Below are 144,179 nucleotides of genomic sequence, written 5' to 3' on the forward strand. Positions count from 1 at the left end.
ATTTACGTCAACGAATGTGATCAACAAGATGCGGACCGAAAAATCCGCTCATTTTTTAGATTAGTTTGATTTTCAAATATATTTTTTGTAGTCTTTAGCAGTGTTTCTTTTTTACAAAACTATCTTTCAGATTTTTGACCAGAACACACGCGCCGTTGTGCCTTTACGTGTGATTCTATTTTGTTCGTTATATTCTATTTTTTCTTGTTTTCCAATTTAAAATACTCGATGCGAATTATTCCTGAATAGCGTGATGATATGAATACAGTATTTTCCTAATAAATCTACGTGATCTAAGCTTGTTTCAATAATATGTATTTGTGGTGTGACGTACAGGTTATTCGGAGTCATATTGTTGAATGTTCAGAATCGGAAAAAGATTTTAGTAAATAGTTTGTTGCGAGATAGTATTTAAACGTATACTTGAATATTGGTATTGGGGAAATAGATTAACTTTGCAATGTACTAAAGATAGTTTGGGACGATAAAGACGTACTTCACTTGAAATTAATAATCTTTGAAATATGATTCCATAACATACTCGGGAGATATGATAGTGATACGTGTCGCAAACAAAACATGTTAATTAAATAGGGTGCTTTTATTGATCAAGCACGATTTGGTAGCAACTGGTTTATGTTCGAGCAAGGCAGTCGGGCAATATGCCAAACTAAAAGGAACTGCCCGACCCATTTTACGATGAAGATATCGTGTTTCGAACGGTAAATCAAACGACTCGTGTTGTTATGTGCGGATTTAGTCGTGTGAAAGACGTTCGGACGCGTGTCGCACAACTATGAGAGATATCACATGACAAAAATTTCAAATCCTGTCTGAGGCCTTTGTTTAATTTCTGTTTCTTTTAAAATATCGCAATCACAATTGTTTTTTTATAATTACTTATTTTGTTAAATTTGATACGTAAGCTTTATGCGAATGAATCACCGATAAGCGTTTTCAGTAGTGTAACGAACAACAATGTCCTCGGATGGCATGATACTATCGTTAACGAAGTGAGAGACTTTTGATATACAAAAACGATTAATATGATATTTTCAACAACACAAAAAAACAAGCAAAAGCGGATCGAAGAATGAAATATTTAAATTATAGACACGAAAAATTATTCGATTATATGTAAAACTTTTTAACAATAACAATATAGCCGACACTAGTAGTTTTTGACATCTATGAATGATGACGTTCACCAATAAAGTATGTCGATACATGAAACCATGTAAAACTTGTCTTATAGGATCCTAAGCTTTGACGGCGGTTAAAGGAACAATGCTTTAACCAACTGCGCCGCTGTGAAACATTTATATCTATGGAAAACTTGCCTTATAAGAGGTTTAAAGGCGTTTGACAGCGTCGACGTTTACTGCCACGTCCTAACAAATTATACATAGGTGTTATATAAACAACAACAAATTTATTTAACGCTAATACTGAAAAGTTTGTTGATATTTATGCGTATGATTAGTTGGTAGACAAGCATTGTAAACATATATTATGTGATATTTTATGTGGTGGGTGTGTATTGTATATACTGCCAGTGCGAACCGTTTTTCCGACTAATATCAATTTATCTACTGTTCATCTCGACCGAGTTATCAACAAACCTACCGTTTCTGTCAACAAAATATGAAACTGCAAATCTGGCAAAATAGCTATTCAATTTGAAAAGAACTGACTAAGACGTCAGGAGAATTTATTTTATTGGAATCCTACGTTGGAATTAATTTCCTTTCTGTGTATAATCATATATGAGCTCATGATAGATCATCGAGATTTTAGATAAAATACGGTTGGAGTTTGGAATCGATTATCACCGTTTATCGAAACCTTAATCAATTATGAACAAAAAAACATGCTTTTGTCCCCGTTATTGACCAACCCAGTCAGAAAGGCTGGATTATGCCGCGTGTCAAGGCACCGGGCTCATCTTTGGCGCCATCATACATGGTCATCTATGCCCACTTCACACCGAAGAGTATTCCAAACAACGGACTGATATGAATTGATCAAACGTATTTATTCATAACTGTTTATTATATAAAAGAAAAGACCACGGTCCATGTAAGAACGAGTTCAAAATTTGATTGGAACATTAGAGATTAGATTAAAAATAATTTTCGAAAGTAAAAAAAATCAAAATCAAATTAAGCTATTTAGCTGTTGATCGAGTTCTTGTGACCTTACTTTGATCAGATTTATATAAATATAACTTCCAAGCGTATGTTTATATTTTCGCATACGGAGAAGTTTTCTTATCCCTTCTGAAGAACAATTCTGATTGCTGACAGTGGATAAGATTAAGATTTAAAGATTAGTTCATCTCCAATTATCCTCAAAAGATTTTGAATCATGTTTTGATCTTTCGCGCGACCAAGTAGGATTTCATAAAATGTTACAAGGAGCATGGAACAAGAATGATGTTTAATTGTTATAGCGAAAAGACACAAGTGGAAAAACAATGGATCAAAGGCATGCGACGTGGACACAAAATGGAGTCAATTGTTTATTGGGGGAACGATCGTCGACGTTCGGATGTTTGTCTTGTGTCAAGTGAGATCATGTTCATCGGCGGATAGGAAATATTGAAAAGATAAGTAGAATTGAATTGTGCTCATTCATATTATGATAGTCGTTGCTTCTTCACTTCTGTGGCGGTTTGTTCAATGACGTGATATAATGTTTGCCTATCCGACCAATTAAGTTTGTCAAGTCTATGATTGGATTTATGTTTACTTTGATAAAAATGCTTTTACCACGATTGACATAAAATTTATTGTATATTATATGACATACGTGATAATCACAATATAGTCTAGATTTTATGCGCTTGAAAGGAAACATTCAAATTAAAAAAAAAACGTTTCACGCGGAGAACTTATTGTTTCATTGTTTTTCTTTTTCAAAATAAATTAATTAAACTTGTTCAATAAACCTTACACTTTAAAAGCTTCACTGAATTTAACTCTGCAATTTGGATTTTATGAGTTAGGATGATTGTGATGTTGTCATTAGTCACCAATTAGAATAAAATATATTATGTTCGATTCATTTCCGGTAGGTCGAACAGAGTTGAGCCATTCAAAATTGCGTCATTCTATTGAGCAACACAGTACTTATCCTTCTACTTGAAACAAGATTATTTTGCCAATAGTCGATGAAGTAATACGGTCAATGGCGCAAATTATTCAAATAAGGTGTGTGTCTGACTAATTGTGGTTACATCACCGCGATTTAGTTTAATTCGTCGCAACATGGAGATAATTTCTCTCCTTATGAGTCGCTTAGTAGACTTTTCGTGAACTTACCAAAAAAGAAATTCCGAGAAATTCGTCCGTAACGATGAGAACATCTCATTATGAAAATCACGGGAACATGTAGTTTTGTTACGTAATCATTTGAACAGAATAGTAGAACCAATTTCCACGATTAACAAATGATTGGCCATGAAATATATCGTGATAAGTGAGCTTTAAATCCTTATTTATATATGTTTTGTGATTGGCCGAGTGAAACGTCTTCAAAGACAAGCAGGAAACCATTACGTAAACATTATGATACTAAATAAAATCAAGTGTGACACCGGAATTAATCTGAATTAATTAGCGATGACTTTGATTTGCGATTTCGAATATCAATAAATTGAAAACCAATTCGTTTTATTATGTCATCATGGGATATTACTAATTACCGAATGGGGGAATATTAAAATTCACCGCTATTATTAATTCATTGGATGAAGAAAGCTGACCTTCGGGTTTGACTTTGATGACAACTAAACGTTTGCGAGCAAATATTTTCCAGTAAAAAGTTGATGAAACGTTCAATTCGGGATATCTCTTCAAATTGTCCGGGCGTTATGTTAAACATGGTCCACACGTAAAAAGAAATAAGAACGGACAGCGTGCCACCAAGGTAAATTTTATCCATTATATTTGTTATGGCTAGAATAGAATATCCGTTGTAGACAGTTGAAAATACCGCGCGAAATTTTTTTCCCACCGCTCACAAGCTGTTTCGATCAAGTAAACACCGGGAATATTTCACCCGAAACCAGGCCTCAGGTCGTCGCAATTGACGGATGTTACTATTAATGTTTTTCTTACAAGTTTCAAAGATGAACCCCGAACTCTCAATTAAAAACGATCACTCGTTCAAATACCTATTCATACGTTTATCATTGCGACAGAGATGCCAATAGATGGCGGTATATATGTGACTTGAAAAAACCCTTTCTTGCTATCAAGGAAATAATCGGATCGTAATATAACATATTATATATGGCCTCGTATTATTAAATAAAGCCCCAAAATATCGTATAATCAAGTTTTTCGAAGAAAATTTTCGTTAAAATACCTTAATGACAACGACTCCCACAACAAGAATTATTGAAAACGAGAGAGGGAGAGTTGAGCTTCACGGGCCGCGCGTTTGCTGACAGATGCTTTGATAATAACGTTCAACAGGCATGCGACCGACTGTTGTGAACCCTCCGGTGCGCGCTTTCCCACGATCCCGCGTACCAATCGACTTATTAAAGAGCCGCTCGAACCCCTCCCGACAAGCTGTGCGTAGCGAAGCTGTGGAATGTAGACTTAACCCGTTAGGAACAGCTTACTTTAATGGATTGTGATTACAAATTTCTTTCGACTCGCAAAAGTTGATTTGTTATATATAAAAGGTGTTTGAAGTCCGTTTCCGTGAATTTCTATTAAAATTTGTGTGGTTGAATGTCATATTATACTGGATCTTTCCATCCAAATTAGTTGCTACTTTTTTGTTCTCAGCTTTCCTCTTGCGGTATAAATTTAAAACTGCAATTCTATGATCCAATGGGATTTTAGAATACAAAAACACTATATTGAATTTTCCCGAAAAAAAAATGCCATGCGTACCTTGCGTATCCACGGGTTAATCACTGACGAAACCGTCTACTCATCACACTTTCTCGCACCGGGTGGATTTGTCCTGGTTTATAATGTATTTTTGTTTTCACAAAAGGACGGCGCGTGCGCCTTCGTGTCGCTCGTATCAGCACGTGGATTTCCTTCCGATCTTAGATTAAGAGGAATTTTCACATGGATATGACATCTTTATAATAATACAATGTGTGACCATCCAAGTTTACCCAAAAAAATTCATTTTCACCATAGCTTGTTGTAAATTAATATACTATACATGCTAATATTTGCATTTGGATTTCTCCAATAGGAATATTAATCCGTGGTAATCAACACCAGTGTAATATTTATTTATACATTCTATTTATCTCCGTCAAGGTTGTTTGTTTTCAGAATATACATTTGATCCACCATTGATTCTAACTACGGCTGACATTCATTTGACAAAATTTAATGAAATCAAATTACGTAATGAAGTTACTTTGAAATACAGATAGTTTTTGCAATATTTTATCACAGTGATATATGGATGTGGGAAAATGTTTACTAATCTGTTTATTAGTAGATTTATGATTAATCGTCTCCCCCGGGATCCACCGCGTGAAATCTCTTTCAATGCTTAATGTGAATCAGATTTGATGTGCTGTGTTAAAGGATTTAGGATTTAAAAAAGTTGTTGTGTTTTTCTCCCGCGTTAAGTATAATGAACAGCAATAAAAAAAAAAATACAATTCGGTTAGGTTTGTTCTTCAGATGTGTATCAAATTTATTGTAAAAAATTCATTTTCGGGTCCAAAAATGGGTACTTCCCAAGTATACATACCAGGTTAGGGTTAGGCCACAATTTTATTCCGATTCTCCTTGTTTTAGTTCTATTACGAGCTCGGGGACTGTCAGTGTTAGCCAAGTGAATATTCCCATGTCCGTGGGTTTCAGTCCCTTTACACAACTTGATGCAAAGTAGGCGAACAAAATTAGTTACCTCCATATTGGTACACTTCATACTTCAATATTACCCCATTCCGACAGTATTAATCTAAAGTAAAAACGATTAAAAAAAATTTCATGTTTCTGTCGTTTTCATGAGTTACTTGATGATGAAATAAACTTACTTAAGAAATGTAAGCAATTAATTTTTGCTATTTGATCATAATCACAACGTTACTCATCTCGTCCGGTTAATAATAAAGAAGAAACTTTAATCAATTGAGAAATAATTCGAAGTAATTTGTCCTAACCATAATTTAAATTTGTCAGACAAATATTATGAAGAGACTAAAGCGACACCGCGTGGTCGCCATACTAAGTGTTCAGAAAAAAACTTCACTTGGGTGTTTAATCCTTACTGAAATTGGTTTCGGTTGCAACCTTTGTATTTTTGTTTTGAAATGAAAGAAAATAAGGTATTGTTTTCATTTCTAGTTATTTTACAGAGTAGCCAAAATCAGTTAATTTAGGCCATCATCCATAATTTGAAGCGATTTAAATCAAGCCAATATGTTAGCATAAATAGTAATTTAAAAAAAATAGGTAATAACATATATTCTCTTATTTATTTTGATGTTCAGTGTACGGATAAGGGCTATTCCGCTTAAGATCCGGACATTTTTTTATTATTTAGCCCCTTGTGTAACAATTAAATCCGATATTAGAAACAAATCGATAAATTATTCCAGGACAGAAATGATGCAGAGGTGCATGATATACCGGTATTTTAACGTAACGATTGCTACAAGTCCTGATATTTAAATAAATAAAAACTAACTTTATTAAAGTCGAAAACCTACCGCCCGTGAATAATAATAAAAGCAAACTTATGTAGACATGGATATTTTTTTAATATCCAATGATCATTTATTGTATTTAATTATCAGGCAATTTCAGCCTGCACGACCATTCATAAAAATAGACACCACATCCGTTATTATTACCAATGCAACATGTCCGAAAACGTTTTTTATCGGCGAATACAATCTCTGTCACGGGAAATCCACGAATAGCTACCGCGTAAAATCCCAGTGAAAAATTATTTCTCCCACGGTGGATTTAATCATTCACAGAATGATCGAAATAATTTTATCCGACGCGCAGTATTCGGTAATAATTTAGCATAATAGTTATGGGACGAAGAAGAATAGGTATTCTCAATTGTCAATTGAATGGACTGCTGCTTGACTGCCATTTAGTTAGCGGATTTGGTTTTTGACATGGTATTATCAGAAAACATGGTATTTTAAGCTCAACCGAAGAGGTTATATTGGTTGCCGGGAACTAGAAAAGTCACAAAATAAATAAATTACGATTTATTTGATTGTTATCTACGACGCAAGAAAACGTAACGTCTCGCCTACGCAAGGTGGAGCAAAAACTTGAATGACATTTGTGGCTGTGTATATGAATGCGTGGGAACGTAAACAAGCTATTTTAATTCACATGATCGTTATTAATCTACTCTAACTCAGAATCTGACTATATATGGAAAGATAGCCGTTCGGATGAAAATAGCTTACCTAACGTGACATTTTTAAATGTACTATTTCGGAACAAATAACAATAATCTGGGAAACAGTCCTGGTATATTAAAATGATATATCGAAGATGGTTGAACGTTTATTTCTTGCACAATTAGTGATTCGTGTCTTTATGCATGATAAAACGAAAACATTGAGGTCTTTCAAAAAAGTATAGTTATTCTGCAAATATGACTGCATAATCGAACACGTGTCTAACAGATAATAGCATTGTTTTCGGCAATCATAGACACCGAAAATTCACTAAGGTTACATTAAACAAAATATTACAAGAATACAACGAAGATGCCTTCTAAACATCAGCATTGAGATACACGGTAATGAGTATGAAGCTGTTGTGTGTGTTGTCTCCCCACCTGCGTGTAAATTATTTGTTGATTTGATTGATAAACTTTTATGTCCAAATGAATTCCTCGTTTGTTGTGATAAAAAATCTACACAATTTTAAAATAATCAACTTTGTTTATAATAATTTTTCTCCTAACAAATTCAACTGTTCATCATTGTGATAAAATTAGAAAAAAAGTAATGTTTTCTTGTAAATATATGTTATTGCAACCGGTCTCGTCTCTTCATGAGTGAGAAAATATGGATTATGCGAGAGGTCTATTCGAACAGAACTAGCTTGAACGTATGTGCTAAACTTTCAAAATTTTATCAAATGGTTTAATCAAATTTCGCTTTGGTCGCACGTCGATCAAAATTCCCATTTCATGTATTGTCATTTTTCGCGACAAGCTTGACAAATTTCTTATCTGAAAATTAAGAAGTGCTGGAGATGAAATACTTTGTCTTGATGTCGGACATTGTCTACCTGACTAAGTAATGCACGAAAACATTTCATGTCGCACAAATGACTGAATTAATATTATGATTTTCATATATATATATATGTTTATTATTTATATTTTGTGATTGCTTCTTCGCGGCGGATCTGTTATTGTAGTGTAAAATTGTTTATGACAGTAAGGGAACAGATCGCAATCATAGGTGCAAGTATGCCTAATTAACGTATGTTTATCTGACCTCTGACCCAGGAAAACTCCTTCATACTTTGCCGTTGAAAAATTTTGACTTCTTGTTTGCAATTTTGTTTGTGAGTGGGACAGTGAAAATGGTTTAGCTTCTCAAAACCATCATTTTGTTCTTAATTAAGTACCAGTCAAATTTTAAAAAAGTGTTTTATAAATAAAATAAAAAGAAGCGTATGTGCAGTGTTACGAGTACCATAAAAACTACCAACAGCCAAATGCAAAGAATATCCGATAAATATTCTCTAGATTAATTGCAAGCTAAATTAAACACGACCGCGTCAAAAACTACGATTACAAAGATTCTGATTCCGATCTTAAGATCATTCCGATCCCTAACAAGTAGGCTTTGTGTGACAACAGAGTACAGTGAGAACGTACCGTCGTTTCCGTTTCTCATTTGCACATGTTATCAATGCAGGAATTGGAAACTCATAAACTGATATGGATCTATTCTATTTTCATAAAAAGTCATCCCCATAAACGCGCCACCCAGTCTGTCTGTTTGTTTCGTAAAATTAAGATCATATAAGATAAGTCGTAACTTGTATTCAGTCCTCTAAAACGATTGCACTAATGTCGAAATGCATCTCACGTTACAGTCCAAGAAGTATTCTCTACAGTGATAAAATTCAACAGTTTAACACAGATTAGTATTCGACAATTTAGCGGTTACCCAAACACAACTTATACTAATTGACAGGTGATATACAGAATCATATCAGTCAATACTGGGATCGAAATAATGGAAATACAGTGATATCAGTTTTCCAAAACTAAGTTTGCTTTTGCAGGCTCATGTACAGAGTGAATTTCAAACAAAAATAAACTAATAGGAAAAGTTTTTTTCTTTGATTACCGTTACTGGACAAGTAAGATTTCTCTGAAATACGCATCCAGGACAACATTTGGGTAACATTTCACATGGGATTGATATTTTAGTTGGAAAGCATTAGCTTTTTGTCTTCTAAAATTGATGTTCAATTGAAATTGGCAAAAGAAAACACTATACATATAAAAAAAAAAAGCTATCAATAAAAAATACTATATTCTTCATTCATATATATTCCTTGAACAAAATATTTCAAACGATTTAATTTTGATTAAAGATTGTAATGAGATAATTAGTGGCAGACTGACAGGCACTAATTTTTATGACAATTTTGTCATATTTAATTTTGTCATTTTCACAAAATCACCATGTTAAGACGTACAAGTGCCATATTATAGATAGCATTGAATGGCGAAGCAAATAATGGGTAGTCAAAAAATTCATTTCAGTCATTTAATGTCATAAATTGAAATTTGTATGAAATAAGTGATTGATGAAAAGCATGCAGGTCTTTCAGGCAATTGGGACTAAATATTCCTTCTCTTCCTATATGTGACAGAGGATGTCTAGATGAGAGTTGAAAGGTTTTGTCGTAACTTAAATTCTAAAATATTCTAGCACCCAACTAAAACAAAAATTGTAGCAGTTTACTTATTTGTGATGCACATTTTTCCAGAGCGAAAAAGATAGATTTTCCGCAAAAGGTATGGAAGTTGAGTCATACTTTTATTATTCTTATATCATGAAACATTTTTTCAATCTTTCCTCATTTTCATGTTATATGGGATTCGATGAAAAGCACTTTTACTAAAAAGGTATTTGGTCAAATGGGACAGATTGCATATAAGTTGAAGTATAAAATGTACTTTATTCATGGACCACGCTCATCAGGTATTGGCGAATAAGTGATGCTAATATCATAAACTACGAAGAAGGCCTCTAATATTGTATTGCATAAGTTATCTCTGTAATGAAATTTATGAAATATTCTAAATTTTTATGTCTTACGATGTAACATTGTTGTAAATAACATGAATGATAAAAGCAGTTAGCGACAAAACTTGATGTTCAAATTGCACAGATAAGATAAAATACGGAGAAATGGTCCTCTATCATGTTTTGACATGATTATCGTAAATTTTATTGACACTGATGCAAATATTTACGTTGTCTGAAAAAATCAAATAGAATAAAAAGTTAATTGATGGAAATTATTTTCATATAAGATAAACGTATTATCCAACTAATATCTATCCACGTGATGTTTGCTGTGAGGAAAAAAAATCAATTTTAATTTATAATAAAAGATCGCACCAGAAAACTTAAAATTAAAATGATGGCATTTTGTCAGATGCTAATAAACGATGGTATTACGATAGTATCAATTTTGATTCGATTTAACTTATTGTTCAAAATCAATTCAAAGAATGCTCGAATGATTATTATGGCCCCCGAGAAAATTTATTGATTTTTTTTTGAGAATAAAGACTAAGAGTGATTATGCTACAACTTAAAATTTCAGAAATTTTGGAAACTTTGATTATTGAATATTCTAGCGTTGCCGAGTTTTAATATTTTAGTTGGGAGTTTTGGGTGATTGATATTTTTGGAGATTAACCCTACAAAACCAGCACAATACAACGCCCCCAAAATAACTCGAATCGCGGGCAAAAGTTAAAATAATCTAATCATTGTTTGATACCAATTGCTACAATTATGTTTACTGATGTCTAATTCGATTCTTACCACGCCAGGCCACTTGAAAAATCCGATAGGGGATGGGATGGGAGATGGGGGTAAAACACTTTACAAATTGCATGAGTTGGTACTCTCGTAGTGTGTGTACCAGGTTAGGGTTAGGCCATAATTTTATTCCGATTTTCCTTATCTTAGTTCTATTACGAGTTCGGGTACTGTCTGTGTTAGCCAAGTAAATATACCCCCTGCCCATAGGTTTCAGTCCCTTCACACAACTTGATGTAAAGTGGGCGAACAAAATTAGTTACTTCCATCACACATCTGGAGCGCCCACGATTTTTATATATGCATATTATTCTATTTCGAATTCATATTTTATTAATAATTTTTGGCACTGTTTGAGTTCTAAAATCTACGTATTTGGTCCAGACGTTTGTCACAAGCTTATTGTCGATAGCAAGCAAAATCATGAATCAGATAAGCACTAAGTTAACTTGAACAAGTTTATTTTAGAATAACCAAGATACACTAAACATTTATAAGAATAGCGCTAGAGTGTATGGATGTTTGTCACGTAGCAGACCTTCAAGTATTGCCACCGATTGCCGGATTCGGAGAATCCTGAAATGACGGGAGAGTATTGTTGACTAGTTACCTACTAAGAGACAATATTAGTCATTGTCTATTCTATGACGTTTTTAATTGACCTTGTGATGGCCTATTGTGATAAATGAAATATTTATCGATATTAAAAATGCAACAAAATATTGTTTACCAGTATATATTTAGCAGCGCGATAGAACCGCAAGCGGGCATAAGTCGTATAGAAGTGTTTACCGGCCAAACATGGTCAGGAATTACAATCTACAAGGAATGCCATGCGCGGCAGACTGATTATCCATAGCGTGGTTGGTTTCAGCTCTTCCGATAGAACGGACCTAGCACGATTCCTGCAGAAATCAAAATACAGTACGTTTCAAGAATTATATTCTCAGTGAATCCGCATTCTCCGAATTTTATTGATGAGTGAACGTTACTTCTTAGAATAAGATGCTATCACTGCCTGAAGATGAACAAATAATATAGTTCGCACGCACAGTAGCCCTGCTTTCTAAAATGTCACATGAAAAATAGTGTCGCAGATAATTTTTATGCTTCCTGTGGCATTCCAGTCGTGTACATTGGCATTTCAACATGGCTTTACAGTAACTGAATCGGGGTAGAAGTGTTTAAAAATTGTTAACAAATTATTACACAAACCCCTTTAAAAGGGTGCGTATAGCCAATGACGATGGGTGGGACTACTTTCAACGTATGTTTTTATTTTTATTTTTTTGCAGTGAGACACAAACTCGTATGTCTTTTTCAACACTATTTTGCTCTATTCGTGGACTGATGCACTCACTGATTCCGACGTTTTTGGATTACTATCAATCTTTCTGCTAAACGAATATATATAGCTATCCAAGCTTTATAGCTTGGATAACTTCGACCGCCAAGTCTGTGGAAAGCTAATTCAATGTATCTTTCAAATCAGTAGATGATCTCTAGAACGGTGGACTTGACGGGAGCGGAATGCGCGAGTACACGTCATATAACGTCGCATTGAAAAAAAAAATAGGATGGCTACGCCCTTGGCTCGATGCACAATAACTAATTTGTTAAGAAGTATTATGCTATTCATGGTATGCAACCTGTCGAATTGAGGTGGTCGACACAATTTAACATGTATTGGGCGATGATGTGAACAAAGAGTGGGATTCCGCCACCCTTGTATGCCTCAAATATACACGAATATGGATGGTATGTGCTTCTGGTGATGACCAATAGGCGATTCGCGAAGACCCACGTGAAAAAAGGAAAAGCGGTAGTCATGCATGCGTGCTGATGAGAAAGCTTGACGTCAGCTTAGAACAGTTATTTTATTAACCCATGCCGACGAGTTACGGCAATATCGAAACCGAAATACCACAACATTGAGTCAAACGTAATCTGATAAACCAATGCTCGTGATTTTGCAGTAATAAATAGAACATACAATGACAATCCCAAATCCATGTACTTCATATTTGAAAGATGTGCGATTTTCAAAAATTACAATTGTTTGTTGCATTGTTTTATTTTTGCTTTGAAAAATGACAACAGAGCTAAAAACATAACGGAATTTAGGAATATGAAAGTGAACAGGAATTTGAATGCAAAGAATTGTAGATATAATATTTGGAATGATATTATTCAACCCACACAAATATAGAGAATTGTTTTTGAAAGAAAAATATTAAAATAATAGAATTCATTTTAAGAATAATACTAAGACATGGTGTTGAGTCATTACCGAAACAATGGCTATATCTCATGCTGTACGTAAATCCGTGGGTTTCCGTTTCTAAGTGAGGATGAAGCAAATAAAGCATTTAAAAACATTTTAAAACGTGTTTATCAATTTTATTTTACTTATTCCAATTATTTTTGAACTAATGACCCGATTTAAGTTGAGAGCAAACTTGAAATTTTGAAACAATTGAAAGTTGCTTGCCAAACTTGTCAAAGGCCTTATTTGGCAAACACAGTTATAGGCTCAAATCGGACATTTTCATGAAGTCTTGAAGGGGAAGTTTATAATGTAAACCAGATATTCAAAGAGTTACAGAGAAACAATATGGTTATGAATTATATTTGCCACAGGTACTTTCTTAATTGCTTTGAAATAATGGATTCTTACTTTATCTGTAAATAGTTTCTTCGTAATTCTTCTAAACTCTATTTATGAACAAATTTGTCCATACGATTCTGGTGTCATTGTGACCCTTGCTATGAATAATTTGAAACAAAAGGATCGGAAAAATCAACAATTTTCCAATCAAAATTAACATGGTTTTTGACATTATCTATATTTACAGTCTTTAAGTGAACTCGTCGTTTCACCTATACTCGCATTCTTACAATTGCAAATTTATTGTTTGTTCGGCAGTTTCGACCACAACAAAAAGGAAATAATAAAATTCGAAACAAATTTTCCACGAATAATTAACATCGCTGACTAATCAATGGCATAAATACGAAAATCTGATCACGACTTTTGTTCTGTTGATTACAAAGTAGACCGCTTACAGGCGACAGTTCTATTGTTCCACAGGTTTTATTTATTTGCATGTAAACACATTAATCCTATTTGTTCCAATGTAACTTAATTTAAACATTCGGATCGTCGCGACCCGATGACGACTGTCTAGTTCCGACCACATATCGCTCAAGGTGGTTGAAAAAAAAACATGAATTCTCGAATGTTCTAATTAATATATTTTTGTTGTTTTCCCAAACTACTTGGAATGATATATGTGAGTTATGTATGCCAGTTTTTGTATCTTATTTTATCCGTTTCTATAATTTATACTTCGGCGCAATATACTTTAATAAAACCACAAGTTCACAATGTCCACTTCCGAAACACCTATTACCATCACATGGGACTGGAAAAATTTACAAGTTTATACTAAAACACTTGTCAGGCAAAGTCGTGTAACTTGGAAAATTCTGCACGTGTCACATACACCACAGTTTGAGAGAGATATTTTTTATTCGGTTGATCATATTACTTTCAAATTTCAACTCGTTTGCCGAATGTTCGCAAGTAATTCAACAACATACTTGCACTGAATTAAAGAAGATAAAACCATTGGAAACAAAATCTTAGACTGAACTACAAGCTGTAGTATTGTACTTATCCTCACAAAGGCTTATTTTTAAACAGATAATCCGAAAGAGCTTTTATATTGATGCTTGTTGTGTTTGTTTTCAGTGACACCAACAAAATGTGCAGTGATTTTAACATTGGCGGGATAGTTCTAAAGCACGACTGTGTGGAGCCCAAACAACAGAAATATCGTATTGATACTTAAAAATGAACCAAATTTGCCTTTTTCATCAGTGGGATACACGCTTAATTGTTGACAAATCCGCCAGTAAACTTAGTAAATGTCGTCGTTGTCCTTATTAGGAAATCGTGCGTTAGACCTGAGCGAAACTACATTTTATTGCTGAATTATTCTTGTAAACAAGTGAAAGTAGCTTTTGCACAAAAATAATCGTATCAACTTTTGCTGCCACGGAAAATAAAAAAAAGGAATTAATTTATATCGCAGTTTGGCGTTAAAATAAAATCCCTGTTCAGTCATGCGACTGGAAATCGATTTTCATATAATTCGTGATAATAAATCTTGTCTATGGTGTTTAAACTAATTCAACAACAACCTGCAAACGACGCACATAGTGATAAGAAATACTCACATAAATATTTTTCTACGGTTTATGCAATGTGCAAACGTTAAATTAAAGTTGGTAAATTAAGTTATTGCGATACGATTTCAGTCCATGTAAGGCCATGACACTGAATAACTCGACCTGTGTATAAACTTGGTGATTGAATCACCACAACAGGTTATTTTTATGAACATAAAGCCTATAATCACAAGACAATGTTTGCCAATCTGAGCTGTTTTACTTGTACTTAGAACGCAATCGCAAGTTTTTTTTAATATACGTTAACAAGATTCACCTTTCCCGAAACTAACCCGAATTGCGTCGGAAAACGCTAACTATTGGATTAGATAGGCCTTCTTACATGAACAACAAACTGAAGCAAAAGAGCAATACTAACCGCCAAGTCACGCATTTCTGAACATTGAAGCCAGCTAGACTAATTTATTTCTAAATCAATCTAATCAAATAATGAATCAGGCACTAATTGGTGAAGAAAAGTTGTTCTTTCAGTCGATTTATATTTTCCTCACCCTAAATTCCCATGTCGGTTGTTGAACAATATGTAGATGACGCGTTAAGCTTATATTGGGACGTTTTAAAAATTTAAATATATATACAAATATTCACTCACATGCCAGGTATCGTGCTTGAGAAACGATGTTGTTTTGCATCAATTCTTTGCAGTAATCTGTTTTGATAGGTTGAGGGAAGAACGATTTGTGCGGCTTGTCGTGAGTTTGTGTTGAGGTTCGGAAGTAGCACGTATTTACTGTGAATTAGTTTGAAATTTGTGCATTTCACATTCAAAATTTCTAATAAAGTCACTGTTGATTCTTTGGAATGTTCTGCTAAGATCATAATTCTTAAGTCATAATGACCAGGAAAGCGGCGCTGATCCAGATCGCTATAATCACATCGATGAATTTGAGTCCGCAGATTAATGCAATCACATGCTGATCATAAGCTTGGGAACCATACTGATTATAAACATAAAAAATGGTGATGTTTGTCACGATCACCGCACGCATAAGCGTAGATATATTTGTGTTCACGCATGGTGGATATGGATGAGAGATCATAAAAATGATTCTGGAGAAATTCGTAAAATGTTTCCGTGCAAGAAAGCAAAGTGGTCAGGGCAAACCGAAATATTTTTGCCTCCGATTAATCATGAATCGTTATTTTTTAGCGATAGAATTCAATACTATTATGAATAAAATAAAATCATGAGCTATTTATTCTATATTAAAGAGAAATTGCGTTAATGGCTTGATGCCATGTTAACCAAAATTCGCATCCAGTGATTGCATCTTGTTATTTGCATTTGCCAACTACACAAAACCAACGCCCATAAATATGCCTATATATGTCTTCGGCAGTACTTGAAATACCACATTACGTATTAATATTGTATTACATTTCTATTTATCCAAACATTAGGTTATGTCTGGTGGAACAATTAGACATAATTAGAGGCATTCGTTTTTGATATAGAATGGGGTCAGAATTAAATAGTCGTGTTATAATGTGATGCGTACAAGCAAGATAATACATGAAATTCCGATGAAATGACAGCGTTATCAGGGTCGAAATACAAATAGATTACATTTCCCACGATGAAGGTATCTATAACTTGTCATAGACAAACAAAAGTTGTAATTCGGATAACATTAGACCGGTAAATATGTTGTAACCAGTGTACAAGATTGCACAGCGCGTGCCGACTGATTATAATATTTACCGGAAAGTCATAATACAAATATGAAAGCGTGGGAAGTACTTTTTCTTCTCATGTAAAAAATGCATTCGAAAATCCAATCATATTATACATGGGCGATATATGAATCGTTAATTAGGAAAGACTGTTTAACTATTGCCAGTGTATGATTCAGATATGCCTAATGACGCATTTCGGAAAGGGTGGGGAAATCATGTAATTCCGAAGTTCTCATAAACACGCAACAATTATAAAAGACGTCTTGTTAAGGAACTGGACCAACGCGGAGAAGTCGACACATTCTGCACCGTTAACGCATCAAGTTCTCAGGCTCCATGTTTGCAAACTTTTCATTAATAAACTTCTGTAAATTGATGGATTCTTTTTCAACGCGGCGTGAGTAACTCAAAAAAATGAGAGAAACCAAGCAGAATTTACTTTGATATTTAGGTCAGACCATATCTCATGCTTATCGTCTGTATATTCAGTTTCAGAACACATCAAGAAAGCATATCGTATTCGATCGGCCACATTATAGCTTTCCAACTAAGCAAAATGTTAGGTTTTTCACGACATCACACCAAAGAAAGCCCTGGAAAACTAAATTTCCCCCGAAAAAAAAACACCCAATGTTACACAGTTGCAGTGAAAAGCAACATTATAGGATATTTATAGGCACTGTTTATCGATATACTGAAACTGCTTCATTAGACCATGATGCACACCCATACAGTGATGGTTTATTATCGGATAATGATATACGAGGTTACAGAGTTTTGTATCTAATCTATTCAGTCACTATCAGTTTGCATCGTTACTTTCATATATTATGTAATTCACGAGTAGCATGTAATAATTGAAAACAATAAAATATTGCCACAATTCATCATTATATTTATGAAAACCAATGCATGGAAAAACCCGAGAGGAAACAACGCGTGTCGAGTTTGTTTTTCCAATCCTATTGCTTTATATAACATTGTTGATGGGAATCACAGTATTTGTTTTGACTCAACTATTTAGAGGTCTTTATCACATTCCAGTTATGTAAAAATTCTATCGTTTTAACTACTGCCTTATGGTGGGGAGTGGGCCGTATCTAACGTAGTGTCATTTTCATATTAGACATGCGTCCAAGAATACATTAAATTCAACGTCCCCCAAATCACGAATAAGCTCTGTTTGGAGTGCGTTGAGTCAGCGACTTCGCCATTTTGTATTGGTGTTGACCCAGTGGTGTTGACTGCTAGAAGACGATATTTTCCTGTACTCTGCCACGTAGAACAAGCCGACACAAACTATAAAACAAAATTGAGGAAACGAAATGTTTATTATGCTTTCTTATTTATTTGACGGTAAATAAAACGGTGAGTGTGGACGAGCTGACAACTCGAGGAATGGGGATATACATCTATGCGTTGCTTTATCTAGATTTACGTTTGATTGAATCAGAGCTATATGTCAAACTAAGACGTTCAAACTCATAGTATTACATACATTGAACTCTGCTTTGTAACATAGTGAAAGCGAGTCGAGTTTGTACAATTTCGAATGAGGATGAAGATATGGAGAACTTGGAAATACACGATTCCTAAGTGAATAATAATAGTGGTTTTGAGGATAATATATATTTTTTAAGGATCGGTTTAACATGTAATTTCGAAAAACGGAAGAAACGAAATTGTAAATGAAACTAATCATATATACTAAAATGTTCACATATAACACCGTCGCACTCCGTTGACATTCGCATGCCAATTTTCCCTATCGCCCTCTTACGGTGTTGTTGTAGTTATCCAGACTAAACGAGAAAATTCAAGAAGCAATTGTAAGCAAATACCTCGAAGGCTATTACTTTTATTTGTTCTCAAATTTTGAGATCTAATATTTCATCTAAAATGTGCCGTTTAATTAATTATGGGAACACGTTTTTATGATATCGTGTCTGTCCAAGTTTTTATGGAATCGTGACGGCTGGTACCGGTACCGATACTGCAGGGGTCCGCAATTACTTTTTGGCGCGACCCTAAAAAAATTATTTCAATTTCTCGCGACCCAAGCATTTGTGAGCATATAATTTTGTGGAAAATACTTTGTAATTAAATATCGATTTTAAGACTAGTACCGGTATATATTGACAGTAGCAATTTTTCATCCAAAATTCTAGGAAACATATACAACAACAGTAAATAATTGCATTTATTCCGCCTAATGAGAATCATAGGCTCTGTGTTTAGATTTTAGAACACACATCAATTCGAGGTTTAATTTGGAAGACGGCAACTGGAAGATCTTCTTCGACCTCTAGTCTTGATCTGTATCTGTTTTTAATGTATGATAACGCAGGCAGAAAACGTCCTATTCTAAATCAAGTTTTTGTTTCTGTTTTGTTTAAAATGTCTGCATTATTTGAATTTTTGTATTGTATAGGTTAAAACTAAAACAAGAAAAATGGATGCAAAAACTTGCCAATTGCTTCTTATTCGCAATCAATCCGTCGAAACGCCACAAATATGTACGACTTGATTATACACGCCTTCTCAAGCTGTATTAGGGTTAGATTATCCGGATAGCGGTTAACCGGATAACCATTAGGTATTTTGCTATCTGATATCCGGATATTATTGTAACGGTTAACCGGATAATAGAGCAGTATAAATATTGCATGTGTGCATTAGTGATTTTTATATTTTTTGTTGAGTGGCCATTGACATCTCTCAGAGTAATAATCACTTATATCCACACCACTCTGCCTATATTTTAGTCATCCGTGTAATGCTGGAGTGAACTTGACTATTACATCACAAAACACGCAGAAAAATGTGATTATTGCGTATTTGCGTTATAGAAGAACCCGACTTACGTTAAAATAAAAGCATTTCTACTCTAGATATGAAAATCAGTGGTAAGCTGCACGAATAAACCCAATTTCTTATTTTTGCGATTTTGCAAATTCATCAAATTTAAATTATTATTGAAATTCCAATGAGAATAATTTATTTAGTATAATAAATGCAGATATTAATTAGCTTATATCAACATTTTCGGGAGAAAAGTCGGGTTCAGTCTCGTCGGTATAAAACGCCGATAATTGTTTTATTTCACCTGGAACTGAAAGGGCGCAGTATGTTATCTATCGTCGTATCTATCTATCTATCGTTAAGAGGGTAGATCTGAAGCACACATTTTTGACTGAAAAGAAGGAAGTAAATGCTAACGAAATACCACGACTCTTGATTTATGAGCCAGTGATAGATAAAACAAGACTCTATTTTAGGCGCTGTTGAATCGCCAAAATTTCGTAATAATCGTATTTAGTGAATTTACAACAAGGGTAACTTGTCACGGAATGTAACTTCTTTTCAAGTTAAAACTGGCTTAATGCCGATGTTAATTCCCCAAATAATTACGCGACGCGGAAGAAACGATCGACGATGATGACAAAATTAGCCTGTAAAATTCGACCGCCTTTATTAGTGACGTTTTCGAAAGTTTTTAAAAGAGGAAGAAGGGCTGTTATTACATTTATGGTTTTCATGGAACTTTCACAAACAAATTTGTTTGTAAAATGGTCTATACTCTGCTTTATATATCAGCAAAGTTTGATTTGACAGACTTTGTATCGTGTCATGTTTTTCATTTACTCATTTAGGGTTGTTCAAAAACTGGCGTAGCATTGTTTTGGCTCTGTTAATTTAGTTTAAAAGGTATTCGAATGAAAATAGATTTAAAGTTGTGGCCTAATTAGTACAAACCAGAGAATATTTACAGTGACATGTTAAATAAGTGAAGTTTTCAAATTAGAAGAAATTCCGGTCCACTTCGTTATTTTCAAAATCATCAATTTGCTTTGTTATTAAAATTTTTGTTCAAATTACTTATATTTTTCTATACACTTCACGGAATTTGTCCCCCCTATATTCTATTTTTTTTGGATACTTCTCTCACCGAAATCAAATGTTCGAAATGCACGATTTTTTGTGTTCATGATTCCATTTATATGTATGCTATTGTGGTATATATTAACAACGTTTATTTCGTCGTGCAAGAAATCAAAAAATATTATAGAACACAAAATACTATACGTGACAATAATAAATTTCATTGCAATTGATAGGATGATCATTGTGAGTCTGCAACACTAAAATTTAGTACGAATCAAAATTTAAAGAAAAGAGGCTCTAGACACAAAAAGAAGCTTTTAAAAAAATTAACAATAAAGTAGAAATAATATAAATCTTTACATATTATTTAAATAGGAGAAAATAACTTCAGCAGTCGGGGGAAAAACAATTAGGACACAATATTTTCAAAAAATGTTTCGTTTTATTATTCCGCTGTACATCGGTACGATTACAGAGCTTAAATTATTATTTATTGACACATTCAACATTAAAATGCACAACCATTCTTATTCAAGAAAAATAATACATATGTGAGTATTTACAATAGAACTGTGTGGTGGTTTTTGGTCAATTCACCGCAAAAATCCTGCGAAATCGGTTCTCTGAAATCAGCAGTAACTATCCGGTTAACCGGATATTTAAAATACGGAATACCCGGATATATCCGTTATCCGGATAGTAAAAATTATAGGTATCCGAACTAACCCTAATCTCAATGCTTTCGCAAACGTGGTTGACGGAGGAAGACGCAACCAACAAGCCATTACGTGAAGCATCCTGCGACGGCGAGGAGTCCAGCGACCCTATTGTCTCATCTCTCATGGGATTCGAACCAGCGCCGAATATAACATTAGGCAAGGAAGGCTGAAGCCCAGGGGCGCCAAACCTCGAAAACCTTGACAATCAATTTTGAACTATTATTCATTTCAAATTGTCGTCTAATTCCGGCCCTGATTCGAACCCACGTATGTTGCCACCGATGTCAGTATATTCTCCATTATTGTATTACTGCACTTAGGCGGTGAGCGGGCCCAACTGCTATCGGATTGTGGTAAGCCTGTGAGCTATACTTCATAATTTTTTTTTTGCTCAAAGCGTCTCCCTGATATCTCTGATGAACATCCTATGACTTTGGTACAAGTACTAACTTGGCGTTAAAGTTACGCGATGAAAGTGAAGGCAAGAATTTTTCTTACATGTTTGAAATTATTATTCCGACACCGTGGGCAGATGCCAGAACGTAACATTTTGCGTAGTTTCACGGCGAGGCAAGGGATATTTCAATATAAAATGATCCTATACAGTTTGTCGTTTTGTTTTGGATTTCAAACGTGGTCATCACCTCGACTTCCTCCAAATCTGTTCGGGTCCATAATAGAATCCAAACATCGGTCATTTACAATAAGTCATGCTATAGTGGCCGTAAGAAACTTTATATGAACCGTATGAAGAATGCGATATTATATATATATATATATTATACAGTGGTGGGATTCAAATTTTTTGTTAGCCGGTTCCATCACAAAAGTCACATGTTTCAGCCGGTTCTGTTGCCAAAAAGTCATTGACAGTAACCAGTAATGCTGACCGGTTCGCTGATCTCATTAAATTCCGTGAGACGGTTCTATAGAACCGGTGCGAACCGGCTGAATCCCACCACTGATATTATATATAAATACTTTTAGCTACTATCAAGCCTTCTCAATGCTTTCGATTTTTATGCTATTAGATGAGTGCAGTTTAATATATATATATATATACCAGGTATGACAAACCCTTTTTTAAAGAATGAATCAAAAATATTTTTAATACGGTAAAGAAGAATGTGGGTCCCAGATATTAATGCCGTATCGATGAGAAACTTGCCGTTGAATCTTCTCGGCAAAACTCAAAATTTTGGGTCGGTTTTGTGTAGTTTCGAACTTAAAAGATGCATCACTTCTATCAGGACTAAAGAGATTCCTTGTTCTAGATTTCATAAATCACCGGAACCGTTTATAATGCTGTGGTAAATCTTTTTATGTTTTTAAGGAGTTTGGAAGGGACCTACAATTAAGGTAGGTACTACCTTTCAACATTTGCTTAAGATCGACATTTCGTCTGGACTACAACAACCATGGTAGAGAAGCCTGCTTCACATAAATACGACGTCGCAAAGGGGGTGAGAGTGAGCAACGATTTTTTAACCAAAAAATGATAATCTTTATCCAAATAAATCCTAAAATGACTTGCGAATCTTCGTTTTAGAATTCATTGTACAGCATAGTTTTTCATGTAGCGCAAAACAGGTACAAGGAGAAGAGTTTTGCGCCGCCCTAGCAATATCGAAACGACGCGTGAATCGCGACGCCTACTTTGTGAACCAGGCTGTAGCTGATTCAAAGACACAGCGCAAGGCAAAAAGATATTCCGATTGTCAGTGAAAAGCTCACTTTCATTTATCTGGTTGTCAAGAAGCAAAATTTCGCTTCTGGACAGAAAGTACACTTAGAAAGCTACATGAAATGCTTCCTCATAGCGAGCGAGTACGATGTGCAGTTGCAAGTTTTGGAATTTGGGGCCCATTCTCTTTTGAATGGGGGGGAAAATATGCCAAACTCAAGAATCTTACAGAAAATGCAACAGTATGGTTTCAACATAATGGAGCAACTGGCCATGCAGTAAAAATATCAATCAATGTTTTGGAGGACCTCTTTCCAGCGTATTTAATTATTTTTTTGCATGGCGATATGTGGGATGGTCAGCACTCAGCACAACAAGAAATCACTCAGTTGTCGATGGAAAACTTAAGGATTCGTTATAGCAATGTATTGCAGCTAGAAAGGCCATCTTGAAGATGTTATTTTTAAAAAATAGTTTACACAAAATGGCAACCAAATGCGTTGTTGAAGAAAGCAATGAAAATTTAACAAAAGCTTTCCATGTTATTTTTTAGCTAATGAAAATTTTTTTTTTTGCCTGCATTAAATGTTGAGAATATTAAAGAATAGAGAGATTGTAAACTGTCTTTCAGAAAAACAATCCCCATTTTATAAAATTTCGACTTGGTAATTACAAAATGTTTGTGGAAAAATTATCTAGAATGCTGTTGCAGGCGAGACTTCTTCTAAACAAGGATGGATTTTGTCAAATTAGCTTTATTAACAAGTTCGTAATATACTAATACTGGCAAGTTATAATTTTATTGCAATATTGTCGTCATGGTTACAAAAGTAGAATATATATTTAATAATGAACTTGAAACTTCAATGGGCTGAAAATAATCCAACAGGAAAAGTTTTAACGTGAGATGACCAATGAGATGATAGCTGGAAAAATTTAACCTCTTTCCATTCAATTCCGTCAATTTTAACTGAAAAATAAATGACAAGTATGAGGCAAGAAGCAAGATCTTATAAAGCAATTCAGATTGTTTCAAGCTTGTATCTCAACTGAAAGAATTCCACAACAGTTTATATAAGCTGTGAAGAAATACCCGGGTTCTCTAGTACAAATCACATCATGGTAGCAATATGTCATAAAGTCATAAGAAAGTATTAGATAATCATGAGCTCTGATCATTGATTACATATTTCGGGGCTCCTGAAGTATGCGAACCAAGATGGCGGACATCGGAACGTAATATGTGTACTAGGTTAGGGTTAAGTCATAATTTCACGTACAAATACTACGAGAGGCACTTGGCTAGTCTTCGAACTCATAGTAGAACTAAAATAAGGGAAATTGGAATAAAATTATGGCCTAACCCTAACCTGTTACCCATGCTACGTTTCGATGTCCGCCATCTTGGTTCGCATACTTCAGGAGCACCCATATTTCCATAGTACATGTTTAGTCGTATATAAATCAAACATTTAAAGAAGAGAATATTTTCGATTTATCAGACTAAAAACCGGTCACATCTTTAGATTAGGAAATATACCAAAAATATTTTCACCTTTCAATAAATTGTGCTGATGCTTTGAAGTACATATGATGCGATTAATATTGGAAATAATCAATGATTTCGATTCAGCTTCTTTTTCTTTCCCTTTCTTTCCAGGTAATCTCACTGTAAATATGATTTAATATAATAATGTTGAAGAAGATGAGATACTGCATGGGTTTTTTAATCTTGTACAGAATCACTATTGTTGCTCATCTGTTTGGAAAGAATGGATTTGCTTTAATGTTTTATTATATGTTGTGACTAATTACGTTTGGCACCATGTAAAACATTCTTGATGTAATATATTTTTACAATTTTGAAAGCTGTTCAGTCATAAGGAGGAACTATGATTGTGTCCATTAAATCTGCAATGTTAGGCCATAATTTTATTTCTATTTTAGTTCTATTACAAGTTCGGGGACTAGCCAAATGACTCCCAAAGTATTTGTACCTGAAATTACGGCCTAACACTAAATTTGTACACATACTACATTCCGGTGTCCACCATCTTGGTTCACATACTTTGGGAGTACCAAATTTTGAATCCCACAACTGCCTACAACAAATCATAAAGTGGACCACAACACCTCAATGATCCAACAAATTCATCTCGCATTTCAATAAACCTTTAAACATACTTATATTCTTTTTGCCGATAGTGACAACATCCAATTCTAAACCAGGTGAAGCAATATGTTCTCCCATTGTTGGAAGCTTTGAAACATGGAATGACTTGAAGGTTGTTTTCAGAGTATATTTGGTGGAATCACGATCTTTCCAATAATCAACTTGAAGTCCCATCTTCGAATCAGTAGATCCCGCAATACTGGCATGTCTGAATTCAAACCACCATTTTATCACTTAAAAAGCTATTTTTCAAATTGTGATAGAAATATAGAGAATAATTCCAATGATTTGACATTTTTCCTATAAATAGAGTCCATGTTTACAAAACAAAGTCATAAAATGAGACAGAGTTTTAGCCCTTTGCAACCCAGTCAATGCTTGTTTAGCATAGTTTTTGGTAATAATTCGACAATCAAAATCATCTGAATTTAGGAATCTCTTGCTCAGCACATCAATGATTTGGTCTAAACCACTCTACTATCTGTGGTGTCCCCACTTTTAGGACTTTACTTAGAAACTTTGTTCAAGAAAACACAAACAAAAGTGTCAAGAGTGCCATAATTAGCTGTGCAACAGATAGCAAACAGAAATCTTACTGTGAGTTTGAAGTGTTGTTAATGGCAGGAGATGTTGGCATGGCCGTTGCTCCACCTGTTGATGCAGTAGCCTGCGCTGCAGGTGATGCAGTGGTATTAGCAGAAGTTGAAGCTAATGTTGGACCAGATACAATATCCTCCTTATCCGAGTCATGTTGCATTAAGAACTCATTTTCTCCAACCTTTGCACCCTGTTTTTATTACGGTAAGTAAAATTTAAACTTCACATGAATAAGGTTATAATCAACACTTGAAACGGCAGACAGTTGAAATAAAACTCAAAAAGTTATCATTTGCAAAAAGGTAGGGAGACAACCACAACTCCGGAATTGATTAAGTGAAGACATAAACAAAAGACAAATAGGATCAAGTTATGGATGAAAAGAATTTAGTCTCCCACATCAAAAATAATTCAATGCAACATGCAACCATACTATGCTATTGTACAATGCTTTATATAACTATATATAGTGATATCTCGGTATTCGAACATAATTCGTTCAGGATTGGTGTTTGACTACCAATTTGTTCGAGTACCGTTTTGCAATAAGAATTATTCAAGTATTGTGTCGTTCAACTACCAAGGTATCACTGTAAATAATTATATATAATAATCATACAATTCTTAAACAAATATAAACTAAGGTAGTACGTGAAAATAGTCATTGTCACCTTAAATATAGTAATTGATTGATGATAAAAAGTTTCAACTCTTAGGCCTTAATACTTGTCTCGTAATATAATATCCTTCCTATATGTTTCAGTACAATTGCTTCAAAGTATCACATTCTTGTTTGGGGTCCTAATTTAATCTAATAAAAGATTACACTCATAATATCATTTCTAATGCAGAATCTTTCCATTGTCAAAATTAAATTTTGAATGATGAAATTAATACTCACAGAAACGAATGGCACAAACTTCTGTGACGTGTCTTCATTTTCACTGCATGCAACACACAAGTGCATCAATTATTAATAAGAATTACAACATGTGTCATCTCGTTGAATTTGTGAATAAAAAATTTATTGAATTCCGTAGACCAGAAAAGGTATTGAGACCATCTACAGGCAATAGACAGAGTGCATTGAAGCACAAAAGCGATGCCCGAATGCACCAGAAACATCAATCATCCTCCTTATTACCAAACAATTTTTAAAAGTTTTTTGAAGTAAAGGAATTACAAATAATTTATAATAAGGAAAATAATGTACACACCTTTTCTGTCCGAAAGTCAACATTGCCTCGGCGACAGAAAGCGATAAAGTAGCAGAAGCTTCATCAATATATTCAAGAGCTCGTCTGACGCAAGTTTTTTCTGTATTTTGTTGGTTTTCGAATGATGCAGTATGATGTTCCATTGATATAGAATTAGGTGTATGTGCTTTTGTAGAGGCTGGACCCTTGTCAAAAGTTTCACGCCATAATTGATCATTGAAAAGCTTAGCGTAGTGACTGTCTAACGAACAAAGGTATTGTCCAATCTGATTTTTACCTGAATCAAAGAATATAGAGTTCAATTCAAGTATAACCGATGTATAACCGTATTTAGTTGCATGAAGAATTTTGACAAATGCAAATGACTTTCAAACAAAACAAACAGCACATGGTTACTTAATAAGACCACATATATAAGGTTGAAGAATGTTTCGAAATAGATGGTCCATGCATATGAAAAATGATAAACATCAAAGCTTACTTCGATATTTACGGCCATATCTTACCTATCATAGTTACACAGTGTAACTTACCTAAAGGTATGACAAAAAATAGAAAATAAGTAATCCAATCAGGTGATCTTGAACTTAAGAATTCCACAAACTGTCGAAGAACAAGATTGACATAAGATTCCGTTCCAGCAATTCCAACTTTCACTCTCATTGGCTGTTGTGAATTGCTGTTTATACTGAAAAGATATTTGAAAAATTATAACGCCTTGAAATAATGGAAAATGCAATAGGCCATTTTTTGTAATTCAATCTAAATACGATTCGAAAATAGAGAATATGTCTCACTGAAATAATTTTTGCAGAATAAGGTATTTCTGAGTGTTCATATTTCACAGAGAGGTTCAAGTAACCACACATTCGTCACCTGAAATGTACGACTGTCTAACTATTGCCACATTTAAATTGATGATTTAGAGAAAATATGGCAGTGGTTGATCGCATAATGCAAAATTTTCTTCTTCTTTCAATAACTTGAAATCTTGTCTTTTCTGAACTGGAAGAAGTTTGAAAATGTGTACTTTTATATTTACTCACAATTTTTGCAATTTTGATATGAGAACATTGAACACAGAACTCAATTGATCTTGAGAACTTGTTGCCAATATCACAGTCTCCGCTGTGTTTCCTGCTGCAATATAACTTTGTAATGCTTCTGCAAAATTTTTTCCATTTCGATCTGATCTGTTTACTAGAAGCAGTGGACTCGGCAATGTACATGAATGAGTGATGTCATCATCTTCTGCAGTGAAGCTTCCGTTTATAACATGCAACGATGTTTGTTGTTGTGGCAAGGACTAGAAATTTAAATTTAATATGAGGGAGAGAAGTGTATTCAGAATATGATTATAAGAATTTCTCAAAAGGTACTAATCCGAATTTATATGTGTAACAACACGATTTTACTAGGTAATTGACAAATTTCGGTAATAATAAACAGGAACGAATTTTAGAACATCGAGCAAGTCAAACAATCATATTTGCATAGCTTTTATTGAAATATAAATATACATAATTTGGCAAAACTAACAATAATTTTATGTCAAATTAATTGATATGACAAAAACCGCTTCGGCACTTTGTGTTGATATGTTCATGACAGATATTCTCTTTGTCCATTTTAACTGTAAAAGAACTTTTAAGCGACTAAAATCAAGTGAATTTTCAATACATACTTAACAATTTCATCATAATTTGCACTTCCTTCCATTATTCTAATTACTGTAAACCAGGAAATGAGCCAAAATGTATACTATACACTGAAGACTGTTCAATGGAATGTTACACTTTTAAACTGGATGATTTCGGTTAACAACATTCTAGATGGCTGATTTCAAATTTGGCCAGTAAATAAATCTTTATCATATCTACGGTAAATATTAAGTGCTAGCTTTTATTTCCTCTTCTTATTTCATTTCACTTCCCACGCTCATCCATTGTAGGCTACTAACAGTAAATCGAGACTGAATTTTCACTAACGCCAAATTTACATTTTTGAAGAATATAGATCAAAACATCCATCAATTAATATTCACCTAAAACGATATTTAAAATTTGGCGCTAATTTGAAATAGCCCTATAAATATCTCTATTTGCCAAAAGGGAACTTCCAACATTTGATTCACATGAAAAGTTGGAGTAAATTAATTTCAAAACTACAATGTTATTAGATTGACCAATCCATACAAACTTTCTTTTCCAAGCTTTAATCACAAAACAGCCAGCTATCTCAAAACTCATAAATTGTCCCTTATTAATTACCATACACTGCAGATTTCTATAGGTTATGTATTCAGTGTCAGTCCTAAACAAAAAACATTTTACCAAATCAAGTTCTTCTGCACTACTTGCAGTTTCTGTATACTTTCCTTCAGTCATTTGAAAAGAAGGCGAACGAGATCTTGGCCAAGATCGTTTTCTTCTTTTAGTTTGATTATTAATAGACGTTGGGGGATTTTGAGAATGGCAAGGTGATCCAGGTTCAGATCCAAATCGAGCAACTTCATCATCGAGTAGATTGAATTGTCGAAAAGAATCTGAGATTGAAATAGTATTTATATATTCCATAATACTAGTGAAGACATTGTTTTTTAATGAAGATTTAGTCCAACATAAACTGAGCAATAATTTATAATACCATGAAGTTACCATATATGGTATATAAAGTCTAATAACCACCAGACTAATCAATCATCTGTTTGTTGTATTGATTGCGATGCCTTTTGATGACAAATTAAATGAACACCAATTGTTTTTTTGCATATATAAATTTGCTGCAGGCAAGGTCTCTAGACATCAACTAAAAATGGAAATAAGGCTAAAAAAACCAAGAGCTATATATATACGGTGTCATTGAGAGCCGATCAAAAGAAACCCAATTTGAGAATGAAAGTTGCGTAATTTAGAATTAGTAACCAACTTGCCTGGGTGTGAGAAATTAGCAGCTTGCTGAATGATAACATTCTGATCATCTTCTTCACTAGAATCACTCTGATCTATTGCAGGTGTTTTATCAGAATTTCTCAAAGATTCGAATGTTTCCTATTGAAAAATTTCATACATTAATAAAAAAAAAAGTAATTCAGTAAAAGCAAGCAAACTACTTCGAAAACATAAAGATTTGTGCAACAAACCTTGACTTCACGATTTCTTCTCCCAAGACTATTTTCTCTTGAATCTTGACCATAATGGATCTAACAGTAAATAAACACTACTTTTATTAGCAACAAAATACGTTCGACAGTTTTAAGTCATATTTCAAATAAGTATAACATTATCTACTAAATCCTTATCGACTGATGTATAGAATTGTAATCCTTTTTGGGGAAATAGTAATAAAGTTCCAAACCAATATGTGAATATAAAAGAAAAATTTATGATATTTTATAACACTGCGTCTCATAGTTCGATTCCGTATATTATCCTAAATCTAAAGTTGAGCCAATGTTAACTGCAGAGTAGAAGTTTCAGATCTTACATTAAAAATGTATCAATTATGAGAGTGTGATTGCCAGGCCAGCTTGCCAAAATGGAGTTAAGGTACTCATAAACAAAACGAGATAGCGATCGGAGACCGCTGACTTATCAATCTTCCGCAAAAAAAAAAAATTAATTAATAACTCGCTAATTATGCGACATAATTCATCCAAAATCAATAGGCTTCTGGTCCGAGATATGATGAATGCACATGCAAAATTTGGAGCAGATTAAACCTCGCTTTCGTGAGATATCGCGTAACATACGAAATTGTCTAACAGACAGACAGACAAATACCTATCAACATACTCACCGATCAAGATCGATAAGTAACAAGAAATTCACTTACTGAGCTTACTTAAGGTCATGAACCAAGGACAAACATGCTTTTCGAAAATTTGATAAATGAACCCCAAAGGAAGTAAAAATTGCAGCAAAATCCCAAAATCAGCAAATATCAAAATATGTGTTAGAAAATCACACCATCAAAGTAACATACATGTTCTCCACTTGGTTGATCTCTCAGACTACATACTTCTGTTTGAGAACTTGAATGTGATGTACGATCGAAAAATGGCCTGTTAGTGTAAAATGATTGTTATGATTTCTTGAGCGGTAAATGATTTACATAGAAAATTGGGGTAACTTCAGTCACCCATTACAGAACCTTTATGAATAGGAATAAGCAAATATTGTGAAGCACATATTTGAAACTCATCCATACCTCAATTTTGGTTTGGGGGTAGACACAATACTGATATTATCCTCAACTTCAGGACAACTATCACTGAAATTAAGATCTTCAATTTCATCATAAAGAAAATCCAAATCATCTGGACCAGGTACAACTACATCTGGATCTTGTCCCATTTCTTGTTCCAAACCCTTGAAAAAAAAGGAAATACAAAGTAAATTAATATAAAATATAACATTTTTGGTTTATGATTCTCAGTTAAATCTATCATTTTTCACATTGAGTATATTAATGCAACATAAAAGTAATTAACCTCATCTTCAACTTGCTTAAATCTTCTTAGCAATGCAACTAATTTTGCTTTGATAAAATTTTGTTGCCTCGATGAAGATGACATTCGAACTTTTCTTCTTTCTTTTCTTTTATGATTTTCTTCATCGTCAATATACTCCTAAATTACATGAAAATAAATGAGATGCAACTCTATCGAATCATATAATCAAACAGACAATTTCTGATTTCATTTTTGTTACCCTTTACAAAGTAAACAGCAAATATGATTTATCAACTCAAAAGTCTGGGAGTCAGACAATCGTGTGAACGATCAAACTATTCAGATAAAAAAACGACAACACAGACATAAGCTATGATACCCGAGGATTAACATCACTCCCCATCTCAGGATCCGATGAAAATGTTTCTTCATCATCAGTGTAATTATCAACATCGGGAGAACGATCTGTAACAATTGTAGCATATACGTGACTCATGAAAAAATTACACTCTCTATTTATGCATCTGATTGAATAATTGGAATCAAATATATAAACAAATTGATCACCTGCTTCTGTTTGTTTGCCTGATCTCCCAATTCCAACTTCAACTTCATCAGTAGGTGTACTATACACAGATGACATCACAACCTGTGCAGAGACTACAACACTGTTTCGACGATCTTTGTTTGTGCTCATTAAATCAAGCACGGACTCTTCCACAATAGGACTTTGTATTATCTGAAATAGGTAGAACATCGTGATTTTGTCCTTATAAATTTATATAGTGTGAAAAACACACGCTACATATATGCCTAGCGTAAAGCATGACGATTCTTTCTAGATGGCACTGGATATTGGTAGAAATGGGTATATGGATAAAAGGGGAGTTCCACAAAACACAGGTTCTCATAATAAACAATATAATTGACATCGTACTTCAACAACAATTAAGTGCCGATATCATTGCTCTTTTAAATGTCATAAGCGCATTAGAGAAGACCATGTGATGACATTTGACCATACGTAATATTTAAAATCAAGGATTCAGTGATGATAATCTTGAAATTTTTTATTCCAAACACAAGCCAGTTGGAATCTAGGCCAGAACAGTCTACTCTGGACAGCAGTTTTTGTCTTCATAAATACTGTTAAAAATATGTGCCTCAAGTCAATGCTTGAACAATTTGAACGCAAAATTAAGATGACATTCCCATTAAATAAGACCCACAATAAATTCCTATACATGAGTAAGCGGTAACAATTAAAGGCTATAAAACTTGAAGAGAAACTTCTCAGTTGTATCAAAAATACATTATTCACCTGAGCCATATCAACTGTTCCAATAGCCAATGTTTTATATCCCAGCATTGCACGGTTTTTATATCTCTTTCTACGCTGCAACATTACTTGCAATATATTGCCATCTCTTTTAATAAAATGTGGATACTGTAAATAGAAAGTTTACCATATAATAGGCAACATGATAATGACTTGAATTCAGTTTCATCTACAGAAAACACAGTTTGTAGGAATAGTAATAATGATTTGGAATTTTGAATCAGAAAATGGTGAAGCAAGCAATGGGGCTTATTAAAATTACTGTCATGTGTTAACATGTACAAACATAGTTTAATTTATTTAATTATATGATAAAAAGTCAGAAAAAAATGACAAATTGCTCATTTTAACAGAAAATAGTTTGAATACATACTTTCTTGAGTTATTATTACTTTGTTGGATGTGAATGAGCAAAAAATAATGTAGGACACGAGAGACATTTTTGAAATTGGGACTACTTGATGAATCTGAAATATCGTTAACTGACAAGCTTTTTCAACAATATTGATAATTTCATTACTTGTAAAGAAAATGTAAGTTCGAGATCCATCGTTAGAAGGCCGTTAGCTGGAAGTCCAATTTCATTAGATCGCAGCACTCTCTTTGATCCCTGAACCAAACATTTATTTAATAGGTCATTGAAACTTATATTCCAATTAACAGATAATCTGCATGAAATACAATATTCCACAAAAGCCAGATGTAAATGTTCAACTCAAACTAATAGACTTAATCTAAAATGGGACTTTCAGAACATATTTTCAATAATTTAACGGCTGATTTAAAAAGATTACTTTAGACATGTGAGGGCCATACTATGGCAGTATGACACAATCATAATCCCTTCATTTAATATAAAAATGACAATATTTCAATCTAGTATTTTGCCAATCGATTCAATTCCAAAATGGAGCGCTCAGAAATAAATAGCATCATCGTATCAAGTTATATCATTCCACTTTCACTAAATTCCACAAAAATCAGAAAATGGAGCAAACTTTACCTGCATTTTCACTGCCAGAAATATTGATTGTAAGTCTTTGTCTAGTTCTTTGATAACGATCAGTTTTCTTAGTGCAAGACTACAGACTCTAAATTCAAATTATTCAACTTAAGACACAAAAAGAAAAACAGAATTTCTGGTTTTTCAATAATATTTGTTAATAATATTTTCAGTAAATGCTGAAATGAGATTCGTGTCCCAGACTTGGGGCATTTTTTGATAAGTTTCATTAATTCGACTATCTGTACTTAAAACAGCAGATCAAAATGTTGGTAGTGAATATCATGTTATAAAACAGGTACGGTAAGTTATGGGTAAACGTTTGATATCACAATGTCTTAAACTCCACCGCAGTATATTGAAACAACGAAGTTCTGAGTAAAGTCAAAAACCGAACATCTGAACATTGGCTAGGCCATCATAATCAAAAGTCTGAAACGAACATGACGGGATCAAGCTCCAACAAAAGAAAACACCTCACCTTGGAATGCAATGTGGTGAAGATCTATCAACCTCCCATGTTGCAAATAAATTCATAGGAACAGTATTCTGTCCATGACTAATAGTGAATTTGCTCATGTTTGAGATGTGGAATGCTTCCAGGCTTCAGCGTCAGTAACTACTGAAATATTAAACAACAACACTTGAACCGATTACTGGCCTGAAGCCTAAGACTACCGTACCGTACCGAGCCCTGCAAAGTGTCATTAAACGGTCTTACTACTTACTGAATACAGCGCAAACAGCGCAGAGCCGCAGAACATAAGGAAACAGCGCGAAACAGAGAAAATGTTATTGTGGCGAAACCTTCTTAAAGAAAAATTTTGAACAAAAGAAAAGTTGTAATGGACCTTTACCCGAACATCTTTTTTTTTTTTTTTTTTTTCTAAAAGACAAAAAAAATAAATAGAATAAATAGAACTCAATATTACACATTGGCTTAATTGGACACAATCATTCGAAAAATGAAAAACAACAACAAAACAAAAAACCTGAGTAACTACGGGATGCCACAATCCCTGTGGAATGATTAACAAACATGAAATAGGCTATAATCATACAAGACCAATCATCATTAACCGCCTTTAATAAACACAGTATACAGGTATAGCAAATAAAACTGACCAACGCAAGGTCGCGCTTTAGACAGGCTAAGTCAGCTGGGAGCTGCACTCTTTATTTTTTTTTTGTTTATCAATACTAGTCAATCTTAAAAATGTACTATCAAAAGCTATGACATTACCGACTTTTCTAACAAGTTTTCAATTCTTCCATCCTCCAAAAAGCTATTTTTCATATTTGATGCCATATTTTTCAGCATCCCTCTAATTTTACATTTAAAAATTATTCTCATAACTGATTGGAAATTATCCAAATCTTCAAATATTATTTGATTCCTGAATTCCCAAATAGCTGCCTTTCCACATGCAACTATCATAATAACTGACAGGTCACATGTATTTTGTGCAATAATGGTATCAATATTATTTTCACTAAAATGCAACTCGCACCAATCCCAAAATATTTTAACATAATAGCATTCAAAAAATAGATGTTTACAGTCTTCAATGATATTAATATTGCACAACACACAGTGACCATCATCATATTCTGTCCAATGCCTTGTTCTATTTCCAGTAGGTAATGCCATATGAATTATTTTCCAACATAAAACTTGTACAATTTTAGATATTCCATGAACCCAAATGTTATTCCAATCAATATCAAATTCCAGTCCATAATATTCCTTAATTGATAAACCTTTTTGTTTTGTCACTTCCATTATCTTTTTACTTAGAATTTGATTATACATATATTTCGTGGTTGGAAGTTTTTCAAATGAATATATTGAACTGGAATCTGTTTGAACATTACTTTGACTATTCAACACATTAGCCCATCCTGATGGTATGGCTTTTAAAATTTGTACAGAATCTTTTACTACTTTCCTATAACAATCAAGTTTTTTTTTTTCACGCATACTACTCCATTTGTTTATGCCCCAAATTTTGATTGCTATTTCAAGACAGTCATATTGGAACAGATGGCCAAATGTTAAAATGTTTCCTCTTATCCAATTATTTATAAATTCTGGTTGATTCAACCATGTTAAGGCTGGATTCCACCATATGTATTGATCATATATTTGTTGTTTAGTGGTAATTTGATTCGTTTTTACATCAAGTTCCTTGAATATGTTGACCGAATTTATATAAAACTTAGGAATGTTATTATTCCTTAAAATTTTCAAAGAGAGATGTAGTATTTCTAAATTTGTCACTGTTATTTTAGGATGGTATCTATTTATAAATTGTTTCGCTCTCTTTGCCCAAGGAGCCTCATCACTTTTTAATAATTTCCAAATCCATCTAACTTGTAGACTTTTAATCTGACTACACAGATCCATGGCCTTCAGACCTCCTTCTACTTTCCTTGCACAGCAGACCCTCCTCTCTACCGTGGGTTGTTTGTTGTTCCATACAAAATTCCATACTAGGGTCTCAATTGTTTTAATGATATCATTTGGAATTGTTATTACAGCCGCAAGATACCACAATTTAGATAATAATAGACTTTTAGTAATCAGTATTCTCCCTTGCATGCTCATAGTTCGAGCTTTCCATATATTCACTACTCTTTTAATTTTTTCTATAATTGGATTCCAGTTTTGTTGCGTCGTGTCATTGTTGCCGATCCAGACACCAAGGACACATAAACTATCCCTTTTTAATGCTATACCTTGAAACTGTGTTTCATTTATCTTAAGACAATCTCCACATAACAATATTTGAGATTTTTCCTTATTTATCCTGGTACCTACAGCTATTTCAAATTTTTCGACTATTTTCAATGCCTCTCCAACTGATTTTAAATCTCTAACAGTTAATGTTGCATCATCCGCAAACCCTTTGTATTTTTCTTCATTCCCTGAAATGTTCTTAAAACCTATTATGTTGCTATTTACTCTAATATTAGTTGCAAAAACCTCCGCAACCATAGTGTATAAAAATGGGGACAGAGGACAGCCTTGTTTTAATCCACGTGTCATTTCAAAACTCTCTCCTACATATCCATTTGTTAATATTTTTGCTTTTGTATTAGTATATAAAATTTTTATATAATTGATCAAATTTGGACCTAAATTAAACTTCTTCATAACTTTAAAAAGGAATTCTCTATCAACAGTATCATAGGCTTTGGCCCAGTCTATTGAAAACACTACTAATTCTTTTCCAAATCTGTTAGCATAAAATATGTCGTCTCTAATACATGAGATGTTTTCATGTATAGAACGACCCTGAATAAAACCAGTCTGGTCACAGTGAATTATTTTTGGAAGTAAGTTTCTAATTCTGTTAGCTAAAATTTTTGCCAAAAGCTTATAATCAAAGTTTAACAGCGATATAGGTCGAACATCGACTTCCTTGTTTACTTCGTGACAACGGCCAATCAGCAAGATGCAAAAAGTGATGTAACAATTAGGCCGCGAGCCGAGGCCATTTATCTTTCAGTTTCGTAGCGCACATCAGGTAACTACCTGGAAATGATTTTAAAATGTTCCTTAGAAATTTAGTAACAAATATTGCCTTGTTCCCACTTCCAAAAGTTGCACGTTTTACAGAAAAGACGCTTTTACTACAATAAATATGTGTTACCATCTGTCCTATTTTCTCTGCTTTTCCGGTATCATGGGCCAATGAACGCAGACTTCTGCACGACGTAACAGTCAAGTTAGTCAGCTGTAGGTGGATCCCCAGTGGTCGGATGAATATCAGATGTACTACAATTGCTCGCTTTTGCGTTGAGTAGCCTTTCCATAGTTTTTTTCAGTTACCGGTAATATTAGTTCAGTTATTCTAAGGAGGTGTTGAAAAGTATAGGTAAGATATTAAACACTTGTATATTCTTACCATAAATAGCAATTTTAGTTGAGTACTAGCTCATAAGACGTTGTTAAATAGGTACGGTGCGGTAACTCCAAGGAAGGCTTCTTGAGAAAATAATGTATAGTAGAATGTCAAACTTCTTTGAAACTAACAATGTTTTCCACTCTCATCAATTTGGTTTCCGCAAGCATCACTCCACTGCTATGGCTGCTAATGTTTTGGTACACAAACTGACCAAGGCCTTTGAAAGCAAACAACATGCAATTGGAATATTTCTTGATATTTCAAAAGCTTTCGACACCATTGACCATTCCATCCTTTTAAGTAAGCTCTATCACTATGGAATTAGAGGCGTCCCATTCAATTGGATCAGGAGCTACCTGCAAGACAGGAAACAAATTGTGCAATATGACAACTCATTCTCTACAAATATTTGTGTCATGAAGCACGGAGTTCCACAAGGATCTTTACTTGGCCCATTATTTTTTCTAGCTTACATTAATGACATGTCCAGGTGTCTGAAATCCTCTGAGTCGATCATGTTTGCTGATGACACTGACTTGATTCTTCATGGGAAAAACCTTGAAGATCTACTCACAGTTGCAAACCAAGAACTAACCAACATTCATAGCTGGATGTTGGTTAACAAATTATCTCTTAATGCTAACAAAACTAAATTTGTATTATTCCACCCAAGCAAGCATAAAAGTGTGAGTTGTTCAAAACCACTACTGCTCAATGACAATGAAATTGAAAGAGTGAAAGAAATAAAATTTCTAGGAGTTATCTTTGATGAAAATCTATCATGGAAATCACAAATGTTGCATGTTATTGGTAAAACAAAAAGGAACTTGGCAGTTGCTGCTAAAGTATCCCAGTGCGTTAATCAATCAGCTTTACTAGCAATGTTTCAATCTCTACTACTAAGTCATATCCGATATTGTAGCTCAGTCTGGCTCCATGGTAATAAAACACTTGTCTCGAAATTGCAAAGCATTTGTAATAATTTTTTAAGAATTGTCTTTAGGAAAAGTAAACGTGAAAGCGTAAATCATTTCTATAAATCGCTAAATATACTCAAGGTTGAAGACATAATGAAATTTGAAGTATTATCATTAGTTTATGATTTTCATGACAACTCATTGTCAAACTGCTTTGACGACATTCTAACCAAAACCACCTCCAATCGAAGAAGTAATTCCAATTTATTTATACCGTTTATGAGTAAATCTGTGAGCCAGCATGCCCTATGCTATAATGGACCTAAGCTATGGAACTCTCTCCCCTTGAATTTGAAGTCATTAAAATCCAAAAAATCATTTCAGAAACAAGTTAAGTCGTACTTAGTATCCAAATATTAAAAGTTATTTTCCTATAACCACACTGATATATATACTCTTTCGTATGAAATTAGCTACAACGTTTTGATAGCTCGGACACAAAAAATATTGAACCTTCATGAATGACCATGATAGAAAGTTGGGACACTCTTCACTTGCACATACTTATTTTCATGAAAATATTAAACAGCTACAATATTGCTATTGCTCCTGCAGCTGCTGATTGTTGTTGAGCCGGCAGTTAATCTCTCTCCACCTGTTCTACATCTATTGTTGGTGTGTCGGGTTCTGTAGCATGCACAGCAAATTGTTTTATTTATTTATTTTTCAAATGGCTGTTTACACTCTGACATCTGCATGCGCATGTTCCCTTTTTGCTTAACGTTGGATTTTTGACATTACACATGCATGGTCTTTGTTTCTATATGGGTGGTGTGATACCTTATGAGGGTTGTAGACCGTATAGTTTAGCTCCTGTACCTATTATTGTAATTAGGCGACCAGTGGAGATATATTGGATTCTCCCCTTCATTTTAATTTGTTGTGGTATTCTATGATTTGTTTTGTGTGTATACAAAATTTTATCCTAGGTTGAGGTTCTGCTGTGAAGTTGATGTGAAGGCCAACATACGAATGGTCAGTGTGGTTTGAGAGTTTCTGCATGGTTTGCGAGGAATTCACCCTGTGTCCCAACCATATTTCAACTCTGGTCTTTGAACTAGCGTTTTATAGATAGATAACTAATAATCAATATCTACTCGAAATAATAATTAATTCTAAACAAAAGTGTAGGGTAGTGCTGTTTCCAAATATGTAACCCTTGAATATCCTACTCGCAGATTTGTTTTCTGTTTTTCAGGTCGTTCTGTGATGATCAATACAATGGCTAGTTTATTGAATATAAATGGTGTCTACAACAACAAAATTCGCAGGCTGATGTCTCATCCACGATAAACTTGAATCTATTACGCCACAATAATTAAATGAAGAAATGATCCTGTGAAATAACAATACTAATTCCTTTATTCCTAATTCCTTTATCCTTGCAGAAGTCAATATCTAAGAATGAAAAAAAAAACCTTATAACCTTAGCAACCAACATATTCCTATACCCTGTCTTTCTACCTTAATTAATTATAATTACTCATACTTATAAAGTTACTGATAGATTTAAATACTTATTGCAATCTGGACTACAATTTGGCAATAATAGGCTCTAGTTTGGGCAATGAAGTGGTCTAGCCCACCTCTTCATGCACCCAATTCTGGCAACTTTGGTTGGGCATTTTGGCATTTGACTCCATCTATAATCAGCTTGACAATATATTTTTTTATAAAAGTTTATCTTTACTGTTCACTCCCATTTATAAAATTGATCAATTTGGCAGTGGCAATCATGATAAATTTATAAATATGGTGTGGCAAGTAATTTTTATTTATTTATTTTTTATTAACTACCAGTATGTAATTTTTCATGTTCCCTTTACTTAATAACTTCTATATGGTTGTGTGTGTGGGTGCGTGTGAGCGTGTGTGAAATATTTCAATTATTTTAGGTGAGTGAACACGTACCACATGTTCTTGGCAAAACCTTCCATCTTATATACATTCTGTACGTTTTAAACCTTATCTAAGGTTTTGTTCGCTCTCCTGATTTCATAATCAGTTTTTATTTATTTATTTTTAGCATTCATTTTATTGTTTTGCTGATTATGGAGTCGAAATAAACTTATACTTATACTTATAAGGCTAGACCTAGAATAATATGTCACAAACAACGATATTTTCTGGCTTGCATGAAATGTTTATGATTAATTTAATGACTCTTCTTGACTATTCAGCAGACTTATACTACTATATAGGCCACAGCATATTTGGAAATAGAAATGAATGGCTGTTTCTGTAATGCACGGTTGTGTGAAAGAGAAGAAATTAATCAATTTTACTAATGCAAATGTCGGTTGGTCTAAATCTAAATTCATAGAGTCGACAAGAACCTGGGAAGCAATGATAAGTTATGCCGGAGTGGAAAGAAAGGTAGCATTGGAAACGATTGAGAGGTGAGAAATGAAGTGGTAGACAAACAGTTGATGTTTCAAAATATAGTCTATAGTCCATACTCATACTGTCATAGGACATTTCAGACTGTGATATATCAAAATTTAGTGTAGATATAGTCTAGTAATGGTATGCAAACACTGCTGGACTGTAGAACATGCAATGAGCATATATACGCTTTATTAGTACATCAGATAAAATGCATTATGTATTCAAGGTATTAGTTAGTATTTAGGGGTATTTTTAAAATCATGCTGCTCCAAATATTATTTTCTTCCTTATTTTAGATACTGTACTACAAAAGAAAACGGCAATGTTCCACCAATCCGACCTAACGCAGGCTCTGATCCCTGCTGCTATCAGTGCTATAAAATGGAAAAAACAAGAAGTCTTGAAGCTTAAAGGTATATGAGAATCATAATAGTTGCAAACAGCTTAGATGGGCTATTCATATTGAAATACTTTAGCACTTTTCTGCAATTGGAACTGCCCATCAAATTCATGTTGGAGACTTCATTGAGATTTTCAATTCATTTTTTTCCCTCGACTATGAAGATCTTTTGAGGTTAACGAGGTATTAATAAATAAAGCTGAGGAATTTGAAGAGGATATGAAGAATGTAAATGATACCAGGGCACGTCTATTTAACACTGTCAAACATAAGGATTATACTCTCCACCCAACAATGATTCACTGAAGAAGCATGTGGCCCTCAAATCAGTTCTTGAGTTGGCAAACTGCAAAGAAAAATAGTCAAAAATAATTTATGAAAGTGTGCCAAAATCAACTTAAATTGCACAGATTTTTGTATTGACTGCAGAAATCACAGTACACCTATAGAGGAAAAGTCGATTTTTGAGATAGTGGATTTCGAAAACAATTCAGAAGAAAGTGAATTAGATATTACAGTTGATTTAATAAGTATCATACATTTTTTTTTTTTTCGGACATTTGTTAGTGTCGTAGTCCTGTTTCTAGAAATATTACTGCCTTTGTTCAAATACATAACCACATAAACTAAAAAAAGATTAATTGTAAATTGTAATATTTCTGTTCACTATGTTATGTACATATTGTACATTCATTTAATTTTCTTGACTTTTGCGGTAAATTTCTAAGTGAGAAATAACTGATTTATTTGTGTTTTCGTGCTCACGATGTTAATTTGTGACTTCATTGCTTAAAAATAAATACGTTTGATAGCTTCTATAAAATGGATGTAGCTTTTTATGCTGTTCTTGTTGTAAACTGCTTGTGGTTATTACATAAAATTTATTCTCAAATGTGAATCAGCGTTGTTGGTGTCGCTGCTTTTGAGGTCACTCCCGACTCCTGTCACACAATTAAAGTATTTTTTGTTGTTGGTTACATGTATGCCATATTTTTCGTAATCTACCTAATAAATTATGATTGACTGAAGAAGTCCGATTTTGGTCAGGCAAAACATTACAGGAATACATTTGTGTTAGTGTGCTGTAGGGCTCTCGAATTGTATAGTTCTTATGTATGTGTTGTAAACTTATGGTTATTGAATTTCCGGGAAACTCTTATATTCAATTTCGCACCAGGATTGTGGAACAAGCTGTAATGCGTTCATTATGTTCGTTTTCACACAAAACTGAAGAATTTATTTAGTTACCAGATGTGCGCTACGAAACTCATTTTCTGGGCGTTTTCATGGTTTCGTCTCACGGCCCATATCCGTGGTAAGGATCTACAAGTGTTTAATAATTTACTTATACATTTTTCAACAACGTCTTAGCATAACTTAACTAATAATAACTAAACAGGGCTATGGAAAGCCTGCCCAACTCAGCGCAAGGTCGAGCAGTAATAACTAATATTCATCCGCTCGCTAACAGCTGGTTTAATTCAATTGTTACGTCATGCAGAAGTCATTGTTCCTTGCCGAAAATGTAGAGAATATAGGACAGATCGTAGCACATATTTCTTGTAGTAAAAGCGTCTTTTCCGTAAAACGTGCAACTTTTGGAAGTGGGAACAAGGCAATATTTGTTACTAAATTTTTAAGGAACATTTTAAAATCATTTTCAGGTAGTTACCTGATGTGCGCTACGAAACTCACTTTCTAGGCGTTTTTCAGGGCCTCGGCTCGCGGCCTAAATGCTCCTTTTTCGCATTCGCTCAGACACTTTTCTCACTCAGACCGTGTAACTCTCGATATTTGGTCCCGATGTTGCATTCGCCGTCACGCCCGACTAGGCTCAGGCAGATTATTGCTTCCAAAATCATCGTGCGTTGGCCTGTGTTCTGAGGGCGTTGTCTCGCGACTAGATTAAGTGAGTGACTTTATAATTATTCGAATTAGTTGTGCGTAATTGACTTTATAAATATTCAAATTACTTGTACATCAACATAAATAAAGATTTTATTATAAAATGCAGATTACAAAACAAAATAGAAGGGCAATCATTTGAGAGGGAAGGCTTTAGAACAGGGGTGGGCAACCTTTTCCGGCTCGCGTGCCAAAATCAGCTGAATTTAACGACAAAATTCTTTCGCGTGCCGACCAAAATTAAAAAAATGTTTTGCTACTTTTAAAGCAAAAATACACAATAATAAACCTATTAAACATGTACAGACAGATTCATAATTAGGGAAAATATCAGTGAGACTTCTGCTGCTGCATTACCGCTAATCAACAGTTAACATTGAGTTTATATTTTGTAACTTTCAAAAAAATGCACCAACTACAGTACTGGTTTCATCTTTCAAGCTACTACTGTTACGAGACTCGAGTCCATAACTGATATTCACAAGCATATTTAGATGAAAACATGGAGAGTAATGCGATTGCGAAGTTTTAAGGGCACGACAAATTTTCGGGAATGGCTTCCCAATCACGCAATACAGCAATAGTTCGTTTTCTGCAATTTTCTCTTGTACCATATTCCCCTTCTCTAATCGCTTATATTTCTTCCGAAATCAATTTATAACAGTAAGTTAGCAATTAACACTAACCCACATGAGCTGTACAACTTCATAAATCAACCAGAAATGAAGAAAAGGGTGGCACAGACGAACTATGTTACGTAAGAATGCAGCCAAATTAATACTGCGCTATTCTCGACAAAATTTCTCGAGAGCTCACTCATTTGTTACGGCTTAATATATTTCTACGTAGCCATATGTCATGAAAGGAAAGGAAGAGTCAGAATAAATAACGAATTGGTAACATACGATAATGAATAAATGAACACCTAGTTTCATCAGATAATTCAGAGCCTCAGAACCAGATAATTCAGAAACTTTATATCTGAAGAAGAATGATCTTGTGTCTGATGATTCGCTCGCGTGCCAAATAAATGGTTAGTACGCGTGCCAGGGGTTGCCCATCCATGCCCTAGAACCGGTCCTAGCACTCGAAAGCATGTTGACAAATGACAGAAAAATCTGAAGATTTCAAATTCACTTTAAAGCTCCAATGAGTAGATGTAGTAGAGAATAACTTTGTGCTACGATTGTTCAGCATAAAAAGAGTAAGTTGTGAATGTCCTAGGTAGCCAATAGAGGACTTGCACGGGTCACGTGACTTAGTTTACTGGACGGCAAAAAAACAAAAACGTCCAGCTGGCTCCTGTCAGTTGCAAGTCGGATTATATGTTTCCGTTTTGTTTGGCTGTTGAAAATGATTATTTCATATTGTACCGTTGGTTGTACGTATAGTATAGACAACGAAATAGATATTCAGTTATATTGCACTGTTTTCAAAAGATCCGGAACGTCGCGCAATGTAGATATCATCTATTGGCAGGGGGGTATTGCATGTGCAACATCGTACGATTACCATTTGTCGTAACCGACCAGCGGCCGTGTGAACCACCCTCAGTGGGATGAGTGCTGCAATCCTCTCGCACATAACTATCCCCGCATGGGATAGGAACCTGGGAAACTACCAGGCTATCCTAAAAACTACCGTTATTGGTAGACCTATTTGCGTTTTAAATTGAAAGAAATCTTCATCGATGGTCAGAAAGTGTTGTCTGATTGTTTCGTTAGTTAGCAGGTAATCTATTACTGATCTGATACACAAACTTAGCACTGTTAAATGATGATTAGTGTGTAAATTCTTTTCAGGAAAAATAACCCATTATCAGCTGTCCCATCAATATTTGAATTTTCGCCATCCCCAGAGAGGAAAAGAATACTTAGAAAAAGGTGGATTTTGAAGAAAGGCAAAAGGCGGCAGGATCATTTAAACAAATTCTGATAACATGTATGCGTTAGTTGTTAGCATATACATTTAATGTTTCTTTCAACTACTAGACCTACCACACTTAAAAAGAAGCCGCCTATCCCTAAACCCATTTTCACTAGAAGAACCATAACACTGTATATTGATAAATATTTGATATAAATTACCCCTCAAGGCAACATATCACCCATTTGAAAGGGTTGTGAAGGCAGATACATTTTTTACTCTAAATTATGGAATGTTACTTCCAGGTTATCTTATCCTTGCTTATAGATATCTTGATGTTAGTGACTCCAACTGACCCATGCATCCCACACTGAAAATTCCCACGTGTACCAATAAAATTAAGCAGTTAGAGCCTTCAGACCTTGAAAACAGTCGAATCTGAGCACGATGGATTCATGTGAAACACGTAATATGCATTTATAAGCAAAAATATCCGATCCTGAGCAACACCAATCCACAACCTCCTGCCTATGGAATCAAAACACTAGACAAATTGGTGTACTGTACGCATTCACAAATCTTTGCGAATCAAGTTTGCCTTTTTGCTATAATTTAGCATTGAAATGGTCAACCTCAATATAAACCTGGTATCTGCAGATAAATTCAATTCAATTCAATTCGTTTATTACTCCAGACCGCTGTGGTCCATATAAAAACAACACAACAAATAAACATAAGCAAAACAAAAATAACGCAATAAATACATAAAATAACTGATATGACAATCAGATTCACAGTAAGGCTCAAAAAAGAGTTATAAAAAAGCAATTTAAGAGACCAAAAGTGAGGTATAGAATCTAAGATAGCCCGTAACAAACAGTATCTGGGAATCAAATATTGATTGTAATAAAATGTTATTGGAGTTCCTGCATCTTGTCATGAACAACCACAGATTTTTTCTATGGAGTGCTTCGAAAGAGGGAATGTTCCCAGATACCATTTTGTGACGGACACTCTCAGATCTAGAGACACAGTGAATTACGCGAAAAGCATTATTATATGAAATTTTAACTTTTTTATAATTATAATTATTGAAAAACAACCAGAGCTGGCAGTTATAAATGCTACAACAATACGTCCTAAATAAAAGATTTTTCACAGTAGTGGAACAATTGACAAATTTTTTCAAAATTGTATGGGCTATAAAATAAATTGATTTATACTGACGTTTCAAGTCAAGGTCATCTCTAAGATCACTGGATAGGAAAACACCAAGATATTTAGTGGACGAAACATAAGTCAATACAGAATTACAAAGTTTGATATCAGGCAAATTATTCAGCCTAAACTTTTTATTCTGGATACACATACAAACAGATTTTTTCGAGTTGTACAAGATGTCATGTTCAATAGAGTATTTATCGCATATGTTAAGTAAACGTTGAAGACCTTTGGCTGAAGGTGAAATGCAACACATGTCATCAGCATAAAAAATATGATTGATAATATTGTTATTTGCTATACATCCAATGGTCTCTTGATTCAACTTAACAGAAAGGTCATCCATGAAAACAGCATATAAATATGGACTTAATATACTACCTTGCTTGGTACCATTATGGACAGAGAAAGGATCTGACACACTGCTACCCCATCTAACAAACATGGATTGATTACGATACATGTGTACAATCAGCGCCAAAAAAACTTTGGGGATTCTTCTGTTAATTAATTTACGAAATAGAGTCCAGTGATTAACTTTATCAAAAGCTTTAGTGGCATCCAAAAAAGCTATGAAAACTGGTGATGATTTTTCGGAATAATAAGTAGCTAGCTTCTTTATTGTAAAAATGCACATGTCAGACCCGTGACCAGGCTTGAAACCAAACTGGTTGTGAGATGTAGTTAAGTAAGACCCAATGTTATTTAAAATGTGTTTTTCAAAAATCTTAGATAAGACAGAGGCCACTGCAATAGGCCTGTAGTTACTTGCACTACAAATATCACCATTTTTGTTCTTAATTATAGGCTGAATAGAACTTGAAAGCCAGAGCAACCAGAACAGAACAACCAGATTTAAGAGAAGAAACAATATTTGCAAGTGCATCGACAGTGAGCAAGTAATTACTGAAACAGTTATCAACATCAGAATTCAAAAATCCTAACACAAAATTTTTATCATTTTCATTGGGAACACTATTAAAAATTTCTTACATATTAGTAATTTCATTCTGCCCAGTGGCACCCCCAACACTAGCTGGAAGATGGCCGTTATTGTCCTCTGAAATGATCCGCTTAGCGCGAGACCAGAATTGTTTGGGATGGTTACACAATAATGATTTGGCAATAGCATCACATTGATTCCTTGTTCGCTCTCTTTTACAAGCTCGAAACAATCGTTTGAAATGCAATTTTGTTCTAACATATGCATCAAAGATACAGCCATGGCGAGGATTGTTATGATAAACCCACTCAAGATATGCTTGTCGAGCAGCAACATAAGAGTCTCGGACCTCACTGTTCCAGTTCCATCCAGGAATAGGCTTAATGTGCTTATGTAACGATCTAACATGCACCATGTGAGACTGTGAACTAATAAGGGCAGAACAAATATCATGGTTAAATTGATCAATGCTTTCACGGTGAGACTGGCAATTGATATTATGACATCGAATAGCCCCAAAAGGAATTCTTATAGAACTTAAGTTTTTAAAAGTTGAGTCAGAATATTGGTTCAGCTGCGATGATGAAGCTGAGATCAAGGAAACAAATTGCTTGACTGCATGGTCACTTTTTGTATCATACATGATAGGAATATGTGAAACATTGATGGACACAGATAAAGGTCTGTGATCTGAAATTATAATGTCTTGAATAACATCTATAGATTCAATAGAATTATGCATATTCACACTTGTAATACAATGGTCTAACCAACTAGTTGTTGCATGTGCATCACTAATGTATGTAAAGGAACCAGGCTGAAGAAGTTCCATATCAGATAAAATGAGACCATTTTCTGAACAAAAATCTTTCAATAAATGACCAAAAGTATTTGAGTTGCTGGCATTAAAATCACCAATGATAACAATATTAGATATAGAAGAGTTTTCAATGATAGATTGCATTTTACAAAGCAAGGAGACAAACAAGTCTTCGTTTTCACTGCTGCAACATGGCATATAGACATTTAGAAATAAAATAGAGATTTCCTTATTTTGAAAAGAAATTCCCATCAGTCGATCATCTTTTATAGAATCAATTACAGAAATGAATGGATGCAGTGATTCATGCCATAAACAAGCCAGACCTCCAAATGGACGACCTGAGATTGGACTGTCATTGGCATAATCTATGGGGGAAATAGCAGCACTACAGAAATTTTTGTGTACCAAATTGAGTTTATGAAGATTTTGTTTTGAAAGCCAGTGTTCTTGCAGAAATATCATCTGGAAGTTCTGCTTACATATATCCTTCACTTCTTTGAGAGAATTTGTGATACCTCTGCAATTGAGAGACAGAATATTTAACTTGCTATTATTAATTTCAGGTGTCGCCATTTTTAGGTTTCTTTGGGTTGAAATATCTCTTCACAATAATTCCGGAAGGCCAGCTATCTTTGTTAAGAGCATCCTTGAACTCGGTGCTAAAAAGGGTTACTTTGAATGATGAGTATGATTCATATTTCAACTTCAATGATTCGCATTTTGCTGTTTCAGCTTCATTAGGAAACTGTTCTTTAACAAATTTGAGCAAATCTTCCTGGTTTGTGTCTGCTTTGAAGCGAGAGAGGAAGATGTTGACTGGTCTCAAAACAGGAGTGAATCTTGTATTTATTAATTTTCCCACTGGTGCCGGTTTCTTCTTTTTGCGGGAAGAAGCTGTTTTCCATTGATTATTCATCATTTCCTTCTGGGTTGAAGGCTGAAATGCTCCATGCTGTGGGGGTTGGTGGTCCCTAAATTTGTCAGGCTCTTCAGCTAATTTCCTGGTTGAGGTTTTTGAGGGTGTGGGATCCTCAGAATTTGGTGCATCGCTGTGAAAATCAGCCATCACTATTTCGGCATAAGATGGTGCATTTTTCTTGGACAACATTCCCTCATTCTGCACAGTGGTTGAAAAGCTTGGAGATTGAATCTTGTTTGCATCGTGCAAAGAACGCAACTGAAGAACTTCTTCTGATAAGTTTTTAACTTGTTGTTGAAGGGAGCTTAAAATATCATTTAAACTTTCTTTATTTTTTATAAAATCATCCACATCATTTCGGACATTTTTAATTTCCTGGGCTATGACCAAAGAATCAGCATGGTACAGGTCAACAGGAGGGAATTTTGCTGATGCAGTTAAGAAGGTGGGGCACTTGTCAGTTGGTGTTTCATGCAGCACTTTCAAGATATCTCGAAGGTTCGATACGGTTTTGTTCGGGCCAGTTCTATTAATTTTGCGACCAGATGGCTGGCATAATTTAAATATTTGAGCTTTGGCCTCCTCGACCTCTGAATCCGAATAAAATTTGCTGCAGATGAGAACCAGGTCATCTGTCGTCATCAGATCCATTTTGTTGTAGACGTACCATAGAACAGTATTGATGCAATGACGGATCACCGTATCTTCCTTAAAGGAGCTACAGTCTGTTCTCTGGAAGCAACTCGACTCATCTTCTCCGGACATACCGGTACCGGCAAAGTCTGCCCGGTAACAGTGGGCTCAATGCAATAACTGTCTAGTATTTAATCTATTGTTGCTAGTAATTAATCTTAATACAACCAAATACTCCAATTGTAAAGTCAATTGTTTTTTTAAAAATACATTTTTGATGTGCTTTATTTTTTAAATATAATTTATAATTACTGTATTGTGTCTGATACATTTGGTACCATGAATACCAATTGCAAATTAGCTTGAAATAAAATTTAGGACTCGTTGCGGCCAGCCAGCTACCCATCAGAATTTTCTTTCAGATCACAAAATCGCTTCATTTGCAACTGTATTTGGTTGTAGTATCGGTGTCCAACTTTAGACTGAAACCTTCACTACCAGACCCACCGAAACAAAAACCCACCGCTTTCGATCAAACACAATGGACACTTTATTTCCACCAATCCACAGTAATCACAAGTTATCATTACGATACGTATCAATAGATGGATACTGAGGATGTAATATCAAGTCACGCAAGCTGAGGTCTTGTGCCACTGTGGTCTTGTTGCAACTTATACTTTGCCATCCATCTATTCCATGGTCGCATCCATATCTGTAAGATAATAGATACAGATTCATTCGATATCATGATCCTTCACTAGCTTTGTAATAATTGTAGAGTTTTCATAAAATCTATCGATCAAGTGGTGAAATTTATGTCAATGTCCCACCACAAACACTAGTCGTAAATGAATTTGATTCCAGGTAGCATATCTTTTTTACCAATGACAATAAAAAGACATTTTGGGTCAGTTGTACAAGCACCTTTAAGATAGGATGTATCTGAAGGGAGGATTGCAGGTGCAACAACTAAATCATATGGCGAACCACAGTCTCTCGTACGATTGCCATTCTATGTCGGAATTAGTTAGCCATTTATTTGTTTTCAGAAGCATGGACTTGATGGTGGGGGATGTCATAACCGACTAGCGGTCGTGTGAACCATCCTCAGTGGGAGGAGAGCTGCAATCATCTCGCACATAACTGTCCCTCCATGGGATTGGAACCTGTGAAACTACCAGGGTGATCAGAGATGCGGACTACTGGCGTTAAACTTTAGTTATCTAGACAACTTTTCACACTTAAGTAATAGATTACCTGCTAACTAGGGAAACAATACCTTATGGCAATTGATGTCTGCAAGTGGCCTACGCCTAGGCCTACCAATAGAGGTAGTTTGTCATCTGCTTTCCATGAAATGAGGGAGCTTTTGAATATTTAAAGAAATTGATACCGGCACATTATCACTCACCATCAACGAAGTGCTGTCCGCAAACAGTGAAACACAAGCGAGATGACTTCTGGACTTGACACCAAGCAGTTCTGCCAATACAGCAATAGATGATATCCACATTGCGCGACGTTCCGGATCTTTTGGAAACAGTGAAAGATAACTGAAGATCCATTTCGTTGTCTATACTCGATGTCTATACTATACGTACAGCCAACGGAACAATACGGAATAATCATTTTCAACAGCCAAACAAAACGGAAACGTATAATTCGACTTGCAACTGACAGGAGCCAGCTGGACGTTTTTGTTTTTTTGCCGTCCAGTAAACAAAGTCACGTGACCCGTGCAATTCCTCTATACATTAATGATTTGTCAAAGAATGTAAATTTTGATAAGAGATCAAATTATTATGTAACCTAATATGTATATTTTCAAGACTGCATGAAGAAAAAAGGTGCAGTGTGAGAATTTATGCTGTGTAGCAGTAAGCAAGGATATAAATTGACTAATGGGTGATGATTTATCTCAAAAATCACAATAAACTTACACCATACAGCCATATCAAGGAAAATTTTTGATTGAGAAACTATAACTGTCAGCAAAAAAAGAAATGTAGTGAACGATACCACCCTGAAATTGAAAGGTCGGTATGAAAACATAAATTGAACACACGTATTTTAACTTCAAATAATTCGTGTTTTATGATGGATTTTTTTACATTCATTCTGTCATTGTATACGGAGTCACCAGCTGCATATGACAACAGAGGTGTTTTACGTTTGCCATGTGAATTCATTTTGCTTAATTTCAGGCTGGTACTAAGATCTTTTTTCACATAAATTGGATACCTATCATTGCTATTATCTAAACCAGTGTTTCCCAACCCGAGTCCGTGGTCTCAAATGAGTCCGCGGAGTGTTTGAATGAGTCCGCAACGAGCCAGAAATTCGTGCGAGCCGCAAACGTTTTGCGGAACTTAACTATCAGCCAATTTACGTTGGAATTTACATAAAACATAAAAAGCAAGTTTATTCGCATAACATTAATCGAGTCAATAATTACTGGTTACTGAGTAGGGCTGGGCATATATTCGAATATTCAACTATTAGAATAGCAATTTAATATTCGAAAATTTGGTAACAGGTGACGCGACAGGTCACTTGCACTTGTGCGCGTCGCTTAATCAAACGATTGGATTTCACAACTCACTCACGAATTTTCGACGAAAACACACAAGTCGGCACACGCGTCGATAGATGGTGGCAACCCGAATTTTCCAAATTGAAAGCGGCAATACAAAACACTAAAAATAAAACGGAGAACACCATAAATTTCGTTTTATGATGGTCCGCGACCGATGAAAAACGCTTTTTTAGACATTGCAAAACGCAAAATTTCGGGTGCTACGTAGTATACGTATACCAGGGCATCCTCCCTTAGGATTGTTTGCTTAACTGCCTCAACATTGATACGCCGTACAGTACTGGTAAGTGTTGTACGAACAGCTCAGATATGTGGAATTCACAAAAATAAAAATCGTAAGAAAATATAATCGGGCTCTTTACCACGCATTTTTGTGTCCACGGATTGTCATGATATTTTCTGAGTAGTATTGCTTTTATTTCGCCAACACAATCGCAGATTAAAATGATCACAATTAAATTAATAAAAAGTAAGGCGATGAATATTCATTTTTCATTTACTAATATATTTTGAATATATTTTTATTAAGTACTGAATCAAGTTGTACTTTCTGGAAATTTATAACAGATAGTGAGATTTTTCTAACAATGATAACAAATATGCAAGATCGCAAAAATATGTAACAAAACTAAATATAATCGGGCAATATAGTCTCACATTATTATGTTCACAGATTGCCGATTGGCATTTTGAAAAAGAAATGCTTTCACCTTGTCGTAAGTCGACGCAACCGCGAGTTACCATGATCACAACTAAATTAATATAGAAAGACATTGGATTGAATATTGCGCGAAAGAAAGCCAATTATACACCAAAAAAGTCGGCTCTTTTTAACGAACGCGTAATTGCGGCGAATTTCCGATTTTGAAATTCGTTACAATTCTGTTGTATTTGATTTTATTGCTTCTTTGCACAGGCGCAATAAACGCTCTTTGAGTCCGCAAAGATTTTCGCGGGTGGGAAAATAGTCCGCGACCAAAAAAGGTTGGGAAACGCTGATCTAAACAATGCTTCAACATGTATATATTTATACTTTTAGATATGCCAAAAAAATTTTGCATTATTTTGTCGAGTGTTTTTAAATTATTGATTTGTAATAAATAGCAATAACTTTTTTGCTACTGCAAAATCCACCACATTCATTGAGTGTTTGAATATTTCTCCTGGAACCGTTACATTTTATTAATTCTAATTTGTTTTATAAGGTATTCAAATTTTTGTTTCAAATAATACTTTGTCGAAGTGGCTGTTATACTTATATATATAAAACATACATGCTTAGATGATAGACAAGGCCCAAGCTCCAATTGTCGTAGGCAATTTATTTCAAAATACCGTAACTAAAATATAAATTTTTGCAGACTGCTCGAAACTCACTTTTGAAGAATGATTTGCTGTCACCAGATGGGGTTTTGGCATGAAAACACATCTAGAGGGAGTTTATGAAGATATGACTAAAAAACATTTGAAACAGCTATGTAAACTAACAGACCAACATGTTTAACTCAATAGCTTGATAAAAATGTCTGTTAATTAAATATTCAACACAGGTATAGCAAGGTATTGTGTTAGATATTTATTTATTGGATCTATCTCCTATTGAGCATTTAAATACTCGGAGCATAATTATTATTTCTAAAATTACCAACATTATTCAGGTCATTAATAACAGATAAACCATGGAAATTTTTCTTTCTAGGTTCTTCCTGCATCTGTTGCTGAGATTTTGGAAATGTCTGAATTTGAAGCAACTGCCAAGTATTGCAAACTGCAGAATATCTTTCTTGGCATATGCAGCGGCACTACTGACGTGGCATCCCTTAAAAACGGAAATCTACTCCCTCTGAAACATCTGGAAACAAAAGACTGCAGTGAATCAGCCAAAATTTCATAAATTATTTTACACACTAGAAGTCTACAACAGGTGATTAGCTCAAGGATTTTTTAACAAAATAAATGCTATACAGCTACATGCAATACATTTTGTACTCATATTTAAAAAAACAACAACATTTCATTGCTTCTCCAGCGTACGAAGGGCTCCAACTACTGGTACTTCCAACATGTGATATACCATATTACACCAAACATTTGTCAGACCCCTCTTTAAGTGTAAAATAAAAGTCTTCTCTATTGTTTTACTATATCATACATATAAATTTTTCGTGGCTTGAAACAATTTTTAGAGTTCGACCATCGGGACTATTATAAACTAACATTTGCCGGCTTCCGATCAGACCTGCTAGTGTTTTGGTCTAACTTGTAAATTAAAAATTTCAGACCCTCCCTCCCCCTTCAAAATCTTCAGCTATGCCCGTAGGCCCTCACCCTAAATATTGAATGAATTGCCAAAAGATTTTCAGTTTAAAAAATGCATATTTTGCAGGTCGCGGGGCTGAGAATCCATCGGTGCTCCAGTTGATTGAAAAGTAGCAAGGAAAAAGAAATAAATATGTAGCAATTTCCACGTAATAGAATCTAAATTGCCTTTTTATCCCAGCTAAGAACCACTCCCAAAGCCTTAAAAAACATCAATAGCACTATTAACATAACTCGATATCCAGAGTTTAATCACATTAGTAATTAAAATAATAATTTTTATTTCTATGGATTATTGAGAAAAAAACTTGGGTACTCCAGAAATACGTGTACCAAGATGACGGACAACGGAACATTGTATGTGTACCAGGTTAGGCCATACTTTTAGGTACAAATACTACGAAACTCACTTGGTTAGTCCCTGAACTCGTAATAGAACTAAAATAAAGAAAAGTTGGAATAAAAATTATGTCCTAACCCTAACGTGGTACACATACTACGTTCCGGTGTCTTCATTTTTTGGTACACATACTTCAGGAGTACGAAAACTTTACTGTAATCACATATATATATCTTAATCTTTGTTTTAGCTGATTTGTTTCTTCAATTGTTTTCGTATTCCACGAGTCCTATTGTTCATCTTGTTGTTATTATTTTGGCTACAGTACTCTGCGTATACATTTGCTCTAATTTTTGTAAATATACTTTTTCAAGTAGTGTTCTTACATCTTGACATTCAGTTACATTGTTTAATAGGTATTCGCTCATGAATGATTTGAAAATATTTTTCTTTTATATCAAGTGTCGGATGTTCAATGATGTGATGATGGAAATAAATTCCAGCCGCTTGCGTGTATTGAGGTAGCCCTTGTATAATCATTGACTCTTAAAAAGCTATTTATAGATTGATTTGATTAATTTCTTAAGCAGAGCCTTGTGTTTCTGGGTTGCAATGTGAAAGAAAATTGCTGCTTTACCTATGGATTCCAGATTATTGTCACATTCACAAAAGCTGTAGTGCGCAAATCACTGGCCCTTCGTTTCGTTTGACGCCGTTGTATTCTTTCTCATAATCATCACGGCAAATGTTTTTACGTTTACTCATTTTATCTCTCACGAAGTTCCAGATCTAAACTAAATTCAAATTTTAATTTACCGGTATATTCATTCATAAGGTTAAAAATAAGGACACACGTCAAAATAAAATTGTTTCTTAGAAATATGGACAAAAATATTTCCTAAAACAAAGACCTTTGAAATAAGGACAAATTCTAAAAATAAGGACGTTATGGCAGTCCTGATTATAGGTCAAGTGGAGAAAAAACTTCTGTAAAACCCACAATACTTGAGATGGAGTGAGACCAAAAGGCTTTGCTACTAAGCGTTTTTTTTACATAAAGTGCAAACTATTCATTTTTGTCACCACCAGTAGGCCTACATCTGACTGACATTTTTGCAATGCATCGCATTTTTGATGCCTTGCTCTCTTTCGACAAAGAAGTTATCACATCATCCTGGTCATTTGCATGACAGACTGTGTCTTCATTTTCACAATTATTTGTTCATTTTTATCAAAATCTCCATGTCCTTCAGCAAATATTTCGATCAGTCATCAATGAACAGGGCGAGTTTGCGAGCTGTGATACAGGAGCGTCGTCGTCGTTAAGCACCTTGTCAGAACCTAACTGATCGTGACGCCCGCCACTTGGAAGTGCAACATCGCCTTTGTTTGTTTATTATACGGCGAGCGGAGTTGGACATCTAGTAGTAGTATATATCAATGAGCATATACACAACCCAAAAAAGTTTGAAAACTCGTCGGATATCACTATAATATTTTTGTTGGAATATATTCCCATATAAGTCTTCTATCCAATGGTATATACAAATCTTTGCCGCCGAGAATGGAAAGATTTGAAATAATTCGATTTTTCGTGAAATAATTTAATTTTTCCATAGTCAATCATTTTCGAACCCCAAAGAGTCGAAAACTCGTCGAATGTCACAATATTTTTTTTATTGGAGTATGTTTCTATGTTAGTCTTCTATCAAATGGTATATCCAAATCTTTGCCCCCGATACCGGAAAGATTCGAAATAATTCGATTTTTTGTGGAAACATTAAATTTTTGCATAATTGCAGATTTTCGAACCCACATTTTGTTTGACCAGAAAACACCGCAATATGAAATTCGGGAATATAAGTTTGATATTTGGCTGACATGACAGTAGGCTATTTACTGAAACATACCGGTTACTTACCTATTATTTTTTCATCAATATTTTAGGCAGAAAGATTTTGAAAATATATAAAAGATATAAAAGAGGGTACCGGTAAGCATAAAACTATTTATAAAAAAATTGTTATTTCTATGACTGGGGATAGATTAATTTTTCTACACAATTGTAATTTAAATATTGCATGTGAGAATATTCATAATGATATTCTGGCAAACTATATGAAAACCTTTAATTTCAAGTTAATGTGGGATATTTTAACAGTAAAAACAAAATCTGGAATAAGAAATATTGCAGGAAATGATATGTGTGTGTTATGTCAGTATGTGGGAAAGAACCAGAATTTGTTAGCCATCTAGATGATCTAGGCTATTTATGAGTTTCGATGAATTTATGAATATTTTGATTATGTTTTTGATTTTATTGAAAATACTGTTAGGAAATTAAATAATGCCAGACTTTTGAAAAATTATGAAACTTGTGTTTTATTGGATTTGAGGTATTTCTGTATTTGTTACATTCCAACATTACAAGACGAGATTTAGATATTATTGTTTATTTAATTTCAATCACTAGATATAAAATATGGATACAAAGAAATTCTGGTATATTCGACGGTAGTCCCCCTAATCAGCACCTAGGTATCAAACAAATAAAAGCTGCAATCACTTACAGACTCAACATTGAAAAAAATAGAAAAACCCCCTACCGTAATTTTGTCAGAGAATTTGAAATACTAAGGAATCGTATTTGAACCATAAATCAAGTATGTATAAATTTAGTATGTATAAAAATGATTTTAATTCCTAATTGCTGCATATAGTTGGGTAGCATATTGCTCAAAGTTCAGAATCCACCCTTCTGCCCTTCCGCTCCAATCTAGGATAGGATAGGATTTACATTTTTATCCCGTGGGAGAGGAAAGCCGATAAGACGGCTTAACCATATGACGAATCACGGCCTCTCGTCCGGTTACCATTCCATGTCGGGTATGGGATTAGTTAGTTATTATTTTGAATATACAGATATATCTTTGTGTGTTGAATGTGGGTCAGTGGGTAAACTGGCGCATGTATTTTTACATGTAGGCCTATTAAACCTTTAAAAAGGTTTTCCCAATCTTTTGTGTGTTCATTGTTTGTGTATGATTTTTTTGCGGGGAAAATCTAAATATACCTATATTTATACCGGTACTTAGTTATATTTATACTTAGCTCGGCGATGTGGCGCATCGTGCTAAGTGTTAGGAATACGCTCGCCATCGCATCTCTGATTACCCTTCGTGGGTTTGAATCCCATGCGGGGATGATCATGTGCAGAGGATTGCTGGACTCCTCGCCGCCGCAGGGTGGTTCACGTACTGACGTAACCGCTGGTCTGTTACCGTACGGCTTCCTCCACCATCAAGTCCATGCTTCCGAAAACAAATAACTGGCTAACTAATCCCATACCCGACCTGGATTGGTAACCAGACGAGAGGCCGTGGTTTGCCATATGATTAAGCCGTCTTATCGGCTTTTCTCTCCCCTGGGATAAATATGTAAATCCTATCCTCCTAGTTATTTGTTTCCAGAAGCATGGACTTGATGGTGGAGGAAGCCGTAACCGAATGGCGGTTATGTGAACCACCCAACCGCGTGGAGGAGTCCAGCAATCCTCTCGCACAAATCTATACTCGCATGAGATTCGAACCTGCGAACCCACGCAGAATAATCAGAGATGTGGTGGCGAGCGTATTTCTAATGCTTAGCTCGATAAGCCACAATCTAGCCCTTATAACAACTGACTTATTCAATTCGGTACAGCAAGTCAGCAACACGACCAATATTTCCCATAAAACTCCATTGTTTCGCGTTTCCCAAATATGGCACGAGATGGCGTCCATCTGTCCATGAACTTGTTTAGCATTAGGCGAGTTGGTTGCCGTTCGTTGACCAAACCTAATCTACGAATCTCATTATTATAATTTCATTGTTCATAAACTAGCATACTACGGTATCATAACAGCAAAAAATCACCATGGTTTGGTACTCTGGAAGTATACCCGAAGCCATTGCAGAATCAAGGAAAAGCTCAAAGCTGTTTGTTGTATACATTACTGGTTAGTTCTGTAATCAATTTTACAATAATCTGCAGTAGTGTGTCTGTGTGTGCTGCCTCATTTCAATATTCTGTCACAACCTGCAGACCTGGCAAATTACAACTTGATCAATATACTGATAGGATACTGGGATAGGATTTACATATATTCCCCATAAAACTACATTGTTTCGCGTTTCCCAAATATGGCACGAAATGGTGTCCATCTGTCCATGAACTAGTTTAGCATTAGGCAAGTTGGGAAGACTAGTCTGCTAGTATTTGACTCTAGCAGTGTTTCAAATATCTATCAAGATTTTCAGAATAATAGATGTGCACAGCCCAACTTGTTTCGAAACGATTCTACATGAGAAACTTGAAAAAATTATTTTTAATGTATTTGTAAAATGTGTATATTTATAACTTCAAGGTGATGATGAAGAATCTAGTAGAATGGATGAAATGTGGAATAATGAAAGTGTCGAAAATATTTGCAAATCAATGTGTGTTACTCTTAAATTGAGTGCAGAGAGGTAATGAATGCTTTCATTTATTCAATATATATTTGAAACAAGCACATACTACATTTAATTTCATGTTAGTTTTAATACAGTTATTAATATTTAGGATATTGGGTCTAGTGTAGTTTCATACCTGAAGTATTTCTGCATATGTTAATCCTAACCCCCACCTGACTGTGTCGTCCAAAAATGACTTCACAGTGACGTAATATAGCCTTTCAAAATTACGAACTATCATCCAAGACGCGCAGACGATCACCCAAAATCAAGCAAGTTATTTCTCTCGTTTTCTCATCGCAACTATCCTCATATGTAAAGGTTTGCTGCCGTTAGTGATTTTTTTGTTGTCGGCGCAGATTCTATTTCGGGCGATCGTAGGTATACTTTGGCAACCTCTGTGATTTAATTTTTGAATGACGTAGTTAGGCGGGGGATAGGATTGACATGTGAAATTGGTATGTTACGCCCACTAGAAGTACTTAGGTTCGAAACTACACGAGACCCAGGATGTTTGCATTGCATTATATTGAACGAATATCACACATGACAGTGGCCTGTTTGAAGAAGTAAAATACAAAATTTATTTTGTTAGCATAATAACATACTATTATAAAAATTGTTTATAATAAACATACCATCATGATCTAACCCATTCAGTAGTTCGCAGTGTTCTATAGTCTACTGACTTTGTGAATAGATTGAATTTTCGAATTCATAAACAACTTTATTTTTTTTCTTTAGTGAGGGCTGCAAACAGTTTTCGGCAATTTGTATCCTTTTAATAAGCAAGTAATACAATTCAATGATACTATATATACGATTGATATGACTGACTGAAATTAGATGATCAACTGTTAAATTTCGACTGTTAACTGCCCAGATTGCCAGATTTTGTAATATGGGTTCAACTGAACTATTACTGTTCTGTAAAAAATTCCTGTAGTCTTTAATTTAAATATATATACAATCAATTCAATTCGAACTAAATCATTGTTGTCCATGAAAATGCTGCATTGAAATATGGATCAAAATGTATTGCTCATGATTGGAGCATAATCCCATGCCAACCTTTATGCTAATGTTGAACATTTTCATTTTTTCGGTATAAAATTCATCTGGTATATTTGCGAATGACAAATCAAATACAATTTTTATATCAATCACATTATGCTATTGTTCACTTATTACTAATTCCTGAACTGTATTTTAATTTAAATACTGAAAGATCCGGTATTAAAAGTACCAAGTGCACATTTTATTGATAATAGTGGTAAAGTATTAGAAGTGATTTATGCGCAGTCTTCACTTGATGATTTTGTACAGAACCTTCGGAATATTACCAAGGTATGAAATAAAACAATTTTCAAGTATTATGCTTTTATATTTTATATTGATTTAAGCTCAGATTATCAGATACATAAGGCAATAATGTTAATCTTTTCTCATAGCCTATTTAACAAATTTAGTGATAGTACACTCAATGTGATTTCCTTTGTTAAATTGGTAATATTGTGAATAATATTAACGATGATTGGAATAATTCAAAATAATATATTAATTATGTTGCATTTTTTGTTGTATTTGATTTCTCAGTTTATTTTTATAACTGAATAAGCCAATATGAGATTGAGATATTTACTATCTTACATTAATTCTTTTAGTTTGAGTCAAATGCAGCAAAAAGTTCATCAGAGGTTCAAGAGGAAGCTAATAGCGGTAACATTGTAATTTATATACTAGTGTTGCGAGAATGATTCAATGCAATTTTGTTTGAATATTCTGTATACATTTGATAGTGCAGCTGAAAATTTATGTTGTAGAATACATATTACATAAAGGTCATATATGCCTAGCAATTTTGCATTTGATGATCAATGTTAATCTTTGTGTTTTTCCAGGTCAGACATCAGGGGCAGCGAGCGACGAAAATATACCAAAGTAAGTTTTTAACAGTGATAAAAATAAGTAGAATATAGATTGATTCCTTTTTTTAATTGAAATGCATAATGATTAGTGACATCATAATTATTTTAAACAAAATTGTTAAGTTTAAATTTGGGGAACAGAAGAGATAAATTAGATAACCCATGGTCCTATATACACATTCATTAATATCGAGAGAGCCTTTAAAATTTTTTCATCCACAATTCGGTCTAGATGGGTTTTATTTGTCTGTTGCCAATTTTGCCAACAAGATTCAATGTAATTTTCTATAATATATTCCATTAATCTATTTTGATATATTCAATACTCATTAGCCATTTTTCGAACACAGTTGGTTGCTGTAATCAAAGAGTTATTTCAAAATTTTGAAAACAATTATTCCAAGAATAGTAAGAATTTTACAATTTTAGTCTTAGCCTGACTCCTTTTTCAATAAACATATTTTTCTGTCAGTATCTATCATTCTATGTCTTTGTTTTTATCAGGGTTTTGCCACAAAAGAGTGCTGAAGAAATGGATGCGGAAACTAAACGGCTTCAACAGAAAATTATAGAAAAACGAGAAAAAGACCAAATCAAAAAACAAGAAGTAAGAAATCATATATGTTATCATTTAATATTTAGTATCAGAAGTTCAGAACAAATCAGTTTTATTAGTGTTGTTGACTCTAGCAGGGGTTTATTATAAGTGAAAGATTGTTGGGCTCTTCGCTGCTGCAGGGTGGCTCACTTATCCGCTGGTCAATTACAGCGTCTTTCACAACCAAATTTATACATACCGTATATAATATTTAACTGGTTAACTTTTATACTTTTCATGTGATTATGCAATCTCATGGACTTCATTTTTCTCCACGATAATTAAGAATCCGATCATATACCTATTGATGGGAAATTTTAAAATCATGCTATCTTTGAATATGAATATTTATTCTATCTTGGTCAATCAGAAATGTATTTACAGCTCCACATTGTCCAGATTCCACAACATTACAACACTCTCATTGAGTCCAAAATTTAAATAATAAATCCCACATTCTGCACCGTATAGTTTTTCTGATTGTCTTTTTGTATCACTATAATATAAAGGTGTCTTTTTGTATTACAAGGATTTAAAGGTGAAAGAAGTAGAACGGCGAGAACTAGGAAAAAATTTGCTGAAAATGAAGGAAGCTCAACAAGAGGCTAAAATGAAACAAGATATGGAAGAGAGGAGAAGAGATAAACAGGAGGAAAAGTATGTTCATTATGTACATGGCAATTTGTGATAATTTTAATTGAAATGGCATTTGAAATTATTTGGATTCTTCCGATGATATGTAAAATTTTGTGTTTTGTCTGGGTATTTGGCAAATATTGTATGCTACAAAAGGTTACGTCACAGAAAATGCTTATCATGTTTAAATTTGTGACTGTTTACCAGTTTTGTGCTTCTGTCTTAAAATTTTAATATCATATTTTTCCAGTTGAGATTGGAATGCAAAACTATATCTCAGTTTTCTCATACTTTATCTCTGATATCTTTGCAATTGTTTTTAGAGCTGCAAAAGAGAGAGTAAAACGTCAAATAGAACAGGATAGATTGGATAGGGCTGCAAGGTTTCAACAAGAAAAACTTGAGCGAGAACAAACCAATATCAATAAAAAAGCTGAGGCGGAAAAGGTAAATGAAGAAAAACTGAAAGAAGAGAGAAAGGAACGAGATTCAAAAGCAAGGTTACAGGTAGTTTTATGGAATAATTTTTTCTAAAACTTATAAATATGATAAGCAAAATACTGCTGTAGCACAGAATAATGTACTTTGCTCAAATTTTACAGAATTAAGGTCACATTTTTCGTAATTTTCTGCAACCCAACCATTCACTGTGATCATTCGAAATATCTTTATGATGATAAATTTTAGAGTAGTCAAATATCCAGAATATGTACATAATAACGAAAACTCATTCAAATATTTAAGTCATACTTACTTTAATATTGACAGCATAGCCTTTTGTGTTGTACATAGCCTTGCCTAAAGGTGTGAAATATTTAATCTTTTATAAATATTTCAATAAATAGTCTTGCTGCACACTAACACAAATACTGTATACAAATTTTTCTGAAATATGTATGTCTGAGGAAGTTTGACCTTGGTCAGACGAAACGTTACAGAAATAATTTGTGTTAATGTGCAGCAAGACTATTTATTGAATTACTCAGGATAGTTATCTTCACTCTTGCTATAGCATCCTTGCATTATATGTATACGGATCCACCGACGCAAAAGCATATAAAAAGGGAAAAATAGTGGGTCTTGTAGAAACCCAATCGATAGCACAAGTTTTTATAAATGTGTTTCATTTTAATTATAAATTTTGATTAAGTGAAGCTCTGAAGACAATTTGAATGTTGATATTTGTAAACTTATTGTATAGCTAAAACTAAAATATGTTAGTTTTTATTAGCATGTGAGCTCAATCGTTCAGTTACCCTCTCCCTCCCCCTAATACACGTTTAAGTTAAAGACTGATAACCATGTTCTATCGTAATTGATTGACTTTTTCACTGATACGAACAAGTTGCCTTTAGCCTTACTAATATCATAATATCACTGTTGTTATTATTCAAAAAAATGTTGATTATTTTAAAATTTATCAGTAGAATTCTGATTGATACTATGTTAAACTCTGATTTATTCTAGTTTCGAATGCCAGATGGATCTACAACAGTTCAACAGTTTGATTCTATGGATGTTTTACTTTCTGCATTCTCTTTTGTCGTCAGCTTGAATCATCCACTATTTCCAACCATTAATTCATTTGATCTTGCGACAGCTTTTCCAAAAAAAGTTTTTTTGGTATCTGAGCAAAATCAAACCTTTGCTGAGCTGGGGTTGTCTCCGAGTGCGTCTCTTGCTGTACTGCCACGGCAAAATAGAAGGGGAATTGTAAGTATTTGAATTAATGTTATTTATCAATAATACCAGCTCCGGCAACATATATTGCATTTGGAGCTTAGGTTGCTGGATTTTTGGTTTTGTCGTGATTGAAAGATGTTATGAATACCGAACATGAAGTTTTAACGAGATACCCTTAGCCTTCATTTACTTCTTGGTTTCAAATAGCAGACACCTATAAATCAACTCATAAATTATGTAAGATTACTTCCCATTATGAAAGCTTATTGTATGCACAACCTATAGTGTAGATTTTACTTCAAAAACGCCTTTTGCTGTTGTATCCAAGACATGAATTTGTCAAACGAAAGCGGTGACTATGGGCCCTGCTGATGCTATATTGCATCCACAACCACAACATCATTCACGATTCATAAGATGTTCACTCTTTTTCAGTCTTCTTCTGACAATTCTGTGACGTCCTCCATACTATCGATGATAATGTTTGTATTATTAATTCCATCGAAAATTCTGATGTTTCTTCGGTCATTTATTTCTGGCGGTACAAGAACAGAACAACAACAACCTGTAACTTCCAGTCAGGGTGATGCATCAACCAGTCATAGCAGATGGAGGTTTGTAGTTTGATTCATATTTCATAACTGTTATAGTTTCAACCCTATCATTATTCATTCACAAAATTTACAAGATTCTATTCTTTTCCAGTCCAGAAATATGAGCTGAATACGGGAATTTGTTCCTTAATTTTCCAATTTTTTTGACCGTTGTTCGCACCCTTTTTCTGCACTCAAGATTTTATAGACTTGTTGGTTGATTAATTTTAATGAATTTTTTCTAAATTATTAATTTCAGTATCCGAGTTGGCAATCCTTACAAAACTACTAATATTGTGTGGCAAAAACTTTGTTTGTCTTTTTTACTAAGTAATAAATAGTCGGCCGGGATTTCATGATTTGATAATACATTCTTTGGGCGAGTCAACATGTACCACTTATTTTGGCAACACCCTTTATTTGAATTATGTGTGACTTTTGAACCCTAAAGTTCTGTTTGCTTCTGACTCTGTAATCAGTCTTTATGTATTTTAATATTATATCCATTGTTAATATTGATTATGGAGTCGAAATGAACTTATACTATTCCCATACCTGGCCTAGTCTGGTAATTAGGCTTGGGTTCTATTCTGTAGTTAGGCTATCATCTTATAAGCTCTCCTTTCGCATGAAACAAATAGGAAAATCCAATTCATTATGGATATATTTGTTTAAATATTACAATATATTTGGACATTGGTATGAATCCTAATGAATTTTAGTGATGACGGAGGTTTAAGGCGAAGAACAGTAGGTCAACAAGAATCAATGGAACCAAAACGACAAGGCAACATGACCAGATTAAGTGATGTTACACGAGACGACGATGATGAGGCGACATGGAATGGTAATTCTACACAACAGATGTAAGAATGCAAAAACAGAATGAGCTCCATTGATCGCAATATAATTCTTTGCAATAATGACTATAGCTTGTCAAATATTTCAATTTGATGTCAGAATGATATTTAAATATATAGCAAAGTGTACACGTGCATTTCAAACGTTTTTTTGTGTATTTGGGAATGGAAACCATTCAATATACTTTATGATTTGCAGGCTTTTTGCGAGCCTTTTTTCATGCAGTGGGCTATTTTGCTGCTATTTCTTTGTCCATTGTATGAGTTATTCAAAGCGACTGTAGGAACGCAGCATAAAAAACACGGAAAAAAGGAGTTTGTGTTTTGTTAATCTATTTTTATTTATTGTTCAAAATTATTAATTAAAATCATGTATGTCTTATTGTTCGGCATCTTTCCCCTTGTCATGGAAATGAAATGCAAAGGAATTGGATTGAATATTTTGAGATCCCTTTAGAATTATGCATATATATATATTTGGCTCCCACCATCGATCAATAAAAACATACCAGGCACTCAACAAATCCCTGTGTTCATTATTTTATATCCAATGCCATGTATATATTTGAGTTCTGTTGTGTCCTAGTCCGTGACATGTGGTATATTGACAATTTTTTCTGCGGAATGAGATAAATATGAAGGTAGGACATTGTGTGCGCGTTTTATGTGTTTCATTTAGTCTGAATTCATACCATGGATTTTGATGGCGAAAACTGGTCAGTCTAAACTAGACTAGGGATCATTTGCAAATTGGGGTCACTGTTTGGCGGTTTATGTACTTGGGAAAAAAAATTGTCTCAATATGCCATTTCGATTCTTTCTAGATTCGACAAGTGATTTCCCCCATAAAGAGTTTGATTCTTTGAGCCTGCTAATAAGTCTCCAAACATACAAATTAAATTTGCCCCCATTTTTCTTCATTTTGAAACCAAATCAAACTATAAATGCTGCAATTTCCCGATGAGCTTGCACGTGAAGAAATTGTTGAGTGGAATCCACGTTGTGCTTCACATAATTCGATATTTCTTTTCAAAGAAAAATGTTTTTTTGAGTATGGGAATGGATCTATGCCTAACAATGCTTGCTAAAAAGTGATACAAGTAAATTAAGGCGCACCCTAGTCAAGAGAAACGCGTTTGAAATTTTTATTTAGAGTTGGACGCTTATTCGGGCGGCCACTGTTGAATCGGATCAATGATGACAACTTTGTTCAAAATGTGGAAAGACCAAATGATTAGAGGCCTTTGAAACTTCAATATTCATTTTCCCTGTAAGCAAACTATCCTGCCATATCTACTACCCAAAACCGCCGAGTTGCGACTTTAGTCACTTTTATCAAAGATCAGCTGATTTGTGTTCTCTATATTCTAAATAATTTTTTCACTCTACAGATCGTTAGAGGTACTTCAAAAATGATATTGCGTTTATTTAAGATCGATAATTTACTGGAAATTGGCAGCGTTGTCCGTGCATGTGAAACAACCGGCTAACTTAATCCCATACCCAACATGGACCGGTAACCGGACGAGAGGCCGTCATATGATCGAGCCGTCTCTTCGACTTTCCACGTCACTTCCCTTCCACGGAATATATATGTAATCCCTGTCATATTTCTTTCCTGATTACGGAACGCAGCAGCGACAAGACTTGTGAGTGAAATCTCACTGAATCGGATTATCAGTCGAACTTTGTTGGATCTCTATGTCGGTCTTCGACTCGCTGTTTTGGCTCTCGGGAATTTTGTCAGATACAAGTATTCGTGTATGTCATGCCAGTTTCTGATCCAGCATAACAGTACTTTTACGTGTCAAGTAACCTTCGTGACCCTGGTTATTTTCGATTTTCAAGAACGCGTTTAATGTCTTAGAAATGTTCTCAAGCATTCCTCATTTGGCTGTGGTATATTCTGTATAAGCTCCAGAATATGAAAGGCGCACAAAGTATATTTCGGTTTGTCATTTGGATATCAAGATAAATTCATTTTCATCAGCGATTACTGCAAAAGAACAACTGGGTCTTTAGATCAGGGGATCCCAAACAAGGGTCGCGACCCCAAATTGGGTCGGAGTGATAATTAGGTAGGGTCGCAAACAGGTCATGGGGTCGCTGAGGTATGTCAGAGGATGGATGTACAAAACATCTAAGATTTGACAAACCATGTTAAATTTAGCAGTTTGTACCATGGCTTACTGTAAAACAGACCCATATGCATCGCTATATGCTTATGCTATAGAAAATGTAGGTGAATATTGTGTCATCACTGTTTGGTTTCAGCGTATTTTACTTAATACCACCACATGACCAAACTTAAACGTCCAGTGAAAGAAGCTCTAAAGTTTCATGAAAAATATATATATTGACCCGGGGTCGCACTGGACACTTGAAAGTTGTCTTTGGGGTCGTCCTGTAAAAAGCTTGGGAACCCTTGCGTTAGATCATAACCAGGGAGAGACTAGTAAGCGTGGCCGCATCTTCCTCGAATAATGCCCCCTCGAGAATGTTGGCACTTAACAATGACGTCATAACTCTTTCGCAATATCTAAAGATAATTCACAAATACAGCATTACCCAGCTCTATTTACAGATTCGGTACTTTTTATTACTTTAGTTTTGATCGATTATTACATATATATATACCAATGTCCGTGAAGTTTGCTGTGCCCAGAATTTTGGGAAGTCGCCAATCATTCAAGTTTGTATTACTTAGACTTAGAGAGCCGCCCAAACGTCCAACTGAAAAACACTTGTAATGGTTTCTTCAGCGACACGATATATATACATTTTTTGTTTTGTTATTTATGCTAAATTCCTCCGTACTGTTATCGACACCAGCTTAAAATGTTCGCGTTATTCTGCAACTTTGTTAATGATTTCGTTTAGTAGTGGTCGCGGATGAATATTAATTCATTCTAAGCAACGCGTGAAAGATTAAGAATGGCATCGATACTCGATAGAAAGCATACACCATAAAAAAGTGAAATTTTTCGTCTATAGCGATTTATTATGCATGAAGACGTGGTATTATGGCGACAAAACAACTGTGTTTTATTTTCATCGATAAGTGAAAAATTCACATTAAGGTCATTACTTTTTTCAGCACAACCGTCCAGAAAAAAGTTTCAAGAAATCCCCGGTACTGTAGTGTGAAAGATATTTAGAAAATTAAGGTTAAACTGTTCGCATTTTCAACAATTTATATCATATCATGTATACCACGACGATGGAGTTTGTTTAACGACCACATAAGAACGCACGCGTCATAGATATTTTCGACATATTTTAATGGTGATTGTGTCACCGGGTGAATAAGCACTGCTTTTATCGGGGTTTCACCAGAGAGAGTACGTAGTGTCGAAACAGGGCCGCTGTTAACTCCTTGTTCCACTGTTTCTTTACACACTGCGTATGAGGCCGTACCCGTCAAGCGCGACCACCAAACCAACAAGTATGAAAAGCGCTTTAATTCATCGATTCGTTTGAAAGGCGAAACTTTATACGGGTATTCACCCTTTACGTTGTCGGCAGGATTTCCCTGGTTTACTGTCTCTCGCCGCCCAACCAAGTTTTCGTGAATCATTTTGGGTTTGTGAGTATTCCGTGAGCAGCGAAATATTTTTCTCTAATGATGGGCAATTGGGCACTAATAATACTTCTTTATATCTCGGTAATTGTTGTTACTGTATCTTGCTTGGACGAAAGCAAACAGGCGGTAACATTAGAAAAGGGGTCACGAACCAACACAACAACTATAAATTCACCATCGTCAGAGGATCGAGCCCTTAAGCAGCAAAAGAAGGAAAGACGACGAAGATATCCGTTAAGAGTTGCTTACCGAATGACAAGAGATGATCTACTCTCTTTTTGGCAAAGCATTAACACTGACATTCTGAAATGTGACGTGGACGAATATTACTCTTTTCCACTACATACTTGTGAGCCGTGCCAAAAAATATGTGACTCATCAGAAGGAGACATGAAAAAATGTCAGTTATTTTGCCCAGGTGAGTTTTTAAAGAACCATTCCGCATTAAACCTTATTAAATGTTGTGGAGTTTCGCGTGTCTTGAACTCTCACGCTTGCGTGTAAAGAGAAGGCTAATCTTTTAGAAAAAATGGCCATCGCGCCGTGACTTTCTCGCATAAAATACGCAATCGTCGGAAGGTATTTTGTTACATAACCGACATTCTCCCTAAACCACTCTTATGCAACAAGGACGTTCAACTGGCAAGCTAATCATATCTGCAATAGACTTGAAATAGTTGTAGTCTTGTTTGTCCTTTGCCAAGAAAATGAATGTTATTTGCAAACTCGCAACTTCTTTTCATATGTCGACTTGATACCAACTATTACATTGAGTTCACCTATCAATAAGCATATAATTCTGTTGCAGATGATTTCGTGAAAACTTCGTTGTGGAATTGGTTCATCTTATCTATATGCGTGGTAAGCGTCGGGGTTATCAGCAACGTGTTACTGATTTTCGTCGTTCTTGTGTATTTTTATAAAAAGGGTTGTCGCAATGGCAATGTCTCAAGTCAAGAGTTCGAATCTGGATCTAAGATGTCTTGCTCCGAAGAAATTGGGAAGTCGTTACAAACGTACAAAACCCCGGATTTGCTCCCAGGCGGGAGTGTTTCGAGTAGCGCAAGCAATACAATGGAAAAAAATTATTTGCAGACTGCACAGTATTCACCAACGCAGGATAAAGGAAATGGAGAGATGGCCATTGAAAACGAGCATCCCGTCCCAGAAGAGTTACGTCAAAAACAAACAAACAACCCAAGCCACCGTCGCAAATAACACGTTGTATACTTCAACTTTTCATTTAAGAGATCAATATGGCAGCATCTGGGGTCGTGAAATTTTACGTAACTCAGCTTAAAAGTTATCCACAAAAATAGTCATACTTTTGACTGTAGTATAAATTCCAGAGGGAATGTGCCATTTACCGGTTTGATACAAAAATTAGAAATTTCCAATATGTATCAATTTTCTCCATTTTTTTCTGAAATATCATCGGAAAAGTTGCTATGTGAAAAATCACTGACAACAAAATTTGTTGAACATAAAACAAAAAGATCTCATCAATGGCCTTCCCATTCAGCAGCTGTCAATTAATCAAGAAGTACCATATTTTTACACTGATTGTTTGAATATGCATGCAACTGCTTTTCTTGTTATAGTTGAACTATATATGTCTGAGGAAATCTGAGCTTGGTCAGACGAAACGTTACAGGATTATATTTGTGTTAGTGTGCAGCAAGACGCTTATATCACTTAGTCTTAGGACCTTTTCATTATTTTGTAATAAAACTTTTTGATTTGGAAGCTTGGGAAATGCTTTTTTATAAGCCACGTAAAAAAATATTTATCTCATCGTGTACGGAAAGCTGTGTAGAGTAGTGCACGACACAATTTGTATCATATATATAAAAAGTAGTCATCGAATACGGACGTATAGAAAACAAAGGGTCAATTCTCAATGAAAAACCGTTGTAAGCTACATCAGCAGCCTATGCGGACATATGGTTAACTCGTTATCTGATCACTAAAATGCTTTAAATTAAAAATACAAATTAAGTAGGCAGATCTAACTCGTTATCTGATCACTAAAATGCTTTAAATTAAAAATGCAAATTAAGTAGGCAGATCCTATTTCGAAATAATATATTTTTGTCCTATAGATGAAAAAACTCTGATTCTCGACTATAACAAATAGAACTTCACAAAAGAATTTATTTCTGATGCGTCTCGTATATTTTTTAGAGGAAGTTGAGCTTGGTATTGTCCATTATTGGTGAAAAATCGAATGAATGGGGAGAGTGATGATGACAATTTTATATTTTCACAGTTTTTACCCATCTTTTCATTTTAGTACTAGCTTTCAAATTAAGGGGATGTCAGATATTTTGCCACCATTAGGTCGAACAGGTTTTGCACAGAGGTTTCAGTTAGGTAACTAGAATGTCAGAAATTAGACTGTTTAAACCTGATTACATGCTACAGATATTTTCCTCAACTCCTGAACTGAAAATGCACTCGGACCCTAACCTCGCATAAATGTATACAGTATAAAAAAACTAGTTGTCACGAAACATAAATACAACGGACCACTATACGACATTGTATGTCATCGTACTTGCCTCCTGAAGTCAAACGGCAGCATCATCCTTCTGTGGATCGACGGACAGCGACTTGTACTGAGTTATGAGAGCACGTATATCACCACACTGTTAATTAGCTAAGCGGATTCGCAGGTGCGATGATTAGTGGATATAATTATATGACACAGCCCGTATCGGTAACATACGACCTGTGAAGCACGACCGCATGGCTAGTGGGGTGTGAGTTATAGAGAGAGAAATAACGCTCGCTTCACCACACTTCAAAAAGCACAGAAAGAGCAAGGCTTTCGTTCCGGTTTTACAGCGGTTGTAAACTGAAATGACATTCCCATTTGTTAAAATTCGATGTTAGGGTTAAATGCATTCACGCTTTCAATAAGTACTTCATTTGTTATCAACGTTTAAGATACGGCAGAAATTTTTTAAATGGAGCGTTTTTAGATGCAATGCAATAGATGTAATAATAAAACGACGCATATACTAAAATCTTGGGATGATTTTGGATAAACAGAAACTTGTTCCCTTAGTTAATCTAAAATAATGGTACTCACACTTTTGCAGTGAAACTACAGAGGCGTATATAGCAAAATACACGAATTCAAACATTATATAAATACTTCTTTTCAAAGCCAAATGTCATTTTGTCTCCAAGAGACCTTTTCATACGTGGCTATACGTTAATTAGACAAGATCGGAACACTTTTGGTGAAGGGTTATGCATGTTCGTGGATAATCCTTCATCATACGCTACGTTACCGTTTAGCACATATTTAGAAATAGAGATACAAGGCATTGTTGTCGAAGGTAACAAGATAATTAGGTGACCGTGCATTTGAACCCACGTACATTTGAACCCATGCGTAAATCCCCGGGTTCAATCTATATGCGGGTGATAAAACCCATGGGTTAAGGTGAGTATGGGTTCAAATATCCGTAAAACAAAAAATTCCATAGGTGCAGTAGTATGCAGGTGCAATTGTCATGGGTTCAAATGTACGTGGGTTCAAATGTAATGGAACCAGATAATAAATATATACATATTGCCGGATGCACATTTTGATGAACATGATATCATGTCCGTATTCGTACAACTACAAACACATCAGTACTGGGAGATTTCAATTCGCACCACACACTCTGTGGCAGTTCATACCACAACACATCTGGGCGTATGGTTGCTAATAAAAACAGTAAAAAAAAACACCGAAAAACGAGCAAAATCAGTGAAAAAGTTTATTGCCCTACATTCTCGTGTCGTTCTGAATACTTGTCCGACTAGATTGATTATCCATCTTAACGCTAGTAATCATAGTTGGCTACTGGACTTTTCACTCGGCAATGCCAATATTGCACATAGGTGCGTCACGTTTGTGCCAGACGAAGTAATCGAAAGCGATCACTACATAATTAGTACATCAGTTGATATTAGGATGTCAATGACAGACAAATCCAAACAAAATTGGGCATTCAAACGAGCGAACTGGCATAAATTTAGTCAATTTCGAATACTTATATATTAGTCCGGCAGATAAGGGGACCTTTTCGGCCCAAGTTTGATTTCAAACATAAAGTTTTTTTTATTTGTGATTATTCATCTTGGGGTCATTGCCCATCATTTCTACATGGGTGTGGAGTTTGCAGCCTTGAGCAATTTTTTTTACGGCTCGATATTTGTATTAGTTTTTTCGTCAAGACTGTGCATCATAACGACGCACAACCTGAACTATAACCTGTTACAATACTATGTTCAGGTTGTGCGCAATCTTGGTGCACAAAATACGCAAGCACCAAATTTACTAGAAAATAAAATCAATAACTTTTAGGTATTTATTGAGATATTTGTATTAGTGTTTTCCGTCAAACATGTGCATCATAATGACGCACAACCTGAACCATAACCTGTTACAATACTATGTTCAGGTTGTGCGCAATCTTGGTGCACAAACTACGCAAGCACCAAATTTCCTATAGAAAATAAAATCAATAACTTTTAGGTATTTGTTGAGCCCAGCTTTGGGTCGCGACCCATATACAGTATATGGAAATACTGTCGAAACATACGCGTAAAATAAAGAGTAGCCTACTATTTCAAAATACCCGTTTTTGTTGCAATTAACAATACAAGCCTGCTAATGCAGTCGCCAGTGGTCCAAGTGGATATACACCCGGTGGAGAACAGTTAATTATTTGTTAGCGAGAATTGTTATGCAGCGGGATGATCACGACGAAGCAGTGAAAGATAATGATATCACGAGAACAAGAATGAGAAAATTGCTACGTTTTATAGTATATCCCTGGGAAAGAATGTAGTTCATTCTTATGTTCCATGCCAATGCTTTTCAAACTACCAAAGACTCTCAACACTTTTGCTTCTTTTCTTCTATAAAAATACATTGTTATTATATATTCGTATTTCCATTTAATTGTTCGTGCTCCCAGATAACCGATCAGCGGCCTCCAAGGAGGACGAGAAACTCTGTCATAAACTGAAAGAGGCGACCGTGCTACTCTTGTCTGTTGTCATGCTGTCCCTGGAATTCAGCTACAACAAAAATTTCACGAAAACCGATTTTTAAATTTTATGATTTTATTAATATTCTCAATGAATGATATACGGATGGTAAAATTCCAAGTTCTTCCAACAACATGATCATGTTCTGCAATTTACAACCAATATTTTGTATGTAACTTTGTTTGACAGAGCCCCAAGAGCTCTAACTACAAATATCAAAATTTGAGGCCAAAATAGTCACACTACAACATTGTCAAATGTGCTGTATTTACGATAGATAACAGGTTTACCAAAAAGAATTACATGAAAAATGGTAAAATAAAGATCAATTCAGCAATATCTACTTGGTGATATGCATCTGTTGATGATTTTATGTGTTTGTTTTGGAAGTTTAATAACAGAATTAATTGTGGTTGTTGAGGATGTTTTAAAAAAAGGTTGCATGGAAAAAAGTTTTCACAAAATGTCAAGGTTTAATAGTAGTAGAGAAGTAGGAAAAATACTCCCATGTTTTATTTTTCATTTGATAACCACGCCACAGAACTTCCCCGAGAAGTTTACGCAGCAATTGCGAGAGACAGAAATGCCAAGATGGGATTTCATCGCATTGCAAACCAATATTAGCAATTCTTATATATATTCGCGCATTCCCATCTGAACAGCGTGGAAAAGATTATACCCATCTACACACTTTAAGAACTATGTCAGATGAGCGTCATATTATCAAACATCAGTGAAGGAATAGTGCAATGGGGAAAGACATATAAGGCAGAACTTTCAGTAGTATTCAATCAAATAATCTTATTGTAGAATATATATTTAAAAACTTTTCGTCACGCCAACTGCAGTCCGAAACTTTTTGTCTCTGGCTGAGCTTAGATATCAATTGGCACTCATGTAAACTGGTAAGACTGTAAGAGGCACGCGATGGAGCAGATACTAAGAGTATCCATCCCCCAGCTGTCATTTGAGTGGGTACTGCTGTTTTTATTGCAGATGTCACTGATCTTTTTGTATTAAAGATTTACTGGCATCACTGATTTAAGGATGTTGGAAACCAACACGCAATATTACAAAACTTACTTTCAACACGCGGTTTGAATGAATGAAAAAGCTGAAACTAGTATTCTTTAGAACAGCATACAAATTCTATGGAATGAAATTATACACAAAAGATGTATTAGTATTCAAAACGTTTGACTCAACTATGTTGGCATAACAGGTGCACATTTCGGTTTCGCATACGCATACCTTCTATCTCCACAAGGATATATTAATTTTGCCAAAGTCAATGCAGCACTGAAAGGTTGCGGTTCTTCCAAAAGAAAACACGTTACACATCTTTAGATACCAGTAGATGGTTTTACATGCCCTGGTTCGGAGTGAAAGACGAGGTCAAATATTCCAATCCAATTCAACTAATAAAATATTTCCCAAGTCCCTAAGCTTAAACTAGGAAAACGAAATGCGCGCGGCAACGCCAATGTATTTTGAAGAGCGCAATAGAAAGTGGCTAGATGCTGTCGATGGATCTTGACTTGTATTAGTAAAATAAACTACCATTTATTCTACTGAAATTGAATTTCTGACATTGTAAGGAGATTCAATGTTACTATGTATGCGAAACTAAACCATGTAGTTATGAAATAATTGTTTTTAACAAAAAGGCGCTCCTGAAGTATTCGTACCAAGATGGCGCACGACCTGAACATTGTATGTTTACCAGGTTAGGGTTCAGGATGTGCGTCATCTTGGACCGAATACTTTGAATCCACTTAAAAAAAATTGCTCAACATTATATACTCCACACCCACCTGGGTATCATTATATATGTCATATACATTATATCTAAACAATAAAAAAAACTTTATGTCCCAAAACAATGTTAAGGCCCGATTCTGCCGGACTATATCAGATGGGATAATATCTGAAGACGTTGAAAAGTTTTGTGACAAATTTGCTTGTTACGGTAGCTAGAATGTCTATCCCAAAAGCCAAACCATATAAAAGTCAGCAACACCCTAGGTGGAATGATGATTGCATCAAACTTATAAGACTGAAACGAATCGCTTACAACAGGATGAAGCGATTCATGACACCTTTCGATATATATGATTCACAAAAGGTCAATGTGTTTGGATGCTATCCTATCCTAAATAATATTTCTGCAACTTTTTAATCTTATTTGGGTAAAAGGACAATTACCGGCTCATTGGCGCAGTTCCCATATTAAAGTCTAACAAACCGAAGATTCATATTTCATCATTCATACCAATTTCGTTGACGTCTAATATAAAACTTTAGATTAACGACGTAACAATCTGGACTTAGACATCATCGCTCAACAATCGACAATATCCTTCGAATACATGATGATATCTATAAAGCTTCGGCAAATAAAAGATCTGTTTCTGATCTGCCATGCTGCCATCTGATCCGCCATGTTTCCAGATAGAAAAGACTTACGACATGGTCTGGCTTTGCGGCCTCTTATACAAACTGTATAATATTGGGATACGTGGCCGATCTTTTATGAGAATTGAATTCTTTTTGTCCATTCGTACAAGTTCACATAGGTAACACAATGTCCGATATATTCAAAATCGACAACTGAATCCCTCAAGGTAGCGTGTTATCTCCACTCTTTTTAATTTTATGTTAAACCATTTGCCTTATTGTGTTTCTTCAAACATAGTGCTCTTTGCGGACGCCTGCAGCATTTGGGAAGATGAGTTATGTGTTGATCATCTTTTTACATAGATCCAAGCTAATCAAGATAATATTAATTGCTGGTGCAATGATTGGGGTTCGCCCCTCGAAAGCAAAATCCAAAGCCATTCTTTGAAAATAGAAGAACCGATCCTTACGGTTGAGAAAGACTGCAAATACTTGGGACGTTGGGAGATTGATTGATGCAGAAAACATATTAGATACATGGGGGAAAAGTCTCGGTAAAAGAATGAATTTATTACGTGCATTATCTGGTACGAAGTGGTGTGCGAATAAGATTACATTGCTTAAAGTATATAGGACGATGATAAAACCAGTTATTGAGTACGGCCTTTTATTTTGCATCTTCCTCTATTCAATGATTCCCAAAGTAGGCGATATCGCCCCCCGGTGGGCGAAAACGATACAGAGACGGGCGAAAAATGCGATTTCGCGAAACCTGTTTTCATCCGGCGTCTAGCGCATCGTGTACTTGATTAGGTTCGAATCCTGTGAGCGATAATCCCACGCGAGAGGATTGCTTGACTCCTCCCCGCCGTAAGGTAGTTTGCGTAGCCCAGGGGTCGGCAACCTACGGGCCAGATTCGACCCGCGGAGTAAAATAATTCGGCCCGCAACTTTTCACTGAATTATAGCGACAAAACGGCGGTTTTGACGATGAATTAATTTTATAATCTACGCTCGAGGGAGACACGTTTAGACTAAATTATTTATGTAACTCAACAATGTAGTGAACAGATACTCGTTTAACGAGCCTTCAATTTAATTATAATCAGACAAATTGCAACACGCAGAAAAGTTGATGCTGTGTGCAGGAGTTCAATAGCGCAGAAAATATTCAAACGGATATCCTTGAGATGCAATGAGGAAATAAAATTCATATTGTATTCGAAAGATGCATCACTGCTTGATTTTTATAAAAATGTATCATTTTTTTAAAGAAAACTCTATCAAAATTTGACAAACCATGCGAAAAAAATTCACTTCGATGTTTGAAAGTAGTCTACATAATATGTGTGTGAACAATTATTTTCAAAAATGAACATTACAAAGAACAAGCAGAGAACTAGGATTAGTGATGCCCATTTAGGAAATGTTCCAATCTTGGCTTCATTCAGTTTGCCGCCGATGTCGAAAAGCTACCAAGCGTGATGCAGCAACAAGACAGTGTCACATTAAATGTCATTTGTATTTTTTTCCTTTTAATAAGACGATTGCGTTGAGTTCACGAATTGTCGCAGTCCTCGCGCGCTGTTCCGTTTTTAAACCCCAAAAAATATGTGCGGCCCCCCAAGAATTGCAACCCTTAAATTTGGCCCGCGGGCGATCGTTGCCGATCCCTGGCGTAGCCGATGTTTGGTTACGACTTCCCCCATTATCAAGTTCATGAACCTGAAACAAATAAATGAATGATTGAATTCTATGGACTGGAGGTCGTCGTAGATTGATGAGGAATCAAGAATGAATTTTACCGATCGTTATGATGTATTTTGGTGCAGGTCATCAGGCAAGTACGTGATGATTTTTGAGGAGGTAGAATTCTGGATTCTTTCATTTCCGACCGACCGTTTATATGGTGGAAAATGGGTTTTCAGTCGTGAAACTATTGGTATCACAACAACGAAATCGCCTTTCCGTCAGTAAACGGGGTGATTTGAGATTGTGCCTGACGAAAATGTCACCAAATATTAAAAAACTCGCTGAAGACCACCAAGCTCATCCATCTCATTAAAAAACACGATGATCTGTGATTTTTCAACGTTAAGTCGTAACGTTCTTTCTGTTTTTCCATTTTGACGTCACAAACTCGGAATATTAGTCTCGAGTCCCCAAATAGAAAACTCTCAATACATACAAATTAAAAATGAAGAATCATGGACTGCTAGTAAAACCTTTAATAAGTATAAAACATGATAAATGTCATGTGCGAGCACACCAGCACACATATAAAGAAGAAGAAAGCAAAAACACAAACCTAGGTGAACGAGGCTTGGCTTGGATACGAAACAAACAAAAAAATACACGAATGTATTTAACTTTCGTGCTGCTGAACTTTAAAAACACTTGAGCTGAAAATGACCAATTCAATCTGATACAAAGACAAAGATAACTTGTGGAATACAATGTGGTGAGGTGACAAAGATAGCCAAATGCCATGAAAAACTACCCTGTTTGGACATTGCTGAAAGTGTTGAAATGGTGTAAGATACAAACTCAAATCAAAACTGTGTTGATAAATTCTGAACACTCCCAAAAACAATTATGGGGGGAAACACTAATCACAGGTGCACAGGTCTGTAATAGACCTTATTCATTAAAAACCCATCCTACGCGCAGAAAGAAAAGTGATGTAAAATTTTTTTTTAACATTAGCTCTTATGGGGAATGTGATCACCAGAGCAGAAATTTGCATTTTTTGTAATTTTCTCGATATCTTTCTTTGTATACGTGAGCAGTTTTGAGGATAGAATATTTTACATCTTTTTTGATATTTTTATCATGATAAACATGGTCAAGATTTTTGATAATCGTTCAATAAAATTTTAATGAGCGCGGTGTTTCCGATGACGTCATTCTCACTAGACCATGAGATTCTGCCAACGCGCCGTGCTCAGTGGGATATGCGCTGCAATTGCGGCGCTAATGTCGCTTTGGGTCCGGTACTGGAAGCGTTTAACATTGACAATCTATAACTCATACCATTTCTATCACGTTTGTTTACTGGTTTTACGCATTTATACCTGTACAGCTAGCAATCATTTACTGAAGGCATTTACTTTAAATTTTAAACTACCGGTACCGTACCAAGCCTGCAGGAGGTGAAAACTTAATTATTTATTTAGTAAATACTGAAATAGGCCTACGAACAAAAATGCTGGCCATCCTGCCAATAGGCAGGATAAGTTGTTCGGTACCGGTATACAAAAAAGATGAATATCTCCAATCTATAATGGTACAATACCGGTCTCCTAACTAGGTTAAAAAAACATGACTGAATACGAGAGGGAGATTTATTTTGTCAACCAGAATACAAGCATTGAATCATTAAAAATTATATACAAAACACACAGTTATTCGATATAGACTGGGGTGCGATACGACCATCACAGTCAGCTCCCCCCTGCCCCCCATGTTTGCTATCAAGATTAACAGTTAATTTAGATGTTCGAACAATTTAACAAAAACTCGTTGGAGGAAGGGTTGACTAAGTTACGGTATATTTTTGGATTCGGTTAAAAATGTAGTCCATTATAAAATCACTGCTTTTTTTTGTAGATTTTCACATAGTGGAGCACTTAGCAAGTACGACAGTTAATTTATAAAAAAAATTGTAAATTAATAACAAACCAGTAGAAGTCAGCTCGGGTATTCAAACATGTGATGATTAAGTGTGTTTCCATGGGCAAGTTTACTAGGACGAACTAGGACGCAGTCGGGCGGGATTACTAGGGCGGACTAGGACACGAAATCGCGACCTGTTTCCATGTAATCGTGATCTCGGAAATGAGTTGCATTGTGGGTAAAACTACACGCTTGGATGGGTTGATTTGTGTCATCTTCTTTCAGCCTGAGTGATCTCCGCTGTAAATATTTTGTTGTTGGGATTTCCCCAATTCGTATAAAGCTGTTACTGTTACCCGAGTTTGTCTTTAGGTTTCTCTCTTCGGTATCATTATCATAGTATTAATTTGAATATGGACAGGGCGAAGACTTTATTAGCGTTTTGTTTCGCGGTGCAGGCGCTGGTCTTATGGTTGCACACCAGAAGAATAAGGCGGTCTAGGACGTTGCTGGCGTTAACTCAGTGGGGAGCTGAAAGAATTCCGAGAAAAATATGGATGGAGTACCGGTAATTCTTTTATTCTATATATAGGCATGTACAAAACAAACTACAGTAAGTTTTTAAATTATAATGGCACCGTGGGTAATATATTAGCCTATATGGAGCATAAATTTAGTGTGTACTGACAACAACTCGTATCAGTACCGTACTGCAGTATATATTTGCTCTAGTGATGTCAGTGACCTCAAATTCAATGATAGTCTTAAACTAAGTGATTTCATGACTCTTTCAATCAATATCAGATCTACGTCATCAAAATTGGCAGCCTGATTTCTCATCTATGATAAATTTGAATTGATATCAATTGCGTTAATTTATAACCTCTGTTTGGTTGTGAGCGTGTGTGAAATATTTCCATTATTTTAGGTGAGTGAACACGTACCACTTCGTCTTGGCAAAACCTTCCTTCTTGTATACATTCTGTACGTTTTAACCTTTTCTAAGGTTTTGTTTGCTCTCCTGATTTCATAAATAGTTTTTATTTATTCTTTTACCAATCAATTTATTGTTATGCTGATTATGGAGTCGAAATAAACTTACACTTATTTATTATACTTATTTGTACAATAACAGCAGTAACATATGAGCTAAAATTTTGATATCATTCTGCCTTCAATGCGACTACACCACAGTTTTTGTGTTGGCACTAAGACTTTTGTTTGTTCAAGTCAATCACATTTTATGTCTTATGTCCATTTACTGTCTTCTTTTGTATGTGCAATCAATGTCATATTTGTTGTGTTGTTTTTTGTTCATGTCTGTGCAATAAAAGATAAAATTTTGATATCATTCTGTAGTGTTATTTGTTAGTGTTAAATCTCAGATTCAGAGACATCAGTATAAAGATGCCGGGCAGTGTTCATGATGCCACAGTCTTGAGGGCTTCTGGACTATATAAGAATGCTGAAATGCTCCCTTCGGTAAGAAAGCTTGAGCATTCCAGACTCTAAAATTATGTTGATTACTACTAAATATTGTATTCTGGCGCAGGGTGAGATCACCATTAATGGATATCCAGTGCCCTTATGCATCGTGGGTGATAGCGCGTATCCCTCTTTACCATGGCTGTTACGCCCATACACTGGGTCTTCTCTCACGCCCAGGCAAGAGAGATATAATGAGCACCATAGCAAGGTAAACAGGCACTTTTATGTGTTCAAACACACTCGTTATAACAAACTAAGCATGAGCTATTTCTGCAGGTGCGCGTAACAGTCGAAAACTGTTTTTGCCGGCTGAAAGCCAGGTGGCGAATCCTTCGTCGGCTGGATGTTAGAGTCGCTGAGGCACCAAAGATCATTGCAGCGTGTTGCATAATGCACAATATCTGCGAAACAGAGCAAGCCCCAGTGCCAAGGAAGCCCTTAAATGAAGAGCCACAACCTCCAACTATTGGCATCCGAAATGAAGGGGCTAATAATAACGCCCAAGGGGTCATTGCCGACTACCTTTTTGAACTCTATGGACGTGTGTGACTAATTTGTTATTTTTTTCAAATTTTGTTCATTTGTTAATTTCTGTTCAATTTTTCCTTGTTATAGTTGAATAAATAATTCATAATTATTACAGTTTCTCCAATATTTTATTTGTCAAATTCTCCAAAGCTGATGCAAAGGCAAGCCTATCCTTTTCAGATTCTTCCCTAAATACTCTCAAGAGAGCTTCAGTTCTGGAATCTGAAAGTTATAAAATAGAACATCAGTAACAGCAATGATGAGCCATCAGCTAGTAATTCTTATATATCTAGGTTGCACTAACCATAATTTTCTCTACTACTCTGTCTCCTCCTGCCTCGCTGGCTTGAAGTTGGTGGAGCATGGCTGACACTTTCATCAACTAAAGATAAAGCATTGGATTAGAAAAAATTCCATTTTATTGAAGACATCTGTGATTCTAAACAGCAAATTGTAATGTTTCCAACTTTTTTTCATTATTATAGCTTTTCTGATCTTTATAATGACATGCAATCGTATTTAAAAATTTTATCATGTAAAAACCAAGGTATAAACTGTGTTTTACTAAGTGCAAGATACATATCTATAAATGTAAACTTCGGAATGAAAGGCCTCAATTTGATCAATTTTTATATATGATAAAAAGTATTTTAAATTATTGCAACTAAAAAAGGTTAACTGTGTATAAAAAGTGATTTTTAATAATAATAAATACATAAAAAAACTGAAGATGAAGCATATTAAAACAATTTATAAATACATTGCAACAAACCATAATTTGGTTTGGATACGCTAATCATAAACATAAAAAATTATAAACGACTCTTCGACAAACCTTGCGGCAGGTCCTGTTGCAACTCGCCCTCCGACTCTTCTTGCAGGAGACTGCTATCTGGATTGTCAACTAAAAATAATGTATTAAGTTAAAAAAGTGTTTGATGATGCCACCAACCCTTCCACCAATTTCATTGCATAAGATCCTGTACTGACCCTCTATTTCAGCCACAAACTGAGCGATGGTTTCGTCGAAACTATGGTCTCGCATGATTGACGGCTCGCTGGTATCAACACCAATCATGGAGGCCAAGGCCTGAAAATATAAATAAATGATTATTCAAATATCAATCACGGCGATAAAAAAATTGAGTAGAAGCAAATAATAAAACAGTGTAAAACATGAAAATCATAAAATTACAAAACTTGCTAGCTTCAAAATTATTTAACCACTCACCTGCACTCTTGGTCTGGAGCCAAGAAGCTCATGCATGGCCCTAAAATATGGCCAATTCAACGCAGACCTAGAACTTTCTCCAGATTGTGACGTTTTTGTTCTAATATGATTATATTTTGCCTTCAATCGCTTCCACTTGTTCTTCACAGTAACACTATTCAAGCAACATGAAAAAATCTTCACTTATTTTTGTAGCGAGTGTGGAAAATTCACTCCTAATATAAACCAGGCTAACATTTTTATATTTCGTGGCAAACTTACACGTCCATATCGCGATATCCCTTCTCCACTAGCATTCTCGCCACCTCCTTCATCACAACAACATTTCTAACCGCAGTGCTGTCGCTTTTCTCAACCAGCTTAACCTGCTTAGCAGCATCGATCAAGTCGAATGTCGCTTCTGGTGACCAACTGAACATTCTAAATAAAAATCAATTCCCTTTCCTCAATATGACAACTATCATACCATCTAACTTTGCCCTGCCAATCTGTACACAACTGGTTTAATGAGGAAGCAATTTTTTCTTATTGCAAAATGTATATATTTGACACACAAAACATGAAAAAATAAACTAGACATAGAAGCACAATAACACAGAAACATGATTGGATGCGCAACAACAAAATACATATATACATGGGAAAAATAAATTAGACAGACATAGGGATAAACTGAACACATACAACAGTCAGTTAACAAAAACATTTGAAAGTTCGACGGGGAGGACAATAAAACAGAAATATGCAAAACAATATAATAACATATTAACAGTGGCTTTTTACAAATAAAGATACACAAAATAGTTGACAAAATCTATATAAACTATGCACAGACAAATATCAAAACAAAATCCAATCAGAAAGCAAAACTGACATAGGGATAAACTGAACACATACAACAGTCAGTTAACAAACACATTTACAAGTTTGACTTGAGAACAATAAAACAGAAATATGCAAAACAAAATAATAACATATTAACAGTGGCTTTTTACAAACAAAGACACACAAAATAGTTGACAAAATCTATATAAAATATGCACAGTCAAATATAAAAACAAAATCCATTTAGAAAGCAAAACTCAAATCAAAACAAGATAGCTGTGGCAAAAATTTTCATTTGATAGGCTATACCAGCTACGGTATAAGTATAACTTTATTTCGACTCCATAATCAGCAGTAGACGATAAAATAATACATAAAAAAAAAAAAAAAAGAATCGGGAGAGCAAACAAAACCTAGGTAAGTTTTGAAGCGTACAAATTTTAGATGGAAAGGTATCGATAAAAAAAAGTAGTACGTGTTCGCTCACCCAAAAGTATATAAAAAATAAATAAAGCACACACACTCATACAATAATCAAGACATGGTAAGGTTGGAAGTTGAAAAAGCCAGACTTGAAATCAAATAAATTACTCAGTAAAAAGAAAAATATACAAACAAATAAAAAAAATGAATAATGGTTATAGCCTAGTAAGCTACCGGTATGTCAGTATGTATAAATTTTGTTCACTCACTTGTATTTGTCTAGTATTAAATCTGCCAATGTTTTGGACGAAAAATTGTAGATACTGTTGGTGTCCGTATATCAAGATATCCTACTAACCCAACAGTTGTTGAAGCAATCACAGCATTCACGAAAATTAAATAAGTTAATGGTCCAATAGGTTGTCCATACGGCATATGTGATACAAAATAAAAAGAATACAGCATTAGTCTACATAAAAAGTTATCGAGAGATACGGTACCAGTACCGTTGAATGTTTAGTCTGCTACCGTACCGTTTACACTAATTCTTCATCTGCCATCGTGAGTTTGAAGGTTGAGGTACGGTACCGCATCTTACAATGCCATTACTTACAACTGACAAGTCTAAACCCATGTGGATCCCCCATGAAGAAAAGCCGCAAAAATGTCATCTGCGAGAAACATCGAAAGTCGCTATAACGGAAAATAACGTATAAGCGTCTTGAATACTAGGACTCAGTAGGACGAAAACCCGGTGAAGAAGTAGGACGTACTAGGACGCGCCATGACGTCATATCGTTGACCATATAAGGAATGCGCGTCCTACTGCGTCCTAGTCCGTCCTAGTAAACTTGCCCATGGAAACACACTTATTGAAGTGAGAAAAAAATTTGAAGTCACGTTTAGGATATTACATTAAACAACAATGGAAAAGGTACATTGGAATCAGTCAAGCTTCAAATGCTAATGGCATTCATGTGTAACTTCTGACTGTCTTTGCTTTCTAATTAAGCGAAATAGACAAGTATCTGACTCCAAAAACAGAATATATAGTAGGTTACGTGTTCAAATTGAGATATCTGTTAATTTTATATAACAGTAAGGATCTGACCAATTTGCCTGTAAAGATTTTTATTTCCACGGATAATATATCACAATAAATTTACTTACAATAAAACACACTCACAATCGTGAAAACCAAGTCGGTGATGAATTAGCATTGTTGTATCGAACGAATTGAAAAAGAAAAGCCGGGCAAACCACGATCAAATGTCTTATTTAAATGGTAACATCTTTTTCATCTCGCTCGCCAAAAACGGTACCTTTCTTTATTATCCAAAAATCTCGTTTCCCACGGAGCAATTTTTGCTCATATCTAGAATGTTCGGTACCCTTCTTACAATAATTACACTTGTTTATAGGTTACCTGACATGGGAAATATCCATTTTCTCATACACGAGAAAGATCTAGACTCAATATTTCGAATGATCTAGAAAGATCTCTTCAATATTTCGGTTGTTTATGGGTCACCCGACATGGGAAAATATCCATTTTCTCATACACGAGAAAGATCTAGACTCAATATTTCGAATGATCTAGAAAGATCTCTTCAATATTTCGATTACGTCAATTATTATATAGAATTTGACTTCCATTATCCAAATTATTGGTTAATTTGTTACACATGAAAAGAATATGCGAAATGAAGACTGAAGTTTCCATCTGAGACATTGGAAGACGCTAAAACCTTATAGACTTGATAGTGTGGAAAGCCTTCTCACAATGTAGTAATAATGGGACATATATTTATAATATCATTATACAGGCTTTAAGTTGAACTATATGTTTAATTAAAATATCTATCTTTGCTAATAAATGCTGAAAACCATTTATTTCAATCTGCAGGATGATTAGAGCCAGAAATTTGCTGTAGGGACCATCACCAGGGCTGGATTTACCAATAGGCTAGGCAGGCTGAAACCTAGAGCCTCGAAATTCGGTTTCGAAGTTTGTAATTCTTTTGAAAACTCGACAAGTTTAAACCCTACAAAAAGTATATATATATATATCAAGCTTTTCAGAGTAGAAAATTCCGTACACAACTGGTTTCAACCACATTGTAAACAGCCATTATTGCGTCGTTTGCATCATAATAAGGGAAGTTATTATTATGCGCATTCTGCTGGAAGTTTCTATGTTAAAGTATGGCTGTAGCGGTTGTTTGATCAAAGAAATTGAAAGAAAAACTGCCTCAAGTAAATTGAGAGATTGGGGAGAATGAAAAGTTTAATGCTTTCATATTTTTAAATTTTAAGCAATTAAATGTGGTGTAGTTTAGAGAGAAATTCTGAGCTCAAAAAAAAAATGAAGGGGCCTCCCATGGTCTAAATCCAGCCCTGAACATCACCAATTTTGGGATAGGTACATGGTGTCAACATATGAACTGAGTTAGGCCATTGGATTTTGAAAGGTGTACCAGAAATGTACATAGTTACATGAAATTCATGAAATATATAACATCCAATTGAAACCAAAATAGGTCTTTTGTTGAACGCCAGTTGTGGTCCCGGTACCGGTATTCCAGTATTCTGTTATCACAAGTAGTTGGAGCGCATATTCCACAGAGCACGGTGCGTTGGCAGAATCTCATGGTCTAGTGAGAATGACGTCATCGGAAACACCGGGCTTATTAAAATTTCAATGAACGATAATTAAAAATCTTGACCATGTTTATCATAATAAAAATATCGAAAAAGATGTAAAAAATATTCTATCCTCAAAACTGCTCACGTATACAATGAAAGATATCTAGAAAATTACATAAAATGCAAATTTCTGCTCTGGTGATCACATTCCCCATAAGAGCTAATGTTAAAAAAATTTTTTTTACATCACTTTTCATTTTGCGCGTAGGATGGGTTTTTAATGAATAAGGTCTATTGATGAGACCAATATTCTCGCAACAGTATGCACACAGAAAAAACAATAATATAAATGTTTAAAAATGTTGGCATTGGCTTGGTCCGATATCATGTTACATTACAACTATTTATAGTATATATACAGTACAAAAGAAATAGTTTTTCGTTTATTTTCTTTGTAGCAACAGCATTTGCATTATGTGCCGACAGTTAAATTTCAATTCACGCTCTTCTTCATTTTCTTGATCCAGAATCTTTCGATTCTGCTATGGTACCTTAATGTTCTTTTTATCGATTAGTTTAGACTTTAGAGGCTCCTTGTTGTTATTCCTTCAGTGCTGGCGTATTGTCTTCATTTCAACCCTTCTGTGCCCCCGAAAACACGACCCTAATATTCGACCGCGACAAAATTGCAGTTATGAGTTAATTCTTCATAATTATTCGTCTATGTTTATATACAGAAACTAAAACATGATTAGGCTTATTATTAACTCTGATTCGTCGAATCCGATCTTTACCGGTCTCATCGCCACTGCTTCACATTCGAGGGATGTTGGGCCGGTTCGATTGAAAGCTCGCTATTGTCTGACGGCTTACGCATTGCAGCCAGGAACAACAGGCTCAAATTTGTTGAAGCCTTTCTTCAGGCATTCCGTGGAACGTACTAAATGTACACTTGCTGTATCACATGATCCGACGGGAGGAGGCAAGCGTTGTATTCTCCTACCTTTTTGGTTATCTGCTATTAAATATTTCTTTTTTTATTCATGCAATATTAATAGCTACGATTTAGTAATAGCGGTCTGCCTTTTTAGATGGAACCCCGCTCTAGCCGCTCACATTACGAGCAATACATTTCTTTCGAATGCCGCAAGCCCATACCGCAAAAAGCGTTGGTAATCGAACCTCGGGTGCACAACAATCGTGACTAAATATACGGTTGTGGTGCAAACATTGATCTCCACACAAGGATACATCTGTATTTTGATCACTTTTTCAATTGTGGTAAAGGATGAGCAATTAAACAAGTAACAAACGTGTATTATGCTGTTTACAACTATGGTTCTCTGTAGCAGGGATCACCAACGCGGGTCGCCCGTAAGGACCCATAGATTTGCCTACAGGCCGGTTCTGAAACTACCTCAAATAATGTCACGTCGTGTCGCGAGCCCGCGTTTTTTTGAGCCATGCGAGTCATTCATTTCTAATCCTTCCATGAATATATTGGGCATTTCCGGGCAGTCGCGACGTTGAGCCGATGAAGCTTGCAGTTGTAACACTGCCAAATGAATGACCTTCCCTTCAAAGCCGATTGAGGTGTGCCAAAATTTTGGGTCCTAGTTGACACAGAGAAATTTTTCTTTGTGAATCAGTCTTTTCTGACATGAACTTCACCAAGAACAAACACAAAACACGCCTCATTGAAGAACATCTGCAGGACTCACTCAGAGTAGCGGTATCAAGTTACACACCAGAGTACAACACACTGGCGGGAATGGGGATAGCCAACCATTGATACTTCTAGAACAGGGTTATGCAACAGGCGGCCTGCCATTTAGTGTGGCCCTTGTCAATACTCGATTAATCCCATCTAGCTTAAAAATTTATTCCGACAGTTTATGTTCAAATAGGTGCTCACGTGGGTGGAAATACATATATATTGATTTTTGCTCCGGTCACTGGGTTAAATTTTTCGCCGTTGTGCCCAGTGCCTATACTGGTAGGGTAAGCGATAGCCTGATTTTCTCCTCTTGCCTTTCCCGCGGTGGCCTGGTTGTCACTAATTCTTTAATTCGTTGTATACACGAAAAAACATTATTTTCAACTGTGGCACAGATGATGTCTGAAGTTGGTTATATGGCCCACGGACAAAAAATGTTGCACATCCCCGTTACAGAATCTAAATGCGCGCACTTCCTGGTATCACACGCGAAAGCAGCAAATCCATTAATTCCGCCGCACATAATTATCCCAACATGATCTGAACCCTCGAACATAAACGATTGAGCCTATACACAATGAACACTGCTATCCAGTCTCTTTAAACATCCTTATATCGGACTTCCAACTACTGCTGCAATTATAGACACGTCGAACCCAGTGTGAAATCTCATTACGTACCTGTATATAATAAACACCGATATCCAGTCTCCTAAACAACGTCCCAATACTGGAATACTCCAGCCCTTGCTCACTGAAACTGTTGCAATATGAACACATCAAACGCAGTGTAAAATCTCATTACGTACCAGTATATATATTCAGTGACACATACAGTAGAACAAAACGTAAAAAATGAGACAATAAAAGCACCGAAGCAGATGACATAACATTACCATGAACTATAAGGTTTAATAAAAAGGCAATGATTAAATCTGGCAGACAAACGAACTCTAGTCAATAGTTATTCGGATATCGAGACCGATTCGGGCAGGATGATCATTCATTTAAAACATTAATGAAAATATTGTCATATGCTTGAAGATCGTAAAACTGATAAAAAATACTAAGATTTACGAGGCCAATGCGGCTTATATTTTTGGGTGGAGAACAACAGATCACAGGCATTCAGATGAACCAAAGCTGCAATTACTGAATGCAATGAATTCACTCCTCAAGCTAATTTAGATGTTGATATTACGTGCTGTGTGAAACCTTGGCAATGATATTGAGCTCCATCATACCATTTGTTCACAGGCAGATTGAGACAATACTTTTCGCTTGGTGAAATTGATAGATTCGGTATGAGTAAAATAACATTTCTGCGAACGTTTTATTTCGATTGTATGAGTATTTTGATCATAAATATTCAGAAATGAATGTAGCTGTCGATTGTTTCTTTTCATACCTTTTGTATATCAGTGAATATGAAAAAAACATTTTGACATAGGAAGCTCTGAATAGGATATACTGTGCGTGATAGCAATACACCAAGTTTTGGGCGACATTCAACAAAACGGAATAAATTTTGTCAGGTTTCCATACAATTTAGTGCAGTCCGAAGACCATCATTTGGAAATGCACGTGAGTTGGAATTATTTTGAATAAGACCTCAATAGCACGGGTGTTAATACATTAAAAATTAATCTTATTTGCCAATTACAATGTAAAACATTGAGGAGCAGTGACCAGATCCATTCTAGAACAGCATAGGTCAATTTTCTGTAACTCATTTCTCAAGTGTCTCGGTGGTCTCATTACTCTGTTCTTGAGTGAGTGAGGTGTTGCTACTATGAGTCAATTTTGATGAAATGTCTGCCTGACAAATTTTAATGATACTCTGGCCAAACTCGATGCAATGGTATTGTTTTGGAACTGGGGATTTAATACTGCTGCTTTCGAAGTGTGGACACACCTTATAATTGAAATAAGAAACAGAGGTATATTGTCCGCCAGACCAGTTAATCATTATCAGAACATGCTTGGACGTTAGGGAATAATCCTAACAACAGCAAATATGTGATAAACAAACTTAGAATTCGGCCCAAGCATGATCTGATATTGAAATCCTGGCCTTGCGTAATGGCAAGAAATGAAGTATGTACATGATGAAGATGCAAAACGGACGACATTCGGTAAAGATAAAAACAACAATATGCTTCGTGAGTCTAAACCTGAATATTCCAACTACACACAATATTTGCACCATGAAAAGAGATGGGCGGAAAATAGAGAATGAATAATTACCTATACAGTAAATAGTGAACAATATTTTCAAATTGTAAAAAAATGGTGTTATATGTTATCTAGCACCAGTTCCACAAAAAGTTACATTACATTAATGAAAAAAAGCAGTCAGGTGCATGAGGAAAACATTAAAACATGTTAATATCCAGTAAAATCAGTACCATTTTATAGTAAATAAGTTCCATTTCTTCATTTCGTTCAAATTTAGGTTACTAATGAATTTAAAAACAGTTGGCACCGAGAACTATGTCATCAAGGGGGCTTTTATTTGGAATTTAGTAATTTATATTCAGTATATCGGAAATTTACACTATATAGCAAACACTAAATGAACCTATTGCTAAATTCATGGCGAAAAGGAATTGGGAAACTGTTCCAATGCAACAAGGCCCCGATGTCCGATGAATCAGTCAGTACAACATATCATGATGGAAAAAACTTCAACATACTGAAATCTCAGACACAATGAACATAAATGAAAATTAAAAAATAATAAAATCTATCCGTCCAAGTCCAACCCAAATCATAACGCAAAGAAAACTAGTATTGCTTATGTTAATAAAAATTCAAAAATAAATTTTCAAGTATTTAGCTAATGGATAAACGAAAACCTAATTATGTTATTTATTGTTTTTCCAACAATATTGGATTGTTGTCCAATTTAAGTATTCCAAGATTTATAAGAAAATACAACTTTTTAATTCGACTTGTTTTCGTAAAAGTAGAACATTGAAGTATAAATTGAAAACCCTTGATAAAAAAAACAAAGTAGTGACTGTAGCATATATCAGTCAAAAAATGTTCCAACATTAACCCCATTCTGGCTGGAGTATTATAAGCATTCCCAAATAAACAAGGAAGCTGTAGAAAGAGATATTACGAAGAACAACATTATTTGAATGGCAGTTGTGTGAGTATTGAAAAAAAAAAAAGATTCGCAACAATATACAAAGACAAGAATGAAAAATCAAAATTAATAATGATAAAAGCAATTAACATGATAGGATGAGGAAGAAATAATAATTTACAAACACGAAAATAATGGTTTAGTATTTAAAATCTGTATAATGGGTTAGTTCAGAAATTTTATATTCATTTAAACAAAAACCGAAGAATAAAAATCCATTTATGTTGGCCAAACTTGTTGGAATGTAGCAGATGCAAAAATAGTCTTGTTTATATGTGGGCTATGTATAAAATATAAAAGGTTGACCCCTAATTCATCTGTTACCATTTTTGAATAGGCATTACAATGGAATGGTTTATCAACCTGACTAAAAACTGAATAGAATAACATACAAACATCTGTGTATCGTCATATTTTGAATATTTGCACCGTTACCTTTCAGTATGTATCACAATAACACCTGCTACATTTGTAGCAATATATGTGTGTTCCATACGTCGACACAATGCGGCGATGATGTACATTTTTCTCAGTATATTTTCCGCATGATTGCTATTCGGATTCATCTTTCAAAAAGCATGCTGTCATCAAAGCTCCTCTCTCGCAAAAATTCATCGTCACAATCTTGCAAAAGAATATCGTGCTCATCCTGCTGAAAATATCCATCTTTATCTAAAACTCTTTCGGCGCACGCATCCAAGTTCGACTCCAAAATATTGGTCTGAAATTGAAAAAGATAACATGCGCATGAGTTATGCGATTTTGACAGTAACTACTTAATATGGTGATGATTCTGAACAATGCACCATCTCTAAAATAAAAGAAATGGGAAAAATACACATTTTCACAATATTGGTGAAAAGGTGAATAAATCAGGCAGAGTGATAACAAAAGAAATTGCAATTTGATTGAAATGAGCGAAGTTTTACTACTTCAATCAGAACCAGGAAAAATTATTATCTATTTATATAAATCTTTTTTCTCAAATCATTGTCATGAATTCAATTCAAACGAAGGTCAATATTGTACAAAATGTAAAACTGCATTTCAAAGACGAACTTTCAATGCTTGATGTTTCGATAATAATAAAGTTCAATGAAATATATAATTCTTTTGTGGGATATGTTATCGGAAAAGGGCCTATTGCTACATGCGAGTTCAAATCAACTTCAAAGAATACACTGTAGTTTTAAGAAGATATTTTTTAAATTGATATGATCAGCATAACATATTTTAATAGGGCTTCATGATACAATTGATCAGTTCATACCTACAACACCGAACTATCCCGAGTCCAGACATAAGCTTATGAAACTCAGAATTGTTTGAGAAACTAGTTTGAAGTGGACTTATAGAATAAAAGTTTGATGGCATGAGTTTTTTCATTCGCAGTATGCTTGATGAATATTTGACATAAAATATGAGATCGCTAGTGAGCGTATTTCTGCTAGGAATAACCATTACGAAGTACATTCATTTAGTATTGCTTTAACTTGTTATGAAGTTGTGACTTTGGAATATAACGTAATGTATTTTTATTAACATTGCTACTGGCAGTTTAATGGAATTCTATAATAAAATCATAATCAAACTGGTAAACAAAACTAAATAAACAAAATAAACCCAATATAATACGGAATTTGGTGTTTTATTCAAGTCTTACAACAACCAAGCATGGAATAAAAATGTATGCTTCAGACGTTGAGAGCTAAGTTTATCTGTAACGTATGAACGGTTGATTATGATTACGAAAGAAGAAAATATATTGAGACAATACTCTGGTTTCATACAATGTATTAAATTTCATCTCTATCCTACACAGCAAAAACAATGAATGAAGAGGGAGTATATTGAGGCAGAAATAATATTTGTATAGTGTTGATTACTGTTTCTTCAAGACCATTCGAGATGTTATTTGTATGGTTGAGTCAACACGTACAAGAATGATAAAATAATACAGAATTAAAAAGAACAGAATGTGTGCGGTTTCTATATATATATTTTGTAGATTGGTTTTTCTTCTTGGGAATTTCTGATTAGATATACCGGTAGTAATTTGAAAGTAATTCATCCAGGATAACGACGTCAAATGATATTTTTTTATTGGTTGCACATACCAATTATTTTCTCTTGTAATTAAGCTAGCATTCAACAAAGACCTTCTAGCCAAAGGAACTACTTCCTTCCTATTTGTTGAATTTTGAAAACAATCATGAACAACAGGAGTATTGTAACCTAAATCAAATCAGATATATCGTTCATGTTGGTTTCTTATCATTATCAATAGCCATAACAAAACAGAGTAGTTTTGCATATGGATAGAAAACCACAACCTCAACAACTCATGAATTTTCACCAAAATGAGCTTGAAAATACAGGGACAGAAATACAATCAGCAGTGACAAAAATAGTAAAAACAAAACAAGCTCCTAATTAAAAACATTAACTATTTTATAAATCACCAAAATATCGTACATTTTTTTTGATCACTGACAAAATTAAAATTCGCCTTCTTCTATTGAGTGACTAAATATCATTTGACCTTTTATAGATTAATACCAATAAAAATGTACCGATATAATTTTGGTCAATATTGACAAAAACTTTGTTAATAAAGATTCCTCGATATGACCCAACATACGAAGCCAATAAACAAGGGAACATTAATAAAATTAAAATAGAAAATCCATTGACAAGGAAGCAACCAACGAAACACTCATTACATAATGAAATATTTTTGCGTAAATAATTTAATCCATTACGAAAAACAAAGAAATGGTATTTATGAAGATGAAACGGCCAATAAAAAAATCTGGGCGCCAGAATAAAATAAAAATACAATTGTGATTTCTATGAATTCAAATCAACAAAAGAATTCCCTGTGCGTTTGAAAACATGACTTGTGACAAATTCATATATTATGATTTTCCACATTATATACATTGAGAAGGAGACCTATCGAGTTATTTGACAAGAATCCAACAAACAAGTTAGCAGTTTGAACAAAATCACATCAGTCCATTTAAAGTACATTGATGATAAGAGAGGGATAAAATGTAAAATACAAATCGATCTGACATAAACTTCCACAGTAGTTAAAATCGTTATGATCATTATCGTTAGGAAAATGCTCCTTCCTCAGGCTAATGGTTTTAAAACTATTACCTCAATATACACGACTAAAGGGATATCATTAAGTGGGCCTAGGCTCTAACTCTGCCAATAGTTTTGATTTCAGTCTTAAGTGTTTTAATTTTTAAGTACTACAAAGAAACTTAAATTAAGTTGTTTTTCACATCATTATTTTTTCAAGATGATGAATACAATATTTTCTCATTCATGTTTCTCCCACAGTGTGGATAATGAAGAAGTAAATAAGGAATATCAAAAAACAGAACAACAAAAGAAGTTGAAAGGGGAAAATGTGTTAACAGAATTTGGCTCAAACAAAAAGGTGTTTTCCAGATTTATGATCATCAGTCACAGTTGAAATTGAAATTTGTACAGGAAAATCATATAGTAATGATTTCTCTGCACATGAAAATGAATTAAATTTGAGGAATAAAAACAACGAAATCGATATTTAACGTCGGAAGGATTCCACAGCACAATATATCAAATATAGTTATTCATATCCATAACCAAAACTCAATTTGCTTACAAACACATGAATGACCGCGAACGACTTTTCGTGTGTGATACTCCTTCATGCAAAAATAAAACAAACCAACAAACAATGGCCGAGACGTTGATGTTTATTTTTCTTCTATGATTCAGCATCGATACATTTCACTTCATCGATAACACAGACAAGAAATCATGAAAAACACAATCCATGCTAGTTTTATCATGCGGCAAGATAAACAAAATGAACTTAACAATATGGGAAGCATGCTGCGTTGTTGTTTATTGTTTTCATTCCAGACTGATGAAGTAAACAAACAAACCGACAAAGCCATGGGAAACTAACCTTGTGATTTCGGAAATCCAAAGCTACTGGCTAACCTGCTGCGTTCAACAATTCGAAATTTTTTGACCTATTCGTTTTTAAAAATATTGTTAGAAAATCTAAGAATAAATTCCACACCATCCTTATTACAACTTTTGACCGTTCATTTTCTGATACTGATTCCAATCTATTTCACAAGATTCCAAAACGAGATAAGTCTCGGCATAATCTAACACTAATTGTTTATAAATACAAACATGTCCACAATTTCAGAAGAAACATTTGGATTTGTACACAACTATTTTCTATTTAACTGACATGGTGCATTGTGTGTTGATTGGCCATTTAAATACATGAATGAGAATGAATTCAACAAAATATTTATCACTGAATAATAATAAAATCAAAAGCTTTAATAACAGTGAAAGTACAATTGGGTGGATTTTTTTTTCATAAAGTAAAATATACAAAATTACTATTGATACAAGAAATCGGCTCCAGGATTTACATTTTGATTATAGTAGGATTAAGATACTGAATAGATTTGGAATATTTGAATTCAAATTTTCTGAAGAAGTAGTTTATTTCCAAAGTCTGTTTGAGCTGAACAATCCATTACCAGAGAAAAGTTTTTACTAACCAGCGATCCACTTTTTCTCGTGTTGTTTAAAACTTGTTTAGAGAGAGGAATTGTTGTTCTAATGTTATCAAGTTCAACGTTCAAACTACCAGAAGTGCTTGAGTGGTTTGAACCAGTTTGTGTTGAAAAGACGTAGCTGATTCTTCGGGTTAAACTCACTCGGCTGATTCGTTTTGATGCCCGTCGGCTGTCTCCTGTTATTTTGTAAATAAAAAATGTTGGAGATAATGTAAACAAAGACTTTCAATATTATTAACACAAGAAAAAATAATCAATTTGAACATTTTCGAAATTAAACGCGAATAATAATTGAGATGTGATATTCATAACTCCTTTAGAAAAATATATTATCAATAATCTAATATCAAAATTCCACTATTTGCAAAATGAAATGTCAAATATAAATTTCTGACAATATCTTTCATTTCTACAATGAAAGAACGAAGATAAAACAGATAAAAATTAAAATATTTATTGTTTTCAACTAGTAATAAAAATATGTATTTGTCAAATTAATGTGAATAGGATTACCAGAATGTTCTTATTTTGTAAAGATTGTAAAAATACAATCTTGCAAGTTATCAGCCATTTCAGTCAGATAAAACAAAAAATATATTATGATTACAGTCACGTTTATTTGTTAAACAAGACAATGGAAGCATACAATACTTCAGGGATGAGCAAAATTTGCCCAGTGCCGCATACAGCCGCATGTAGCAAGGCAAAGATATGTGAGAGCCGCATAAATCTTGAAAATATTATTATTATTAGAATACCGTGAACAGAAAATAATTTTACACAAACTAATAAATAGACTAATAACAATTAATAATATTATAAAGTATTTATTGCCAGGCTAAGATATAACTAGTTGACTTATGTGTTTCCATCCTATTTGCAAGTTTTTGAAATCTTGGGCAATACATAGTCAATGCAGTGCGGGGCATATCACACTGTAACTGAGACTCACTGCAATCAAGATGCAATACCACCAACATTTGACCATTGTGACGTAAGGTTTGTCGCTTGACTGATTCAAATTTACAATTCCACGCTACAATGATTTTCATACTAAAACATAATTTGTCTTAATCATTGATCAAACTTTTTTTAATCACTTAATAAATTTAAAAAAACTGTTACAATACAGTTTCTCTTAGTTAAATTTAGATGATAATTGATGTTAGCGAGAAGAGCCGCATAAAAACTCTCGCAAGCTGCATGCGGCCCCCGAGTTATGGTTTGCCCACCGTTGCATTATGAAGTAAATACAACATTCTATCATGGAGGAGTTAATAATTGTGTACTGACCATTGCTAATGGAGTCAATAACTCTCTCAGGTTTGTTTTCAAGAATGTCATCAGCATCATGCAAAGGTACTGGATCTCTCGGCCAATTGGAAACCATAAAATTAAGCACTTGAATATGACGCTTAAATCCGATGGCAGCAGTCAAATCCAATCTGTAATAAATACATTGTGAATTGTGATATTATCAAATTTTTGAAAGAAATTTTACATAAAAGTCTTCCATGTTATTTACCAGAACCCCATTTTGGTTTAGCAACTAGATGCCACGTTTTGGATGTAAAGTTCAGCATTTTGAAAGGGAATAAAAATTCGGAGTTGAGAACACTGATGATACAGAATTAAAATTATTAAAACATTCAGGGGATTCAATGAATAAAATCTGAGTAAGAGTAAAAATAGTCGAATTTGTGACAAAATACAAAACTTCTATTGTGTAGTTTTTCAGTCATGCTGAAGAATTGCTTAGCATTGAACGGACTATAGTTTCTCTTTTCTCAAGTCTTTGAGACAATTTGTTACTCCCATACTGACCAATGCAAACATCTCACTCTAAGTGACTTTAATGAAAATAAGTAGGTAGTCAAACTTTTGTTGAAGCAAATTTTCAAAAATATAATAAATTACCCTTTGGATGGTCCCATGTTGATTGATCCCAGAAGGACAGGACCAAAACAAACAGCTAAATTTTGGCATGTCATCTTATTTTGCACTTGATTTGCCGAAACTCGTTTGAGGTGGTTTAGTAATGCGTAGAGAGTAGCTCGTTCGGCAGGCGGAAGATTGACTTTTCGCTCAACTTCGAGTAAATTGAAAATAGCACTCTGTCTTCCTGTAGGTATATCTTCATCCATTATCACTCCATCGACAAGGAGATCGGGGAAGTCTACAGGTGGAGTAGGTTCGAAAGGAGATGATACGCTTGTCACTCTCGAGGACGCTGAAACATATCCACAATAAAAGCATCAATTAATTACTTCAAAAATTCAATGAACAATTCTATTGAAAATTTTTCATCCTATATCTTCAACCTATTTCTTCCCACACAAATGTTTCATGTCCACAAGATTAAAGTAATGACATGTCACACTTCACATATTAGCTCATGCATGGCCCATGCCATACAAAAAATGCCGTATGTAGATCGGGCTTAGTAAGGCATTTCAAGTGAATTATATTATTTTGGTGACCTGACTAGAGCACTTAAAAAGCACTTGACCCGCACTAGTCATAAGTGAACATGAGTTTATGAAAAGTAATCAAACTGAACTGTGACAAAACTAAATAACTTCTCAAAGCAGTACATACATATTAGGGATGTGAGTATTTGAATATTTTACTTTTCGATTTCAAATATTCTGAAATTTAATTTAAATCGTGAAATTTCTAAGATATTTATGTCTAATGCTATAAAATATTTATTCCCATACATCAGAATTCCTGACGCATTTTACTATACAAGGGTGGCGATTTCAATATCCTATTCCAAGAAAAAACATCAAGTACAGACCATCACAGTATTAAACTAATATACATTTCAGACATACACCCTAATGCGAGTGTTTCAAGAATAAACAATATGCAAAATACGGAACTAAGTTTTAAATTGACCAAGTTTTAAATTATTATATAAGCTTATTTAGGAGCATTTTCTCCAAACCCAGTAAACTTTCTGCTAAAATCCTTCTATATTATGAATACAAATATTCTGGCAGTGTTCTCCTATAATTTTTGAAATCAAAAATCAGATATTTATTATGATGTATTATTATAATATATTCTTTAAAAATAAAAATTGCGCAAAAAACCACATCAAAATATTAAATTACCAAGAGCGGCACGATAGGAATTTGGCGAATCGCGAAATTTAATCTTTTCTACTACGCAGAGAAAACGTCTTAAAAATTTGGTTATGGTTTATCAAGCATGAAACCTGCCGGTCTATACTTCGCAGCTTTAAAACAGAAAAATTATTTTTTGTTTTAAAGATTCATTAAATATTTAATCTAAATTTATTAAATAGGTGAAATAAAATGAAGTTCAATGAACATAAGAACCGTATAACAAATTCGCATGAAATTTGTTTAATAATTATTATAATGTGTTTTAAAAGCTAAAAAAAAATTTTGTTTTTAAAAAACGCTACTTTGTAAATTAAGACAAGTGAAGGAAAAAACATGAAGGAAACAGACATGTTTCGGCAATTTCGGTAACAAGAATATATTCAGATTATCTGGTAACAGAAATCTTCTTCAAATATCGGTCAATTTTCAACTTTGTTCAAACTAAATTCCCTCAACTTAATCGACTCTTCTTAGTAATAGTTTTAAAAGATGTATCATAAACAATAGTGTTTTGTTCACAATATAGCAGAATAAGCAGACTGTAGCCAATCTTGTTTATCAGACCAATGAACAACGAAAAACATGTTGTACCTAGATTACAATAAATAAACAACGGGATGGATTACCTGTGGAGTTCTCCATTGCAATTGTGACTGCTTCCAAGAGTTCTGGTGGAAAAAGTGGCTGCGGAAGTTCTCTTAAGAAATCTTTTAGTATTCCTGAAAAAACAAAAAATTTCCTAAAAAAGTATAACAATATTAGAACAAAATTAATACAGACTTTAAACTTTCACTTTTTTACATAAAAAAAAATGTTTCGTGCCAAACGACGGTCACAGACCATGAGATTATGATGGTATCCGGTTACTTTTAAAAATAGAACAACCAAAATAAATACAACATAATATTCCAAGCGTCATATTTTAAGAAGTTTAAATTGTATGTCAGATTTATTAATATTGACTATACTAACAACAAACTGCAGAAATTAAAGAGATATTAAAAAAACATTTTTCTTAGAATATCAATGTGACATTTTCAAATTTAAATTTCTAAACGTGCTATTCACAAGAATGAAATTATGACGTTTAATCATATACGACTCTATCAATTCTTATTGTAATTAAAAATTTGCATTGTAAAATTCCTAGATCACAGAAAGTTAAATGGATGTGATGGATTATAGGATTGATCAAACAAATGATATGATATAGATTATAAAGCATGGGCCATAAGTAAAACAATCTCTCGATAATGGTCTAACCCGATCGAACATAAATAAAAAATATTTACTGCCCAAAGTATTATCCTATTAACAAACTTATCTTTCAAGACATCACCTTGTGTGATTACAGGCATCCGTGCAAGACAGCAAGGCTGCTTTGATGAAAAAATATAGTCGGATTATGCTCAACTAAGCAAGCATTCAGCGCGAATCATAATACCCGAGGCAACATTCCTCAGTTAAATTCATGTTTGGCTATTTTCATCTCTCGTGTGCAACGAAGTGATGCTTGAGGGTATATTACTTAACAGGTACGTACAAACATTCCACGCGTTTATTTACACCTCAACAGGCAACAAGCGGCTCTGTTCATTCTTATCTCTAATAATCCCTTACTGCATTTTAGTGAATGAATCGACGCTTTATTTGTTCACGCAGTTCAAATATATTCTAGATAGAATTACACTTGAACCAACAATTCAGTCTATGATAATTACAATTGCCAACAATGTGAATAGTAAATAAAAGATTACAAATTTGTCACAATATGTCCGGTCATCAAATAAACAGACAATAGACATTTATTATAATTGTTGTTTTGTACAGCTTCTCTGTAAATACAAATGACAAAAACACACACTTTGCGAAAGTGAATTCAACAGCATTTCAAGATAAATAAAGTTGGATTGTAGAGAAATAAGACTGTGAATGAATTGTAAATAGATTTCTAGTAAAAAACAGATTTCCAGGATATATGAAAATCATATATACCAAGAGCTTTTTTGTCACAGTGACCATATATGTTACTATGTTCCTTCCAACCAACCACTTATTGAACTGAATTCCATCATACTTACAAAATGACTAACTAACCGGCATTTTATGATTGAGGTTAATGAGTAAGTTATTGAACGTGACTGAATGTTTGTCTCTGAATGATTAATAATAAGTACTACAAAAGGTGAAATATTTTTGAAATGATGAATCACGTTTTACTAGTTGGTTACTATTGTTGGCAAATTCCATACATTTTATTAGAATGTTGAAAGGATTTTTTATTTTATACTACACGCCTAATACAAGCAATTGGATTATAGTCTCATATTATTTGTAAGGCAGTAACTTGACACCAATTATAGAGTGAAATTGAAAGCGACCAGACAAAAGTCATTTATCAATCAATCCATCAAAAGAGGACACTGGACGTTTGCACAGGTGTAAACATTACTTGATATCAACACTGCGCAAGGATAACCAATACAAACAATTCACTTCTAAAATGTATACAAAAATCAGCCATGTTTACGGATGAGACCTAATTTAATATATCTGAGAGACCAAATAAATGGATAATTGTAAGAATGAATTCGTTTGATACTATCGCAATCTATGAGCCAAATATTTTAAAATGTAAATGAAGCCACCGATACAATAAAGATTTACATCAAAATGTGATAATTTGTATCCAAAACTCATACTTAGTTGAGTAGGCCTATCTGTTGATTGACTTGTTGTAGAAAAGATAAACAGAACATTTCTATTTGGTCCAATACAATAAGATTTATTTCTGGATCTATTTTTCTGAGTATATGGATATTCAGTCACATAGGAATATTGCAATATTATTCTTGAACTTAACTGAAATTTTATTCATGATAATATGATGCCAACCTGTTATTACGTTGACGTCAGGATAATTCTCCTGCGATAAATCCACGGATTTAGAGTTGTCTTCATATTTCTTTCTCAGTTCTCTCTTAGCAATTGCAGAACCACAAAGACGATAAATACCAACCACCTAAAATTTGAGATACATATTTTTTGACAAAATATTTGACATTAAATCTAAATAATATATACTAATGTATAATTTTATTGAATCCAAGGTGCATACGTAAAAATTCGACAGGTGGAGTAAACATATCTATAACATACAGATACACGGTTTATCTTTGTCTGTCTTTAGTAAATAATAGTTTGTATGTTAGAGAAAGCTGCATTATCATTACCCCTAAACTGCAAACATTGTGAAAGTCTTCCAATTGAATCAGATTATCAGATAAATATAATATCATAAATCATAATATTAAGTGAACATCATGACATAAAATAGACACTGGAAAGCAGAAAAATATCAATATTATCAAAGATGAAGAATTTTAGGAATTTTGTATTACTCAATCTACCTTATAAAAATAGTTATTATTAGCTCAGTACAGATTTAATAATGCAATAATTTCCGCACTATATATTTTACTATTTAACAATTTGTTATGTAGCATTTCAAAGAGATATGAATTAAATCCAGCTGGTTTTATTATTGATTTTATTACTAGTTATACCATTTAGCAAATTGCTTTACTCAATTTTATTATCCCTATATTTATGACAACAGAGTTACAACCTTTTCAAAGCAGTGTGCACAGTTTCCCAATATGCTTTTAGTTAGTCAGACAATAGAAATGTGACAGCTGTCCTGGAATTTACGACCTATTTTTCTGATTATTTAGAGAAACTGCTAACATTTCTTTGATATATGTTAAACAGATGTGAAAAACAGAATATTGAGAAACATATATATTTTCAAGCAGACTTTTATCTTTAGATGTGTGTTATTAAAAAAATCCATGGCCATACCTGATGAGATGTTATTTCATACATTTTATACATCTTGCTATACAAACAAGCTCAACCAATTCACAACTACATATCAAGATAATTACATTTGGAAATTTCTGTTTGGTTTTAGATAAACAAATAAGAACATGATGGTTGATAAATATGCTTAGTAATTATAATACTAATTAGAGAGCATTCCAGAGTTTTATAGCCAAACATCAATTTCCTATGGAATTAAAACTAATGCAGTATTAGGAGTTAATAATTCACATAAGGATATAAAGGAAGTAATTGACTACATCAATTAGGAAGTTTGTCAAGAATAGACCATGCATGACACAGACCTTGTGATATGTTCCAGTAATGATTTATAAAAAAACTGAATTCGCAAATGGACTGACGAAGAAAATGAATTTCTCTCAATAAAATACTTCAGTCTTTAATCCTACAATCTTAAATTAATACAAATAAAGCTATCCAGTATCGAAACTGAAACAATTTCATAATTTATTTTTTGAAACCTACCGTAATTGTTTTAAAACTAGTCTTTTTTTTTGGACATGAAAAAAAAATTGGATATTAAATGAGCAAAACTAGATGAGGCGTATAACGGTATAAGTATCAGAAGAATCCACTAGTGAAACTAAAAAGCCAAGTGGATTAGTCTATACTCTATAGTGGTGTTAAAAAAAATTTGGTTGAAACTTTTGTCTTCACACTTCACTTCTAGCTAAAGACTTTTACATTCCACTCCAAATATTAAATACCAGCTTTGTCAACTACATTTTATGGGGTGAAATTATGTACCTTTGACACTTTCAACTAGTCTTTCAACTAGTTTTTATTGGAAGTTAAATATTATATTTGAGCCATTGACGTCATACAGAGTATAGTATTGCGGAAAAGTAAAGGTATATAAAACTTAACAGCTTTCTTGAGTATTTCACGCTATAAATTCCAGGCCATGTATTTTATTTCAGGGCACAACATGCTTTTAAATAAATATAATAAATTTAATAAAATGTTTATTTAAAAATTTCCATATATACAGTTTTATTCTTCCAATTTTCAAAATTACTTCTTTAAATAGACAGTAACAATTATATCTAAAAATAGGGGACTGGTTTTATGGTATACAAAACAGTATATTAGACTGAGTACTCTTAACTTAACACTACATATGATGATTTAAAATGAACATACCGACATCCCTCTAGCCTCCACCTCTCTAATGCAATCATTAACGAGCAATGGAATACTAAGACCAGATTGTTCTCTATCTAATATGCTTTGTAAATCGGCACCAAATACTTTAGGACCAGCCATAGTCGATGGATCTTCAACGCTCAACTTAAAAATAAAAGAATTATATTCATTATAAAATATGACTGTTTAAATTGAAAACAATTCATTTTTTAGAAATTTACATTTACACAATAAAAAATAAAGACAACATATAGAAATGTTATAAGTGCATAATTAGATAATATACAGCAATCAAAATAATTTGATCAAAGTATTGGCAACTACAATTTAAGAAAAATATACAGAGATAAAAACTGATCTTCAGTTTCGCTTCAATATGTGAAAAACAGTGCAAGAATATTACTCATCCATCAATTATTAAAAATCTCCATTATGGGTACCGACTACCAGATGTTTCCAGAACACATAATGTGCAAATTTAATTTACCTTGATATATAAAGTTCCACGAGGTTCTAACTTGACAGCTAATTTGACAGGTACTCCAATGACGCCACACAATAAATCTGATATAGGTAAGGTTGATTTCGCTAAAGTTTTATGGTGATTGTTTCCGTGTGCTTCCCATGAGTACAAAGTGATATGGAGATCATAGGCATCTTCCAATTTTGCCTGATGAATAAAATATTACAATCAAGTATATACAAACTGACTAATGATATCGATAAATATGAAACGACGATTTATTGAATCAAATTAGTTTTAGCAGTATAAAGAAAATTACCTCATAACAATCATTCCATGCTACAGATCCGCGACATGGTTGCATCCTGGTCCTTATTCTGTGTTTAACATCGTCATCCACTTGTGCAATGCAGTAAACCTCACTTACTGTTTTCTTGATGTCTCGAGCTCCATACAATGTGATAACAAGAGAACCTACAATAATGACAATTTGGCAACATAAAGGAAAAATTATACTGAAATATAACAATAAAGAATTGAAAAAAAAAGTATCAAAAATTCCTAATATTTTATTCACTTTAAAATATCTCAAACAAGTAATCGAACTCTACATGATGTAAGACCACAGTATGCCTACTTGTAAAAAATTTCACACATAGAGGCGTCATTAAAAACTTAATTGCTGCTTATTAAGTACTCCAAGAGTTTGGTTGATCCGACCGCAAAAGCTACTTAAAGTTCAATTCAGATCTGAAGGAATACTAAACAATTCGCAAAGTTTTGCCTACTAGGATTGACAACTAATTACTGAAAAATATTCATTGATATTGGATGTTTACCAGCGATAGGTGTTTGTGAGTATTTGCCATCAGCATTCGGAACAGGTGGTTTGTATTTCTTGAAATCAGATAAATTGAGAGGTTTTATCGATGGATCATGAGGTCGATTGTCAGTAACAAATTGACAACTCAGTCTACGTTGATCCTAAGAAACGGTACAAAAATATGTAATATTTTGGCTAATAAGTCAATATCTCCATTGCAAGAGACAACAGTCAAGGAAATATTAAATGAGCACGAGAGTTATTTTAGTATATAACTGCATTTTCAAAAATAATTGCAGCACTAATTATATCGAGAGTAAAAATACAATTTTTTAGTGAAACAATTAAAAATAGCTCTACCTCGCCAGATTCCAAATGGTATCGATCAACAACTGATACTGAATCATTCAAACCATCTGTGGAAGGTGGATCAGTGGTATCGCCATCAGAACTATGGAAAATTAAATAATGAGTTACGTTCAATTTCAGTAAACACATTTGTTCTTTCAAATAAGATAATATTATGAATCTTAAATCGATATGTAAGAAATAGACATTCGAAACACAAACGCATCATTGTATGTAATATATATATATAAAATAATTGTTATCATTTGTTACATTCCAAACGAGATTATTTCAACAATGACAACAATCACTTTATTTCCATTTACAGAATTGTATTAGTAACGTAACTTGATAAAATATCAATAACAGAAGCAAACTATTGACATAGCGAGGACAGAGCATGGTTAAATTCATATTTGAGATTTTCCTCTCATCTTATACAGGCAAGAAATAAGATATTTATAACAAATTATGCATGTTAGTGTGATAACTACATGCAGAGAGACCTTTGAAGCTTGGCCCAGACTCGGCAAATCTCAACAGCCTGACTAGGTTAGATATATATTATTCTCTTAAATCAACACCTTGAGCAAACAGATGACTTACGTTCAGCACGCGCGTCAATATAATAGTGAGCCAATATAAAAAATCAAAAGAGAACAGGTGGACATGAAACAACAATGCATGGAATGCCACTTCCTCAAACAATGATCGTTGACAGTTGTCTAATGACCCACTCTTGATTTAAGTATAACTACCACCGGCATAACAAATCCTAACATAAATTTGTGGCTAACACTAAAAGCCCACACCGCACTTTCCCTTTATTGTGATATATTGATTAATAGCCTCCAATTATAAAGGGTGATAAAACGAAATACCGGAAAATTTCAAGCTGATATTACCGATATATTAGCCAATATAAATAACGCCTGCGCATTGTTCAAGTATGTTTAAATTAAGGACCTCATTTTGTAATAATCCCATAACATAGAAACATGTTATAACAATGTAAACATTGAATAATTTTAATAATAAAATATCTCCACACAACAATTGTGGTATATAGTCTTATAGTGATATATAGATGAACTTATTAAACATTCCACCATGAAGAAATTTACAAATATTATTACACAAGCAAGCCATCACTGTTTTTAATATGGTTTCGAAATATCTATCATCACTATGAAATATACACAATCTAAACAAGTTAAACATGAATTATCATTCATGAAATTAACCAAAGTAAACTCAGTTACACATTGTTGTAACAGGTCACTGGTCTAATGGGCATTGTCATAACAAAGAAGAACAACAAAAAATGATCAGGCCTACCTTCCCTTCTTCTTTATTATTCGTTTTGTAATTTTCTTGCCGATTCTGTTTTTCCGTAACCGGGGTGGGGATGTTACTTTACTCCAAAAAGTTCTCGATGATGGATCTGATGATAAAATTTGATTAAAAAATACGTTTATTGCGCAATTACATTTTTCTTTTAATTATGTGTGTGCCAAATTATATTGAGAATAAAAATATATCTCATTGTTCGATGAAAGAGCATGTTTGTGCAGATCAAACAACAAGTAAAAATGTAATACATTTTACAAGAACATGAAATTATTATTTGCATTTCAAATAAAGACATCTTTCTTTCTGAATCCTCAAATAACTCACTAGAAATAGTTCTTTGATGTGTTGGAGTTGAAATCACTGGTTGTTGATCTGCTTTTGAATCTTTTCTAGATTCTTCATAACTGAGTGAACTTTCAAATTTCAGAGGTTGTTGTAGTTGTAGGACTTTGAATAAACTTTTGGGGCTTTTTTCTATTGGACTTCGGTCCAATGAAGGCCCAGGCAATATATAGTTTTCATGAGGTAGAGGTGTAGTGGCAACAATATGGGAGCTAGCAGTTGATGATTCAGACGACGTTCTGCGACCGGTGTGATGTGACGACATCTGTAGGAAAATGAAACTAAATATTGGATTAAGTTAATAATGCATATTATTCATTTTATGTAAATGATTTTTAAAATTTATTTTTGCCCAAGTTTATACCTTTCACATCATGCATTGAATCCCAAAATGTCTACCACAAAGTCCGCTACTAAATTTGAAACTATAAACTGAAAAATGGAGTTAAACCTACCTGACTGTGCTTTTCAGAAAATGTAAAAGCATGTTCTCCTGCTCGTGGAGGAACATCGGGAACTGCACTTTCAGATATATCGTTACGTTTTTTATTTCCCCAATCAAGTCTTGTTTTTAGTTCTGGAGATATATCCTTGCCTTTATCCAACCATTCACGTCGTTGTCCAACCGTTATAACATGACCAGGTTTAAGATGTTGCAAGGAAGATGCAGCAATTTGTGTTGTATGAGGCATCAGTGGTACTGTAGAGTTTTCCACAGAAATTATCGGATTGGTACTATGTGCCCCTGTTACATTTTCTCCTTGTATCCGAGTTACTTTCATGGTATCCTTATGATAATCACTGCTTTGATGAGCCTCGTCATTAGCTGATGTAGCAGTTGATACATATACTGCATTTACAGTAGGCAGATTTTCGCTGACTTCACTCGATAAAGAATCTTGTCTACGATACGGTATAAACAAGTGAGCACATCCATCCACTTGCACCTCATCCCCAGGTGCTTCTCCCAGTTCAGAGGCCGCTACTTCATCATATTCTGGATCATCCGAAAAGGGAAGTTCAGAAGTACTTGGAAATTGTGGTGTATTGGACATGCTTGTGTTTGGAGAATCACTCGTTCCTGAACAATCTTCATTGTCAATACTTGTGCCTGTCGTACTGTCATTCTCAGAATTATTTGAAATAATTTGATTAAGTGGAGCCCAGTAACTTGCGGGTCGAAAATCACTATTGCTGACTTTCGAATTTTGACAAGTTATAATGGAAGGTGGTTGAGGTTTTTCAAAACTATTTATAGCATTCAATAAAATTTGAAATGCTTCGTCATATTCTATTTCCACCCTACCTTTCGGTTTACTATGAGAATCAACTTCATCTGGCGAGGGCACACTATTCACTAACGTTGAAGGAAAATTATTGTCATAAACACTAGGTATTGCCTCCTCTCTTGTGTGATTTGTATTTAGAGAATCGGAAGAACATCTTGGAACTTTTGAACTTGAAAAAACAGAATCTTGTGAACAAATAGTTACTGAGGTAGGAGATTTGTTTGGAGAATGACAACAATCCGTTTGCGATGTGCTAGAGTCTGTTGAAGTACATTTGCAATCACATTGATCTGTAGAAATCTTTTCTTCATTATTGTTATTGACAGAAATGTACTTCGAGCGAACACTAAGTACCAACTGCTGATGATAATCCATCATAGCAGCAACTTCTGTGAGAGAAAGTTCGCTGATATCCCTGTGGTTTACCAAAAGAACTTCATCCCCGTTTCGTAAAATACCTTGTTTGGCCGCAACACTGTCTTGGGCCAATCTAGATATCACTATGCAAGAACGTGGTATTGTTTTTTTATCGCCTTCGCTATCAGAAAAATTTGATGAATTAGAAACATTACGTTTCACTTCCTTAATGTAAATACCAAGCGTTTCCCCAGGTTTACGGTGAACAGTAACTGTTCGTAAAACAGAGGCAGCATGCTCATTTTTTTTCATACTAATACTAATTCTTTCCAAAACACGTGCCAAAGTTTGCGTGGGCCACCTTCGGGCACGTCTTGGTCGCTTCTTTTTTCCTTTTCTTCCTGTTGTTGAATTGTCCTGAGCAATTATTAAGTTTTCACCAGATTCATTGATAGCGCCAAGAACCTGTCCATTTCCAGACTGGATCACCGGCTGACCATTTTTCTTTTCCACTATAATTGAATCATTTTGTTCTTGTTTCTCCTTCTGATTTTTTAGATCGTATTGACTTACACGAATATCTCCCTGCAATATAAATATTTCATTTTGAATATACTTATAATATAAATTACTCATAGTCTAATACATTTCTGCTTAATCGTATTCTAAAACAGTACAGCACACTATCCAAATTTCAAGAATCTCCCTCCATTTGGCTCAATAAAACAAACACTCTATGTGTCCCACAAACGAGGAGCGTCTGGGAACACCTCAGATGCTTCATATCACGCCATGCTTGTCTCAATAATAATCTAAATTAATGGCGGCCGTCACATGACCAAAATTGCCGTTTTTTGCTAAAGACTCTCGAATGTTCCGTTAATATTATTATTCCTTCGGTAAATCGGATTATTTTTTCTCAAGGAATTCAATGATGACGTTACTAGATTGCACTTTTTTGTAGTATTTTGTGCAACTTCATTATACTGTATTATTACCGAGACAATGTCACCAGATTTGTATAGTGTGCCGTACTGTGAAATGACAAGCACAACCAATTTGATTTAAAACAAAATTGTAGCATAATTGCATTTGAATAACAATCCTTTTCAATATCAAATTATACAAGAAATACTAAGAATGTAAACGTATAATGAAATAACATTCATACCTTGCGATTAACTGGATTCCGCATGCTATTCGACAAAACATTATTGCGTTGCAGTCGTTTGCGTGAATTATGTCCATTACTGTTTCTTTCTTCATTCTTTTTATTGATATCCACATCCAATGCATTTTGATGGGAGCTTTGGAAACTATTACTTCTCGGTTTCATTTTCGACAATGGTAATGTCAAAGTGCGACGTAGCCGATTAAGAGTAACTCCATTTGGTGTTTGAGATTCTGAAGTCATGGTGGCTTATCAACATACATTATCATAGACTTGCCACGACAAAATAATCTGTTGTCAGTTATGACTTGCTGAAAAGTTTTGAAATCGCACAAATAAAAAGTTACCAAACGATAGTACATTCAGACAGTACCGGTAGCCTACGGTACCGGTATGTTATTATCACACTGTACTGCTGTATGGTAAAGGTAAAAAGCCTGACAACTAACAGAATTCTAGCACTCTAGTCTGCTTTGCTGAGATGCCGGTACCGGTACTTCAAAAGACAATATCGGATTTATTTTATTTTGATACCGGTACCTCAATACCCCCGGTACAAATCGCACGGTCAGACGGTGACTAAAAAACTTTGCTGCTGAACCACAAACCGGGACCTGTTGTCCGTCAGCCGTCTGCTGTACCGTATTCAGGTGCACTTTAACAGAAACCGAACCAGCTCCCATAGTCCTAAGCTCAACGGTACCGGCATATCAACTATCTGTTACTAATGTTCAATTTTCATTTAGTAGGCGTACAACCCACACCACTTCATGTACGTACAGACGAATGGCGTCGGTAGGTCGGGCACTGATCCTTATCCTAACATAAACGTCCGTAAGCCAGCAATTCCAAATGAGATTTTTTTTCGTGCGTTTGCATGTCAGCATGTGGGCGTTTGCAATAAGTGGGAGCAAAGCCCATATATACCTGAGCGGGAGGGGATAACTCTGCTGGCAACAAACCGGAAGGCTACAAAAATGCAATACTGTATATTAGCGGTGTGCAACATTTTTTATTGGAGGGCCAAATACAAGTAACTGGGTGAATCCGCGGGCCGCACCTTTATTTAATATAGACTTTCTAGTAGTTGCACACACAACAATTATTTATTTTTACTAGTGATCTTACGGCATAATTAGAGTTCTTTGCAGAAATAGGGAGTTGAACTAGGGTTGCCATACGTCAGGTTTTTTCCGGACATGTTCGGGATTTTAGTGGTCAAATTTGCGTCAGGGAGAAATGTTAAAAAGTGCTTAAATGTCAGGGATTCCTGAATACATTGTATTCCTGCTACAAATCCTCCAGATATGTCACATGAAGTCTTTATTGTGATATTCATCCAGATAATCGTGATGGCACGTGTGATCCGTATTGTCAGCATTTTGTAATCGGTATTTTGGTTACACTGCCGATACCTGTACTCTACTATCATTTTTCACAGAAACAACCTATATTTGATTCAATATAATGCAACAATTTTGCCCTTGTGTTTTGTTCTTTATTCATTCTATTCTCACGAGAAAGCAACGGCAGCTTGTGCCTCCGGATTTATCGCGACTTTTTACCATAATATAAGTGTTTTGCAGTGGCGTCGCGTCAATAGGGCCAACCGGGGCAATGCCCCGGTTGTTTTTTCGGTATAATAAAAAATATTCGAAAAATACCTCGATATCGGTTGCACAGACTGTCTACACTAGCCATATTCTCCCGACATGGTTCATATTTTGCTCGCAAAGCCTTCGCCGAACGTCGACGGGGCGACGCCGATTTTGCCCCGGTTGCTCATTATATATCGTATTCTCTCTTTTATCTTCCACTCGCCGCGTTTGTTTTCTGTTTCATCTGAATCATCGGGGCTAGCCCCGAAATTATGACCACACAATGCCGACGTTTCTTACAACAACGTGGTGACGTATTCACGCATTCCTTCTCGTTCGTTGGTTGCTTGAAGAGTTGATATTTCCTCGCCTTCGTTTTTGTCGCTTGTTTCGCTATTTGAATCAGTTAGAGACCTTTAGTCCATTTGCTTTCGATTTTCCACATTCCTTTTGAGCTCCTCACTTCTTTCAGGCTTCGCATTTCTTAGCCTTAGACCTCATAATAAATAAGGTTGATGCACTACTTCGCACTCCGTTTTCGCAGCTGCCGCTGGAACAAAAATTAGAGGTACAACGTCTTGGGCCTTATCAACCAAAAAATTGTTCACTGGAATAATCCCATGACGGAGGAAAGCGTCGGCGTACATTCTGCGCAGAAACTTGGTATAAAAAACACGAATGGTTGTGTTACAGCGAGGACAAAAATGCACTTTTTTGTTTTTATTGCCTACCTTTTGCTACCGCCCGTGACTCACGTTAATGGTGTAAATTTGGTTTTAGAGATCTTAAACATCTTTCCGAGCGTGCCAGGGATCATCAATCTTCTATGGAGCAACTGGACAATGCAGTAAAATACCGAACATTCGGAAATGTTAATATTGCAGCACAGTTGGATGAAGGACGCGCGGTTTCTATTCGTCGGCACAACCAAAACGTCGAGAAAAACCGCCATGTTCTCGGTCAATTGATAGATGTTTTGAAGTTCATTGGTTGTCACGAGCTGTCCCTCCGTGGGCACGATGAACGGGCTGGCTCTTCTAATAGAGGGGTATTTTTGGATATGGTGGAATACACCGCATCCCTAGATACAGTATTGAGAGATCATCTTGATGCCGCAACTGTTTCGAAAGGGACATCTAAGGAAGGTTCCATTGCTGGACTCCTCGCCGTCGTTGGGTGGTTCACGTAACCGCTGGTCGGTTACGGTTTCCTCCACCACCAAGTCCATGCTTCCGAAAACAAACAATATAACTAATCCCATACCCGACTTGGAATGGTAACCGGACGAGAGGCCGTGGTTCGCCATATGGATAAGCCGTCTTATCGGCTTTCCTCTTCCCCGGGATAAATATGTAAATCCTATCCTATCCTATATCCAAAATGATTTGCTCGACTCAATGTATAAAATTTATTTACAACATTTGGCTCTGGAAATTGAGAATTGCCAGTTCCTTTCGATTCAGTATGACGAGACAACTGACATCACGTGCGTTTCCCAACTGGCTGTGATTTTTCGATTTGTGAAAGATGGTAAACCTACCGAGAGATTCCACAGCTTTGAACCAATCGTTGATCGCACGGCTTGCGGGATATCGGCTGTACTGAAAGAAGTGTTACAGCCTTACAACGCGAAGTCAAAATTGACAGCTCAAACTTATGACGGCGCTGCAGTCATGAGTGGGTCGAAACATGGTGTTCAAGTTTATATAAAAGAAGATTTCCTCATGCGCATTTTTTACATTGTTATGCACACCAATTTAACCTCGTTATTAAAAATATGTGTCTTGATACCCCTCTCGTCCGTATATTTTTTTGCAAATGTTTCGGGGTTTTTATTCATTTTTTCCGTTTCGCCGAAGCGCTCTGACCTCCTTCGCCAGATATGTAGCCGCCGTCTCCCAGCTTGTGCACCAACACGTTGGAACTTCCAATCACGCGTGGTGCAGGGCGTGTCCGAAATTAGGTCTGAGCTTATTGAGTGTTTCAATGGCATTCAGAGCTCTCCGGTTTGGGACGAACGCTCTGTGAGGGAGGCGGCAGGTCTAAAGCGTCTGCTAGAAGATGGTAGATTTCATTTTTTCTCGCTTTTTTCTCCACAATATTCTATCACGTGGATGTATTATACGGCGCATTGCAGTCAAGGCTAATGGATGGAGCGTCTGTGCAGTCGTGTATTTCAGACTTCTGCGATGCTGTATCTCGTATCCGGGAAACAATAAAATACGACGACACATGGAGTGCTTCTTTACGCCGCGGGCAAACAACGCAGCGTTTGATTTTGTCTGCAAAGGAATGCTGTGACATTCTGGTGAATCAAATAGGCGATCGTCTGCGCACTGAACACCTTGCCGCGTTCTCTTTGATGAACCCCAAAAATTTTTCAAAATTTGCACGTCAATTTCCCATCCATTTGTTGGCTACTGTCTCCAAATTTTACCCCATGATAAACGTGGGTAAATTGGAAAATGAATTGCGATGTATATACACCAATCAAACTTTTTTGAACATCACATCAACTTGCGCGCTCTATGGGTTCCTCATAGATAACACTCTAGTAACTACCTTTGCGGCGTCTGCAAAATTTCTGGACATCATTTTGACGACGCCTATTTCTTCCGCCGACGCAGAGCGAACATTCAGCACGCTGAAGCGTATTAAAACGTATCTCAGAAACACAATGAAGCAAGATAGAATAAATTCCTTGGCTGTTTTATTCATTCACAGAGACGGTATTTCTGGGATGCATGACTTTAATCAGCGCGTTATTGAGCATTTTGCTTCCAAGAAACCGCGGCGTGTTGCATATATGTTCAAGCAGTAGAAGTCTAGCAGCATATATATCTATGAGTGAGCGACGCATGTCCTTATCTTTGCATTAGCTTTCCTTTCTTCATAGTAACGTTTTAAACCTTATTTTAGGTTTTGTCTGCTTTCCCGAAGTTTCTGTTAATATGTCATTGTATTTATCTGGGTAAATATTGCCTTTCCTTTTGAAAGAGGTTTCATAATAAACTATGTCTATATTTATTAATCCCTTGACTTGGACCGGTTTTAAAGACACTTTCTTATTGTTAAAAATTGTCGCTTTTGCCAATTGGTTGTTACCGATGGAATGATTTTTATACTCATAAAATGATGGGAGAACTTACAGCGCTCATCCTGTCCCCGTAGATGGGGGGTGACTTGGTCCCGCAGTAGCTTGCCCCGGTTGTCAAAATGACCACGCGCCGCCACTGGTGTTTTGGTCTGCAACCTTACTCTGTGGATATTATTTTGGCAATATCTATTTTTTCCTCTTCTGCTGCCAATAAGTGGTTATGTACCTTCTAGAACACCAGCAGAATTTGAATTTTCTACTGTAACATCAATGTTTCACTTTTGCTCATGGTATTTCTTTGTGTGAGTGTGTAATTGAGATTGCTTTTACTGTTTTAATAAATGATTTTACACCTCCATGTTGCCTGCCAATATTGACAGTGTTTGGATATTGTTTTGGTAAATAGTTCCAATGTATATAGCTTTTTTGTGTTTTTTCCTGTGTTACTAGTCACTAATTTCTTCTAACACTGGCACGTATTGTTAGGTATTTGTATTCACAGCTATTGTCACTCTATTTTTATTCCCACTATTCAAAACTTCATGCTGCTTTTCAACCATGTATTTATTTATCTGTCTTGCACATTTGATAGGTTTTTGGTGATTTTTTGCATTTCTGACAGCGATGTCTTCCATAGATTTTGACTTGTATATTTCTATGCTATATAGGAATCTCAGACCCAAAATTTACAGAATTCAAGATCAGCTTTATTTATATATATTTACTGCAAGGCTAATCCTGGCGATTTCTCAGCTACCATAATCGTATACGAACATTTGAAACATCTATCAGAGACGGAGGAGGTCGTTGTGATTCTATTACATTTAATTTTATCTACCTGAATTTTGCTGTCTTATTTCAAGCGCAACACTTATTTTACTCCATGTAAATTATCCACTGATTCAAGCAATTATTTGGCTTTTATCATTTTAAATTGAGTTATAAGCACTGCCCGATTTTGAATCGTGTCCATATTTTTTGTATAATCGTGTTATTTCTATTTTATTTTTTGGTGGGTGGGCACGTACTTGTACGTTTTTTAACTTTATTTTAAGTTATGCTCGCCTTCCAGGTATCTCTGTATTTGTTGTCTGTTTACTTTTTGTATTGTTCTGTATTTGTTGTCTGTTTACTTTTTTGTATTGTTCCGTTATAGTCAGAGAGCCGAAATAAAATGATTGATTGATTGATTGAAAATTGGTCAACGTGTCATATTAAAATTTTGTCAGGGATTTTGTTTTTTTCAGATATGGTAACCCTAAGTCGTTGCCCCAAGTTAAACCTATTATTCAGTATTAGTATTCATTCATGGTTAAACGCATACGGTAATTTTCTGAAGAAACTTCAAATTTATCAGAAACCTCTCAAGCCAATCCTCATCTTAGTCTGATCAAAGATATTAAAAGCAATGATGCACAAAAGTTTTTATTACTCTATTGAATCTAGACTTTGCTCCTTCCATGTGAAATTTGCTTTGCGTGCAGTACCCATCAACGACTTCTTCTATTACATACATATTGTTCTAAACCAATTACAAATTGTACTTTATGTAACATGCATGTCATAACTGTGTTACATTTATTCTATTTCTGCGAATTTGTGCAGCAATTTTGGGAAATAGTTGTATGGCTTAAACCTTAATTTGACACATAGAGTAATTTTATTAGAGATAGGCCAAAAAAGGTATAAACTGCGTTTTATTATGTGCTAGATATTTTATATTAGGGTTACCATATCTGAAATAAAATCCCTGACGAAATTTTAGTGAGCCGCGTTGACCAATTTTGCAAACAAAACACTTATGGTATAAATTCGCAATGTATCAAAAGGCACAAGCTGCGGTCGCTTTCTCGTGAGAATAAAATAAATACAGAGCAAAACAAGAGGAGCAAAATTGTTGCAATTTACGAAATCAAATGCATGTCGTTTATGTGAACAATACCATTTATGAAAACCAAAAATAGCGCAGAGAACAGGTGCCTACTGCCTGTAGTCGGCGCAAACAAAATACCGATTACAAAATGCTGACAATTTAGATCATATGTGACGTCAAAATTATCTGAATGGGACTCGATCCGTGTTGAACAACAAAACCTTCATGTGACATTAGGGCAGGGGTCTCCAACACGCGGCCCGCCAGCCAATTTTTTGCGGGTTTTATCGTGTCATTTATCATCAAGAGTCCGGTCCGACAAACTATAAAAAGTGAAGCAAAATTCCCCCGTTGTCCATCTTCATGTTTTATTATATTGTTATATTGCAATTATAAATGCGATAATTTCATTTCGCATGTTCATTGTGACAAAATAAAAGAGTTTCGGCCAGTCCATTGTGCCCGAAGAAAGGTTTGGAAAGCTAATTGCACATTCACTTTGCATACCTGCGATTTTTGGCAGTTTTTATATTTGCGAGCAGTTTTTTTAGACTATGAAAGCAAGTCAGCCCTCCGCACACGACTAACGGACGAGCATTTGCATGTTTTCCTAAGACTAGCAAACCAACGCAAAATAAGGCCAAACATCGAGTTCAAATAACCAGCACAAGTGAATGTTTCATGTCTCGTTTGCTGTAAGATTCAAGTTTTCTTTCAACACAATACATTCAGATACCCATTTCTGTACCTAATTTCTTGGTTTGCGGCCCGCGTGGTCAATAATTTTCGAAAAGTGGCCCGCGACATGTTTTGAGTTGGAGACCCCTGCATTAGGGTGATCATATTTCCGAACCCTAAAAGCAGGACACATCGTTTGGTAGAACCATATTCCACCTGTGTCTGAGATATATACAATATATATATATCTACTAAATTCTCTAGGATTAAAAATAGAAATGGCAATAGACAAAGTGACGATAATGCATTCTCGTCTTGTCAACGAGCAACTGCAAGTAATGTACTTGATTTGCTATCAGTTCCATCTTTTTTTTAAAATCTAAATTGATCCGGCCCGCGGGCGTAGTTTGGTGACCCCTGCTTTACAGTGTAGCAAGTACATAAGGATAGTTACTGTGTATTTTAATATTTCCACCACTTATTGTTAGTAGTGCATGTTATTTGCCTGAAACAAGGTCGTTGTCCCAATTCATTTCCTTTATGATATATTTTTCGCGCTCAGTGTAGCTTGTCTTTGCCGTTCTTTGTTAGTTAGAAATTTGGTTTCATCACATATACTTGCTTTAAGGTTTCAAGTGTAATTCGTTATTTGGATCAATTCGATTGTGCAACTTTACAATATAACAATTGGCATTCAATACATTGTGTGCTTTTTGACCTCTGAAGGAGTCAAGATCGGAGTTACACTCTGTTAACGTGTGTTCAATAACACGGGAGTGTGGACACGCAAATAGGGTCGATTCTTTGTTGCCCTATAACAGCGTCCTCGGAGGACATGAAATTTTTAACGAAAATAGAGGACAAATCCTCCAAAAGGAGAACGTGTGGTCACCCTATGTGACAAATCTCTAATAAAATCGATTTTGTGGATGCGTAATATCTGAAAACTCGAGGATTTGTAACAGTATTCTGTAACTGTATTCAAAAATCCCTGACATTTAAGCACTTTTAACATTCCTCCCTGACGCAAATTTGTCCACTAAAACCCGGACATGTCCGGAAAAAACCTGACGTATGCCAACCCTATTCTATATTCCATACACGTACAAATGTAAACTAGGTAATGAGAGGTCTCGATTTGTATATATGATAAAAAAGATATTATTAACTTAAATTTTTTTATTGCAACTAGAAATGATAAACTGTCAATCTAGAAAGTGAAAGTGAAAAATTATCACAAGTTAACACACCTATTTCGGTGTTTGGATTGCTCGTTTAACGTTAACTATTATGATGCATTGGTTTTCCGCGCCTCCCTTCACCCCGGAATGCGGGCCCGATAAAAAGGAATCGGGGCAATGTCTTGGTTCAATAATAATAATTTGAGGACCGCGCGGTTGATTGCTTGTTCGCACTTAAACGTTTAAGACTTTGGGTTGGAAACTGGTGCTCAGGATTAAAAATTTTAGATGCTGTCGAAGGATCTAGTGATATTAGTGAAATAAACTACCATTTATTGTACTAAAATTGAATTTCTGACATGGTAGGGACATTCAATGTTATGTATTCAAAACTAACCCATGTAATTATGAAATAATTGTTTTTAACAAAAAGGTGCTCCCGAAGTATTTGTACCAAGATGGCGCACAACCTGAACATTGTATGCGTACCAGGTTAGGCGTCATCATGGTACGAATACTTCCGGACCCTTTCAAAATCCACTTAGAAAAAATTGCTCAACATTATATACTCCACACCCACCAGGATATCAATATTTATGTCACTGACATTATATCTAGACAATAAAAAAATGTCTGAAAACGAGCTTCGGCCACGATTCTGTCGGACTAATACAGCAAAGCTTCCAGCTTTGGCAAGTACGTCTTTCATCCTTTGTCGTCGATGGTAATGGAATCTGGCAGATGTTCTTTTCTGGAGTCGTCCATCATAAATTCAGTGTACCCATTGTAGATTTAGGTACCTCTATAGTAGTTCCTGAATGCGTTTTTGGTTTTTCCGCACGCTATGCCGTTGATCTCAGCGGCAGCTTTTGAAAAAGATGTCTCGTACGGGATTCCTCGAATTGAGACGCGAGTCCTCTATTATGACGTCTCCTGCTTTGATCTCTCCTCCAGTACTCTCAAGAAACTCTTCTCTGCAGCTTTTTCCATTGCTGTACGCGGCAAAGTAAAGTATCCAGTTGCTCCTCCCGCTCTCATACAACTCCCTTGTCTAGTCGCAGAAACCTCGTGTTGCGATGTTAATCAATCAATCAATCATCATTTTTTCGTCAACACAATCAATATAAATATATCACGGAAATACGCTAAGTAAGATATAAAGTAAATAAAAAAAGACGAATATTATATGTGTGACAGGAGTCGCGAGGGACCTCGAAAGGTCTTTGAGCAGCGACACCTACGATGCTGATTCAGCTTAATGAATAAATTTAGTTAATGCCTATGCTTCTAGTTATTAATATTTATAAAACATAAAAAACGAGACACCAAAACAATTGAATAATATGTGTATATAACAAATTTGAGAAACATCAAAAGAAGAAAACCACCAAATTGCTATTACAAAATTTTTTGAAAGAAAACGTATATATAATATATACTCGTATATATATATATAAAGAAAAGTCCAAATTGAAAAAAAAACCTGACAAAAAAATAGATAAAAATCCAATGAACATACAATTTTCGCATTATGTTTTTAAACCGTGTACATAACGTCATAACCATTGCCAACCAAGCAGCAATTTAAAAAAAAAAATACGGACTCCTTGCACCTCTGAATCGCTCGAGCTAGGATAACCATTGCCAACCAAGCAGCAATTTTGAAAAATACGGACTCTGTGCACCTCTGAATCGCTCGAGCTTGGATCAGCGTTGTCAAGAATAACAAGCCAAGGCCCATGCTGCCATGAGTCAGATGTAGAGAAACAGCAGTGGATTGGAATCAGTCAGTTAATTTTCCGATGATCAACTTGAAGAACAGTAATTACCAATATATTTCATTTTCAAGTCTCTCTTAAAACCATGATATGACAGTGATTTTATGGTACATGGTAAATCATTCCACAACTTTACACCCATATACTTCATAGGTTTTTGCGTTGTGCATAATCTTGTAGGCATGTGAGGCAGACCTAGTGCGATATGAATGGACTGCAGTCTGCTTAGTGAAATACCCTACAAATGTCTTTGGAAGTTTGTCGTTGTTGCATGGGTTTCAGTATCTCAAATTCACGGACATGGTAATGTTAAATCTATGATACAAAGGATCAAGTCTGGTGTGTAGAGGTGCGTTACCAATTGCTCGGATTGATTTATTTTGCAGCACCTCAAGTCTGCGAATCAGGGTGGATGATGTACTTCCCCATGTTACAATGCCATAGTGGAGAAATGATTGGAAGAGAGAGAAATAAACTAATCGCATAGCTGATGTGGTGAGACGTTTTTCCAATTTAAATGAAATTCCTGCTGTTCTAGCTAGCTTGCTGGCTATGTAGTTAATATGTAATGCCCATTTAAACTCATTGTCAATATAGGCTATATACCTAGGTACTTGGACTTACTATATTGGAACAGTACAGTGTGGAATTTTGCAGGGCTCAATAATCGGCCCAGTAATGTTCATACTTTTTGTCAATGATCTTAACACTTAATACATCTATTAGTCCGCCAAAGTTCATGTCTCGGTTCGTCTTCAGGTAGAGTGAGGGTGGTCTCTTAGTCGCTTGCGAAGTCTCCAAGGGCGTTTGAGGTTCTCCTTGATGCGGCAGCGTAGTCCATCATTGTCTTTTGGCTGTTGATCTAGCGCCAACTCGCCGTTTATGATTAATTTAACGACGATTCCTGAATATTCAGCAGACTTATATATACTACTATATAGGCTACAGCAGTGGTTCCCAAACTAGGGTCCGCGGACCTCTTGGGGTCCGTGAAGCAATTTCGGTGGGTCCGCGAGACAAATCTGTAATATGGCTAATAGCTTGATAATACAAATACACATTTGTCGGCTTTTGCTGCTTCGCAATCACTGCTGGAGACACTGATGCTTCACTTTCTGTTTCGATTGCGCTGCCCCATTGTTATGTCACAGAGCTTTGGCCTGTGATAGCACAGAGATAGTTCAATTCATGCCACCACAAGTTTACTATTTGAAAATCTGTAGCTGAAGCTGTCCTTTTGCACGTTTACCAAATATCGAAACAGACTTTTGTTCGTTTCACCATACGGCGCATTGATTTTTTTTGTGATCCTTTAATGTTTTGTTTTAGTGTACAAGGCCGGGAATAATTAAAAAAATTGCAAGGGGTCCGTCATGCAATTTTTTTCAAAAAGTTTGGGAACCACTGGGCTACAGCATATTTGATTCAGAAAATAATTACCGTTTTTGTAATACACTTTTGTGAGGAAGAGGGGAAAATAACCAATTTTACTGATCAGTTGGTCCAAATTTATAAAGTCGACAAGAACGTGGGCAGCAATGATAAGTCATGCTGGAGTTAAAAGAAATGTAGCGATTGAGAGGTGAGAATTCATGTATCAAACTGTAGGCTGATGCTTTGAAAAACACAGGGCACTTCACTCTTCAGACTTTGCGATTTATCTAGATCAGGGATCGGCAACCTACGGCCGACAAAACAGCTGTTTTGACGATTATATTCTTGCGTAACACAATTTATTGAGACGCGTGTAGACTAAATTATATTATAATCTAACAAGTATAAAATTCACAATTACTCGTTTAATTAACCTATAATTTATTTATAATTAGACAAACGGCAACAAAATGCAGAAAAGTTGATGCTAAGTGCAAAGGGTTCAATGGTGCCGAAAATATTCAAATGGAATCTTTTGAGATACAATGCATCACTGCTTAATTTTTATTATAAAAAAATCCTTCGTTCGGTTTTCAACTTTCTGAAAATATGTGCGACCCGCAAATGACTTGCAACCCTTATTTTGGCCCGCGAGGGACAAAAGGTTGCCGACCCCTGGTGTAGATATAGTCTAGTATGCAAACACTGTAGTACATCGAATAAAATGTATTATGTATAAGAAGTATTATTCAGTATTAATAGTATTTTTATTTGTCGAAAACACTCATGTTGTTCATTTTAGATACTGTACTACAAAAGAAAACGCCAATGTTCTACCAATCCAATCTATCGCAGACTATCGTCGCTGCTGCTAGCACTCTATACCTGTAACAATAAAATGGATCTAAGAAATCTCGAAGAAACGCGTACCGGTATATGGGAATCATAACAGTTGCAAACAGCTTAAATGGGCTATCCATATTGAAATACTTTGGCATTCTTCTGCACTTGAAACTGCCCATCAAACTGATGTTGGCGGACTTGTAAATGATACCAGGGTACGTCTTTTCTGGCAAAGATATGGATTATACTCTTCCACCCAACAAAGATTCACTAAAGAAGCATGTTCTGGGGACAAATTACTAGGCAGGAATTCATCACTGTTGCCTAGAACCAAAGCCAATCATTCCCCCGTCTATTGCCATGGATGGGTTTTCGATGATGGTGTTTTGCGGGTTGAATTGATGGATTCATTACAGCCCCCCAAATCAGTTGGCAAACTGCAAGTGTAAAAAAAATAGGTGTCAAAATAATTTATGCATGTATGTCAAAAACAACTTGAATTGCACAGAATTTTGTTTTTGTGTCCACTGCAAAAACCACAGTACACTTATAGAGAAGAATCGATTTTCGAGATTGAGGATTTTGGAAGCAGTAGAATCTTAGGAAGGATCTATAATCTATATATTATAGATCCTCTCTAGGAAGGAAAGTCGAATAATTTTCTTTTGAATGTTTTCCTAAACTTTGCAATGCAAACAAGGCGTCTTTCAGAATTTGCATCTTCTTCGGAATATAAACGATGAAGGTTTGAAACAGTCGTTCCAGTAGTTAGATACTTTTTATTCTTATAGGTACTCATAGAACCGCAATAATGAGATGGCAATGAATGCATTTTTCATTTATTAATTGTAAACGTAAATGTAATTAGATTTTTAATATAGCGAGACAATTTCTTTGCAACTTTTATTTTTCTATTTAATTAAAAGGGGCGCTGGCTTAAAAGCTCACCCAACCCAAGTACAGATAATCAGAAGATTTGGTTAGATTAAAAGTATATTAACAATGACGATAACAGCTTGTCATGTTTCTTAATCCTCATCACACTCTTCATTGAAAAAAAGACTGGGTCTGAATATGACACACTTTCGATTTCAAAACATGTCATCTATAAGAATAAAACGAAGTCTTCAGAATTATTCAGTAATGTCAAATCATTAATGAGCCCTGAATTATATGTATCACCGTTTCAATTTTACTTTCATCTGTGGAGCACAGCCATACTTGTAAATCAGATAAACTGGAATTATACAAGAGTAAAGTCTTCCATAATATCGAATATTGATGAATAAAGGTACCGACACGTATTTCACTAAACTAAAACGGTTTGAACCAATGAGTAGTCATTTTTCTGTGCAGAGCAAGATAAAAATCTATACGGGCCTTAAGTGCTTACATCATTTTTGGGTTGGTATCGTAGCGTAGACCAGGGATTCCCAAACTTTTAGTGTTACGGAACCCTCGAAGAGGAGAATATGTTCTCCCGAACTGTCTTCAGTATTGTCAAAATTATTTGACAAATGTATGTCCGAATCTCCTTTTACAGACTGCTGGAAATTACCTGCCATTTTTCCCACTTTAAAAAACAGCGGTAATCGCACGGGTCCTGGTAAATATCGTTCAATTAGTCTTTTGTAAATTATAAGCAAACCACTTCTCAATTCAGCCATTACCGATTAGCTAGAATCTCATCGTTTTTCAACTGACAAACAATATAGCTATAACCGAAAGTATATTCTGTGGAGACTGTTGCACATCCTTTCCCGGCCTTGTACGATTAAACTCAGCGTCGCCGTCAATACAACAAAAACGTTGAAATGCAGTCATATAAATCGAAACAAACAATTTTGATCGCGATACGTCTCTTATACTGCGATGCGCTATGACTGCTAATTTTGGCCTAAGAATTGCTATCCCGGCGCAAATGCTAAAGCGAAACTTTTCATGACATCTCTTTAAGGAAGATAATTGCGAGTAATTATCTCGATTTGCTTAAGGTGTTGATGAAATGAACTCTTGGCCTGTTCCCCATTTAGGGCGTAGTTTATATTTTCGCGAACCGAAAACACAAATCTAATATTGTATCGGCACATATTTTATGTTACTTCCGGCGAAAATCACATATATATATATATATATAAATATATATATATATATATATATATAGCTGTTAACACATTGGGAGTGTGCAAGTGATGTATAATATTATATGGTTTCGTTTCGTTGTAGTGAGGTTTTTGCGGTTACTCATTGGCGACGACTGAAATGAAATTTTTATAACAAGACTCTGTGATAAATTTCTCAATAAAATGTACAAAAGTGGAGAAAATTTATTCAGCACTTCTAAGGAGAATATAACTTTTGTGTAAAGCGTTCTATAGATTGCCGAAACTTTTTGGTAAAATCAAGCACAAACAGAAGTTCAAGTGTCAATTTCCTTTTCATGGAAGTAATTATGAAATTTATGACTTTTTTGGTCACTCTGTATGCGTCAGAGATATTTTCACATGATTTTGACTATAGCTATTGTTACGACTGAAATTTCGGCTATATATATGTCGCAAACGTACATAAATAACATGGGCTCCAATTCATAAAAACAGAAATGAAGAAACAGAATTAGATTCGATAATAGAATCTGATTCCCACAAATTCGTGGTTTAGATTACGGTATCGAAACCCTCGTTGAAACTGTGAAGCATCGTAACTTACTTGTGCCCGTGACGGTCGTAGCTTTACCAGGAGGTCTTGTGACGATGATAAATCATGCGTATAGTGCCAACGTGAACTAAATACCAAATGATTTGAAAAATGAGGGAAAAATCGGAATTTCCGGTTGAAGCATAATATTCGAATTCCTTCGCTAGTATTTGAAATCGAAAGTCGAACTCTAATCATGCCCTATTGGGACTCGCGATATTTGGGTAACTTGATAACAGTGAAGCTTTATCGAAAGACATTTTACTGAACAATGATTGACTCATGGCGTCTGAGTGCGCTTACCCCAACCATGGTTTTGGGAACAGCCAATTGAGAGAAAAAAAAAAAAAACTTTTCATCTTGTATATACCATCTGTTGCAAAATACGCTACCCGATTGGTATAAGTTTTAAACTTGTAAAATGGCAAAAAGTTGTTTCCCAGGTTGATTATGAATTGCGAAACTCCAAGACGCTGCATGTTTTGGTGAGTGGGGTTAGTGGTGACGTGATTTTAATATTCAGCCCAAAATATACATATTTAGCTGACTGAATATAACATATACAGCCATTCAAGTAATGTACTTACACAGCTCAACGATTTTAGCTGATATGCATGTGTGGTTGTTTGATATCAGGGCATCGCCTTTTATTCAACTAGCAAATCATCGCGGAAATAGTATATTACATGCTTCGTATTTTGTTGGTGTGTGATTATGTTCTTTCGTAGACAATAAGTTCTCCGTATTGGTTGATCGTAATAAGTATTCAACTAGCATATCATCGCGGAAATAGTATATATATTACATGCTTCGTATTTTGTTGGTGCGTGATTATGTTCTTTCGTAGACAATAAGTTCTCCGTATTGGTTGATCGTAATAAGTATTCAACTAGCATATCATCGCGGAAATAGTATATATATTACATGCTTCGTATTTTGTTGATGTGTGGTTATGTTCTTCCGTAGACAATAAGTTCTTCGTATTGGTTGATCGTAATAAGTATTCAACTAGCAAAAATAGTATATTACATGCTTCGTAATTTGTTGATGTGTGGTTATGTTCTTTCGTAGACAATGGGTTCTCCGTATTGGTTGATCGTAACATGTAATGAATCGCTATAACCAATGCACTATTTCGGGATTCCCTCTTCCTCGTATGTGTGTGATACAGAGTGAGCCGATGAATACGTACAGTAATAGCCAACTTGTTATTTCATGATATCCGTCAACAGCAGATCGATCAAATCATGAGGAATGTGCTTGGAACAACAATGCTATTAAATAAACTTTTGTTTGGTCATCGGAAGTAATTTCACGACAAATTGATTGAGAGCATAGTAATTGAAAAAGTTTCAAACAAACAACGGCTTGAGTCGAAATTCTCAATTGGAAACTGGAATCACAATACAAGCAATCCCAAGCTGAAAAATAGATATTTTAAATAAAATAAAAATTTTCATTCGGATGGTAATTCAATAAAATCTTGAGACTAAACTGCAAAAATTGTTTCACACAAACTTTATTTCATATTCATATTTTTAACCTAAACGATTTCCGTTGAATTAAAAGAGATTTCTAAACCAATGTTGATGATCTCATGGTTAGGACACAGTGAATAGAAAAGTGGATAACCTTTTTCCTGTATAACGTGGTGGTCTTCTTTGACAATGATCAGGTATAACGAGAAAATGAAATGTAAATATCGACACCGTCATTTGCAGACAAAATATTAAAACCACAGTGTAAAAATCTCCAAAATCAGAATTATAACGGTTCTTTTGCGAAACAAAGGACTTGATAAAATGTAGTAAATTGCAAGGAAGTGTACGATACTTCGGAATTAGTAAGATTGCTTCTAAATATATATAAATTTAAAATCTTATTTTGTATATTTCAACAGTGTCTTTATAATTTTTGGTTCAATGTTAACATATTACAGATTGCTACATTATTAATTCGAAAGTAGAACAAGAGAATGAAAGTAAAATAGGAAACCTGAATTGAAATTACTCGGCCAAGACTAAAGATGCTAAGTATGACTACTTACAGGTTTCCGATTCTCCCGATTCCTAAATTTTCGATTCAGATTCTCGATTCCGAATATAGATTCCACGACATATTACCGAGAAAACATACCCACCTAAGCAGTACCGTATTATGGAATCAAACGAGAAAGCGATGTTCGAATATCTGGACGGACAAGGTCAAAACTAGGTATAGTATGTGTATCCAATCTGTCACAGGAGACAAAATCGCACAAAAAAACGAATCTCTAAGAACCCACAGAGATTTTAGAAATGAATAAACGTGAAAGCCTTATAGCGAAAAATATAGTAAAGTTTGCTGCGTCTTAGCAACTCAACATATCAGTAAAGCACTTTATACGTATATGTGAAGGAGTTGCTACAAAACAATCGATTCTAGTCGATTCCACGACGAATCGGATCTGTAATCGAATCCAACCTCGATTCCGCCATCCCTAGCCAAGACACCGTGTGGTAATCAATGCCATTCTTGTCAAACACCTAATCCAGGGCCAATCGCAAAGTAAAGCAACTTCGCTTTGTATATTCGATAAACAAGCGGCTGACACTGATACAAAATGACATAATTTCCGATTCGCGTACCAGCGGGTCATCTACTCATTCCGATGTATTGTGATCAAAATAGCTATAAAAACGGTACCTGCCCACTAGCGCAAATTTTTTTTCCAAATTTTAAATCCTATTCACTTGTGTGCGCATGTTTGACAGAAATTAAGCGACTCCGGAAATTCTTCACGCGACTCCATCCGGGGTCGTGAACCACTTGGTAACTCTCCCATATAATCTATGAGTTTACTAAAATATTAATATTATTTGCAATAACATGCACAACTAAATATTGTCAATATGACCTTTTATTCAAAAAGGTATGACTTTCCGAACTAATACCCATCTTAGAATGGATTTTTAAATACACAGGCCTGAGCAGAAAGGGTGAGATCCCTTCAATATAAAGCACCTTTATCTGCTAGTGGTGTAGATTCTAGTTCAGCAATGCACGCAAAATCAAGCATTACCTCTTCATGTTTTATAAACATATTTTTATTTGATATAAGAAATCTCGGGTTTGAATATAAAGAGTGAAATTATTTTGTTTGCACACATAATTCAGTATATCGCATCGCTGCTGTTATTGTTTACAACTTTCAATTTTAAACTTCCGAGCCTGAAATTTGTGTATATTTTGGACATGATATGAACAGACACTTTAGTTAGACGGAGTTCGAACCTAGGAAAACTGTATACCCCGTTTACAAATCTTCTTGGATTGATGTTTCAAAGTTCCAAAAAATACGCATTTTCGTGAGCAATTCAAATTTTGAATTGCATTGACTTTTACATGGGGTCCTAATTCCAGGGATGTCGAACCATTTTGATGAATGGGTCAAAATTTGTTTTGTATCATTGAAAAGAAGACTGTGGGTCATAGATGTTCAGTCGAATCCATCAATGAAAAACATACTGTTACATATTCCAGAAAATCGTACAATCCTTGGTTGTATCCATTGTGTATAGGTTGAGCTTGCCACATACAATACCTGTATCAAGACTATAGTAGTTCACATTTTGTTAGATCAAAACAAGGGTTGTTTTATTATCAATATTTATCATTCATAATTCAAAATTATTTGGACGAGTAAATTTGCGTTGAATGTTATTTTATTCCAACGAATCATGATGCGATTTTGAAGTCAAAAAACTAAATAGTTATCTTTCCCAAAAGTTGGGTATGGTCCTTTGAAATATGGAGGAGAATGTAAAATATATTATTAATGTGACTTCAAGGTCAAACCGAAAAAATCCATGCGCGCTTTTAATATGCGCGTTTCACAAACGCGTAGGTCATTTTAATATTTCTATAACTTCAATGGAGGTGTTCATCATCGATACCGAGGCCAGTGGCTCTCGACCTTTTCAGTACTATTGATTATTTAGATGATTCGCCAGAGATCTACTGAGCCCGCGAATAAAACTTGTTAATACTGATGTATGCAAGTGATTTCTGCTTGAAATAATGCTTCTAATTAGAACTGATGACACAATTGTCTTGAATCAATAAAATGCTATAATATATCAATGACAACTGAATATTTCTTTGAAAGAAACGAATCTGATTGTTTGAAGAAAAGCTTTTATTTTTTACATCAGCTCAACGCGAATGAACTCAAACCATTAAGTGATAACAGTTCATTTTCACAGAAATATGTATAATGATAAAATGTACAAATTGGTACTTGTATTAGGCCGTATGCATACAAACTTTCCAAGCAAATAAATGAAGGTTATTGTTCATGGTGATATGCCACATGCAATTCCATCCAATTTGAGTCAAATCAAAAATGCAATATTTTTTTTTTCAAATTTCCCGCAATGACAGTATATTTCATGCGTAAAGTGGTGACATAATATTGAACACGTAATCTCATTTACGATAGTATTTATTTAATACGTAAACTAGTGGGGCACTGCAATGTAATTGCAATTGATCAAATATATATGCTTACATTTTTTGTTTTCGATTATGCACGTACAAGCATGTCCCAAACATCAGACAATTGACTTAGGTAATATACTTTTTACAGTACGGATCCGTCTATTTAAACCAGTGGTTCTCAAACTTTTTGGAAAATTTTGCGTAACGGTCTTCTTGCAATTTTTTTGAGGACTCGCGATCCACTAAAAATTCAGAATAAGAACATGTTATATCGAGCATTGATTTATTGCATGTCGTTAGTACAGTTCAATGTGATGGGTGCAATTGCTTGGTTTCCACCTGTACATCTATTAGGGGTTCTGTTTGGGCCATTACTCTCGTACCATGTCTCATGTGTTACAAGTAAATACTAAAACTGTTTTCGGCACAATCCCTTATGAAAACCGCCACAACAGTGCTTTTGTGTCAGTGTCAAGTTGCTTTGCGGTCCCCCAAAAATCACTTGGCGGACCCCTAAGCGACCGCGGACCCCACTATGAGAATCAATTAAACCAAATCATGCAATTATACCATGCTGATTGGTTTAGCGAAATCCCTGAGAGCATTGGTATAATAATAGAAAAAGTTTTCTATTAGACACGATTTTTAAATAAAAATGACTTCAATAAATACGAGAGTTATATCCACATATATAAGTTAAATATATAAATAAACTTTTATCTGCTCTGAGGTTTGAATTTCTCTATATAATGCCGGGTTGGGATGAACAATTTACATTTCATCGTTTATTGAGCTTCTGAGCGAGCGTTTACAAAAAAGGGTTGCAAAATTTATCTTGAGTGTAACAACGCTGATTTCATTGTACCTCGGGAACAGCAATCAATTTTTTCAATACGTATTGAAGTAGGGTGGCGCATAATAAATTCAAGTTTTTTATGATATAAATGTAAATTTTGAATATCACGATATAATTTTGGTTATATTTATTCGGTTACATAAAAAGGTAATGACAATTCAGCTACAGATTTTACTTTATAGCCCCCTATTTTCATGGTGACAAAAACGAAGGGCATTATTCAACCTTGTGTGTTTCTTTAAGTAAAATTAGTTTACCTTATTATGTTGCAATTTTAGGACAGTTGCAATCAACCAAAACGTCGAATCCATCCCATTGACACGATTTACCCATCGGTCTGTATGTTGGTGGTATGTGCTTTACAATTTGAACATAGGCCAGTATCAAAAAAGTATACTATAATCGCATATACTGCCAACATGCAGACAACGGCATAATTGCTTAATTCAGGGAAGAAAATACGGTTTCCAAAACAACAAAATACATTATAACGATGATAAAATATGCCCAAGTTGAGCAGCTTGTACGCGTGGACGTGTATTCATTATGTTGAAGGAGGGAAAATTCAATTTTAATTGGCTCAATAAGAAAGCGGTAAGAGCGTAAGTGAGATTATAATAATGAGAGATTGGAGAATAGGCAGGAACAGCTTATACAAGTGAGTAATGTAAGGTTACGAAGCGAAATTTATGGCATCGGGAATAAACGACTCGCGTATGGAAAGTCTTTGTCAGAGATCATCATTGTTTCTAGTTGAAATATGAATATGAGTGAAAATTATATAAATAGAATATAGTTGAATAAGATCGGTTACAGCAAAAGCAGATTGTATAGTTTCATACATAAAATTCAAACGTATAATTTTCGGGATATCAATTATTTCAAGTTAGTTTAAAGCAAGGTTTCGAAACTCTAACTAAAAGTAGAGAGAGTACTAATCAAACAGTTGTGACACATGATGCGTGTTGAAAATTTAATATACAACTAAAACTTGACTTGTATCACTCACAATTTATCACAGTTGCTTAGAAATAATTTTCTTGTTGCAGTATTTTGCAGTAAAATTCAACTTGTTAAGAAGTAAAATATATATATATGATAATAACAAAGAGCTCTTATTACATCATTATGATTCTTAGAACCACCGTATTAGCAATGCTCGTTTTCGAAACGTGCATCTGCTTGGATCCACCGCACAAAGGTATGTTGGAACGTTTACTGTTAAAAAAAACATTATATTTATACCGACTAAAAATATTATTTCCTCAGCACGAGGGATATCTCAGTCAACAAATACTCGTTATGAAAATTTCTTTTGAATCAAAGCCGAACACGCTGTTCTGTTCAGATTTGTGACACCATGTAGGGAATACTGAATATTAATAGTAAGCGCGCTAACGTGACCTATAACAGGCTAAAAATTGTTTACTTGCTAATATGTTCAGTTTAATATTTTGCTCCATGTAGGGCATAAGTAGTAGATTTAAAAAAAATTAGTATTCTTACCAATTTGCGTCATTCGATCGTTTAGTCCTGAACAATTTTATTTATTTTAACAAATATATATTTTTATACGTATATATGAGTCATTTTAACCAGATTACGTAATGTAACATAAACTATATTCTGAGGAATATTTACTAATTTATATACATGCGAGATATACTTTCATTCCATATGACTGACTACCGATGACTCACTCACGAAAAGTTGTTCATGTTTGTTGGTCATTATAATTATAAATTTGTTTGTATAATTTTTTCTTTTTTGAACATTATCAAAAATAGAAATATTAGCGATGTTTCTTCCAGATAACAGACAATTAAAATGAAATAAAAAGACAATAAAACGGTTGGATAAGGGTTTGCTTTGTGGGTTTTGGCAGTTTATTTGTTCTTTTCATATGTGTCTGAAATAACGATTTTGACGTTGAGAAGATCGAGAATTAGTTCTCCCGTTTTAACAAAATACGTAATCTGTGTGAATCGCTGATTCATTCTTTTATTTGCAAATACCTGATGCTCACGATGTGTACACGCTTGATTCTGATTCCCAACGCCAAGTTCGTTCAATTTAAGTTTGAAAACACTCTTTATCTGATTTTGTGACCGTATTGAGTGCATTGTGACGCACTTGTTACGTCATTTATTCAACAACAAAAAACACAAAACGTTTGACGTCGCTTGTGTAAAGAAAAATTACGTCATACGATTTCAGCTGATTATTCTAGACTCCAGTCTAGAGTATATACACAAACAAATGTAAATATAGTGGTGAAGTTAGGCCTCTTATCTGATTATTTTAAATGTGATTTAAATATATACAAATACAATTATTATTTCAAAATATATATCAAATATTGTTTAATATCGACTTTTCACGAAATAATCTTTTAATGGGTATTATATTTTTGACACATGTGCTTCACTGTTTGTTAACACGAAATTTAGTCTGCGCAAAAAAATTACAAAATGTATTAGAATAAAACGGGAATTTTCTTTTCGGCGAGAGCAAAAATATATTCACTGTTTTCATGGCGCGCATTAATATAGCTTTAAATTCCGTAAATATTTTCGAAGTGCCAAAATTTGACGAATAGGAAAAATACGAATGCTCTAGGATGCACATATACGCAAAGGCCCTTACAATGCACATTTAAGCAGCTTTATTGGAGTTCAAGAATATATTACTCTCACCATAATTAATGTATTATGTCTCAACCGAAAATTCCGCTTCTGCCTATAATGAACAAACCGAAGGTCATAATACTATCGCCCGACCTCCCATTAAATTCATCATATTTGCTGTAATAGAAGTGTTTATAGCAAAAGACTAGCACAAATTCCGACGAGTTTGTTTAGTATGTCTTTTCTGATATCCCATATACCTTATATATAACTTATAAATTCAATCGCCGAAAACCGGTATTTTGCCAAGCCCGTTTCTCTGCCGAATGAACTCAGTATATATATATATAAATCAAAGATGGCGTTGATTGTATTGTTTAACAATCTAGTTCAAACTGCACAAGTATTAACCAAAAATTAAAGGCGATGCTGGGAGTTTTCAATATATTTTATTTTGATATCATTTCGCCTTTTAATCTTTAGAACTAGAGAAACATCCTGAATATTGGATGCACGAGGCAAATACTAGATTGCGAGAATCATTGAAACGTTTGACGTCAAATACCAAACCTGCAAAAAATGTGATTTTGATAATTGGAGATGGAATGGATGTGGCAACAATGACAGCGGGTAAGCATTTTGCGGTGAAGAAATTTCGAATGAGAAAGTTATATATTGAATACATATTATTAACATTGAATTTTACGTATACAACAGGCAGAATTTACAAAGGACAAAAGTACGGAACTTCTGGAGAAGAATTTCAGACAACTATGGATAAATTTCCTTACGTTGGACTGAGTAAAGTTTATACATGTGAGTAATGAATTCAAAAGCACAAACACTATAAGTAGCGAATAAATAAGCAAGAATTTTGGTTTCGTTTCAGGGTAAATCGTACGGTTTTTACATCTGTTTTTTCAAATGCTGTCTCATTTTTGTAATGATCAATTGCTAAATCCCTGATAATAATATAAGAAAAATATCACAAAGATTGCAATTGGCTTGATAGACTTTGTGATATATTCTCGTATTTTTTGTAATATTCATATTATATTTCAGTAAATAGCCAAGCACCGGACAGTGCAGGCACGGGAACAGCATTGAACACTGGGGTAAAAACCAACAGTAAAATGGTTGGTTTGAGCGGACAAGCTTTACACAATAACTGTTCATCGAGTATTGGAAACGAAATTAAGACGATTTTAGAATATTCAGCGGACCAAGGTAATTATTAGAAAATGTCCAAAAGCTAAAAATTTTTTTATATGTATATATATTAATGTAAGTTTTAACACCCAAAATTCAACGTCGAAATTTGGCATCCAATGCGAAAGAAACAATACTTTTGAAAAACAACTTTTAAAGGCAATGAAAATTGCTTCATATTTTATTAACAATTGCTCGAATATTCCTTTTAGTAAGCCGGAGATAGAGGATATCTATATATGTCATTTGATTTGATGCCTAATCAAATAGTTTGCTTTATATTACAATATCCTGCCGAACTGCGTCATTGCAACTCAAGTCATCCTTGCAAAAGTCAAGCAAAATACTGAAAATTTCGATAACGTAAATTGTAAATGTTTTCCCTCCGTAGGTAAATCCACTGGAATAGTGACATCAACACACCTCACCCACGCAACGCCAGCAAGTGCGTACGCACACGCACCAAACCGTCAATGGAAAACTGACGCAGACCTTACAGAAGAAGCAAAATTAAATGGGTGTAAAGATATTGGTTCACAACTTATTGAACATGGACGTAAAATTAATGTAGGTATTTCGAGATCCACAAAATAACAGCCTCTGGTTGCCTTCTACACTGTTTTTGCGTGTCGAGAATCGGCTACTGTCCCAGACCCCCATCCGTCGCCCGGATGAATTGCCCATTTGCAAAACCTGGGCAACACCGTCGCAAAAATGGTTGGTGGCTAATGGATGATCGCAGTTCGCCTGGTATTTTCATCGTTCTTCAACAGACAGAAGAAAATTGACATATAATATTATTGAGATCTACTTTTTTTTAAATTTTGACAAGGATAAACTGTGAGAACTATTTCGTATCACATCTAGGTACTTCTTGGCGGAGGTCGAGCTTTTATGCGGCCAAAGGGTTATAAAGACGAGGAATACAGTGACGCGGACGACTCACTCGGTGGACGAAACGACAGCAGAAACCTGATTGAAGAATGGATCAAATTAGAAGGATCTGATAGAGCAAGGTAATTCCTCAACCGTATAATTTGGCTTGAATATATTGAACTTGGTGTTCCATTGCTTGTAATGTAATGATATGTACATGGATATGATGTATATATCATATTTTGGTTTCAATGAGATTATTTCAATATATGTTCTAGAAATTGAGTGGAATGGGTAGAGTGAACTATAGTTTAAAAAGTCCATTTTGTTATATTCGTTTATTTTTCCGGTTAGGTATGTTTGGGATCAAAAAGGATTTGACAATGTTGATCCCACAAACGTCGATCATTTGCTCGGATTATTTGAACCAGGACACATGAGGTTTGAACATGACAGAAGCAATGATCTTGCCGGGGAACCAAGTTTAGCTGAAATGACAGCAAAGGTACGTTTGCAAAGCAATGTAAATATTACTAATCTAAACGTAAAATTTTTTAAATACTTTTTGGTAATTGTCCTGTTCCAGCATAGGTTCATGCTACTTTTAAATTTTAGGCGATCGAAATATTAAGAAAAAACAGAGATGGTTATTTTTTGTTGGTAGAAGGAGGAAAGATAGATATTGGACATCATTCTGCAAAAGCCAACATTGCTTTGTCTGAGTTTGCAGCATTAGACGATGCAGTAAAGGTAAGGAGATATAATTATAATCAAAATAAGCGTCGATCAAGGAAATGAATGGCAGCTGGTTAGAAAACATACTTTACACCGGAAAAAACCAGAAGGAGTGTCCCTGGTGAATTAAAGTCAAAAGAACAACGACATACGAAATCAATAATGAAAGACAGTAACTTCACAAATTGAATTGGGGGGGAACTATAAGACGGCTTTACCATATGGCGAACCACGCCTCCCGTCCGGTTAGCATTCCATGTCGGGTATGGGATTAGTTAGTTATTTGTTTTCGGAAGCATGGACTTGGTGGTGGAGGAAGCTGTAACCGACCAGCGGTTACGTGAACCACTCAATGGAGGCGAGGAGTCCAGCAATCCTCTCCCACATAACCATCCCCGCATGGGATTCGAACCTGCGAACCCACGAGTAATCAGAGGTGCGCCGGCGAGCGCAATCAATCGTAACGCTTATCACGATGAGCCACACCGCCGCGCTTTTGTGTTTACTAGTCATGATTTATTTAGTTTAGTCCTTTCAAAGTTTTGTTCGCAAAATTTGTTTTCAGAATTTGTCGTTTAGTCGATAACAATAAGAATAACATTTTTATGAACTGATATACTTCCACGGTTGCTTATCCACACCTTTTGTTTTTAGCTTGCAACTCGTATGACAAATCCAGACGAGACGCTCATCGTTGTAACTGCGGATCATGGTCACATGTTTACTGCAGGGGGGTATGCTGTTCGCGGCAATCCTATAACTGGTATGTTTATATAAATTATATTAAATTTTAACTATCTGCCCTAATATTTCATCAATAATTATCCAGATGTTGAAAATTGTCCAAAATGCATTAATTTTAAAATAAAAAAGTAAATTACCATAGGCTAATATCGAAAATGGCAGCGAAATTAATATTTTGTAGATTATCAAATTCTACTCTGAAGTTTGAGTGACTGTTATCTTAATTATAAATAATTAAATATATGAATATAACTTCTATAGTTCAGGCTAAACCGCACAGTATCTCACCATATGTTAAAGTTTTGTTCTTTTGTGTAATTTTGAGTTCTTTATTTGAGATTTATGGCAAGTTTTTTCCACCTTCACAGGACTTGCTGATGATCACGAGAAACCCTTAAAAGCGTTGGACGATGTGGCTTACACAAGCATTGTATACGGGACTGGAAAGGATTGGTTGGGAAATAGGGGAAATAAAAGACTCAATAGAAGTGCTTCTGAGTCATGTAATTATTACTTATCACTATGTATTTCGGTATTTTTCTCACTCAAGCTCGCTCACTTTTAATTTCAATGCTCATATTTTTAACAATAGTGCGAAATGGTTTCTGCGTTGTTTTTGAATGCACCGTCGAGTACCATGTTAAGCAGTGTTTCCTAATCGAAAAAATAGATATTCGGCTAGTGTCATCCTATGCGTCCAATATCCGACTAAACTCACGAATTTGAGTTTGCGAAGTTTCCGTCATAATTCAAAGTTCCTCCGGGAGAGTCTTTTTATATAAATTCATGCACATTTTTTAATTCAATTTTAACAACTTTTTTGTTTTTTTTTTTCAGTTCAGATGGATTTTGAGTTTCCTTCTGCAATCCCACTCAAGTTCGAAACTCATAGTTCGACCGACGTTGCAGTGATGGCTCGGGGACCCATGTCACATCTACTCAGTGGAATTTATGAGCAAAATTTCATAGGATATCTTATGATGTACGCTTCTTGCGTAGGTAAGTAAATGTTGTGATTTTTGAAATTAATAATGACACAACATGAAATATTACAAATATTAATGAACTTGATTGTTTATTTTATAATTAAGTTACAAAGATATATTTTTCAAATACGTCAGAATATTTATATTAACATTAATATCTAAGTAGTTGAATGGATCCTACATGAATTCCTGGTCTGGTCCAGCTACTGCTACAACAACGTTTTTCGAACAGTGAATGACACTCGTTATGATTCTTGCGTGATCGTAGAGTCATCACCAAATGAAATTCATGTCTTACATATCGTAACAGTTTAACATTGCCATATACAAATAATATTATCATCAAACTGAAGTAGCAAATGAAAATGTTTTTTGATTTTGAAGGTCCTGATAAAAGGCATTGCCAATCGCAAAGAAGATTTCGTACATGGGATTGTTCAAAATATGCTAAAGGTGAGAGAGAGTATGTTGAACTGAAAAAAATAGTCTATCAGCATTCATTGCAATTTCCAAAGCTCAGTCTGTTTGTGATCAATTATACTTTAATCCTCTTTACCAAGCTAACGTGTTAATTAAGTCCAAAATGGAATGCATCGATTTCCTTTTCAATGTGTTAATATTTGATTATAAGACAAACCAACCCTCTGGTTATAAATATTTTGAAGGTTCATTATTTCAAAAATCATCCTACAATGTGCGGTTTTCCAGTATTTCAAGGCAGAACAAAAATATGCCTTGGTGGTGCAGGGAAGTAAATGAAGCTGAATGGACAGTCGTGAAACCTCTTTCTGCTCCCAAAACTACATTTTCTCCTGCAACACGGCAATCGTATGAGCAGGACAATTCCAGGCCAGGCCAAGCAAATTTGACCACAAAATCAAATCTCCACCAGCGGTCTGAATGGGAATCACAAATGTGGAATCGGGCGCAAACAACTGAGGCTCCCAGGGCAAAAACCCCTACTCCTTCCGGGAAATTTAATCCTGAAGAAACAGCTTCAAAATTTCATAAGAGAAAAAATATTCAAATTGGTATTTTGAACAAGAGAACGCGTACGAACGTAAGAAGGAGAATGACAACTGCCACACCTCGCCGTATTTTTCGACGAGAACTAACAACAGAAAGCGAGAATGACACAGTTTCTATCTTGAACGGGGAAAACAATAGGCCTAGCTCTACTCCGCCAACACCGAACTCACTGAGATCAGGTCGAGGCAATTTTTTAGACCGTTTAGCAATGGTTATCAGGTCACAACTAGAATATAGAACGATAACGTCCAGTAGTAGTGGAATGACTAAATTGGATTTGTCGTTGATGCTTGATGGTGAAACCAACAGTGAAAAACATGAAGGAATCTAGAAAATACCCAAAAACAGCACTTTTCAGCACAAACAAAACAAGAGCAACAATTGTTTGTATGAAATGGAGTTCTACCGGCTCATCGGTTCCCGTACATTTGAACACACGACAATTGCACCTGGGTACTATTGCACCTATGAATGTTTTTTGTTCTGCGTATATTTGAACCCATACTAACCCTAACCCATGGGTTTTAGCAATCGCATATAGATTGAACCCGCGGAAATACACATGGGTTCAAGTGTACGTGGGTTCAAATGTACGATCACCGGGCTCATCACTTTGGGACCAAATTCAACCGAACACTCATTCATTTACAAAGAGCCTAACAACGAGACAAGTCAGCAGACCTGTAAAATTCGCGTCTGCAACCGACAACACTGCAGCTCTTGTGCTTCTTGCTCTGTTCGCAGTTGCTCTCTTACTTTTAACGCTTGGTCTTCTTTATCAAATCAGAAAACGTGATGCAATGATAAAAGAAGACTATTTTTCAAGTTTGCACCTCTTATACCCAAGCACCTACAAGATTGAAGTAAATTACATCAAAACTATCCCAATAAGTTTTATTCTATTATATTTATTCTTATCTTTTTTATTTATTCTTTCTATTTATACTTTTATTCCAATTTTCCCTATTGCAGTTTTTTTACGAGTCCGGGAACTAGCCAAGTGACTTCCGTAGTATTTGTACCTGAAATTATGACCTCACCCTAATCTGGTACACATACTACGTTTCGGTGTCCGCCATCTTGGTACACATGCTTCGAGAGTACTGTTGCAGGCTGAAATTCTACTCTGGTGAATTAACCCATTAATTTTAGTTATTCTGGTCCCGATAAGCATGTTTAGACTTGCTCTCGTTTATTTATTCGTTTGTTTATATTAAGAGTTCCTGACCGAGAGAAAATGTGACGTTTTTGGCAATCATGGTGCAATACTCTCTTATATCAGCTGATTCGTATTCATGCGCTTGTTATTTATATTGTGCCCCACTTGATGTCCTATTTGTTATTGTGGAAGACTGTGCAATGAGGCTTGGTCACATGAATTTCTTTGTTAGATGCTGCGATTACTTTGCGGCATTCTTTTGCAAATTGTAGGGTTTTTAATTCTGTTAATTTAGGTTTGCTTTAGATATTTAGGGAAGTTTTCGGATTGTTTGTTTACATGCCGCATCACACGCACAGCGGATATTCGATTCACTGTTTTGTTTTTGAAAAAATTGCACGCAACCTGTTTACCAAGTGAAACGCCTGAATAATGACCGCCGTCAATATTCATGTTTATTTGTTTGTGACTTGTTTTCTTTCTTCTTTGGTAAGTGAATGCGTTTAATACGTTTTAAACTTATTTTATTAGGTTTTGTTCACTTTCCAGATTCTTCGCCTTAATCTTTTGTGTATATATGTTTATTTTGTTTTTGCGAATGAATCGAAATAAAATCGTATCTTATTTTAAGTTTGTAGTTTAGGGTTATTTAAGTTGTAATTGAGTTCTATATAGAGGCTAATTATGGTATTTTCTTGTTTTTGTGTCTCGTAGCTAAATTTAAGTGCTGATTGTGGAATTTTACTGGACTGTGACGTGTATATACTGTGCATATACTTTCATTACAAGTTCTTTCATACAAGTTGGATGTGTTTGTGTGTGTGTTACTACTGTGTCGAGAGTTAGCTACGGAAGTAGATTGACAAGACAGCCCAATAAGCAGAGATATGACTTGTATAACCTCTTAATTCTACATTAAATTACAATATATGTCTCGACTATTGTCTCGAAAGTTTAAAGTCAAGTGAAGATGTCAACTGTTTCTAGATCAACTACTAAGTCGTGTATGTCTGAACGGGCAAAGGCAGAGAAGAGACTGCGACTTGCAAATTTAAGAAGGCAACAAATCCTAAAGCAAGCTGAGCTTAAACGTAAACAACTGGAGCTGGATTCCGAAGCTGAGCTGAAACGTAAGCAAATTGAACTCGATTCTCAGACTTTAGCAGCCGAAGCGGATGCTGAAGAAACTCAAATTGAGTATGATATGCTGTCAAATGCTAGCCATTCAAGACGAGGTTCAGTTATTGAGGGGCAACAATTTATGGATTTGAGGTTCAATCTAGTTCTGAGAAAGTCGTCAAGTCGACACCAATTACTGATCATTTGAAGTTCCTGAATCAAGATGATGTGGCTGATACGTCACTTCTACCAAACCATCAAATGTGTTGGAATTTGACCCAGAACAAGCAAATAAGATCTTAGGACAAATTTTTACTCCTATGGTAAATGATGACAAAGGATGTATGTTAGGTCCAAACGTTCCATTTATACCATTGAAAAAAGCAAGCTCTGTCGCCTGCAAAGAATTTGGTGAGTGATATTATGCATGCTGATAGATTAGATGCAAGTACAAATCAGCATTTTATTCCTGCCTGCTACTGCAACTACTAGAAAGCATGTGTTAAATAAATGTGCGGCCAACAGTTTCACGAAAACACCTTCTTACATTACATTATTCACGCTGCATGTCGTTCAACGAATTTTGGAGGCATTATGGCCAACAAACGTTTTTCTTTACTTGCAATTAAAACAATTCAAATATTTTTGAATGTCCCCGTACGCATAGTGCATCTGCTTTTCTATGCAGTATATAAAGGTGTTGAGAGAGCATGAACACCTTAGACCCAAATCACCCCATCTTGCTGGAACCATTGATCATTTCAAATAATCGCTCAACGTCAAGCAAATAATGCAATGGCTACCTTACTGCGCACTTTACTGAGTGCAAAGAGATCTGTAACATATTCTTGGGAGATGTTACTCTCAGGTAATCAATATCTTGCTATTGACATGCCAAGAGAGCAGAAAACTTAGTACAGTGTTTCCCAACCCGAGTCCGCGGTCTCAAATGAGTCCACGGAGCGTTTGAATGAGTCCACATCGAGCCAGAAATTCACTGCGGACCGCAAACGTTTTTGTGAAACTTAACTATCAGCCAAGTTACGATTTACGTTAGAATTTACATAAAACATAAAAAGCAAGTTTATCCACATAACATTAATCGAGTCATATATTCGAATATTCAACCATTAGAATAGCAATTTACCATTCCAAAATTCGGTAACAGGTGACGCGACAGGTTGCGCATCACTTGATCAAACGATTGGATTTCACAACTCACTTGCAGATTTCCGACGAAAACACACGAGTCTGCACACGCATCGATGGATACCTGCGTGGTGTTTCTCGCGAGTTCGAACGAGGAATAATTTTTTTTTTTTGGTAGGTGTCAATGGTGGCAACTCAAATTTTCTAAATTGAAAAGCGGCAATACAAAATACCAAAAATAAAACGAAGAACACCAAAAGTTTTGTTTTATGATGGTCAGCGACCGCTTTTTTAGACATTTCAAATCGCAAAATTTTGGTTGCTACCGTAGTATAGGTACCAGGACATTTTCCCTTAAGATTCTTTGCTTTACTGCCTCCACATTGGTACGTATAGTACTGCCGT

The 144,179-nt window shown here is 34.9% G+C and overlaps 6 protein-coding genes and 3 long non-coding RNA genes across 10 annotated transcripts in view; 4 read left to right on the plus strand and 5 right to left on the minus strand.

Moving 5' to 3' along the window:
* LOC120335557 (uncharacterized) overlaps positions 1–297 on the plus strand; it is a 2,534-nt gene extending 2,237 nt beyond the window's left edge. The window contains exon 4 of the mRNA XM_039403084.2: positions 1–297. This exon is cut by the window's left edge and continues 1,066 nt beyond it. The gene's annotated coding sequence lies outside the window, so the exon portion shown is untranslated.
* Positions 298–24,045: 23,748 nt separating this feature from the next.
* Positions 24,046–34,798, minus strand: LOC120336356 (phosphofurin acidic cluster sorting protein 2-like). Its single transcript, XM_078110121.1, has 21 exons — positions 34,783–34,798; positions 34,536–34,676; positions 34,055–34,142; positions 33,572–33,661; positions 33,034–33,159; positions 32,280–32,451; positions 32,092–32,177; positions 31,752–31,889; positions 31,469–31,629; positions 31,244–31,322; positions 30,402–30,461; positions 30,192–30,309; positions 29,593–29,804; positions 28,306–28,565; positions 27,793–27,947; positions 27,260–27,536; positions 26,944–26,986; positions 26,042–26,232; positions 25,457–25,653; positions 24,828–24,941; positions 24,046–24,242 (listed from the first exon to the last, which is right to left on the minus strand). Exons 2-21 carry the CDS (start codon positions 34,631–34,633, stop codon positions 24,136–24,138), a joined length of 2,772 nt encoding a protein of 923 aa, XP_077966247.1. The 5' UTR covers positions 34,634–34,676; positions 34,783–34,798; the 3' UTR covers positions 24,046–24,135.
* Positions 34,799–41,034: 6,236 nt separating this feature from the next.
* On the plus strand, positions 41,035–42,761 carry LOC144419908 (uncharacterized). Its single transcript, XR_013474368.1, has 2 exons — positions 41,035–41,341; positions 41,627–42,761. It is a non-coding gene; the product is annotated as an uncharacterized LOC144419908 (long non-coding RNA).
* A 7,797-nt stretch (positions 42,762–50,558) lies between these two features.
* Positions 50,559–51,920, minus strand: LOC144431390 (uncharacterized). The gene is made up of 2 exons (XR_013479966.1): positions 51,455–51,920; positions 50,559–50,755 (listed from the first exon to the last, which is right to left on the minus strand). It is a non-coding gene; the product is annotated as an uncharacterized LOC144431390 (long non-coding RNA).
* A 6,021-nt stretch (positions 51,921–57,941) lies between these two features.
* On the plus strand, positions 57,942–66,227 carry LOC120336353 (UBX domain-containing protein 4-like). The gene is made up of 13 exons (XM_039404023.2): positions 57,942–57,961; positions 59,182–59,296; positions 59,705–59,807; positions 60,537–60,565; positions 61,021–61,139; positions 61,457–61,511; positions 61,694–61,733; positions 62,225–62,327; positions 62,848–62,975; positions 63,278–63,461; positions 64,422–64,667; positions 65,073–65,251; positions 65,953–66,227. Exons 2-13 carry the CDS (start codon positions 59,215–59,217, stop codon positions 66,098–66,100), a joined length of 1,416 nt encoding a protein of 471 aa, XP_039259957.2. The 5' UTR covers positions 57,942–57,961; positions 59,182–59,214; the 3' UTR covers positions 66,101–66,227.
* Positions 66,228–69,517: 3,290 nt separating this feature from the next.
* LOC120336206 (uncharacterized) lies at positions 69,518–71,419 on the plus strand. The gene is made up of 2 exons (XM_039403827.2): positions 69,518–70,091; positions 70,482–71,419. Exons 1-2 carry the CDS (start codon positions 69,713–69,715, stop codon positions 70,889–70,891), a joined length of 789 nt encoding a protein of 262 aa, XP_039259761.2. The 5' UTR covers positions 69,518–69,712; the 3' UTR covers positions 70,892–71,419.
* Positions 71,420–82,839: 11,420 nt separating this feature from the next.
* Positions 82,840–84,557, minus strand: LOC120334459 (uncharacterized). The gene is made up of 6 exons (XM_078110173.1): positions 84,249–84,557; positions 83,988–84,141; positions 83,747–83,846; positions 83,592–83,660; positions 83,061–83,138; positions 82,840–82,978 (listed from the first exon to the last, which is right to left on the minus strand). Exons 1-6 carry the CDS (start codon positions 84,404–84,406, stop codon positions 82,866–82,868), a joined length of 672 nt encoding a protein of 223 aa, XP_077966299.1. The 5' UTR covers positions 84,407–84,557; the 3' UTR covers positions 82,840–82,865.
* A 110-nt stretch (positions 84,558–84,667) lies between these two features.
* Positions 84,668–86,094, minus strand: LOC144419926 (uncharacterized). Its single transcript, XR_013474380.1, has 2 exons — positions 85,769–86,094; positions 84,668–85,585 (listed from the first exon to the last, which is right to left on the minus strand). It is a non-coding gene; the product is annotated as an uncharacterized LOC144419926 (long non-coding RNA).
* Positions 86,095–90,381: 4,287 nt separating this feature from the next.
* Positions 90,382–112,014, minus strand: LOC120336358 (uncharacterized). 2 transcript variants are annotated; one of them, XM_039404029.2, is made up of 16 exons: positions 111,688–112,014; positions 109,326–111,101; positions 108,853–109,135; positions 108,514–108,619; positions 107,188–107,278; positions 106,844–106,988; positions 106,324–106,478; positions 106,029–106,211; positions 105,539–105,685; positions 103,388–103,514; positions 101,119–101,211; positions 99,276–99,588; positions 98,652–98,803; positions 97,341–97,534; positions 96,722–96,788; positions 90,382–93,472 (listed from the first exon to the last, which is right to left on the minus strand). In XM_039404029.2, exons 1-16 carry the CDS (start codon positions 111,928–111,930, stop codon positions 93,420–93,422), a joined length of 4,128 nt encoding a protein of 1,375 aa, XP_039259963.1. In that variant the 5' UTR covers positions 111,931–112,014; the 3' UTR covers positions 90,382–93,419. The 2 variants fall into 2 exon arrangements, with proteins under 2 accessions (XP_039259963.1, XP_039259962.2); XM_039404028.2 differs by lacking the exon at positions 96,722–96,788 and having other exon boundaries at positions 111,688–112,013.
* Between the last annotated feature and the right edge of the window lie 32,165 nt (positions 112,015–144,179).

This window comes from Styela clava, chromosome 2 (assembly GCF_964204865.1).
Source record: "Styela clava chromosome 2, kaStyClav1.hap1.2, whole genome shotgun sequence".
NCBI lineage: Eukaryota > Metazoa > Chordata > Ascidiacea > Stolidobranchia > Styelidae > Styela > Styela clava.

Bases quoted from the DNA above. Each gene is read 5' to 3' on its own strand.
- LOC120336353 (XM_039404023.2), top strand. From the start codon at position 59,215: ATGGTTTGGTACTCTGGAAGTATACCCGAAGCCATTGCAGAATCAAGG. The intron at 59,808-60,536 runs GTAATGAATGCT...TTTTTTCTTTAG, and splicing joins CTTAAATTGAGTGCAGAGAG to TGAGGGCTGCAAACAGTTTT. The intron at 65,252-65,952 runs GTTTGTAGTTTG...AATGAATTTTAG, and splicing joins ACCAGTCATAGCAGATGGAG to TGATGACGGAGGTTTAAGGC.
- LOC120336356 (XM_078110121.1), bottom strand. From the start codon at position 34,633: ATGAGCAAATTCACTATTAGTCATGGACAGAATACTGTTCCTATGAAT. The intron at 32,452-33,033 runs GTGAATAATGTA...TACCTATTTCAG, and splicing joins GAACAGTTGATATGGCTCAG to ATAATACAAAGTCCTATTGT. The intron at 31,630-31,751 runs GTTAATTACTTT...TTTTTTTTCAAG, and splicing joins TTAAGCAAGTTGAAGATGAG to GGTTTGGAACAAGAAATGGG.
- LOC120334459 (XM_078110173.1), bottom strand. From the start codon at position 84,406: ATGTTCAGTTGGTCACCAGAAGCGACATTCGACTTGATCGATGCTGCT. The intron at 83,847-83,987 runs GTGAGTGGTTAA...TTATATTTTCAG, and splicing joins GCTCCAGACCAAGAGTGCAG to GCCTTGGCCTCCATGATTGG. The intron at 83,139-83,591 runs GTTTGTCGAAGA...CTTTATCTTTAG, and splicing joins GCAACAGGACCTGCCGCAAG to TTGATGAAAGTGTCAGCCAT.
- LOC120336206 (XM_039403827.2), top strand. From the start codon at position 69,713: ATGATGGGCAATTGGGCACTAATAATACTTCTTTATATCTCGGTAATT. The intron at 70,092-70,481 runs GTGAGTTTTTAA...ATTCTGTTGCAG, and splicing joins ATGTCAGTTATTTTGCCCAG to ATGATTTCGTGAAAACTTCG.
- LOC120336358 (XM_039404028.2), bottom strand. From the start codon at position 111,930: ATGACTTCAGAATCTCAAACACCAAATGGAGTTACTCTTAATCGGCTA. The intron at 109,136-109,325 runs GTAGGTTTAACT...ATTTTCCTACAG, and splicing joins TTTCTGAAAAGCACAGTCAG to ATGTCGTCACATCACACCGG. The intron at 105,686-106,028 runs GTAAATTAAATT...TTTATTTTTAAG, and splicing joins GTGGAACTTTATATATCAAG to TTGAGCGTTGAAGATCCATC.